This window comes from Gadus macrocephalus, chromosome 12, assembly GCF_031168955.1.
Source record: "Gadus macrocephalus chromosome 12, ASM3116895v1".
Classification (NCBI taxonomy): Eukaryota; Metazoa; Chordata; class Actinopteri; order Gadiformes; family Gadidae; genus Gadus; species Gadus macrocephalus.
Genome location: NC_082393.1, coordinates 14,338,995 through 14,483,173, shown reverse-complemented (window position 1 = coordinate 14,483,173; position 144,179 = coordinate 14,338,995). Strand labels below are relative to the sequence as shown.

At 43.8% G+C, this 144,179-nt stretch overlaps 3 protein-coding genes and 1 long non-coding RNA gene across 13 annotated transcripts in view; 3 read left to right on the top strand and 1 right to left on the bottom strand.

Moving 5' to 3' along the window:
• Positions 1-4,786, top strand: part of oma1 (OMA1 zinc metallopeptidase) — a 106,951-nt gene extending 102,165 nt beyond the window's left edge. For both annotated transcript variants that reach the window (XM_060066898.1, XM_060066897.1), the window contains one exon: positions 3,182-4,786. In XM_060066898.1, coding sequence (XP_059922881.1) covers positions 3,182-3,334 — 153 coding nt within the window. In that variant the 3' untranslated portion in view covers positions 3,335-4,786. The remainder of the gene's footprint in view (positions 1-3,181) is intronic.
• A 31,631-nt stretch (positions 4,787-36,417) lies between these two features.
• LOC132469994 (uncharacterized) lies at positions 36,418-37,122 on the bottom strand. Its single transcript, XR_009528546.1, has 2 exons — positions 36,762-37,122; positions 36,418-36,666 (listed from the first exon to the last, which is right to left on the bottom strand). It is a non-coding gene; the product is annotated as an uncharacterized LOC132469994 (long non-coding RNA).
• Positions 37,123-60,452: 23,330 nt separating this feature from the next.
• On the top strand, positions 60,453-136,184 carry lepr (leptin receptor). Of its 9 annotated transcripts, none has more exons than XM_060066827.1 (21): positions 60,453-60,841; positions 61,094-61,157; positions 71,094-71,152; positions 75,351-75,602; positions 77,683-77,812; positions 82,781-82,959; positions 84,621-84,766; positions 87,708-87,849; positions 90,640-90,800; positions 91,239-91,338; positions 92,006-92,105; positions 93,275-93,501; positions 94,035-94,189; positions 94,634-94,787; positions 95,304-95,386; positions 95,555-95,768; positions 132,784-132,987; positions 133,400-133,483; positions 133,846-133,939; positions 134,501-134,576; positions 134,875-136,184. In XM_060066827.1, exons 2-21 carry the CDS (start codon positions 61,135-61,137, stop codon positions 135,742-135,744), a joined length of 3,453 nt encoding a protein of 1,150 aa, XP_059922810.1. In that variant the 5' UTR covers positions 60,453-60,841; positions 61,094-61,134; the 3' UTR covers positions 135,745-136,184. The 9 variants fall into 9 exon arrangements, with proteins under 9 accessions (XP_059922810.1, XP_059922812.1, XP_059922814.1 ...); XM_060066826.1 differs by lacking the exon at positions 60,453-60,841 and adding an exon at positions 60,922-60,942; XM_060066829.1 differs by lacking the exon at positions 61,094-61,157.
• LOC132469019 (E3 SUMO-protein ligase ZBED1-like) lies at positions 97,564-99,377 on the top strand. The gene is made up of 3 exons (XM_060066936.1): positions 97,564-97,899; positions 98,152-98,269; positions 98,575-99,377. The coding sequence occupies exons 1-3, from the start codon at positions 97,591-97,593 to the stop codon at positions 98,955-98,957; spliced, it is 810 nt and encodes a 269-aa protein (XP_059922919.1). The 5' UTR covers positions 97,564-97,590; the 3' UTR covers positions 98,958-99,377.
• Positions 136,185-144,179: the final 7,995 nt, after the last annotated feature.

Sequence of the window (144,179 nt, the reverse complement as noted above, 5' to 3'; positions counted from 1 at the left end):
CAGGAAAGCGTTGACTGGGAAAATGAGTTGGATGGATATCTCTATTAACATATCAGTGTTTCCCGCAGGATTTTTTTCAGCAGCGGTGGTGTGGTCCCCGATCCCTCTAGGGGGGTCCGGGGGCATGCCCCCCCAGCCGAATTTTTTTTGTACCCTTTACATTGGAATGCATGAATCTGGTGCACTTTGAGAGGAGAATATGCACTTAAATCCTATTCAAACAGTCCTGTGTATTACTGTAGATGGGATTATTGGTGTTGTAACTTTGCCTTTTGTGTCTTCATTTACAGATTTTTATATTTTTGTGTAGTAATATTTAAACAAAAAATGCCACAACGCAAATATAATTTGCACAATTTATTTACAGATTTTTGCCTAATGCTTAAACACTAAACATGGTTGCTATGCCCAAAGCATAACTGTTTTTTACATAAGACACTTTGTTCAAAAATGAAATCTCCTGCAACAATGGGCAAAACACATCTTTTTAAATTATAAACCTAACTAAAATTTGAAAAGAACACAGACTCACACACATGAAAAATAAAAAATAAAGCTAATTGAATACCAATCAGTGTGAGCCTTAGCACTACAAATAGACCTCAGGTGAGCTCAGCTCCTATGCGAGACAGTGAGAGTCAGGGGAAGAGGACAAGAGAGCGATGATAAGCTTGTTATTGCTTAAAACACTTCTTCTTAGTCTTGGGAGTCAAAAAGTGATGAGAAAATTATAAAATAAATATAAGTTATACATAATAGAAACTATTCATGATCTTTTAAGAAGTCCTTAGGTTTTTTCCCTGCATTTATGCTAATGACCACATGCTTACAGGCGATTAGCATAAATCCCTAACTAAAATACGCGATGTAAACGGATTTTATATGGCAATAAAGAACAACATCGGATCTAACAGTATGGATTCATTTTTCAAAGTTCCCGAAAATACCTAGGCTATAAATTCCTGACTGGATATAAGCTCCTGTAAAGGCTATGAGTGATCCCAAAAAGAGCGACAACACGCACACACACACACACACACATAGGCCTACACACACACACACACACACACAATACTAGAGGAAAAACGGCAGGTTGCGGTTTATAGATACAATAAAATGATTGGGCTCAGAGGGTTTTTAACACTGGTGGTCATGTAGCGACACATTTTAGCAACTTACTTTCTCTCTCTCTCTCTCTCTCTCTCTCTCTCTCTCTCTCTCTGTCTCTCTCTTTCCTTCTTTCTTCGATCTTCCGCTTCACTCGCTACTGCTAGAATCAATGTAACTTTGCAACCGTGTAGGGTAGCCTACTGCAAACAACTGCCACACTCGCTGTGTATTTTTCTTCTTTGATGTTGGTTACGTGACGATGTGCCGCGTGCTGCGCAATTGACGTTACGCGCTGTACATTTTCTAAAAGGAGCTACGTATAAAAATAAATAAATAAATTAGGAGAAGGATTTTTATTGCAGCGGCGGAGAAAATTCAGCAGCGGCGGCACGCCGCTGCTGAATGATATATATGCAGTGTTTCAGTGTTTCATACTGGTTTAAATAATAAATGTTATAGTATTTCCCATCTGTGCTGGGCAAGAGTTTTGTTCGAAAGTTCAGTGATTGAAACAAATGAAAGCCTGGGCTATTGAAGTTTTACGGTAGGCCTACCACTGTCATGTACCTACCCGATATCAAGTGGACCGGGTTGAATTCACTGCGGGTCTCTGTTCTTATATCCATCTTACCAAATATATTTTATTGCTGTCCTTCTCAACACTCTCTGATCTTACTAAAAGGCTAGCAGCACGAAATCAAGGGATATTTAAAATAGAAATAAATGTGCGATTAATCGCAAGTTAAATATGACATGCTATTAATCGCAATTAAATATTTTAATCGCTTGACAGCACTAATAGATATCTATGTATAATATGATATTATATAGATATAGAGCTCCATGACTCCCGCCAGAGCACCCGGAGTGTTCTAGAATATTTACAGAACACGGCCAAAGGCTGTATGCGCCTCGCCATTGCGATACATCCACTGTGGATGGTACCGTGGCCGCAAGCTGCTCAGGGCCACACCCTCACCCTCCTCCTTGACCCACCTCTGTCCATCTCATTTGCATTAAAGCTACAGACTGCACCGCGGCTGAATTTTGGGAACGTCTTCAAATACTGTGTTAGGGGCCCTCTAATATCTATATTAAAGCATCCATTAAGTAAGGACCTTTAATGCTTTTGATAAAAAAGTAGAGAAAGCGAAAGTTTGACCACCGTTCAACTAAAACCACCACTTTATAGTATGATCCATAACGGCAATTTCTTAGAATACACAGAATTTAGAAGGGACTCAAGTATCAGTGGCCTGCTTATGTTTGTATACAACGGACAATGCAGTGATCCAGTTTTCAATATCTATAATGTTCGGCACTGAAGTGTATTTGGAATATGGTGACGTGATATGATAATGAACTTTAGGGTCTATGAGGGAAGCCGGTAGTTAACAACCCAGTAGATGGGCTCATTTAGGAATATTTATTTAAAGGGGACCTATCATACCACCAGGTGTGAGTGTGATTAGCCATTACAAGCCGTTTTCAAATTGTGCAGCATTGTGACATCACAGGTGGGCGTGTCCACCTAGATGTGTGACGGATAGATGAGCAACGTTTGCTGCAGTCCACTGGGGAGGCTGGTGGACTGATCTATCCAGCACACATCTAGGTGGACACGCCCACCTGTCCATGTCTGTTTCCTGCACCCATGTCTACCTGACAGTACAGCTCTGATTAATACGTTGGCGTCTCCTCCATTTAGCTGGATTCAAATAGTCCCCATCGTGGTTTGGCTTGCCCTCATTCCCTCAAATCTCAGTGAAGATTGTTTTGGCTATTTGGGTCCATCCAGTTCAACTGTCAAGCATCCTCAAGCATTTTAGCGCTCTCATTTCCACACGGCTTCTTTTCCTCCAGCCCAGCCTAAAACTGATACTGCTCGTCTTTTAAATATATTGTCAAAGAGCAATGGGGGATGAATGCAGCCATCATCCCACCCTCTACATTATTTTCATCTGTCACTTTTTGGTCTCTCTTGCTTTGTGTCTGTCTTGTTTCTTGCCTACATGTGGACTTGTCCTCCCCCTCTCTCTCGCTCTCTCGTTCTTGCTCTAAATCTCTCCAGGCTCTGGAGCTAAGAGATTGTTGCGAGTGTCCGGCCCTCCCGTCCGCAGACCCCCGCGTTGTCTTCTCCAAGAGCGTCCGGACACTGCTGGACAAGGCCAAGGTCAAAGGGAGGGGGAGCCAGAGCTCAAACTCACCACCACAGCCCCAATGACATCCGCACCCCCAGGATGCAATGCCCGCAGCCCTCCTGGTCCAAGCCCGCTCGGCCCCGGCTTCTGATGCCCGTCCTTCAGACACGTCGTCCGTCCCGTCTACAGCTAACCCTCTGGGACTCTCTTTTCCTGACCCCTGTCTCGCTGAGCAACCCCACACCTGCTTTAACTGCTGTTGATGGGACACCGGAGATGGGAAACAGCATTTCGCAAAGCCTCTAGATTCTCAAAGTCAGACCTACTGATTGCTTAGGTATTGAGGGTACAGTTTTCAGTGTGTGTGTGCGTGTGTCACTGTTATTTTTTCACTGTTGTTTTCCCAAAAGTTTTTTTCCATTTGAAGAGTCCATCTCACCCTTTCCAGTGCTCCAGCATATATCTCGTGTGCATGAGTGCCATGTTAAAGGAGTTTAGAGTATGTTCAGATGGCTGGGAAGTATTTTTGCAGTTCAATGCATTAGCATCTGGATTTTTACACAACCTTGGCTGGGGACAAGCTGAATTCATTGCTCAAACAACCATACATTGCAACATCAACATGTGCATTATTTATGAAGAGACTACAATAAATGCACTTTGTGTACACACACGAACACAACGCATGTACTCATGGATGCACACAAGTATGTGTGTTTGTGTATGTATGTGTGTGAGTGCGCAATTATTACAGTACATTTCAGTGTCCTTGCAACACTTCTAGGTCCCTTATACCATGGATTATATTTTTTGATGAGCTGTTTTCATTTAAAAATGTGCTCCGACTATGTGTCTGGGCTGTATTTGTATAGTTTTATATCCATGTGTGCAGTGATATTGGTATCTATCCCAATTTTTAGGAGACGCAAATGCACACCCCAAAAAAACTAATATAAAATTATTTTTGATGCATACAAATCCTGCATACTTGAGACAGTCAGAGCTGTTGTATATAATTTAATTAAATGTGATGTTCTCCTGGTGAATTTTCTTCAAGGAGAGAATAGAAAATGTATAGATTTTAATATTTTCACCACTCCTATTTCTGGGAGCGGTGCTATTATTTTGCTTACCATAAGTGCTCCATTAAATATGTTGTTTTTACCGTGAACACACCCAGGGAGAAAATGTGATGATGAATTATTAGTGCAAGAGAATATCGTTCCTTGCAAACAAGTGTCAGCAAGGGTTAGATTTTATATAATTTTTAATGTTGATAAATGCTTTAAATCTCAGTAGCGCCGGGATCGTTTATTGGCCTGTGGCATGTGCCACCACGGCAACTGACATACCATGGCATATGCTGTTCAGGAACGGTAATTGCCGTTCCCAACAATGGTATATGACACCAGCATGCCCAGCCTCCTCCCTATAATTTCATGACAAGTATGGCCGTAAATGTAAAGCTATATATATTTGGTCTTTATTGACAATATATCACAACATAACGCCGTAAATAAAGGGATTGATACGTTTCTCTTGTCGGTTCTGTTAGGATAAGTGCGATCTGTTTGTTGTTGCTTTTGAAATGACTTGCTCCGGTGACGGTAGTTAGCCTAGCCACCTTAACAGGTCTGACTAATCGATAACTGAGATTTATATTAGAGCTATGACTACAGAGGCAGGTCCCTATATCTACCAGGGGGTGGCACTGTAGCTTATGGCTAGACATTCATCAAAATTTTCACTCATGTTTTATCAATGTGTCGTAGTAGCGTAGTTGCCACCCGTCCCGTAAAATACGGAATCGTCCTTTATTTGGCAATTAAATGTTGCGTCCCGTATTGAACCAATACGGGACGCGATTTGTTCCGTATTTCCATAAAATATCCAATACACATGTCTGTCACACAAACAAATACCAAATCTAACGATAATGATCAAAACAAAACACAGGGAATACTAAGGCCAGCAAAATTGTCGCGGCGGGATCAAGCCCCCAGGATCAGTGCATACTTCCGCAATCCACCAGTGCTCAGCGGCCAAGCCTGGTATTGCAGCTGTTTAAGCGGGCTGTGGACGGGTCCCTCGATTCAAGGGACCCAGAAGTAGATATCTCCGTTCACTCCAATACAAGTGGGGTACAGGAATGTGTCTCCGCAAAAAATTACTGGATATCAATCAAAGGCTCTTAATTATCTACATGCCATGTCCTAAAGAAATGTAAGTTTTTTCTTTTCAAAACGCCAACTCAAGCGTTTTATTAGCCGTTCTCTCTAATTATTTTTTGCTGGAGAAGGAGGTGTGCAGCTGAAAGGAGTCGTAGTGAAACAAATGTTGTTTCGACCTGGCATCCGAGAGGGCCTAGGTCAGTGCTCCGTTAACGTGTCAGATTTTTAGACTGGTTCAGCTGCTGCTGAACCAGTCTCTCTCACGGTCCTCTGCTTGCGATCATTGTGATTCACCATATATTGATCCATTTATTCAAAAGATCCAAAGACAAAGAACAGATTACGGTATCATTTTATATTATTAATATTCTAATGTAATAGACTGTTCTGCGTTTAGTCTGGAAAAGGAGGTGTGTCCCTCGTGAGTTGCCGTAAGGGGGAAGTTCGGGGAAGGTTACGGGTGATGTGTTGTGTGGGGGAGGGGTGATTAAAGTGAAGCAGCGTTGGCTGCTGAACGCACTACCTCGTCTCTGGTCCCGTCCTTTGTTTTGTATAATAATTAGTACAGTATAGTTGAACCCAGAACGCTCGGCTACATTGGTGGCAGCGGTGTTCTTCTGTGAACCGCTGTTTGTGTTTAGTTGTGCGTTTTTGTCTGCTGCGGCGCCGTGTCTGTGTTAGTTTTAGTTAGTTATTAGTTTAGCTGCCCCAGTATAGCTAGCTGGCTGACCTCACGTGGTGCGTGATAGACGGTTGACATGTGGAGTGCAGACGAGGACCCTTTTAAACCCAGTGCAAGCATGCTGGGCAGATACTCGCCGGGCGGAGCTGTAAAGATCGACCTGCCTGCTCCTTTTACCGGGGACGGGAGCCAGAGTTTCCTCAGCTGGGCGAGGCAGTTGGAGGTGGCCGTCGGCGCCACAGCAGGGGGCGGCCAAGGCTGTACGGAGGAGCTGGTGAGGATTCTTCCTACTCGCCTCGGCAAGTCCGCTTTTCTGCTGTGGGACAGTCTTCCTGATGCGACCAAGTCGGATTATGCTGCGATTAAAGAGAGGCTGGGAGCAGCGTTTGGACAGAGACAGTTAATGGACCGGTTCAGAGCAAGCCTGTCAGCCCGTGTGCGTGCTTCTGGTGAAAACCTGGAGGTGTACGCTCCGGATTATGGTGGTGTTGCACAGAGGGAGGAGAAGTTTCGGCGCTTCCTGGCTGGTCTTGACCCGGCGTTGAAAGCCAAGTGTTTGGAGATGGGCGCCACGGACCTGGAGGAGGCTTTACACTTGGCGGAGTGATGTGAGAACGCCAGAATGACCCTACAGAGAGACTACGTGAGTACTGCTGCTGCTTCCTACGGTGGTGGGGGCCCATCTGTACAGTCCGTGTCGGTCTCTGATGGTCTCCAGAGAGCTGTTGAGAAGCTAACAGAGGACATGCACACTAGGGATGGGCCGATAGTCGATTATATTTTTAGCTATTTTTACAACTTCAAAAAAGCCCCGCAAATTGTAATTGAAATGAACTGGCACAGGTGGAAAACATACTAAGTAGCGCTGATCTGCCGTATTCACTCACTGCTGCGAGAGGAGAGGGGAGGGGCTCCAAACCTACCGGTCTGCTCGCACGGCGAAATGACATCACACCCCGCTGCACCATTTCCGGGTCACAGCTGTGGTACATGAGCTGTGTTCGAAATCGTTCCCTATTCACTCACTCACTCACTATTCCCTATAGTGTTCATGATATAGTGCACTACATAGGGAACGAACAAACGAGAATTCGGACACTACGCTGAACATTTCTAAACGTCATTTGCGTCAGTAAATGCACCGGGTATTTGTGTGACGCAGACAGATGCGCCCACATCATGTAAACAAACCGGTGCCGTGTTCCAATACCCGTACTGTCCGCACTTACTAGCCAAAATTTGAGTACACAGTACGTTCCAATTCAGATCCGGCGAAAATAAGTATACTTCAAGGACCCGGATACCGTACTCAAAACGGGCTAATCGTGAAGTGTGGATCGAAGGACACTCCCCGTACTCAACGGCAGCCATCTTAGCTACGTAGCGGAAGAGGCGGAGCCAGGCTGAGCCAAAGTCGGCGCATTTTCCACATAGCCTGCATTAATAGTCATTTTGTAGTTTTTATAGCTTTTTATAGTTGCTAGGCGTAAAGAGTTCACCGTTCAAAGCGGGATGTTTATTGCGGGGGAGGAGCCACGGCGGCAGTTGTGATCGTCATTTCCGGTAAGTGCACCACAGAGTACTCGATTTGGAACAGCACTCACATCTAAAAAATTAGCGCACTCAAGTGAGTACGGATAGTGCAGATAGTGTACTTCCTTTAAGTATACTCATGGAAGTACGGGTATTGGAACACGGCACGGGCACTCTCGAGGAAAGCTGGAGGTTGCATTGATGTTGAATGTTACATTTCCTTGAACAAGGTTTTTCTTATTAATTTTGAATGTTACATTTTCCATGTTAAATCCCAAATAAATTGTTGACATTTCTAAACGAAAGCCGGTCTGAGACTCCATCATTAAATGTATTCGTTTTCGTGGTTATTCAGCTTCTTCTCCGGAAAAACATGACCGCATTGCATTGTGGTATACGGGAGTAACACGTAGGGAACATCATATGTACACTCAAATTTGGGGTATTTTAAGTGCACTATATACTAGTGCATGAAATTAACCAGTGAGATTTCGAACAACACTACAAAATGGCGAGCACCCTATATAGTGCACTATATCCGTGATAGGGAACGATTTCGAACACAGCTACGAGCTGTGTGTTATCTGCGTGTGTCATCATGACAGCGCCGCCGGCACCGGCGTATCGAAACTTAAATCAGTGGAGGCTCACGCTGGTCCAAGGGAAAGGTTATCGTTTTTAAGAAAAAAAATAAAATAAATAAAAACACGATTTTTTTAAAAGTGATAACTTTGAAAAAAGTTATCACTTTGTGGCACTTCCTGCCACGACAGCAGGATGCTGACAACGGCCATCAGGGAAACGGCCGGTAGCTGGTGTCGAGGCCCAAACGCCAGCTACTCCTATGGTGGGTCCCTTGAGCCATGACTTTTCCAATGACATTGCTTGTATGGATTATACTGGCCACTCAACTTCTTTCGTCAGGGGTGTGGTTGAAGGCACCGAGGTTCTCATGTTGGTGGACTCAGGGGCCTCGGTGTCCCTGATTAGTGCAGAATTCCGTATGTCAGTCCCTGCCCTGGGAAACAGGCCCCTGAAAAAGAACTATATTGACTCTCGGGCAGTTAATGGACAAAAGTTAGACACACTGGGTACCAGTGAGATCACCTTCCGTCTGGGCCCGACCTGCTGGCAGCACACTTTCCATGTGCTAAGGGAATCCACTCAGTGTGTTCTGCTCGGACTGGGCTTTCTGGCTAAGAATCATGCATTGTTGGATTTGGGGCGAGGGGTGTTACAACTCTGGGACGTTTCTGTTCCCCTGCTTCAGGGTGGAGAGTTGGTCCCAAGTTGTTGTAACGTATCCCTCGCTGACGTCATGACCATTCCCCCGCTGAGTGAGGCTCTGGTGCCAGTGAACATTCTCACTCCTGCTGGAGCTAGTCAACCTGCTGCAGACTACGAGGGATATCTGGAGCCTAACATTCCAGAAACAACGGGGCTGGTGGTGTGACCTCAGCCCGCATCCTCAATCCCACAGGGGAGGCGGTTGAACTCAGGCAGGGTCTACACCTGGGTGAGTTTTACCCAGTCGAAAATAGAGACATTTTAGTGCCGCCTCGTGTCGTCGACAATCATCCAGCTGTGCCGCCGGCTGCTGCAGGCCCTGTCTCCTTGGAGGAGTCTCCTGTTACGGCTGAGCAGAGAGCCAAGCTGGCTGAGTTGCTGCAGAGATTCACTGATGTTTTTAACCTGGGCGACAGAAACACGGGCAGGTGCACCCTGATCAAACACCATATAAGGACTGGGGACCACCCCCCCTGTGAAGCAGCGTGCTTATCGTGCAGCACCTGGGAAACGGACAGAGATTGAACGTCAGGTGGCTGAACTGCTGGCTGATGGAGTTGTGGAGGAGAGTTGTAGCCCCTGGGCATCTCCAGTGGTGCTTGTGAGGAAGAAAGGGGGACAGTGGAGGTTCTGCATTGATTATCGTCGGCTGAATGCAGTGACGATCAAAGACTCACACCCCCTTCCGCGAGTGGATGATAGCCTGGATGCTCTAGCTGGCTCGGCCTGGTTCAGCACGCTTGACTTTTCGAATGGCTACTGGCAGGTAGAAATGGCTGAGGAGGATCGCGAGAAGACAGCTTTCACGACCGGCCGGGGCCTGTGTCAGTGGCGGGCTATGCCTATGGGTCTGACCAATTCTCCAGCCACGTTTCAACGAATGATGGAGCTCATTCTGAGGGGCCTGCCATGGCACATTTGTGTGGTATATCTGGATGATATACTGATTTACAGCCGTACATTCTCAGACCATCTCCTTCATTTGGATGAAGTCCTTTGTAGGATCCAGCTGGCGGGCCTGAAGTTGAATTCCAAGAAATGCCACTTTGCCAGGGACCATGTCGTGTTCTTGGGCCACGTGGTCTCCAGGGATGGTCTCCAACCAGACCCGCGGAACACTGATAAGGTGAGAACTTGGCCAACCCCCCGCACCCTGTCAGAGGTCAGGGCCTTTGTGGGTCTATGCTCCTATTATAGGAGATTTGTGCGTAATTTCTCCCAGCACGCTGCACCACTGAACCGGCTGGCAGGGAAGAATGTGCCCTTTGAGTGGTCGGCTGAGTGTGAGGCGGCTTTCACCTACCTCAGGCAAGTGCTTACATCTTCTCCGGTAGTTACGCTACCTAACTTTGCACTTCCTTTCAAGGTGTACACCGACGCCTCTAAAGACTCGGTTGGGGCAGTGCTAGCGCAGGATGAAGAGGGTTGTGAGAAGGTGATTGCCTACGCAAGCCAGGCCCTCACACACACACGGAAGAGATGGTCCACCTTTGACAGGGAACTATGGGCTGTGGTGTGGGCAGTCCGTGAGTTCAAACACTATGTGGGACTATCCACGTTCTGCATCATCACTGACCATCGCCCTCTGCTGGGCCTTAGGCGCATGGCCATTGATAATGACCCTACTGGATGGAGGTGTAGGTGGGTGCTGGAGTTGGACCCGCTTGACTGGGTCATGGTCCACAAGGATGGCGCCCGCCACAAAAATGCGCACGATCTGTCCCGCCGACCCGTGTCTCCAGCCTTTGTCGAGCCAGATGCTCCTTCAGCCGGGCTTTGCGCCGTGGCCTCAGTGGAGGTGTCTGACCACTCTCCACCTGCAGACGGGGCACAAACAGAGCCAGTTCCTGTCTATTCACTCAGTGGTGGTGGAGCTGAATTGCGGTCAGCACAGCGTGAAGACATTAGTGCTGTGTTGACTTGGTTGGAGCAGGGCAGGGTGCGGCGGCCTCGTAGACTCCCCAGGGGTTCCTCTGCCAGTTTGAGGAAGTTATGGACTGAGTTTCACAGTCTGTCGGTAATGGAGGGGCTGCTGTGCCGCACGGCGTTGCCTGAAACCACGGGAGAGAAGCAAATTCAGGCTGTTGTTCCTGCAGCCATGGTGCCGGAGATCCTTCAACAGTTGCATGGGGGGCCGGTTGCTGCACACTTTTCCGCTGAACGTGTGTGGGAGAAAGCCAAGCAATCTTGCTACTGGCCCTTCATGTTGAGGGACATAAGACGGTGGTGTGAGCAATGCAGGGCCTGTCAGACTTGCAGGAGCCCAGTCCCAGGGCCGAGGGCTCCTATGGGGGGGGACCAAGTTGACCGTCCTCTGCAGAGGGTGGCCGCAGACATTCTGGAGCTGCCCATGACATCTCGGGGGAACAGGTACATCTTAGTGGTCGAGGACTGCTTTACTAAGTTTGTTGCCCTGTATGCCTTGCCGAATCAGCACACTCAGTCGCACGCTGCCTTTTTGAGGATTATGTGTTGGTGCATGGTGTCCCCGAAATCCTGCATACCGACCAGGGCCGGCAGTTCGAAGCAGAGGTGATTCAGAGCCTCTGTCAGTGGCTGGGGATTAAGAAAGCACGCACCACTGCCTATAATCCCAAATCTGATGGCATGGTGGAGTGTCACAACCGGACTCTGATCGATCAGCTGGCGAAGATGTTGCTTTCGCATGGAGGTGAATGGGACACTTATGTGAAGCAATTCGCCTAGCGTTCGCCTCGAACGCTACCGCCTACTGGCGCTGACGAGACGCGGGGCCGCCATCTTGGAGTGGTCATCCGCTCCACTCAGTGTAACGATCCGTTTGGCTGGAGCAATGAACTGTCATTTAATGAATCATACCTCACTGAATACCACAGATTTTCATGTTTTTTTGTCATACGTGTAGCTATGATAAAGGATACATGGTTTGGCGTATTTTATTATTCATAGTTGGCTTAACACTAATAGAATATTCTGATACGCTTTAAGTCAGTGATTCCCAACCGGGGGGGCCCGACCCCCCAAGGGGGGCGCCAAAGATCCAAGGGGGGTCGCGAAGCCCTCTTGATTTTAAGGGGTGTAATATTCAGAATTTCATTTTTTTTCCATCTTATTTACAGGATGGCATGTCATTTCTGTCTCTACAATTCTCCTGGTCTCTGTATCACGGCGAACAGCGGAGTTCCGCCCCGATGCACACACACACACACACAGACACGTGCGCACACACACAGACACTTGCGCGCACACACAGGTGAGCACACTGTGTCCGTCTGTCCCGATAGAAAAGTTTAAAACTAAAGGAACTAGAATTTCTTGTACATTCTACGTTTAAATATATTAAAAAAATAAAAAAAGTTTAAAAATATATATCGCGAGAATAAGGGCGTGTGTAACCTGAACATCCCTCCCACTGAAACACAGGGGTAACCTAGCAACATAAACAAAGAGTTGATGAAGAAATGGCGAAGCGTCAGGTAGAAGAGAAAGCTGAATCTCTAAAAAAGAAAAAGAGGGGGTACCAAGAAAGTTGCATTGAGTTTGGCTTCATAGAAGCAATGGACACAATTAGAGCAGAATGCATCTTTTGCAGTGAGAAACTGGCGAATGAAAGTTTGAAACCCTGCAAGCTGAAGCGACACCAGACAACTAAACACCCCGAGACGGTGGGTAAACCAAAAGAGTTTTTCCTCAGAAGAAAAGGGAACTAGTTGTCACAAACAGGCCCCAAAACATTAAGGACAGTTTTGCCAAAGCAGGAAGCGACCAGAAGCACGCAACGGTTGCATCTTTGGAGTGCTCTCTCCTTATTGCGCAAGCCAAAAAGCCACACAACATTGGGGAAACACTGATTAAACCTGCTTGCATTAAAATGGCTGAAATACTATGGGGACCGCAGGTGGCAAACAAATTTAAGACTGTACCACTGTCCAACAACACAGTGAAAGACAGAATCGACAGAATGGCAGGAAACGTTGAGAACACACTCGTCGAAAAAATAAACAGACAACAGTCAGGGGGGAAGTTACCTGATGCTTTGGCCAGACAGTTCACCCGCCACATGGAGAAGTTTCAGGAGGAGATGCACTCGCGTTTCTCGGATGTAAATCAACATGTCTCAAAAGATGCATGGGTGATGGACCCATTTCTCGCAAAAGAAGAAGATGTCGAGCATCTCCAGGCTGAGGATGAGCTTATGGATATAAAGTCAAATTCTCTCTGTAAGCGGTTCTATGCTAAACATGGATACAAGCGGTTTTGGCTTGTGAAAGGACCAGGAGTCTCTCCGAGACTTGCTCATCATGCGACCACCAGATTCATCTTGCCATTTGCCACAACATACCTGTCAGAGACTGCTTTCAACGCTCTGGTCACCATCAAAACAAAGGCACGCAACAGGCTTGATGTGCACAGTGACTTTCGTTTGGCTGTTACCAAAGTCACACCAGACATCCCATCACTGGCTCAGGAAATACAGTCTCAGAGCTCTCATTAAAAGACAGGCTGCCTGGACTCTCAAGGTGTGTGTGTGTGTGTATGACAGTGAAATTAAAAGGAGATCAAAAATAGAGAAAAATATGTTCCTAAAAGTGTAAGTTCTCAAGTTTATTTAAAGAGCCCATGCCATTAAAATCACATTTTTCCTATTGTTTGTTAAATAACGTAGGTCTGAATAAGTTTGTGAGCTGTGGTAAGTTTGAAATCTATGCAGTTTGTCTGCTGAATGCAATAGGCAATGAAAGGAAAAAGGCAGAAGAAATGAGCCGATCTGGATAAGGTGACACTGTGACGTAGCGTTGTCAAATTATTATTCATGGCCCTGCCCACTTGGTTGGTTCGTAACCACCCACAAGAATTCTGAAGGAGTCGTGATTGAGCTAGTGCTAAATGCTAATACGTGTACGGTAGTTGCTTAGTTCGTAGTAACAGGCTAGTTACAGAATTGTGAATGCAATGGCAGAACGACATCGAAGTACATGAACTGCGACATGCTGCCTGCCGCCGGTTGCCGCGAGGCATCACCGCCGCGAAGCACCACCGCCCGGCAGCGGGCAGCCGGGCGGTGGTGCCTCGCGCCGGCAGCAGGCAGCGCGCGGTTCTGTCTACTACAGATTGATGTGGAAGTGGAAGAACCAGAGACGTCGGAGAACCCGACGAAGTCCTTTGTGATTCATTATATCGTCTGGAGGTGCACACAGCTTTTGGCCGTGATAATATGTATTATTTGATATCGATATCTATGTATTATATGATATTATTTAGATATAGAGCTCCAGGACTGTAACGCAAGTGTTGTACACTTCCTTGTTATTTGGATAACCGTTCTGCTGTTGGTGTGATGGCGCATAACACGTCGGACTCTCGTCTCTGGTATTTCTACAACGAGACTCGTAGTGGGGGTTATCTCAGCCATGGTTGAGAATGAATTGGGGGAAAGGAACTTTGGCTTTGACTCCCTGAAGTAGGCATGAACCACGACATGGAGGAGAAAGGGATTGTTGACTGCGGTCGTCTCCCACCGGAGCCTCGCTGCTGATGGACCACCGCCTCGGCTTCAGGAGGCGGTGATTAGCGCTGACCGCTACCGAGGCGGCGGGAAGCAGGGCTCAAGCGGGATACATTCGCGGCCAACAATCCCCTTCTCCTCCATGTCGTGGTTCATGTACTTCAGGGAGTCAAAGCCAAAGTTCCTTTCCCCCAATTCATTCTCAACCATGGCTGAGATAACCCCCACTACGAGTCTCGTTGTAGAAATACCAGAGACGAGAGTCCGACGTGTTATGCGCCATCACACCAACAGCAGAACGGTTATCCAAATAACAAGGAAGTGTACAACACTTGCGTTACAGTCCTGGTGCTCTATATCTAAATAATATCATATAATACATAGATATCTATATCAAATAATACATATTATCACGGCCAAAAGCTGTGTGCACCTCCAGACGATATAATGAATCACAAAGGACTTCGTTCTCCGACGTCTCTGGTTCTTCCACTTCCACATCAATCTGAAGAAGACGCGGTCGTTTGAGATTCATAATAGCCTATCGTCTGGAGGCTCACACAGCTTTTGGCCGTGATAATATATATTATATGATATAGATATCTATGTATAATATGGGTTTCTAAGAGCCATTGCGATACATCCACCGTAAACAGAGCGCATGGTACCTTGGCTACAAGCTGCTCAGGGCCAGGTGATAATATATATTATATTATATTATATAGATATCTATGTATAATATGGGTTTCTACGAGCCATTGCGATACATCCACCGTAAACAGAGCGCATGGTACTGTGGCTACAAGCTGCTCAGGGCCACACCCCCACCCCCCTCCTTGACCTGCCTTGACACGCCCACCGTAACCAGAGCGAATGGTACTGTGGCTACAAGCTGCTCAGGGCCACACCCCCACCCCCCTCCTTGACCTGCCTTGACACGCCCACCGAAACAGCGCGTTTGGGGGAAGCTCAATGTGCGACTGGTTCGGAGTGGCTGTAACTCTGCACCACGGCTGAATTTCAGGGACGTCTTTGAATACTGTGTTTGTGGCCCACTAATACCTATATTAAAGCATCCATAAAATAGCATGGCATGGGATCTTTAAATAGTGCCAAATCATAACAAGTTCTGAAGTTCTGAAGTTTATAATATTGCAATTTTACACAGGTTTCGTCATTGTTCCATGCCGCCATGTTCCATGTTCTTTTTTATGTTAGCAGTGAATATATTGAAATAAAAAGAAGATACATTGCCTTAGTGTTTTGTAAGTTCCTTTAGTTTTTTTTGCAATGGGGGGGGTCGCCAAAGTTTACAATAGTAAAAATGTGGGTCCCTCAAGAAAAAGGTTGGGAACCACTGCTTTAAGGGACCAGACATCCAAGATCAGACCTGGGAACATAATCCCAGAGAAGGGGAAAAAAATTGGTCAGCTATTTTTAAGTTGAAGAAACAATATGACATATACAGTATATCCTGCATAAACAATGTATGAATACATTAGATATGTATATATCTTAGGGACCTTATAGACTGCATCTCTGACTGTGGCTGCAGCAGCAGTCTATTCTGTCTTGACACTTTGTATTGATATTTTGTATTTACTGTTAACATTCTTTCCTGAAATGATCATGTTTTCAGTGATTGTTTTATATGTATGTCGCTTTAGAAAAAAGCGCCAAATATTTAAACATAAACATATATAAACACCTGAAAGTTTTTATATCAGCTAAAACTACCAATCTGTTTCACTGGATTCAGAATAAAAACAAATTCTGTCTTACCCAACAATGTTAGTATTTAAATATTGTTACTTGAATGACTTATTCATGGTTACAATTATACTGTTTTGTCTTATACTTTGCCTAAAATGCGAATGCATCATAATACAAAGCATCGTTGGTAATGAACGTCGTGAAAACGCTCGTAGCTAACGAGTGCTCCAGGGTACTCATAGGACGCTAAGAGCAGCGTTAGCCTACTATAGAGTGAACTCATTATTGCCTGCGGGTGTCTTCATTCATAAAAAATTTAAACATTCGTGAGTATGCAATAATACCAATTATTCTAAAGAGGTCAGAGACTCTGTGCATAGCCCCGCCTTCCCCAGTGAACCAAGAAACCCCGCGACATGACGAACGGGGGATTTGACCCCTTCGGTTTGACCCCTTCAGGAAACTTGAGACAAGAAGGTGAAATCGCCGGGCGTGCCAAGCTGCGACCGAACCGGCTCGGCAGTGTAAAACGACCTATAGCCAGGGTTCGAGTTCGGTGGGAGCTGAGCTCCCATAGAGAGAGGTCAGCTGGCTCCCATGAAAGCAGAAAACTCATATCTTGTGGTGTTCTCTGAGAATACAGCAGCATAATATTGTAATTACAAATAAAGCTATTTTCCCTTGCACATGCAGACGTTAAGTGGGATAGTATAACGCTGGTCATTATCGGGAAAATAAGCCCCGACAGGACGAACCGGACACCGACGCGAAACGGAGGTGCTTCGACCTGAAGGGCCTTATTTTCGATAATGAGCGGCTACTTGCCAAACGAAAAAATAACTTCACAAGGTGTCCTTTTGCAATTTATTTGTTACCATACGTAGTGTTGATCAGCAGAGAAATAGTTAGCCAAAGACGTTGACGTCGCTTAGCAACCGAAGAAGCTGGCGTTGTTGTGAAGGGCCCATGCAAGTGAATGGAGCGTTCAACGGCATTGAGAAGAGTCGTGTCATAATAGCCCATATTTACGTCCTATATCCCCCGCCCCCCCCTGTCAAAATTCAGCGCAAGGCCGGTACGGTCTCCCCCCACCGTCAACACCTTTAAGAGACCCCCACAGAGATGGAATCATAACTCGAACCCTGCATGCCTATAGCCTACTTCATCAATATGGGCAGGATCTAGACCAAGCTCTCCTAATCGGGTCAGTAATAGCCGTCTTTGGATGATAATGAATGAATGGAACGTTGCATTTTTAATGTCTACAAATATTCGATAGCCTACTAGAGAGCCAATCAATGAAACCTTATGCGGAATCAGATAAAGTCGGCTCTGTTGCTGCGCAAAGTAGGCTATGTTTCAGAAATCAGCACATTAAGATTAATGTAGTTGTCACGCATGGAATTATTTCAGGGGGGGAAATGCCGTGAATAAATGTATGCACAGTGCGTTCAGGATTAGGACTGATATATATGTCGGCCTAGGCCTAATCAATTGTGTTTTAATATCTTTAGCATTCATATTATTGCACTCTAATCTTTTCGTAGGCTACTCTGCGGTTGGCCTTGATGGGGAGATATTTTAACCCTTTTTAACCCCATTTTCCTGCGACATTCCTGCGTCTCCCCCTGCGTCATATCCCGTTTCAGCACCATGTCAGTGGACAGGTATCCATTTATGTTACGCCCCTGGTGGCTCGGAGTAGGACGCAACATAAGGGCAACAGGTTTGGGCAAGTGAGGGTGCAGTCACACAAAATCCAAGACAAAAGGTGAATTCAATATAAAGTGTTTATTTACACTAAAGGCAACACAGGGATCAACAAGGACTGTCAGTGGCACCAAAGAAAAGAACATAACAAAACCCACCCCCCCATTGACAGGTGCTTTGCACCCAGAAAGTACAGTGGGTGGTGCTCACTCTAACCTAGGGTATTAACAACGGGTAAACCTACGTGTATGAAATATGTAAACCCCGGGGTATCTTACCTATCCTTATTGACCCTGTGCGCACAACAAAAGAATTAACAAAGACAAAGACAAAACTAAAGTAGGCTGCTAACAACTAAAGTAATAAGGTTTAAACAAACGTGTAACAACTAAAGACAATACAATAAACCAACAAAGAAACCAAGCACTCGCAAGCACTAGCCAACACTAGCCAACACTAGCCAACACTAGCCAACACTAGCCAACACTAGCCAACACTAGCCAACACTAGCCAACACTAGCCAACACTAGCCAACACTAGCCAACACTAGCCAACACTAGCCAACACTAGCCAACACTAGCCAACAGAGCTCAACCAAAGCTCTGCCACAGCTCAAACCAAAGCTCTGCCACACTGACAAACAAACACAGGACTATTTAAAGGGGAATGGTTGATGGGAGATCTGGAACAGGTGTGGTGATTTGGTGATTGGGACCAGGTGTGCACATCTGAGAACTTGGAGAATGAAAACAGGAGGAGGAGACAGAACAACAACACAAACATACTACACAAAACAGAACACAATACATGTAGGCCTATACCATGTATAACATATAAGACATACAGAACCCTGTACGTAACAATCGTTATCGGGAAACTGGGCCCAGATCTGGAGCATATCACCACCTGTTGCTGTTTTAGCAGCGAAATGCATTGTGAGTGTGTGTGTGTGTTTGTGTGTGTGTGTGTGTGTGCATGTGTGCGTGTGTGTGTGTGTATAACACACTATTTTATGTTGAAATGCGACGTAATCCAGTGTTTACGAAAACGTACACTGTCAACGTATGCTTTTGGCGACTGGGTTGGCTCTCAGATAAACGTGTTTCCAACAAGATGATATCATTAAAAGTTACATAAAGTAACGGTTTAATAACACAAACGCAGGAAACACGTGAGCTGCTAGTTTAGCGAAAGCAGCGTCCCTAGCAACCTGACGCCGTTGAAACATGCGAGCGAGCCGATAAAATCTTCCTAATAACTATAAGATCAGACACAATCACTGACTGAAGATTATGCAAGTAAAAAGTATATTTCTCGCTAGAAATGTTATTAGAAACACTTTTAACGGTGAATCGGTCCTAAAATATTGCATTTCCCATTCAGATAATAAAGATTAAGAAAGATCAAACACATTCACTGATTGAAGATTATTCAAGGAAAAAGTACATTTCTCGCTAGAAATGTCATTAGAAACACGTTTAATGGTGATTCTGTCCTAAAATATTGCATTTCCCATTCAGATAATAAAGATTAATAAAGATCATACACATTCACTTACTGGAGATTACGCAAAGAAAAGGTATATTTCTCGCTAGAAATTTTATTAGAAACACGTTTAATGGTGTATCTGTCCTGAAATATTGCATTTCCCATTCAGATAATAAAGATTAATATAGGCTACGTAACAATTTCACCAAATGCTAGGAGAACGTCTAGCCCCCTGTTGGTGCTGTTCCTCCATTCATTTCGAATGGAGAAGAAAGCGTGTTCAGGGTCACGCTTTGGTCAGGCAAAGTGTGACCCTGAACTCGCCTTGCGATGTGGACCAACGTATCTATTTCACGCCTTGGCGTGAAATATCAGTGTCATTAACGGAATATCAGTGTCATTAACTTGCATTGGAGCAAATTCCGTGGCCACATCATGGACAATTTAAGTAATTCCGTGAGACCACCACAGACTTTGAGTTAAGCGCCCGTGGTCGACTCGCTCATTGAAACGGTGTCGTGGAAATATCAATCATAACTATAGATATACAATCACATACAAATTATATTAACCTTGTTTATATAATTATTACATTAGAAGGAACTGTATACATTCTCCCTGTAACTTAAAACAAATCCCTTCCTCTCTTAACTGAGAGAGGTTAAGTTAATTCGTATTCAAGTTCCCACTGGAGCCAGTAAGTCTGGTTTTGTGACCAGGCCAATCGACTGACTTCTTTGTTGTGTAAACTCGTTTAGAGCCAAACCTGCAGACATGTCCAATACCCACCCATTGTATTACAAATTTACTTGGCCTAAGGTCACTCCCACTCCCTTCCCACAATGTTAATGTTCCCTATAAGAATCTTGTGAATCTATTGTCTCGTCGAATGTGTTCTTGGTAAACTTTGCTGCCAGTACTTTTCCCATGATCATGTCTTAAGATTAAATCAAATATTTCGCTGTCCGACGTGTCCGTGAGAGAACTTTCTCTTCATCAAACGGGGATCCGTGTGTGAGCCACGGAACAACAGTGTCATTTACTTGCATTGGAGCAAATTCCGTGGCCACATCACAGAGAATTTAAGTGATTCCGTGAGACCACTACGGACTTTGAGTTAAGCGCCCGTGGTCGACTCGCTCGTTGAAACAGGGATCCGTGTGTGAGCCACGGAATAACGGTGTCATTTACTTGCATTGGAGCAAATTCCGTGGCCACATCACGGACAATTTAAGTGATTCCGTGAGACCACCACGGACTGTCAGTTAAGCGCCCGTGGTCGACTCGCTCGTTGAAACGGGGATCCGTGTGTGAGCCACGGAATAAGGGTGAAATCTACTTGGGTCATTTACTTGCATGAGAGCAAATTCCGTGGCCACATCACGGACAATTGAAGTGATTCCGTCAGACCACCACGGATTTTGAGTTAAGCCCCCGTGGTGGTCAACTGTGGCACACACAGAGATTGAAACGGGAATCTGTGTGTGTGCCACGGAATATCAGTGTCATTTACTTGCATTGGAGCAACTTCCGTGGACACATCAAGGACAATTTAAGTGTTTCAGTGAGACCACCACGGGTTTTGAGTTAAGCGCCCGTGGTCGACTCGCTCGTTGAAACGGGGATCCGTGTGTGAGCCACGGAACATCAGTGTCATTAACTTGCATTGGAGCGAATTCCGTGGCCACATCACGGAAATCGGCGTGTTTCTGTGATGTGGCCACGGATTTCGAGTTAAGCGTCCGTGGTCATTTCACGGATTCCTGTGAGACCAGGTTGGCTAATGCTTACGTCAGCGCTAACGTCAACTCAAACGTCAGCGCTAACTTTAAAGCTAACGTCAGCGCTAATGCTAACCTCAATGCTAACTTCAGCACTAACGCTAACTTCAGCGCTAACGCCAATGCTAACTTCAGCGCTAACGTCAACGCAAACGTCAGCGCTAATGCTAAAGTGAATGCTAACTTCAGCGCTAACACTAACGTCAGCAATAAGGCTAACGTCAGCGCTAACGTCACAGCTAATCTCAACGCTAACGTCACCGTTAACATCAACACTAACGTCACGGCTAACGTCCATTATTCTAGTCCACTATTGTATTCCATTGTTGTAGTCCACTATTGTAGTCCATTGTTGTAGTTCATGAGGGAGAGAGAGACTGTAACAAAGACTACACTACCCTCCGCCACGGTGACTTTAACCAGACTCCAGTGTGGTGTGTTGTCCACTGATTGCTCAACGAGCAACAGCTCGTTAGAGTGAGACCAACTGAAAATGAATCCGGAATAACGTTAGCATTAGCGCTGATGTCAGTGTTGACATTAGCGTTAGCGCTGACGTCAATGTTGACATTAGCGTCAACGCTGACGTTAGCGTTAAAGTTAGCATTGACATTAGCCTTAGCGCTGACGTTTGCGTTGACGTTAGCGCTGACGTTAGCGTTAGCGGTGAGACTTCAAACCCCTTCAACTCATTCAAACTTCATCCTACAGACTTCATTCTACCTTCAAAATGTTCAGCAGATTTCCTGGATTCAATTCAATTTTATTTGTATAGCCCTTAATCACCATTACAGTCTCAAAGGGCTTAACAGGCCAAATATTTATGACACCCCCCTTTACCCATGCCCCCACACGGGCAAGAAAAAACTCCCTTGAAATCAGCAAGGAAGAAATCTTGAGAAGAAACGCATAGTAGGGGATCCCTTCTTCCAGGGATGGTCAGGAGTGCAATGGGTGCCACAATTGACATACAGGTAAATACATGCACATCATATTAAAATGGTGATGGGGTTCTGGCCGGTTATCCATGAGGAGAGTCCAGGCATCCAGTCCAGTACCCACAACACACTAGAACAGACAGAATAGTGAATTGAGTGGATTCAGTGTAATTATTCTTCAATGTTCAGCTTCAGCAGTGTAGCGGAGCATTTCAGCGTCAGCAGAAAATAGCAGTATGACTTCAAAACCCTTCAACTCATTCATACTTCATTCTACATTCAAAATGTTCAGCAGATTTCCTTTGCTGTGATTAAAATCGCGCACTTTTATACTTACACTTACTTTTTTCTACAATAAGCACAGATAAAATCGATAGAAATTGATTGATGGTAATTAAAGTTGATAGCTATTAAAATGATGGGCGAATTTTGAAAATGATCAAGCAGAAAAAAATACCACAGAAGAAGAACCGTCAAACTGCAAACTCCTTTCCGGTAGGTGAGCGAAGGCTGTTTTGACAGTGCACTGTAGAAATGAGAGCACTGCGCCTATAAGTAAGTGTACTGTAGGGATAATGAAGTGCACTCAATGTAAGTGCACTTACGTAAGTGCGCGATTTCAGACACAGCACTAGATTCCGTATAATGATTCTTCAACGTTCAGCTTCAGCAGTGTAGCGGAGCATTTCAGCGACAGCAGACGTTAGCAGTGTGACTTCAAAACCCTTCAGCTCATTCATACTTCATTCTACAGACTTCATTCTACCTTCAAAATGCTCAACAGATTTCCTAGATTCAGTGTAATGATTAAACATTCAGCGTCAGCAGTGTAGTGGAGCATTTCAGCGTCAGCAGACGTTAAAAGTATGACTTTAAAACCATTAAACTCATTCATACTTCCTTCCTCCTCATCCTCATCCTCATCCGCTTATCCGGGGTCGGGTCGGGGGGGGAGCAGCTCAAGCAGGGGGCCCCAGACTTCCCTTTCCCGGGCCACATTGACCAGCTCTGACGGGGGGATCCCGAGGTGTTCCCAGGCCAGTGTTGAGATATAATCTCTCCACCTAGTCCTGGGTCTTCCCCGAGGTCTCCTCCCCACTGGACGTGCCTGAAACACCTCCCAAGGGAGGCGCCCAGTGGGCATCCTTGCCAGATGCCCGAACCACCTCAGCTGACTCCTTTCTAAGTAAAGGAGCAGTGGCTCTAATCCGAGTTCCTCACGGATGGCTGAGCTTCTCACCCTATCCCTAAGGGAGACGCCAGCCACCCTTCTGAGAAAACTCATCTCGGCCGCTTGTACCCGCGATCTCGTCCTGTCGGTCATCACCCAACCCTCATGACCATAGGTGAGGATAGGAACGAAGATCGACCGGTAGGTCGAGAGCTTTGCCTTGCGGCTCAGCTCTCTTTTCGTAACAACGGTGCGGTAAAGCGAACGCAATACCGCCCCCGCTGCTCCGGCCAATCTCACGCTCCATAGTACCCTCACTCGCGAACAAGACCCTGAGGTACTTGAACTCCTTCACTTGGGCTAAGGACTCATTTCCTACCCGGAGTAAGCAATCCACCGGTTTCCTGCTAAGAGTCATGGCCTCAGATTTAGCGGTGCTGATCCTCATCCCAGCAGCTTCACACTTTAACGGACAATGACCATGACAGCTGAACGTTAGGAAGGCCCATGCAAGTGAATGGAGCAGTCTACACCATTAAGAAGAGCAGTGTAATAAGTAAGGGATAATGTAGGTTGCCGGTCATTATCGGAAAAATAGCCCCGACATGGCGAACAGGACACCGACGCGCAGCTTCCCACTGAAGGGGCTTCATTTCGATAATGACCGGCGACGTTCTACACATTTTCCCGCTTATTACACGGCTATGTGCCAAAACGAAAAAATTTCTTCACATGGTGTGTCTTTTTACAATTAATTTGTTACCAGCATTCGTAGTGTTGATCAGCAGAGAAAATAGTCCGCCAAAGACGTTGACGTTGCTTAGCAACCGAAGACGCTGGGGTTGAAAAGTTACCAGACTACTTGAGGAGTGATACCAAAGACATCAGAGGCAAAAAGTCCTTTGTTTTCCATGACAGCGGTCAATTATACTTAGCAACGGTGCCGGAAGTTGTGAAGAGCCCATGCAAGTGAACGGAGTGTTCCACGGCATTGAGAAGACCTGTGTAATAATCCCTAATAAAAGTAAAAAAAATTTTTTACAAGTGGTGGGTACAAAATGAATCATGACAAAATCTGGTGGGGACGCGTCCCCGGCGTAATCGACGCCTGTATGTGTGTGTGTGTGTGTGGGTGTGGGTGTGGGTGTATGTATGTGTGTGTGTTTGTGTGTGTGTGCAAATGTCTAAGTGCACACTTGTGTGTGTGTGTGTGTGTGTGTGCGCAAGTGTATTTGTGTGTGTGGTTATTTGTCCGGCTGAATGAAAAAATGAAAATAAGAGAGAGAGGCTGTAACTAGTGAGGTATTAATCATTCCACTCTAGCACCACCACACACCATTATACAAAGAGTGTGGTGTGTATGTGTGTGCACATACGTGCGTGCGTGTGTTCATTACAAAGCTCCCATTGGATGGGCAATCTGTGGTGTGTACTTAAGCCGTCACTCATCTCTCACTCTCCCCCTCTCATATCTCTCTCTTTAATGAGTCCAATTAGCACATGCAAATATTTACCTCTAACCAGCAGTTGTGATTTATCACAGTTCACTCTTTAAAACAAAGAGTTGTGTGAGTCTGAGTGTCTGCATATTTATGTGTGTTCACACAATGTATTTGAATCGTCACATCAGATTATTAATGTCTCTTGTAGAGCAATATCTGAAGGACAAAAACGCACACGCACACAAGCACACACACATACACACACACACGCACACACTTGTGAAAACAATTACAAAAAATTATAAGAGCAGAGGTTTATGTTCTCCCCAAAAGTTCTTTACAATTTACGCACACCTACAATATACAACAAAATATTTTGTGTTGAAGAAATAAATGTAGTTCATTGTATTATATAAATTGATATTCTCATCTCAAGCTTTCCAACACATAGGCAGTGGAAACGATATAATGTGATTATGAGTGTTATGTTTGAGACACACTGTCTCAATCAGCAGTGTGTTCAAGACAGACCAATGCCAATTACTTTTATTAATAATAATAATAATACATTTAATTTAGAGGCGCCTTTCAAGACACCCAAGGTCACCTTACAGAGCATATAGTCATCATTCAAAACGATGTAAAACAGACTAGGAATAAAAGGAAAACAGAGGTTAAACATGAAGAATAATAATAATTAATAACACTCAAAGACGCCTAAAGTGAAGGGGGGACCTCACTAACCACCACCAATATGTAGCACCCACTTGGGTGATGCACGGCAGCCAATCGGTGCCAGAACGCTCACTACACACCAGCTTGAGGTGGAGAGTTAGGGATGAGGTGGAGAGTGAGGGAAAATAACATATTTAAACACTATCGACCATATTTAAACACTGTCGATCACATTTAAACAATATCGACCACATGTAAACACTATCGACCACATTTAAACACTATCGACCATATTTAAACACTATGGACCACATGTAAACCCTATCGACCACATGTAAACACTATCGCCCACATTTAAACACTATCACCCACATTTAAACACTATGGACCACACGTAAACCCTATCGACCACATTTAAAGGTCCCATGACATGCTATTTTATGTATTCTTTAATATAGGTATTAGTGGGCAACTAACACAGTATTCAAAGACGTTCCCTAAATTCAGCCGTGGTGCAGAGTTACAGCCACTCCGAGCCAGTCGCACATTGAGCTTCCCCCAAATGCGCTGTTTCGGTGGGCGTGTCAAGGAGGAGGGTGGGGGTGTGGCCCTGAGCAGCTTGCAGCCACCATGCGCTCTGTTTACAGTGGATGTATCGCAATGGCGAGCCGCACACAGCCTTTAGCCGTGTTCTGTAAATATTCTAGAACACACGGGAGTCCTGGAGCTCTATATCTAAATATTATCATATAGCCTACACAGATATCTATATCATATAATATATATTATCACGGCCAAAAGCTGTGTGAGCCGATATTATGAATCTCAAACGACCGCGTAGGGTTCTCCGACGTTCCTGGTTCTTCAACGTCCACATCAATGTGAATACACACACTGTAACGCAAGTGTTTCTTGTCGGTTCTTCGGCGTGTCTTGTATTTCCACAACGAGACTGTCGTGGGGGTTATCTGAGCCATGGTTGAGAAGGAATTGGGGGAAAGGAACTTTGATTTGACTCGCTGAAGTACATGAACTGCGACATGCCGCCGGTTGCCGCGAGGCACCATCGCCCGGCAGCGGGCAGCCGGCAGCAGGCAGCGCGCGGTTCAGTCGACTTCAGGTTGATGTGAAAGTGGAAGAACCAGAGACGTCGCAGAACCCGACAAAGTCGTTTGTGATTCATAATATCGTCTGGAGGCGCACACAATATGTTATATGATATAGATATCTATGTATATGATATTATTTAGATATAGAGCTCCAGGACTGTAACGCAAGTGTTGTACACTTCCTTATTATTTGGATAACCGTTCTGCTGTTGGTGTGATGGCGCATAACACGTCGGACTCTCGTATCTGGTATTTCTACAACGAGACTCGTATTGGGGGTTATCTCAGCCAAGGTTGAGAATGAATTGGGGGGAAGGAACTTTGGCTTTGACTCCCTCAAGAACATGAACCACGACATGGAGGAGAAAGGGATTGTTGGCGGCGAATGTCTCCCGCTTGAGCCCCGCTGAGGGACCACCGCCGGAGGCGGAGGTGCATAAGCGCTGCCCAGCAAAGATCCCTTTCTCCTCCTTGTCGTGGTTCATGTTCTTGAGGGAGTCAAAGCCAAAGTTCCTTCCCCCCAATTCATTCTCAACCTTGGCTGAGATAACCCTCAATACGAGTCTCGTTGTAGAAATACCAGATACGAGAGCGCCATCACACCAACAGCAGAACGGTTATCCAAATAACAAGGAAGTGTACAACACTTGCGTTACAGTCCTGGAGCTCTATATCTAAATAATATCATATAATACATAGATATCTATATCATATAACATATTGTGTGCGCCTCCAGACGATATTATGAATCACAAACGACTTTGTCGGGTTCTGCGACGTCTCTGGTTCTTCCACTTTCACATCAACCTGAAGTCGACTGAACCGCGCGCTGCCTGCGGCCGGCTGCCCGCTGCCGGGCGATGGTGCCTCGCGGCAACCGGCGGCATGTCGCAGTTCATGTACTTCAGCGAGTCAAACCAAAGTTCCTTTCCCCCAATTCCTTCTCAACCATGGCTCAGATAACCCCCACGACAGTCTCGTTGTGGAAATACAAGACACGTCAAAGAACCGACAAGAAACACTTGCGTTACAGTGTGTGTATTCACACACACACATGTGGCGCTCGCACGGTCGAGTCTCATTGGCGGGCCAACGTCTCTGGGCGGGCCAGGCAGAGTAAGGGGAGGAGCTGAGATTCCTCATGACGTCATGAGCACAGATTTCCAAATCAGCGCGCTTGAGCCTCCGTTTTTTCAAAGGCGAGCAGAACAGCTAGTGCTCGTTTTACACCAAACGCAAGTTTTAGCCACTGGGGGACCATAGGCAGGCTAGGGGAACTCATATTTATGTTAGAAAACCTCATAAATTGAGATTTTCATGTCATGGGACCTTTAACAACATTGATCTTGCCAATTAATGATAGGGGGAGGTTACCCCATCTCTGAATATCAGATGTAATCTTTGAGATAAGGGGAGTGAAATTTGCAGATGCAAGGCTAGATAAAGTACGAGTCACATTAATACCTAGGTATTTAAACCCTGATGGATTAAATTGAAAAGGTAAATCTGACTGTTGAATATGACATGCTGCAGTATTAACGGGAAAACACTCACTTTTCCCCAAATTTAATTTATAACCTGAAAAAGAGCTAAAGTTCTTCAGAATGCTTGAAATAGCAGGGATAGAGAGTGTAGGATCAGTTATATACAGTAACAAATCATCCGCATACAGCGACAATTTGTATTCAATTCCATTACGGGTGATTCCTTTGAATAAGGGAGAATATCTTAAAGGACAATTCCGGTATTTTGAACATTGAGCCCCCTTTCTGGTTTGTTTAGGATGAAATAGAGTGGGTGACACCGAAATTTGAACTATTAGTCCTTTCTCGGGTATTTGGCTCATTTTGAATCGCTCCTGCCTGCTTCACAATGGTTGTCTGTGTGCATACACAAACCTGTCAACCCAGCAACCCTAAACGTTCGTTTTCAAAAATGTGCAAGTAACCGAGTGGTTAGTGGCATTCGTGAAGTTTAAAAAAAAAATATCGGCGCAATATATGTTTTACATCCGTGTTAGTTGCTAAATTGAACTATTTTTTCAGATACCTCACAACCGCATATAAACTTCCGCACAAGGTCCCACTCCATGCAGCACCTACTTTCGACTTCCGTCGGCATCTGCCTGCACTTCCCACAGGCACACCACCCGCCCGTGATCCTGGGGGGACCGCTTCAGCCGGAGCTTCAGGCGCCTCCGTAGCCCTAGCCTCCATCTCACGTAGCTCCTCTTGGGTGAATTCTGGTTCAAAACGATATCCTCTGCCGTCAAAATCGAGTGCGTCCTCCAGAAGCCACCTTTCATAATCCATTTTCAGTGATTTTCTATGTGATTTTCCCTAATCCGAAGTGCTCACGGTACACTTCAAACCAACGTAAACAGCCCACCTTTCCGGTTCGGCGGAGTAATATCATCGTGCAGTAATGAGTCTTCCAACTGAAATCAACTGGCGATAAATGTGCAATAAAACACGACAGAAACCATATATTGCGCCGATACAATTTTTTTAAACTTCACGAATGCCACTAACCACTCGGTTACTTGCACATTTTTGAAAACGAACGTTTAGGATTGCTGGGTTGACAGGTTTGTGTATGCACACAGACAACCATTGTGAAGCAGGCAGGAGCGATTCAAAATGAGCCAAATACCCGAGAAAGGACTAATAGTTCAAATTTCGGTGTCACCCACTCTATTTCATCCTAAACAAACCAGAAAGGGGGCTCAATGTTCAAAATACCGGAATTGTCCTTTAATGTAATAGATAGAGGCTCGATAGCGATGGCAAAGAGCAAAGGTGATAAAGGACAACCCTGGCGACATCCACGTCCAAGGGCAAAATAATCTGAATAAACATCATTAGTATGGACACTTGCCTTAGGGGACGAATAAAGGAGGCGAATCCAAGATATACATTTATCACCAAAACCGAATTTCTTCAGAACTGCAAACAAGTACTCCCACTCTACCCTATCGAATGGCTTTTCAGCATCCAAAGAAATCACAAGTTCAGGAAGTTCAGCCGAATGTTTTGAGTAAATTATATTGAAAAGTGTACGGATATTAAAAAACAATTGACGACCCTTTATCAAACCATTTTGCTCTTCGGATATAATATGAGGAAGCACACTCTCTAAACGGGATGCAATTACTTTAGCCAACACCTTTACATCAGCATTAAGCAGAGATAATGGTCTATAGGAACCACATGAGGTTGGATCTTTGTCCTTTTTGAGAAGGAGAGCAATAGTGGCTTGTGTCAAGGTTGGTGGTAATAATCCACTGTCCAAGGATTTGTTGAATACTGATAAAAGCAGCGGTGCCAATTTACCAATAAAAGTTTTGAAAAATTCAATCGGAAACCCATCAGGGCCTGGGGCTTTGTTAGATTGCATAGCTTTAATGGCATTTGATACTTCTTCAAGAGAGAGTGGGGAGTCCAGATGCGTGGCAGTATCAGTACCAATGACAGGATTAGACAGATTCTGAAGAAATTTGTTCATTTCAGTGTTGTCTGTAGGAAATTCAGATTCATATAATGACGAATAAAATGATTTAAAAGTAGCATTAATTTCCAGAGGATCCATAGTAGTAGTGTCACAAGTATTTTTAATACTAGGAATCAAACGGGAAGTGGCCTGTCGTCGTAGCTGATGTGCCAGTAAACGACTTGCCTTGTCGCCATGTTCATAATATGAACCACGACTGTATAGTAACAAGCGCTCTGCCTCTTTAGTTGAGATAAGATCAAATTCTGCTTGCAACTCAACACGCTGCTTAAGTAGTTCGGGAGAGGGGTTCAGTGCACATCTTCGATCAAGGTTACTAATCCCAGATGCAAGTATATTAAGCCTAGCATTAATCTTTTTATTAGAGAGAGCAGAGTAAGAAATAATTTGACCTCTCAGGTAACATTTAAGTGTCTCCCACACCAATGAATCTGAGGAGGAGTCATTTTGATTGAAAGACAAGAACTCGTCAATAGAGTTTGAAATATGTACGCAAAATTCTTTGTCTGCCAAAAGAAGAGAGTTAAATCTCCAAAGTGGTGGGCTACGTTTATAGGTAGAAAATTGAATATCCAATAATAAAGGGGAATGGTCTGATATTACAATACCTAAATAATCAGATGAATTTACGCACAAATCAAGTGTATTGTCAATAAAAAAGTAATCGATCCTAGAGTATGAATGGTGCACCTGGGAGAAGAAAGAGAATTTTTTAATAGAAGGGTTACGAGCCCTCCATGGATCAATAAGACCATTCTGTTTCATAAAATCAGAAAATGTTTTAGACATAGCAGATTGAGTCAGATTGCGAGGATTAGACCGATCCAAGATTGGGTCAAAAACACAATTTAAATCTCCCCCGAAGATCAGCAGGTGTGTGTTCAAAAAGGGGATGTTACTCAGCAATCTGTTAGCGAATTCAACATCATCGAACAGGGACGTGCACAGGAATTTTGAGGGGCAGTTGCTCTGACCTGAAAAAAGGGCACCCCCCCATGCAGCTATTTAACCCTGTACTTTGTAGCACGGTCCTCTCATATATGGTGATCAGCACTTAGGCCTACCTGCCCTATGTGCCTCCTCCTGGTCCACATTTTCCGAGTGTATGGAGGCTTGTGGCTGCTCCTCATCTTAAATGTAATGTAATTATGAAAAATGCCATTAGTAGGCTAAAATATGAGTCTGATTGATTTATCAATTAACCTACACAGTATAATTTTTTTATCACCATGCAAAGTCTCTGTCCCACCTGCTGTTTGGCTTTTTCGTAGCCAACCCTGTAGTGATGTGCTCCTCTTTGCTGCCTCCTTTAGTTGTCTCTCTCTCTCCTGAATCCTCCTCTTTTCACTGGGCATTTCGGCTTCACTTAACAATAACAAGCAATACCCAAAATAGTGATAAGATTTAGGCATGAACCATTTTGAATGAAAGAATTCATGTGATGCATTACTTCCATCATTTATTCTTCTTGTTAAAACGAAATGTTAGAAACTAACTATCAGCAGACATGTAGCTTAGTTTGCCTACCAAAAAACAATGTGTAGACTATAGTGATAACGGGCTGCTTGTCTGCAAGCTAGCTAGCTGTCTGATTATTTAGGCTAAACGTTACGTGGCAAACTGAGCCTGGATTTATGAAGATTGTAATTAATTTCATAAAACATGATGATGATTGTTTGTTTGTTATACATCTCAAATTCACCTTTTCCGACAACATCAAGGTAGTCGTCTCACAGGTGCCGGTGTTCCGGTCGCGTGCAGCGCTGCAGCTACGGCAACTCGCCGCCTCCATTCTTTTCAATGAGGGAAGGGCGGCAGAGGGGAGGCGGCAAAAGCGGCTGTTGCCGCGCGGCAGAGTTTGCCCTCCCCCTACTGACTTTTTCACTCTCAGTGCCCGAACGGAATTGAATGAGGCTACGCTTACTTTATGAAATGTTTCGAGTGGCGATTTTGTTTTATCTAGGCCTACATGAAATTCTGCATCCATTAAAGGCACCCAGTGCAACTTTCGAGGCTTAAAAATAAACATTCAATTTCTAGTCTTTTTTACACGTAGTAAGTTTCAATAACTCCATACCATTACATACCGACATTTAAGCAGCAAAGATGAGACGTCGTTGTGTGGTGAGAACTGATACAAAATCGATAACAACAACAATGCCGCCATTTTCTTTATTTTTTGTAACCTACAATAAATAAAGCAGGCTTCCAGTCAATGGAAAAATGGCTTCTCCCCACCGGCGATTGTTGTTGTTGACGATTTTCTATCAGTTCTCACCACACAACGACGTCTCATCTTTGCTCCTTGAATGTCGATATGTAATGGTATGGAGTTACTGAAACTTACTACGTGTAAAAAAGACTAGAAATTGAATGTTTATTTTTCATTGAATGTTTACATAAAGTTGCACTGGGTGCCTTAAATGATTAAAAAAAATATTTATTTTTTTATTTTTTTCCTCGAAGGGCAACGTGAGTCGAGGAGGGCATATGGGCAGTTGCCCAAGCAACCTGAGCAACCCCCCTGTGCACGTCCCTGTCATCGAAGTTCGGAGCATATACATTTACCAACAGAACCTTTCTTTGCATTAGGGTACCAGCAACCATGAGGTATCTGCCATTCCTATCAGCAATAACATCAGTGGATGAGAAGTTAACTTTTTTGTTAATTAAAATGGCGACTCCTCTAGCCTTTGAATTAAAGTTTGAGTGGAAGACTTGACCTACCCAAGGGCAATGTAATCTATGGTGATCTTTAGTGCGAAGGTGAGTCTCCTGTAAAAACACTAAATCTGAGTTTAAACGTTTCAAATGTGCAAAAACCTTAGATCTTTTGATAGGATTACCCATACCTCTGATATTCCAACTGATAAATCTGAGAGGTGTGCCTGACCCAGCAATGCTGGGATCTATATTGCTATTAACCATTTAAAAAAAAAACATAATGTAAATGTTCATAGAGAGCCAAAGTGGGACACCCTCCCCCCAACATAACCCTAAACATAAATACACCCAAAGTCCCCATATAACCACAGAACAGAGGAGACAGCAGTGTTTCCCACAATAACCAAAAGTTGTCCACAATAGCGTTGAACAACCCGGAGACTACACAGAGCATGCAAAAGAGAGAAAAAGAGAGAAAAATCCCGCCGATTTCGACAGTTGGCGCCTGACCTCGTTGAATGCAGCCCGAGCCCGGGCTATCTTGGCGGTGTGGTCAGGGAAGACTGAGATGGTCAAGTCTCTGACTTTAATCTGTCGGAGCTCTCTGGCGCGGCGCAGAACGTCAACACAGTCACCGAAGTAGTGAAATCTGCACACAATGGCTCGTGGACGCTCACCGGGCTTGGGTTTGGGTTGGAGGGTCCGGTGGGACCGGTCCAAAAGCGGTTCCTTTACCAGACCGAACGCCTCCGTCAGTAAGGCGGCTACAGCAGTAGTGGTACAGGTGTCAGGGCCCTCCGGTACTCCCACTATCCTGATGTTATTCCGCCGTGATCTGGACTCCAAGTCCTCACATTTATTTTCCAGCTTGGCTACGTTAGCTGTAAGGGACTTGATAGTAGTTTTCATCTCGGCGATGTCATCGGAGCACTCGGTGAGTGAGTGCTCCATCTCTCTGACCGTACCTTTCAGCTCGGACACGGTAGCATTGGTAGCAGCTCTATCGTTCGCCAGCTGTGTCTTCACCGCTTGTAGGTCGAGCTTGATTGTAGACAAAGCATCCCCGAGAGTGTCCTGAAGTTCCTTCTTAAAAATATCTGCAATATCTTTCCTCAGTGAGGCCAGCAACTCGAGCCTGAGGGCGGTGGTGTCGAGGTTAGCGTGAGTCGCGGCGGTCTGTGCAGGAGCCGATGGCTCACCCAAGCACGCGGTCGCGGTATGTGGACCGGGCCGCAGGTGCGTCTGAACAGTATTGCGAGTTTTAGAGTTTTTTGTAGACATTTTACGCAGTTCAGAATCAAACTTCCTAACCAAAAAGTAATGCGGAGTAAAAAAAGACAGAATATGTGACTAAAAAGCGCAGATGAATTACAATTTAAATCGAAATCGGCAGGAGCCTCTAAACTCACGTCCTACTCCATTAAAGCTCAGCAGCGCCCCCTTTAAAACACACTTAATACTACTAGCATGTAGCCCGCTTTCTTATACCTCTAAGACATTTTCTAATGGTAACATAGCCCTAAACATACTCAAACACACCATATACCCCCTCATCAGCACCAGTCGGCTCAAACAGGCGCATTCTGTATTCATCAGATGTGCGCCCTGGCTCTTCATTCGTCTTAACCAATGAATCAATCTCTGCAAAAATTGCACGTAGTGATGACAAATCAGCCCACTGTATGAAAAAGACATTATCAAAATAATCAGCTGCTTTTAAAACACTGGTGCGTAGAGGAGAGCTACCGATGCAATGCATATCATAGCACTGTGGTAGCTCGTCTGTATCAACACTGCGTCTGAAAAAAATGAACTCTTCGTATGATAGTTTGCATCCATGCGATGAATCCTCGATTCATACTGCAAAGTCCAATTGAATACATGGGTTCCTGCATGCCAAGTGCCCCTGACACCGTCTAGCATGGGGCATAAAATCTCAAAGAAAAAAATCCACTCATGAACGTTCAACTGCCACTCTGTAGCACAATCTTTAACTTTCAAAATGACCCATCCATCGACCCATGATATTACGTACTCCAAGCCGTATTCGCCAACGTGTGTGAATGAATCCCCAGCACTCCGGTCTCTCAAGCCTGAAACAGGCCTCGTTCTTTTGAGCGGAGCATTAAGCAGTGCCGCATCTCCATAACTATTGACATAGTTAGACACAGGTGTACTAAAGCTGGACGTACCCTCAGATAACTGGCTTTCAGCGTCCACAATGCTCGATGCAGAGTAGTCCATGGTGGGAGAAGACAGGGGCGACAGGGTGCGAGGGTCCCTATACATCCAATTAGCGCTGTTTGATCCGTGGGTATCTTCTGATGAGCAGTCCATGTTGAACGAAAAGAACACTGCCGACAACCTGCTGAATGCTATGACCCTACAGCAGTTGTCTCACCCCTTTTAAACTATCTGAGGTACACACCCACCCACCCACCCCTGCACTAATTACACACCCCTTGATTATATAGATCCCGCACCCTGTCGCCCCCTACAGGTTCAACACAGGCATTATACATGACATACCAATGCAGGGGGGGGTTTTATGGTTTATGACCCATCATAAACACCACACCACCCCACCTCCCCCCTCCCCCCCAACCGGAAGTGGTTATTAATACGAATTGACCCAGAGAGGTGTTATTATATACTACTGCTACGGTTTGATAATGCACGGTTCAGTGCGTATTTCAGACTCGACAAGAGTCAATTTGAAACCTTGTTGCGCATCGTTGCGCCTTCAATAATTAGGCAAGACACCCACATGAGGCAAGCCATCAGTCCAGAGGAACGACTCAGCATTTGTTTAAGGTAAATCCGCAAATATATTTATAAAAAGGACTATGAAATCAGACGCATGTCTCGTAGCTTATTTTACTACTACTACTTAAAGCGCTTTGAGTGTGTGAAAAGCGCTATATAAATTGAATCTATCATTATTATTACTAGTAACAAGCAGGTAGTAGGTTACCTAGCAACAGGTCTAATGTAAGCTATGTTGTCTTGCCTCCCATACTCTTTGGTGTTGCAGAGCTTGTTCTCACTTTTTCAGCATACGTAGGCAAGGCAAGGCAACTTTATTTATATAGCACTTTTCATACACAAGGCAGACTCAAGTGCTTCACATATAAACATTGTCATACAATAAAATAAAATAATAGATAAACATATGGAAAGAAATGGGTAAAATAGGAAGTAAAAAAGGCATTTTAGTATTAAAATATAATATAAAGGCAAATTTAAATTTGCAATGTATTTAAGATTTAGCACAAAGCTAAAGCAAACATAAAAGTCTTCAGTCTTGTTTTAAAGGTGCTCAGAGTAGCCCTATTTTATATGTATAGCGTCCCTCGCTGGACAGGATGTAGACTGCTAGCATTACCTACCTGACTGTCAGGCCTGCAAATGAAATGGAAACTGCTATCTAACTGCTAACGGCTACAATCAAGATCAACAGGTGTATGCGTGCTTGCTCAATTGTTTCAGACTAAACTAAATATCGCTCTTTGGGCAGGTATCTGGCAACTGGCGATTCATTCTGGTCCATCGCTTTCGCCTTCGGGATGGGTGCCAGCACTGTTGCAGGCATAGTTCATCAGGTCTGCACAGCTATTTGGGATTGCCTCCTGTCAGATTACATGCCTATTCCAGACAAAGCAGCGTGGAGAAAGATAGCCACTGGATTCCAACAGCAGGATTTCCCTAACTGCCTAGGGGCAATGGATGGGAAACACGTAGTAATTGAGGCTCCTCCCTCCAGTGGCACTCTTTATTACAATTACAAAGGCACTTTTCCCATCGTCCTTCTGGCTGTAGTCGACGCCAGGTACTGTTTCAGGCTTGTTGACATCGGGGCCTATGGAAGAAACAGTGATGGGGGAACCCTCTCCTCCTCCGCTTTTGGTACTGCCCTACGGCAGAACACATTGGGTATCCCGGATGACTCCATCCTCCCAGGGGCAGAACATCTTGGCCCGATGCCTCATGTGTTTCTGGCAGACGAAGCCTTCCCCTTGCGCCGTAACATCATGCGCCCATACCCTGGCTACAACACTGGAGAAAAAAAAGTGTTTAACACCCGTCTCTCTCACGTGCGCAGAATGGTCGAGTGTGCGTTTGGCATACTGGCATCCCAATGGAGAGTGTACCGTCGGGTGCTGTGTGTCTCTCCAGAAGTGTCAGAGAACGTGGTAAAGGCCACCTGCATGCTGCATAACTTTCTGAGGTGGGATGCCAGCACTACAATACCGGCTAGGTCATCTACTGGAACATTCACAGCTGAGCCATCACAAGGTCTCCAGAACGCACCTCGCCTTGGCACCAACAATGCTGGCAGAGATGTTTTGGCAGTGAGGGAGAAGTTTGCTCAGTACTTCATGTCTGAAGCTGGACGAGTTCCCTTGCAGGATAACATCTAGGCACAAACACAAAATGGTTGCACTTTTGCACAAATATATTAACATCAGTTCAGTACAATTTCCATGTTCACAAATAAAAGAATGACTGAAAACATATTTCAGCACAACAAAGAAAACTTAAACGTTTGCATTATTTGCTTCACTTCCATAAAGACACCAAAATTAAACATAATCACACTAAAGGCATACAATAAACCAACATACCTCGCTCCGCTTGCCAAGGGTGCAAGACGAGGGTAAATTGAGAGGGAAAAGTTGCATTCACCGGACATTCATGGGTCAGCGTTAGCTTGCTTCATACGCTATTCACAGACATAAAACGGCATAGAAATGCGACCGGTGTAAGACAAATTAACTATAAAACTTACACACAAAATGTTTCATTATGAACCCAACATTTATATAACCAAAATACAGGCTTTAAGACATATTAACTTACGTCTTCGACGCGACTACGCGCGAAACACGCATCGCCGTGAATGCTGCTGTGCGCCTCTAAAAGGGTACCGGGTGAGACGTAAACAAAACGTTCCGGGGCGCAATACAGGTGGATACACAATAGGTCCGTTACATAGGCCTTAAAAGAACCAACCAAACCAACAGCTCTTTTAAGAGCTACCCAAAGCTTCTGCTTAAAAGCTATTCCATTTCATCACCAGCAAACACCAGATGATGTGGTGAAGTTGAAGTTTTCTCTGAATTTTGGAAGCAGTACCACACCCATGAACGATAAAGCTGACATAAGTTTAAATAAATGTTTTATACCTAATAGAAATTGTGTGGCTCCTATGTATATCAAAGTGGGTATTGTAGTGATAAAACAAGATATAAGCATAATTTTTTTTTCCTTCGCAATCCACATGATTAAACACAGGACATAGTCATACAGCTGATAAGCTTCACTCGTTTGATTTAGCCTACAATTATGAATTGGCCTGTTCATCATGGCACATTAGCTCAATCTCATCTAGTCTTACCTCATTGTTTTCACACATTGCATTCAAAATGCTCTCTGCTGTCTGGCTTGGCTGGTCGAAGTTACTAACGTTGAGCCTTTCCTGTACATAAGGCTCCAGAAAAGATAGTATGTTGACATATTTCCAACTGTGCTTATGGCCTCCCTCCGATCCACTCCTCCTCTCCTTCATTTCCTTTCTTTCTTTGCCGTACTTGCCTCTAAGGTATTTCCATTTGTCACGGCAATCCTCCCCTACAGTGAATAAAAGTATAAAACAACAAAACAACAGGCTAGGATTAAGCCCTACCAAGACTTTCGCTAGCAGCTACTAACGCTTGCGTTGTCCGTATCAACAGCCCTCAGCTGTGCGAAAGCAGCGTCCCTAGCAACCGGACATCTTTGACATCGAGCCGATAAAATCTTCCTAATAACTATAAAACTAAAGATCAGACACAATCACTGACTAAAGATTATGCAAGTAAAAAGTATATTTCTCGGTAGAAATGTTATTAGAAACACGTTTAACGGTGATAACTGGATAGTTTGTTAGGTGAGCAGATAAACATTAAAATGAATACTTACACTTATGTCCCAAAATCCCACCGATCGTCCTCCAGATACTCTCCTTGTGATATATGTTGTGGTATAACTTGTTGGTCATGTCATATAACTCAACATGTTCACTAACAAGAACAACAAGTTGCTCCGTCGGGAAAGACTTCTTGGTTTGGGTCGCCATTCTTGAATTTCCAACGTTTTTCCTAGTGACGTAGGTTCTCGTTCATTGGTCAGCTGTCAAAAAACTGCCTGACGTCGGGTGCTTTTTCTTGGCGAGTTGAATTTATCCCAACTTGAAAACCACCCAGAGCAGTGAAAAAAACCCGCTGGCAGCGGTGTTTTAAAAAGCACCCAGGATGTTTTTACAAAAACACCCTGTATCATAGGAATATAATGTAAAACATCCACCCTCACCTGAAAAAAAAACTGCCTGTGTGAACACCCCCTTAGAGAGTATCTGTGCCAAATTTCATGCTTGCATACCAATTTGAACGATTCTCTTGAAATATGCCATTAATCTGCTCCACTAAGTGGGTGACACCGAAATTTGAACTATTAGTCCTTTCTCGGGTATTTGGCTCATTTTGAATCGCTCCTGCCTGCTTCACAATGGTTGTCTGTGTGCATACACAAACCTGTCAACCCAGCAACCCTAAATGTTCGTTTTCAAAAATGTGCAAGTAACCGAGTGGTTAGTGGCATTCGTGAAGTTAAAAAAAAAAATATCGGTGCAATATATGGTTTCTGTCGTGTTTTATTGCACATTTATCGCCAGTTGATTTCAGTTGGAAGACTCATTACTGCACGTTGATATTACTCTGCCGAACCGGAAAGGTGGGCTGTTTACGTTGGTTTGAAGTCTTGTACCGTGAGCTCCTCAGATTAGGGAAAGTCACATAGAAAATCACTGAAAATGGATTATGAAAGGTGGCTTCTGGAGGACGCACTTGATTTTTAGTTTGACGGCAGAGGATATCGTTTTGAACCAGAATTCACCCAAGAGGAGCTACGTGAGATGGAGGCTAGGGCTACGGAGGCGCCTGAAGCTCCGGCTGAAGCGGTCCCCAGGATCACGGGAAATTGGTGGTGTGCCTGTGGGAAGTGCAGGCAGATGCCGACGAAAGTAGGTGCTGCACGAGTGGGACCTTGTGCGGAAGTTTATATGCGGTTGTGAGGTATCTGAAGAAATAGTTCCAATTAGCAACTAACACGGATGGAAACCATATATTGCGCTGCTATTTTTTTTTTTAACTTCACGAATGCCACTAACCATTCGGTTACTTGCACATTTTTGAAATCGAACGTTTAGGGTTGCTGGGTTGACCGGTTTGTGTATGCACACAGACAACCATTGTGAAGCAGGCAGGAGCGATTCAAAATGAGCCAAATACCCGAGAAAGGACTAATAGTTCAAATTTCGGTGTCACCCACTCTATTTCATCCTAAACAAACCAGAAAGGGGGCTCAATGATCAAAATACCGGAATTGTCCTTTAATCATCTGTATATAAACCAATCTATTGTGAAGAGAAATGAAAACCAGTATACAAAACAAAAGGTCGATATTGGTGGGTCTATGCAGCCGTCTTGAGACCACACTGTTCTCAAATGCACTAAACCGTAAACAATACATTAGTCAGTATACCTATGTGTCGCAACTTATCAGAATCAAAAAAATATCATACTATGAAACGCTGACGTTGTATCAAAGCGTTACAGCAGTAGCAGTGGCATTTGAAAGGTGAGCCCACTACTTCTGAATCTAAATTGAGAACCCTAGCATATAGGTTTCCTTCCCAGCAGATGTATCGCTAATCCATTTCTTATCTATAACCAAAAAGATGTAAAAGGGAAATAACAATGTTAAAATTTGAATGTTCAATATCACCTCTGTGTTAACCGTATCTCATAATGACAGTTATTATATCATACTACCCGATTGTCCTACACTAACTATGTATATTGGATGACCTAATCTTCATTCTACCTATTGCTCGCATTTGATGTTGTCCACACTTTGATTCACTCCTATGTACATCGCATACCACATCAAACGTGCATACGCCTTATTCTCTGCACAACATCCTATTGCGCTACCTTTTTTGCATACCACATCAAACGTGCATAAATAAAGTAAAACCCAGTTTTATCTTTACTTATTTTATAGCTACACATGTCCAGGACACGTCCATTACTATTTCCAATACAGTTTTTTAGCTACGCAGGTCCCAGACCTAATTATACCATTACATGAACAGTATTTATTATTATAATTATCTAGATTTTTGTTGGTCAACATCAAATCGATACATTAATTCAACCTTGTAATCCTGACTTACTTGATTTCTCCCCGTGTGAGCCCGTGATTGCCAACTTTCCCGGAGCCTCCCTATGAGCTCCACCGTCACCACTCCAGAACCCGCAGGCAGGGCCGTCGATAAGGGGTGAAAGGTGATGACGATTCTAGGGGCCCACAGCCCAGGGGGGGCCCACAAAAAAAAAAGAAGAAGATTTTAATATTTTTTTTTTTACTACCCCCCCCCCCCCGTTTTTTTGCTCCCCCCCCGTCAACAATTGCTCCTTCCACCCCCCCCCCCCGTCCCCGTCCCCGTCAACAATTCAGCACAGGGGGGCCCATCAGTAAATCTTGTCTAGGGGCCCAGGAATTGTAGCAACGGCCATGCCCGCAGGAACGATTAGTCGGTTGACGTGTGGCTCGGAGGCTCCCAAGGAGTGCCACAATCCTACGTCTGACACTTGGGCCCCGTTTCCCGATATCGATGGATCTTCGCTCGTAAGATGGTTCGAAAGGTGGATCTTTCGAACCATCGATAATTTCTATGGAGCGTTTCCCGAAACTCCTCTTAACGTGAACGCGCATTCGCTGCACTCAAGACGAACGTAGGATTGTACCTGTCCACTGACATGGTGCTGAAACGGGCTATGACGCAGGGGGAGACGCAGGAATGTCGGAGGAAAATGGGGTTAAAAAGGGTTAAAATATCTCCCCATCAAGGCCAACCGCAGAGCAGCCTACGAAAAGAATAGTTTGCAATAATATGAATGCTAAAGATATTAAAACACAATTGATTAAGCCTAGGCCGACATATATATCAGTCCTAATCCTGAGCGCACGATCGGGAGGTGGAAGTTGCGCTTTAGATGCCTTCACAAGTCCAGCGGAGGGCTCCAGTTTTCGCCGGCCAAGTCATGCGCTGTGATATGTGTGACAGCTATGTTGCATTGCAGCTAAGGCTGGGGTAGCTTTGGTTGAACCGGAGGACATTGAGGACGATGACGACGAGGAAGATGATATCGCAGTGATACGATATCACAATATCACTCAAAATGGCGCTGCTCTGCTGGCGACATGGAGAAGGGCTCTTGCTGCAACTCGTTTGTTTGTTCGTCTACTCGTTTGTCGTGGCGTCCTTTAAGTCCGTGTTCTATGTCTTCCATGTGTGGACTAAGTGTGCAAACTCGTTGGACATAATTGGTGCTGTGAACTGTGTGCTACGTGTGGGCAAACTAAACTGGAGAAGATCAGAGCTTGTGTTGGCATGGCTAATCCTGTCGGGCCAAGTCGTCCGGTGTTTAGCAGACGGGTCCATCAACAGCGGCCTGCAAAACTACAGCTGGGCAGAGCTGCTAGCACTGCGGGACAGTGGAGTACTACCATCACCTGCACTGCTGCAGGAGGTTCCGGGAGAGCTACAACGCCTTGGAGGGGGGCAGCAAGGCCAGGAAACGGGGTAAAAGAGGCGGCGTTAGACATCGCATCAGGGGAGCCACCAAGCTACCACTACCTCCTATGCTTCTCTGCAACCCCCGCTCGCTGAAAAACAAGCTGGATGATCTGCGTCAACAGGTGGGAGCCTGCTACGAGTATCGTGAGTCGGGTTTAATGGCCTTTACGGAAACATGGTTTAACGAAGATGTGACGGACAGCTACATTCAAATTAAAGGTTTTTCCCACATACGCCTAGACAGAGACATTAACTCGGGGAAGACACGGGGAGGCGGGGTGTGTGTGTACATCAAGGACAGTTGGTGTCGTAACTTTGCGGTGAGAGACAAAATTTGCAACCCTGATCTGGAGCTGCTGTGTGTTACCCTGCGGCCATATTATCTCCCGAGGGAATTTACTAAAATTTTTGTGTGTGTTGTGTACATCCCGCCAAGTGGCAACGCTGGCAGAGCAGCTAATGCAATCACGGACTGTGTGCACCGCCATCTACAAGCTAAACCGGACGCCCCCATGTTTATACTGGGAGATTTTAACCACTGCAGCCTTAACAAATCATTACCTGGCTTTCACCAATATGTAGCACCAGAAACAACAACATTCTTGATAAATGCTATGGCAATATTAAAGACGCCTACACAGCCAGAGCTAGACCCCCCCTGAGTAACTCTGACCACAATGCCATTCAGCTGCTCCCTACATATAGGTCAGTCTTTAAGTCCAGCAAACCAGTGACTCAGTCAGTGAAGGTATGGTCCACTGACAAAGTGGAGGAGCTGAAGGGATGTTTTCTCTGTACGGACTGGGATCTCTTTTTCAGGGATACAGACATTGACAATATCACGGAGCTTATCACTGCCTACATATGTTTTTGTATAGATTCTGTCATACCCCAGAAAATTGTTAAACGATATCCTAACAACAAACCATGCATCACAAAAGACATTAAGGATTGCATCAACAGAAAAAGAGCAGCCTTTAAATCTGGGGATAAAGCAGGAGTCCGGGCCGCTCAAAAAGAACTCAATGCTCTAATAAAGGCAGCCCGGCAGCAACACAGGGAGAGGGCAGAACAAAATCTATCAGAAGCCAACACAAAGAAACTTTGGGACTCCATCAGACAAATGACAAACAAGGACACAAAGAAGAAGCCTCTTTTTGCCCAGAACGAGGCGGCAAGGGCCAACGAACTGAATGAATTTTATATGCGTTTTAACTCTGATAACGGCAGTGAGTGTGCAGCAGTTTTGGACAATGTCATTTGTGATGTGAACCGGGATAGAATTGTGCTAGAGCCACATTCTGTAACTAAGATATTTAAAGGCATACAGACTAACAAAGCGACAGGTCCGGACAATCTGTCGGCTTTCTTTCTCAAAAACTTTGCAGATGAACTCTCTCCAGTATGGCACAAATTATTTCAGCTCTCCATAGACACATTCACAGTACCCAATTTATGGAAAAAATCAATCATAATCCCGGTACCCAAGAAAGTATGCCCTCAAGAGGACAATGACTATCGGCCGGTGGCCATTACCTCCAATGTTTTTAAATCTCTAGAGAGGCTTATGATTGAAGTACTCCATTCAGAAGTAGAACCCATGCTTGACACAAACCAATTTGCTTACACCAAAAACCGGAGCACGAGCGATGCCATATTGACAATAATGCACCTCATTCTTAAGCACCTAGAGAGTCCTAATGCGTATGCCAGATTGCTTTTTGTTGATTTTAGCTCTGCTTTCAACTTAATCCAGCCAGACATCCTTCTCAAGAAACTGGTAGAGCTAAAATTCAACCCTTTTCTAATCCGGTGGTACCACTCATTCCTGTCAAACAGGCCTCAACAGGTGAAATTTAACGGGTCTTTGTCTGACTCTGCAGTCTGTAGCACCGGCGCCCCCCAAGGCTGCGTCAGCTCTCCGTTCTTATTTACATTATACACTAATGACTGCGTCATTAGTGTATAATGTAAATAAGAACTAATGCTGATCAGACCCTAACAGCCTACAGACCCACATTGACTTCAGAATCTCCCGGTAGCTCTTGGACAGGGTTAGGTCTATTGATCAGCTAGGAGTCGCTCAGCACGTGTTTAGAATACATCTTCAATCTCTCTTTGCTTCAGAGTATCAGTTTACCATACCGAAAATACTTTATACAAATAAAGTCTCTTTAAAGCTATTCCTTTGGATTCGATCACTTCCCTTGAAGAACTCTGCACTAGGACTATATGGGGAGTGGGGGGAGGGATAACTGTATGCACAGGGAACAAGATCTGGTAGATGAGTATGCAAGGATGAATGAATGAGACCAGAATTAATGTTGATCGTATGCCTGGTTGGATTGCTATTGCTATTGTTGCACAGGTATGGATGTATGAATGGAGGAGCAGTTATGGTCAGGATGAATGCTGAGTGTATGGTGTGATTGCTATTTGCACAGGAGTGTGGGAATTTACAGATTGCTATTTTTGCACATGAATGCTTGTTTGCACAATACTATGTACAACAGTTTTTGAGCCTGTTTGTCCAATAGTTTTTACTGATCGTTTTCGTATCTGTGATTTGCCAATACTATGTACAACAATTTTGCACTTGCCCATGTGATGAACTGATTGTATGTTGTATGTTGTATGTTGTTTCATACTGATGTGATGCAGCTATTGCCCAGATCCAAACAAATTTCTCCCCTGGGAGACACAATAAATTGACTTGACTTGAAGATCGGTGTGAGGACGGCCTCCCTCATAACTACGCGGCTGGTTTTCATGCACGTCGAAGAGTGATTGAGAGTGATTGAGTCTTTTTTTTAACCCCCTCCACCCTCCCACATGTCACTAAACATTCCCGTCAACGTGACCAATCCCCACCATATCCCAGCCTTTTGCCTGCTCCTTTGCATTTTTTTTTATATTTTTATAATTAATAATTTTATTATTTTTTTATTTTACATTATTACATTACATTATTTTAGGCTACGTTTTATGAGTAGCCTTTGTCAGTCTGCACAAATCCCCCCCACTTTCTCTCACACATTTTAAGTGCCCTGCCTGCTCAAACATTTCCTGGACTGTCTCTCTCAAACTAAGAACATAATGGCCCACATTAGGCTCAGACGCACGTGATACACCATTACCAATGTGTTATAATAAAACGCATCCAATACTAGGAATGTCCGCTGGTTACGCCACTGAGGCTATAGTAGGCTAACGAGGCTCTTAGCGTCCTACGAGTACCCTGGAGCACTCGTTAGCTACTCGTGACTCGTGAGCGTTTTTAAGAGGTTCGTTACCAAAGATGCTTTCGGGAAACGGTGTGAAAACTGTACGATGCTCGTACGACCCACTCTGTGATCCACTTAGGCTAAAGATGCTTTCGGGAAACGGGGCCCAGGTGAATTTTGAGCTAGGTCAATCAAAACCGTCTAAACTAGGTAGAATAAAGAGTCATCCAAACTTACAACAATTATGCACATCTGGGTATTAAATATATGGTGATATTCTATAAACAAAACAAAAACTGAACCTAAAAGAAAAATTCAGAAGTTATCGGTTGAAATAAATGTTATTGTAATTGAACTACAACAGTTGAGCTAACTCCCGCCTTGTGCACCGGTTAAAACCATGTGCATCATTTATTAATTCAACATATTATTTTAGCAGTTGAACCCTGTGTCTATTTGAACCATCCTGGTTCTCTAATATCAATGTGCATGACACAACCAGTGTCTATTGCACTCCTGTTTTGATACACAAAACGCATGAAAACAGACAGAAGGGCCCAGCAACCTTGAAAAACATAATGTCTGGGAGTGTTAGGCATTCTTTACTGCATATACTGCCATTTCCTGAAGAGAGAGAGAGAGAGAGAATATTAAGATCAATGCACAGAAGTAAAATGATGAGTGTTGGGCAACCTGCAGTGCTTGTGTTTCCACTTCCTGAAGAGAAAAGAGAATATTTGTAGTAATGTAAACAATTAAGATGATGAATGCCGGTGTGAGTACCAAATGTGTTCGGCTGCCAGATCGGTTCGGGGTCCTGCGCTTACTGGTGACATATCGACACGTGACGTATCGACGCAAGCCAACGGCAAAACCCGGAAGTGTTTATAAACGGTGCTCAATCAGTTTTGGCTTTGATTTCATTGAACGGAGCCCATTCTCTCACAAAGCCATTGGAAACACGTCTTAAAGCACTGATGAATGCATATTTTTATTTTCACATATGTTAAAGTAAGGTTTGGCATTGTTAAAGTTAGATATTAAGACAGTATTTTCTAGTTTCTATTAACTGAAAATTAAGAACTTGGTTTGATGAGATTTTATTTGCTCATACAAAACAGAATAAATAAGACAATACATTGATACAACTGAGGAACAGCTAAATGTAAATCCATGAAAAACTGTTTAGATCCCATGGTGAATTGAGGATGAATTCATGAATGTGTTCCGATTAGTTTTTCATCCTATTCCTTGAAAATAGTTTTTTTAGGGGGGGGGGGGGGGGGGGGGGGGGGGAGAATGACATCTGAAAGAAGCAGAGGTGTGCAGATGTATTTATCTTGAGACCTTCAACTTCATACAATTAGTCTCGTCAGGGATTTGTAGCCATATTTACAACTTAAATGTACCTATGATCTTGGACGGCAGATGTCGTCACAGTACCCCCCGTCGTAGCTGTCGGAATATATTCCTTCCAGTTTGACTCTTTTCCCTGTACCAATATATCCTAAAACAGAAATAAAAAATGAAATCATAGTCTAACCACCAGTGGTGGGTAGAGTACTGAAAATCTATACTCAAGTAAAAGTAAAATTACCTCCTTCAAAATCTACTTTAGTAAAAGTAAATATTCCAATTTGAAAACCTACTTGAGTAAGAGTAAAAAAGTACTTTGTTTTAAAGTTTCTCAAATTACAAGTTACTTTACATTTTTGTATTGGAGTGCTTGGATCAGTGAAAAAGACATAACGTGTTAGAATCAGTAGCGTGCGGTGCCCCTTCATTTCGGTGTGGCAGAAACTACTGGCGTATGACCACACCCACAATTTATATATATTTTTTACATATATATTTTGAGCTACATTAAAACATGTTAACTAAATTAATTGTGAGTAAGAATTAAAAATAAACTAATAGCCTAATGTTACTGCACGCTTTTGAAGTGCCATCCGCAACACTGGTCATATGATGAGTTATGGTGATGGCGCCTCGTATGGCTGCTTCGGTGTGTTGGTGCACACTTCTGTGTTTGTTTTTAGTCTTTAATAGTGTTTAATTTAGTTTATTGCGAATCAAACCGGATTATTTTGTTCAATTGTCTTATTGTCACAGACTGTGTTAGTTTTAATTCTGTTTATTACGGATCAACTCTGACTTTTTTAGGTTTTTCCATTTTTGTTATTGTGTTGCTATGGCCATGTCACGGATAATTTTTTACGAGAGATGAGATCCTTAACAGGGACTCAACACCATCGGATTTATGTCCCAACTTTCTCGCCTCTCCCGTGGACTTACAAGACCTACTTATCCAAGGCCCTGGTCTCACAGTGAGACGGAGAAAGAGAGGAAAGCGCGCAGGAGCCCTGGTGCGATTTAGGAAGAGAGGAATGCGGTCGCCTTTACCGAGTATAATCCTCTCCAACGTCTGCTCACTCTGCAACAAAATTGATGAACTACGTCTTCTCATCAGGACTAATAGGGACTTTTCTCTATCTTCTGTAATGTGTTTTACGGAATCCTGGCTGACTGAATCTACACCGGACTCTGCAGCACAGCTGACTGGCTTTCAGCTGTTACGTGCAGACCGCGATCCAACTCTTTCAGGCAAATCAAAAGGCGGAGGTATTTGTTTCTATATAAACCAGTGCTGGTGCAGTGACGTGAAAGTGATCTTACAATCCTGTTCTCCCGCCTTGGAATCTTTTTTTATCACCTGCAAACCGTTTTACTCCCCCCATGAATTCACTTCTTTTATTCTTGCTGGAGTTTACATCCCACTGCAAGCTGACGTGCGAGAGGCTCAACGTCAACTCGCTGATCAGATATTAGGAGTGGAGAGTAGGAGAGAGAATACATATTCTCCGATTATTGTCATTGGAGATTTTAATAAGGGCAACCTCACTCACGAACTCCCGAAATACAAACAGTTAGTCAAATGCCCGACCAGGGAGGAGAATACTTTGGACCACTGCTACAGCACCATCAGCAGGGCTTATCATGCAGTTTCACACGCTGCTCTGGGGCTATCCGACCATGCTCTTATTCATCTGATCCCAGCTTATAAACAAAAACTTAAAATTTCGAAACCTGCTGTGCAGACTACAAAAAACTGGAACAACAGAGAAGCTGTGGATGAGCTGCGGGACTGCCTTGATGACACAGACTGGGACCTTTTTACAACTTCTTCCAGCAGTCTGGATGAATATACAGATGCTGTGATGTCATACATCAGCTTCTGCAAGGACGTATGTATTCCAACACGCACCAGGGTGAGCTACAACAACGACAAGCCCTGGTTCACTGCAAGACTCAAACAGCTTCGTTTGGAGAAGGAGGAGGCTTTCAAGAGTGGGGACAAGGATAGGTTCAGACTGGCGAAATACTCTTTTGGCAAGGAGATAAAGGAGGCAAAACGACAATACTCTAAGAAGCTGGAACATCAATTTGCAGCCAATGACTCCTCGTCAGTCTGGAAAGGCCTTCAGGTGATCACAGGCTGCAAAACCAAATCCCCCCACTCTATGGAAGATCTTAGACTGGCAAATGACCTGAACGACTTCTACTGCAGATTTGACAGACAATGGACTGGTCCTAACCCTGTCCCCACCACAGCTATCACACCTACTCTTCCCAGCCTGGACATAGACACCACCCTCTCCAACAAAATGGTCCCAGACAGCCCTCTCCCTCCCATCAAACCTCTCTCCATTCAGGAGAGGCTGTTAAAAAGACAGAACCCCCGCAAAGCAGCTGGACCAGATGCTGTCTCTCCCTCGACAATAAGGTACTGTGCTGACCAGCTGTCTCCAGTGTTCACAAGCATCTTTAACACCTCACTGGCTGAATGTGTGGTACCTGCCTGCTTTAAAACATCCACCATCATCCCGTTCCGAAAAAGCAGAGGATCTCAGGCCTTAATGACTACAGACCAGTCGCCCTGACCTCTGTGGTAATGAAGACCTTCGAGCGCCTCGTGCTGACCCACCTCAAGGCCATCACCAACCATCTCCTTGACCCACTTAGGGCTGGGACGACGCGTCGACGTAATCGACGACGTCGACGCATAAATTACGTCGACGCGAAAAATGCGCGTCGATTTAAAAAAAAAAAAAAAAAAAAAAAAAAAAAAGATGGGCGGCGCCGGAGCGTAGTTGCAACGCGAGTGGCTCCTCAGACTTTCATAAGTGCAAGGCGCCATGCACTCGTTCCTCTAAAGTATGGGAATTCTTTAATGTGAAATGAAACGATTCCGTGATATGTCGTCTTTGCAAAATGGAGATGACTTTCCATTCTAGCACCACGGCAATTCACCAGCACCTGAAGAGGCGTCACCCGGTAGCAGCTGCAGATGACTGAGCACCGTAGAATTCTAAGAATGCATTACTTTGCACTTTTATTTTGGAATTTAAAGGCAATAAACATGTATTGAAATGTTAAGGAATTCAGATATGTAAATCAACATGTATAAATTGCTATTAGTCAATTAATGGGGAGATAATCGAGAATCGAATCGAATCGAAATCGAATCGGACTGAAAAAATGAATCGTTAGATGAATCGATGCATCGAAAAAATAATCGCTAGATTAATCGTTTAAAAAATAATCGTTTATCCCAGCCCTAGACCCACTGCAGTTTGCCTACAGAGCCAACAGGTCTGTTGATGACGCAATCAACATGGGACTCCACTACATCCTCCAACACCTTGATTCCCCGGGCACCTATGCTAGGATCCTGTTTGTTGATTTCAGCTCGGCATTTAACACCATCGCCCCAGCTCTCCTCCAAGACAAGCTAACACAGCTGAACGTGCCTGAGCCCACCTGCAGGTGGATCACTGACTTCCTGTCAGACAGGAAGCAGCGAGTGAGGCTGGGCAAGCTTGTCTCGGAGCCTCGGACCATCAGCACTGGAGCCCCCCAAGGCTGTGTGCTCTCTCCTTTACTTTTCTCCCTCTACACCAACAACTGCACCTCCAGCCACCCCTCTGTCAAACTCATAAAATGTGCGGATGACACCACCCTCATTGGATTAATCTCAAATGGGGATGAGGCCGCCTACAGAAATGAAGTCGACAGTCTGGCTTTCTGGTGCAGCCAGAACCACCTGGAGCTGAATGCTTTAAAAATTGTAGAGATGGTAGCAGATTTCAGGAGGAGCCCAGCCCCAACCATCCCCCTCATCATGTGTGACTCCCCAGTTAACATGGTGGAGTCTTTCAGATTCCTGGGAACAGTCATGGCACAAGACCTAAGGTGGGCGGAGAACATCACCTCCAAAATCAAGAAGGCCCAGCAGAGGATGTTCTTCCTTCGACAGCTAAAGAGATTCAACATGCCGAAGAAAGTGATGGTGGAATTCTACACAGCCATCATTGAATCCATCCTCACCTCTTCTATAACCATCTGGTTCGCTGCCTCTACTGCAAAGGATAAAAGCCGACTGCAGCGGATCATTCGGTCAGCCGAGAAGGTAATCGGCTGCGACCTGCCATCTCTTCTAGACCTGTTTCAGTTAAGGACCAGCAAGAGAGCCGGGAAGATCATCGCTGATCCTTCTCATCCCGGTCACCACCTATTTCTGCGTCTCCCATCCGGCAGAAGGTTCCGGGCTATTAAGACCAAAACCTCTCGCCACTTGAACAGTTTTTTCCCCACGGCAGTTGGGCTCACAAACAAGCCCCCTGCATCACAATGACTCTGGGTTTACGTACTCAAACTAACTTGCCCTTCTATGCCCAATTATTTACTATTATTTATTATTATCTTAAAAAACATTTGTCCTTTGTTCTTGTTTATGTTTTTTTGTTGTTATGTTATGTCTCATGTCTTATGTACCAACCACACCAAGTCAATTTCCTGTATGTGTGAATATACTTGGCCATTAAAATAATTCTGATTCTGATTCTGATTCTGATTCTGATGATGTGTCAGGATTCTCGCATGGACTGTTGTTTTTGTCTCCCCCTACCTGTTGGAGTGTGATAATTCTGGACTTTGTTTATGTTTGGAGCCATGTGTTGGTCATGTGTCCGGGGTGACACCCATGTCCTTATTTGGGCAACTTCCTGCCTTTTGTTTGTTCCCTCCATTTTCTCTGTCCACCTGTCCCTCATTTTGCATTGATTGGTGGAGTATTTAAACGCTGCTCACTTTGTCAGATCGTCACGTTAGGTACTGTTTGCTACCCGACTGCCACGTGAGTGTGACTAGCGTGAAGCTCTTTAAAGAGAGACTATAGTTACTGTTCTTCCCGGTTTTGAACCCTGCCTGTTTGGATTAAGCCTTCTGCCTATCGGTTTTGGATCTCTTGCCTGTAGCTGTCCGTCAGTATCTGTCTGCCTGCCTGCCCGTTTACGAACCCTGCCTGTACCTGGAATCTGATTTGCCCGCTGGACTGTATGGAAATAAATCCTTTTTGATCTGCTATTGATTCCCGTTCTGTGTCGTGACAGTACGATCTGACCAAGATGGAATCAGCAGATCTGGATTAGGTGAAGGCTGTGCTGGAGAGGCAAGGAGCGCTTCTCGGTCGACATCAAGCCCAGTTTGCGACAGTCGAGAGTTCTCTGGAGGCCATCGCAACCAGCATCACAGACTTGGCGGCCCAGCTGCAGCAGGTCCAACTGGCCCTGGTGTGGCCACCCCAGCCTCAACTGCCAACACCGCCCGACCCACCCGGTCCATCTGGTAACCCGTTCCGAGAGCCCCGACTGCCAGCTCCTGCACTTTATGCCGGGGAACCAGGAACCTGCAGATCGTTCCTTTCACAATGTTCGCTGGTGTTCCAGCTGCAGCCCGCCACCTTTCCGTCGGATCAGTCCCAGGTTGCTTATGTCATTACCCTCTTAACGGGCCGTGCAAGAGAGTGGGGAACTGCGGTTTGGGACTCCAACTCCTCAGTCTGTCTCCATCAGGCATTCATAGGTGAGATGAGGAAGGTCTTTGATCGCTCAGTGCATGGGAGAGAGGCCGCCCGAGTGATGTTGCAGATCCGTCAAGGCAAGAGGTCTGCTTCAGACTATGCAATAGACTTCCGCACCCTCGCTACCACCAGTGGCTGGAATCTAGATGCCCAGTATGATGCCTTCCTCTATGGACTCTCTGAGGCCATCAAGGATGAGATCGCCACCCGTGAACTACCTTCCACCTTTGATGACCTCGTTGAGCTTGCCATCCGAGTGGACAAACGCCTGAAGCAGCGCACCGGGGAGCGAGAGTTCCGCCCTCCTCCGAGGTCACCCGCCTCGGAGGCCCCTCTCCCGTCCCTGCCAGTGCCAGCTTACCCCAGCATACCAGAGCCCATGCAAGTGGACCGTACCCATCTGTCCCCAGCCGAGAGACAGAGAAGAAGGGACACCAATTCTTGCATGTATTGTGGTAAACCGGGCCATTACTCCGCCCAATGCCCAGCAAAAGGCAACGCTCACCAGTAGAAGGGGGATTACTGGTGAGCGTCACTCCTCTTCATCCCTCTTCTACCGTCCGTACCCTTGTCCCTGCCACACTCATTACAGGAGCTCGTTCCCACCTCGTGTCTGCACTTATTGACTCGGGAGCTGATGGCATTTTCATGGACACCTCTCTGGCCTCAGAGCTACACCTCGTCCCAGCCCAGCTGAAGGCGCCCCTGGAGGCAAGAGCACTAACCGGAGCAAGGTTCTCCCAGATAACCCATGTCATGCCCCCGGTGAGTCTACTAATTTCTGGTAATCATCAAGAGAACCTAGTGTTCCATATGTTAGACTCACCAACTGCTCCCATCGTCCTCGGCCGGCCCTGACTGGTAAAACACAATCCACATATTGATTGGACAAATAACACCATCCTAGGCTGGAGCACATTCTGTCTGAATAACTGTCTCAAGAATGCTCTTACCCCCCCGCCTGCAGTCTCACCAGCCACAGATGATTCCATGGATCTGTCTGAGGTACCACCTGAGTACCTGGATCTCAAGGCTGTGTTCAGTAAAGCCCGTGCAACCTCCCTGCCACCACACCGACCCTATGACCTGGCCATCGATCTTCTGCCTAGTACGTCACCTCCTAGGGGCCGTCTCTATTCCTTGTCTCCTCCCGAAACCGCAGCTATGAACAAATACATCTGTGAATCACTAGCTGCCGGTATCATCCGCCCCTCTTCCTCGCCTGCTGGCGCCGGGTTTTTCTTCATAGGAAAGAAGGACGGCACCCTGCGTCCTTGTATAGACTATAGGGGCCTAAACAACATCACTGTGAAGAACCGCTATCCTCTGCCTTTGATGTCCTCAGCCTTTGAGCTGTTGCAGGGGGCCAAGGTTTTCAGCAAGTTGGATCTCCGCAGTGCTTACCATCTGGTCCGAGTAAGGGAGGGGGATGAATGGAAGACGGCATTTAATACTCCTTCAGGTCACTATGAATATTTAGTCATGCCTTTTGGTCTCTCCAACTGCCCAGCTGTGTTCCAGGGTATGATTAATGATGTCCTGAGGGATATGCTTAACAAGTTTGTTTTTGTTTACATAGATGACATTTTAATTTTTTCTCCGTCGGTTTCCCAGCACTCCCAACATGTCCGTAGTGTCCTGCAGCGCCTTTTGGAGAACCAACTGTTTGTTAAAGCGGAGAAATGTGAATTTCACAAAGAGACTGTTTCCTTCCTGGGGTATGTCATCACAGCAGGAGGGGTCCAGATGGATGGTCCAAAGGTGAAAGCAGTCACCGACTGGGAGCGTCCAACATCTAGGCGGGAGCTACAAAGATTTCTGGGATTTGCTAACTTCTACCGGCGGTTCATCCGCAACTACGGTTCTGTGGCTGCTCCCCTAACCGCTCTAACCTCTTCCAGGGTGAAATTCTCTTGGACACCAGCTGCCGAAGCAGCGTTCAACGACCTGAAGAGTCGTTTCACATCGGCCCCGATCTTGAGCCAACCCGACCCTGACCATCAGTTTATCGTTGAGGTGGATGCCTCAGATGTTGGGGTGGGGGCTATTCTTTCTCAGAAGTCTGGGGCAGATCAGAAGATCCACCCCTGTGCATTCTACTCCCACAAACTCTCTCCCACTGAGCGTAATTATGACATTGGGGACAGAGAGCTATTGGCAGTAAAATTGGCCCTAGAGGAGTGGCGTCATTGGCTGGAGGGAGCTAAGGAGCCGTTTTTAGTTTGGACGGATCATAAGAATCTGGAGTATCTCCGTTCGGCTAAACGTTTAAACCCCAGGCAATCTCGTTGGTCACTGTTTTTCTCCCGTTTTGACTTTTGTCCGTCCTACCGTCCAGGATCCAAGAATGGTAAACCGGATGCCCTGTCTCGTCAGTTCCCAGATTCGGATCCTGCTCCTGCACCTAGCACCGTCCTGTCTCCACAGTGCCTCATAGGAGCTGCTAGATGGGATATTGAGACCATTGTCCGCACAGCCCTGTCTGGTGAGTCCGGCCCCAGTGCTTGCCCTCCTAACTGTCTTTTTGTACCACAATCCGTCCGCTCCAAGGTCCTGCAATGGGGTCACTCATCCAAACTGGCCTGTCACCCGGGTGTCAATCAAGCAACGCTTCTGGTGGCCTGCTATGGAGGGGAGTGTGTGTGAGTTTGTGGAAGCCTGTTCTGTATGTGCCCGGAATAAGCCATCAAACCAACCACCTGCCGGCTTTCTGCAACCCCTACCAGTACCAAGGAGACCCTGGTCCCACATTGCCCTGGACTTTGTCTTTTTCAGTACTTTTTCATGTATTTTAACCAGCTTTTATTACACAAAAGGTCAGAGGCGCCATTTGGGGGCGAAAAGTTAGGACAATTCTGTGGGCCAGTGACTGACAGGGGCCCTGAAAAAATATTAGAACATTAGTTATGTTAATAAAGAAACATCATCAATGGATTTTAATAGAAAATCAAATTTATAATTAAACAAACACTTTATCAGTATGCAGAATGTTTCCTGCATGTCTTCACAGTGTTATATTATCACAGCTCAGTGTCAGTAGATATTGTAAAGTTAGTATCGGACTAAGATAATTGAAGCCTTCACAGGTTGTCTCTCTCTCTCTCTCTCTCTCTCTCTCTCTCTCTCTCTCTCTCTCTCTCTCTCTCTCTCTCTCTCTCTCTCTCTCTCTCTCTCTCTCTCTCTCTCTCTCTCTCTCTCTCTCTCTCTCTCTCACATACAGGTGTTTTTGCACATTTTAGGTTTGCAAACATCATAATTTCTTATGGTTCTCTGGCTCCTCGTCGGTTGGCATGTGCTATATCATGTGTGTGAGCCGACGCTGGGCCAAGTGCACGGTCAGTTGGTATTCCGTCAGCCCTGGCTTTCAGAGATGACATGCAAAACAAATGTGTTCTGGAAAACACATCAGCTCTGCTTTTGTCAGCCTATGCCTGCTCATTAGATTTTTTGTGACGCACTCAATACGCAGTCATTCGTAAACCTGGTCCTATGTCTATAAATAAGGGAGATGCAGCTCAGATATTTTTAATCTTATCACATAACAGAAGTTATATACTATACCACTATTTTGTGTTTCCCACATTTTGTTTTTCAAGGAGAATTTCCCTGTTTAAAGGGACCCTTCACCCATTTGCATTAAGCTTTGTATCGTTAGAAACCCACTCATATTATTGAAAGGTCTTGCATCATTCCCTCATTTTCCCCTGAGACGGGAGAGATCCGTATCTACCTCTAACACTTCCTGCTTTAAATGACGCAAAATGATGATTTTTGCATAATTTAAAGCAGGATTCCTTCTCCACCATGGCCGAGAATCAATACAAGGGTCCTATTTTGCAAATCCGCACCCGCCCGTATCCGCGTATTTCATTCCGCACCCGTCCAGACCCGCTATAAATTGATACAGACGCCCCACATTACACTCTCTGGTGTTGGGCGGGTGCTTTAGATTGCTGTGCAAAAAAAGCCCATCATCCACCTTGGACGGTTTTAGTTGACTCCTCTGCTCCTGAATAACATATCCAGCACCAGAGAAGTCTCGCTCGCAATCGCAAAACCCGCGACCGACACAGTACATTATTTTTCACCTGTTTAATCCAAATTGTACGGGTCACTGATTGGCATTATGGTAGTTGTCGTCTTTAATCCACAAGCGCCAAAAAGTAACTGTCCGCCTTTTCTCGGGCAAGAAGGCACCAAATTTATGTTACTATCCGACTACATATATGACCCACTTTCAATACAGATTCATGTTGAGACATGGATCAGTATTGAAAGTGGGTCATATATTTGACCCACTTTCAATTCGTGATCAATCAATCATAGCTGTCCCTTTAGCCATCCCTCCTAGATTGGTAACATCTGTTAACAATATTATTTGGTTAAATTACTTCCTTGTACCGATTCTGCCTAGGTCCATTTGGCATGCGAGTGTCTGCCACAAGTCAGTTTGGAGTTTGTGGATAACAGAACATTCTGTTATACACCGTCCAAGAAAATGCCTAATCCCAAGTGCCATATTCCCAGTTCTCATCTGGCAGCCAGCCTATGCTACATTCTGGTCTGATTGTCTTGGTTTAGTTTGATCTTGTTTTGAACATCACACAACAACCCACAGTTCATGCTCATCCATTCATACACCCAGGATTAACTGACTTTATGTGATGTGAATCCTCTTTTAACGACAGATTATTCATAACCTTCAGCAAACTGCTACTACTGGGACATTGATGTTATGGGAGGATGTTGATGGGGCTAAACTCTGTGTATAAGTTGTTTTCAAACCTACATAAGGGAACAAAACCTGAAACCTCGTTATTTACTGTGTCCATTGGTTTTCCCAGTGCAATAGATGGCAGCTTTTGCTATGCAAATTCGTGAATTTATGTCCATAGGGTACCTTAAACGAAAAGTCTTTGACCAACCTCAAGTAATAGTACAAATCAATGTATGGCATTATGCGACCCCGTTCATTTCAATATAATACGTTTTGATACTTAAGACAGCTGTTCGCGTGGTCAACTCCCAGTGGAGTGGGTCCGTCTGTGCCTTAGTCCAGCACAGCTTCAGCGCTAAAAAGCAGGGGATGTCGCTCATGAATAATGAATCTGTCTCTGCCTGCAACGCACAAGCACTCTCACGGGAGAATGACACACCAACAGGATAATGGCAATCTTGCACACGGGGTAGGTTGCTGCGACTGCAGTTTGGTGGGGGGAGGGAGGCCCCAGGGATGATGTCATCATCTCATTTCAAAAGAGGTGATGTGTCTGAGCGCCCCACTCTGTAGTTCCCTCCTGTCTTCACTGCTTCAGGGGGAGGGTCATCCCTCGCGATCATGCCGTGGGAGTCTGCTCTGGTGTTGTTGTGATTAATAAAAAGAAGGTAAACAGAGAATGTGAACCATGAATGATACAGACAATACATCCCACATAGGATGACGCACAGCCTTCCATAGGGCTTACTTATTGATTTGTGTGGACATCCGGTACTTCAGACATACTGTAGTGGTTTAGATGCACAGCCTACAAGTTCTGGTTCATGTGGAGGACTTCATATATCATACTCAGCGTTTTGTGTGGACCTTCAGCCTACATGTTGGTGTTGAAACTGGCTGAAACTGTTTTTTGTCACGAGGACTGTTGAGAGGGAAACTAGGAACCTCTTTCTTTTGTGATATGATTGCATCATCTCAAGAATTAAGAAATAATACAAAGAAATAGAGACGCTGAAGGAAAAGCCTAGCCGGCTAGTGCCAATAAAGAGGCCCATTTATAACTATAGAAACAAATGGGCTGGGGAAGATGTACTGATATGAATGACGCAGACTTAGGGAACATCGTTCTCAGTCATATAAAGAGGGATCCTCTCTCTCTCTCTCTCTCTCTCTCTCTCTCGCTCTCGCTCTCGCTCTCGCTCTCGCTCTCGCTCTCGCTCTCTCTCTCGCTCTCTCTCTCTCTCAAAGGGAAGGGTATAGACTCAAGTGCAGAGCGGGTTTAACTGAAAGGTTGTTTATTACAACAAAGTCTTTGGGCAAAAAAAACAAGATCACAAATTCCAAAACGAGGGCAAAAAGTCCAACAGAGAAGGCAAAAGGAAAACTCAAAAACAGGTAGATCCTCATCAAAAGTCCAAAACGTCATACCAAAGGGGCAAATCCAAGTGGGTAATCCAGAGGGCAGGCAAGCGGTCAAAACACAGGGGATCAATAATAATTTCCAATACAAGACTTTAGCTTCGGTCAGAGTACGAACGAGGCACATCAAAGACTAAGCACTGAACATAGGCAAAAGCAGGGCTTAAATACATGGCTTGATTGGTCATGTGACCGGAGCAACAAGACACAGGTGACAGGGCTAATTGGCAAAGCAAGGGGACAGAAAATACTTAAATAACACATGTACGGCCACTTGATGCCGCCAAAATCCAAAGTGCAAAAAACATTATTCAAAACCATGACACTCTCCCTCACTCTCCCTCACTCTTTGTCCCTGTCTCTCTGTCGCTAATTCACACAGACAAACGCGCACGCACACACACACTTAGCAGGCATTGTGGTCTAGTGGCCTACTAAAGTGTTGGGTTGCTACTGAAGTAATGTCACACAGTTATTATAAGGCCTGTACAACAAGGTTGCATTTTGAGAGAGAGAGAGAGAGAGAGAGAGAGAGAGAGAGAGAGAGAGAGAGAGAGAGAGAGAGAGAGAGAGAGAGAGAGAGAGAGAGAGAGAGAGAGAGAGAGAGAGAGGGGGAGGGAGGGAGAGGGAGAGGGAGAGAGAGAGAGTCAAGTACGATGGATTGACATGTGGTATCAGGCGCTGCGTATCTTCAGTTATTGGAACTCTTGATTCTCACTGAAAGGTTTCTGACTGACAGACCGGTGGCTCATTGTTTATTTATTTCGGGTCTGTCAACAATTATTAATAATATTATTAATATTAATAATTATACTAGATCTAATTTTCGAAAGTATGTTTTGTAGGAAGACACATACCCATACATTTTAGGTAAGGAAGGCAATTCATTTTGTCCTATTTGTTGATATTCTCTTTACATCCCGACAGCAATAAATCAAATACTGACAAATTATTTTCTTCATTCAGTATCTTTGGGTGATTCAAGCTTGAAGAATGAAATAAATGGACATAAATTCGCTAAGATCAGGTAGCTCTTGACATCCAATCATCTCAGACAGGCCATCCAATTATTGCAGGTATGCAAAACTAAATATAAAATATTTGATGGATTTTACAGATACCATATGCATATTTTTTTTGCCACAGCATTTGAGATAAGAAACATAAACTACAAGGCCTGATATAATGAGAAATTAAATATTACAAAAAATGCTTTTAGAATAAATTCCCTATCAATTAAATCCGCTCCCATATTTCCCTTTAATGAAGGATAGTTCATCTCTTATAACTATTGGGTCTTAATTCTGTTTCACTGTGCACAATTTTGTTGAAAGGTATGACGTCACTGAATGACATCACTCACCTTGCTGCTTATATGGTGCTTTCAGATCGCTGGAAATTATGGGGATAACATTTTTTCGCAACGTCAGAAAGTTTGCGTGAACGACACCTCATGACGCTGTTATGAATCTACTTCGGTTCGGCAACTCGGGCCAAATTTTGCCCAGTTGGTGACGTGTGGTTTACTAGTGACGCGCATGAACATGGCGTAACAAGAACGGTTTACTCAAGAAGCACATACAGTATTGCCACTGTATGGAATGCCATACAGTGACAATACTGTATGTGCTTCTCATAAATAAAAGCAAAACAAAGGTTATAGGCATCAAGGAAATAAAGGCATGCAAACTTGAAACTGATCCTTCTGTTTTACCGGATAAAAAACCCTGCTGTGAAGAACTTTTAGATTCCCAACCGGCTGTTTCCCAAGTGCACATGAACGATCGCTGTCGGGAACACGCGTAAGCGTGAGCGTCATCACTGGCGAGCCGTCTCGTTATCCCCAGGAGAGTGAACGCGCCTATACAGGAGAGCGGGGGGGGGGGGGCGTGGTTTAGTTGATGTCACGTCGTGGATACTCCGCCAAGCCCCGCTGTCTTCAGAAGACAGTTAATTCTTACAGATGATCCTGTCTCCTCTCTCCTCGTACAGGCGAGCAGAAAAAATGCGACTCCGAGCGCACCACTGTTTTTTACGGTGAAACGCGCCGTACTTTATTTGGGAACACATCTCCCTAAACTACAAAAAGGATTAAAGCGTTACAAGGAGAGCTAGTCGAAGTGGACAGACGGAACCAGACCAGGATCGAGAGACAACCTTCCTGAAGTCCACTCGATGTCCTGTCTCTTGTGACTGCACTTTGATGTGGCCCACGTGACACTCCGGATAGCAGCGAGCTCTTCCACATTGAAAACCTTTATTGCACAGTAAGAAATAACTATTTAAAATAATACCGGATGAAAAAAGTACTCCAGTGAGATTTATCTACCACTCTGACGACGGCATGATTGAAGTTCTTCTCGGGCAGGTGTGACCTGTATGCTTCTCAGCTAGTCATAGATATAGTAGATACTTTATGTGACACGACAGCACCTTACAGTTCTTATATTCGTATGCATGGCTGTCAATGTACTTTTCTGTTATATGACACATGGAAACTCAACAATGTGAACGTGAAGAGTTTGGAAGAGTCCTTGTGCCAAATATTCGCGCCTTCAGCATGTCTACACTTCGCGCATTTAGGTAAATCCACGGGGCTAAGGGGGACGGGACGGGGACGATGCTTGTGTGTTGAATTGCTTCTAATCATCTAACCCTAACTGTAGGCCTACCCATCCGGAAGCACCGCCGCTTCATGCTTCTTTCTCAGCATTTCCAAAAGTGTCCATATCGGCAAGCCTTTACGCGTTGACGTGTAGTTTGGGAAGGATAGAAAGTGTGAGTCAGCACCGCATGAATTGTTGGCCTTGTTCAGCGGTTCCTCTTGGGGCATAACGTGGAGGCAAAACACGGCTACATGTTTTTGGAAGAACAAGAGCAGAGCCAAACCAGTTTAATTGGATGAATAACCTATTTTCTTTTCAGAGATTACGAGGGGACGGTGGGCAAGAGCAATGCATGTCAGTTTCCAGTCCAACATTTTTCAGGCAAATGATGACTGCAGTGTAGATGCATAATTCCATCTAAATAATAGTTTAAATAGGTATTGGTAGTGTAGCCTAATATTTGTAAGATCGTTGTGAAATGGTATTTGTTTGTCTACTATGTCAGACGTGATACAAAGAAGATATTGATTTTACATAATTTATTAATTTGATTTGGCTGTTTTGATTTCTGTGGTACACTTTCCAGAGAAATGCGTTGTTATTCATGGACGCCCACTCACTCACTCACTCACTCACTTACATTCTCTCTCTCTAACTCACTCACTGAAATGTTTTGAAACACTGATTTAATAGATGTGTTAAGATGCAACAGGATTACCCCCTGTCTTCTGCTCTTGCTGTTGGGCAATGCTCAAAAGAACATAAAAAACTTACGATTTCTAACTTTAGAAAATCATTAGATGTTTAGGAACTAAAAAATAATAAGACAAAACAGGGAGGCATTCAGAGCAAAATAATCAAGACAATAAATATTATGTTCAAAGGGCTTGGGTCGGCAGAGATGAACATCTTAAAAATAATCGTTCTTTAAAGTATGGCATTGTGGTGAAAAAATAGCATAATTAACAGATTCATGGTTCGACATAGAGGCATTGAAGTCTATGAATAGGAAAATTAAAGGGGTGGTTCTCAGGTGGAAAGACAAAGTAAATAGTTTCACAAACTTTTCGTCGGTTTTTAGAGACATAGGGGTTGTTGTATGGGAAGGAGTTTTAGCTTTGATGGTCAAGGCTTCACTTTGTAGATTAAAATTCTTACAAAGGACGGGAGGGAAAATTATTCTTATATACACATTAATTATCTTATATAATTAATTATCTTATATACACATACGTAAGATACATACACGTACTGGTTGACGTATTGCGATATCGTCATGTTGACCAAAAGATGGTTAAAACAAATAACAATTAAAATGTAGACCAGATACCTCCGATTTTATAGGCAATTAGAATATACTATTAGAATTCTCTTCTGTTCGGCCCATCCTGTAGAACTCACCACAACGTTAAACACATACATTAATCCACACAATGATAAAATTGGCATATCGCAATATTAACAGAATTGCAGTATTTAAAGGTCCTATGGCATGCTACTTTATGGATGTTGTTATATAGGTGTGAGTGGGCCCCTAATACAGTATTTGAAAACGTTCAAGCAATTCAGCCTTAGTGCAGAATTACAGCCACTACAGGGCTCCAGAGTGCGCCTAATTTGGGCGCACATGCGCCTAGAATTCGGGGTAGTGCGACTGAAAATCGATCTGGTATAATTATTATTATTTAATTTTTTTACAGAGCAGTCTATTCATAATATTGTAATAACCACGGAAGAGGCAGTGAATGAAGTATTGATTAGACAGCGATTTATTAGATACCTAATAAACCGTTGGAACACGCAAGACCGGTAACAATAGCAACGCCGGTAAACAAACCCGCGAAGCCCAATCCAGGGGCCTGTACTACGAAGCTCGATTAGAGGGTTAGCGAGGTATGTTGAGCTGAAAGCCTGGGTTAGCTGTACCATGAAAGTCGATCTCTTTAAGCGTCGCTGTATCACCATTGGTGACTACGCTCGCAACCAAACCTGGTCGGGAGCAGCTTTTCAGCGAGTCTACCCGGAGATCGGCTACTTATATCGGCGTGCGCAGCTTCCTAGCCCCTCCTCCGATAATGGCGTCACAATTTGTGGGTGTTCCCATGGACCTTGGCGCACTTATCGTACAGGCGTCTCTCCGGAGACAGAGGGTTTTTCGGGACAGAACCGATCCCTTGGCATTGTCTGACGATATTCTTTATGAGAGATACAGATTCGGCATTTATTTAAGGCATTTATTTAATGGTCAAAATATTATTAATCAATGGCGTAAATATCGACGGTGCAACCGGTGCAGCTGCCCGGTTGCCCCCCCCCCCCCCCCCCTGTCAACAACTCAGCGCAAGGCAGGCACGGTCCAACGCCCCCCCCCCCCCCCTCAACAACTCAAAACTTGGGTGCACCATAAATAAGTGCTGGTGCACCCAAATTAAAAATTTGGGTGCACCCAAGAAAAAAGTTAGTCTGGAGCCCTGCACTACGAGCCAGTCCCACAATGAGCTTTCCACAACCGTGCCGTTTTTTAGAGGTGGGTCAAGGTGGAGGGTGGGGGTGTGGCCCTGAGCAGCTTTGCGGCCACGGTACTATGCGCTAGCGTTTACAGTGGATGTATCACAATGGCTCCAATTCATAATATCATCCGGAGGCGCACACATATTTTGGCCGTAAATATTCTAGAACACTCTGGGTGCTCCTGCGGGAGTCCTGGAGCTCTATATCTAAATAATATAATATAATAAATAGAAATCTATATAAAATAATATATATTTCACGTCCAAAAGCTGTGTGCGCCTCCGGATGATATTATGAACCTCAAACGACTGCGTCGGGTTCTCCGACGACTCTGGTTCTTCCACTTCCACGTCAATCTGAGCAGCGACATGGAGGAGAAAGGGATTGTTGCCCGCGATTGTCTCCCGCCGGAGCCCCACTGCCGGGACACCGGCGTTGGAGCACCACCGCCGCGGGGCTCCACTGCTGCCGCCCGGCACTGCCATGGGGCTCCACCGCCACCACCTGGCAGCGGAGCTCAGGCGGGAGACAATCACGGGCAACAATCCCGGGCAACAATCACTTTCTCCTCCATGTCGCGGTTCAATCTGGACTTCAGGGAGTCAAAGCCAAAGTTCCTTTCCCCAATTCCTTCTCAAACATGGCCGAGATAACCCCTACTAGAGAGGCCCGACGCAGTCTTTTCACCGAATTGTAGCTTTACGCACCTTATGTTGCATGTTATGCGCCATAACACCAACAGCAGAATGGTTATCCAAATATCAAAGAAGTATACTACACTTGCATTACAGTGTGTGTATATTTCGACACACACACACACACGTGGCGCTCACACAGTCGCTAGCTACTGGGGGACCATAGGCAGGCTAGAGGAACTCGTGTTAATGTTAGAAAACCTCATGAAGTGACATTTTCAAGCCATGCGACCTTTAAGAAATTGCACTACATATCGTGCCAGCAGCAAAATTTGTGCTTCTGCGAATTCTGAGTAGGCCAAAAACATTAATATCTTTTAAATGATGATCTTAGCTTACTCGGCAGAATTCAATTTGTATGCTGTATTAATTCTGTTAATTCAAATTTAAAACGGCCTGCCATAGTGTTGGTTGGCTCACACATATAGCAGCCCATTTCAGAGATCGTGAAGAGGGTCCGCAAGGATGTAACGGGTCTGTAACCCCCTCTCATTGCGTAAACGTGGTACCATAAAGAGCCCTTCAGCCTGTAGCAGCCTATAGTAGCCTGGGCTGTTTCCCATTGTGAAGGAATATGCTAAACGGCTGCCCTGTTAAGGACGCTACGTCATAGAACGCCGACAAGCACTGTACCAATGTTGAGGACACTCGGAAATTTGTGTCCTTTTCGCGTCCTTTATTTTTGAGAATCCCGAGATTTTTCAGGGATGCAAAAATAGATCCTCAACGAGCCAAAATACCCACAATCCTTTGCGTTCACACGCTGAGCGGGATATTTAAAAATAGTGAGATTTCTTTTAAACGTTTTTGCAACGTAATGATTGGCTATATTTATTTTGGATTGATTTGATTTAATATGTAAGTAGGTGGTGTTTAAACAAACTACTGTCGCTACTGTCAGTGACGAGTTAATGAGCATGAAATCTGAGAATCCAAAGCTGTACTGGAAGAAGCTGAATGATTCTAGCAAAATCAAAAGCGTTTGTCCAATCACAGCAGAAGAATTCCATGACCACTTTGAAAACTTATCTGATGGGGGTATACCAATAGATGAGCTCCAAGAACTTGAAAGTGACGGACAAATAATAGACAGTATTGTTCTGAATGTGTGTTTCACTGAACAGGAAATTAATGAGGCTATTCGAAGCAAAATTCAGCAGCGGCGCGACGCCGCTGCTGAATTTTCTCCGCCGCTGGAATAAAAATCCTTCTCCTAATTTTTTTTTATTTTTTTTATACGTAGCTCCTTTTAGAAAATGTACAGCGCGTAACGTCAATTGCGCAGCACGCGGCACATCGTCACGTAACCAACATCAAAGAAGAAAAATACCCAGCGAGTGTGGCAGTTGTTTGCAGTAGGCTACCCTACACGGTTGCAAAGTTACATTGATTCTAGCAGTAGCGAGTGAAGCGGAAGATCGAAGAAAGAAGGAATGAGAGAGACAGACAGAGAGAGAGAGAGAGAGAGACAGACAGAGAGAGAGAGAGAGAGAGAAAGTAAGTTGCTAAAATGTGTCGCTACATGACCACCAGTGTTAAAAACCCTCTGAGCCCAATCATTTTATTGTATCTATAAACCGCAACCTCCGTGCCGTTTTTCCTCTAGTATTGTGTGTGTGTGTGTAGGCCTATGTGCGTGTGTGCGTGTTGTCGCTCTTTTTGGGATCACTCATAGCCTTTACAGGAGCTTATATCCAGTCAGGAATTTATAGCCTAGGTATTTTCGGGAACTTTGAAAAATGAATCCATACTGTTAGATCCGTTGTTGTTCTTTATTGCCATATAAAATCCGTTTTCATCGCGTATTTTAGTTAGAGATTTATGCTAATCGCCTGTAAGCATGTGGTCATTAGCATAAATGCAGGGAAAAAACCTAAGGACTTCTTAAAAGATCATGAATAGTTTCTATTATGTATAACTTATATTTATTTTATAATTTTCTCATCACCTTTTGACTCCCAAGACTAAGAAGAAGTGTTTTAAGCAATAACAAGCTTATCATCACTCTCTTGTCCTCTTCCCCTGACTCTCACTGTCTCACAAAGGAGCTGAGCTCACCTGAGGTCAAGGCTCACACTGAATGGTATTCAATTAGCTTTATTTTTTATTTTTCATGTGTGTGAGTCTGTGTTCTTTTCAAATTTTAGTTAGGTTTATAATTAAAAAAGATGTGTTTTGCCCATTGTTGCAGGAGATTTCATTTTTGAACAAAGTGTCTTGAACAAACAGTTATGCTTTGGGCATAGCAACCATGTTTAGTGTTTAAGCATTAGGCAAAAATCTGTAAATAAATTGTGCAAATTATATTTGCGTTGTGGCATTTTTTGTTTAAATATTACTACATAAAAATCTGTGAATGAAGACACAAAAGGCAAAGTTACAACACCAATAATCCCATCTACAGTAATACACAGGACTGTTTGAATAGGATTTAAGTGCATATTCTCCTCTCAAAGTGCACCAGATTCATGCATTCCAATGTAAAGGGTACAAAAAAAATTAGGCAGGGGGGGCATGCCCCCGGACCCCCCTAGAGGGATCGGGGACCACACAACCGCTGCTGAAAAAAATCCTGCGGGAAACACTGAAACAAATCATTGATTTGTACCGCTTTAAAAAGAAAAGTTTATTTTGCTGTTTCATTGATTATAGTAAGGCATTTGATACAGTCTGGAGAGATGCACTCTGGCATAAGCTCTTAAAAATAGGTATCGAAGGTAAATTCCTTAATTTAGTTATCAACATGTATAAAAATATAAAATCATGCGTATATGTTAATGGAGCTAAATCTGAGTTTTTTGCAAGTTTAACAGGAGTCAGGCAGGGTGAAAACTTATCACCACTGCTGTTTGCCCTCTTCATTAATGACTTAGAGGATTATCTATTACAAAAAGGTTGTGAGCCCATTACTTTTGATGATGCTGTGTTAGACAATTATATACAACTAATGGCACTGATGTACGCTGACGATACTATTATCATGTCTACAACTAAGAGAGGGTTACAGAAAGCTATAAATCATGTGTGTGACTTCTGTGAGGTTTTAGGAGAGCGGATACTAGTACACTACAGTTTGTGTGCAACGGTCAAAGTCTAGAGACTAGGGATGCAAACAATTAATCGATTATCGATTAATTGTCGATAAGAGATTACTCGATTAAAATAAATTACTTGCAATTAATCGCATTTTTAACCCGTAATTCCCCAACCGTCCACGTGAGGGCGCGCTTGACGCCAGACGTACTTGACGCACACGCGGGAACACAAGCGAAGAAGCAGGACAAGACAAACGAAAAGCGGGACACTTGAGCTGTGTTCGAAATCGTTCCCTATCATGGATGTAGTGCACTAAATAGGGTGCACGGCATTTTGTAGGGTGTTCGAAATTCTCAGTGGTCCACTATATAGGGCACTATATAGTGGACTTAAAATAGGGTACATACGATGTTCCCTACATGTTACCTCCGTATACCACAATGCAATGCGGTTGTATTTTTCCAGGGGAGAAGAAGAAGCTGAATAACCGCGAAAACTCGTTCCCTATTCCCTATATAGTGTACATGATATAGTGCACACTATATAGGGAATAGGGAACGAGAATTCGGACACTACGCTGAACATTTCTAAACGTCATTTGCCTCAGTAAATGCACCGGGTATTTGTGTGAATTGATGCGCCGACATCATCTAAAAAAAACGGGCTGGAGGTTGTATTGATGTTGAATGTTACATTTCCTTGTTCAAGTTTTTTTAAATGAATTTTGAATGTTAAATATTCTATGTTAAATCCCAAATAAATTGTTGACATTTCTAAACACAAGCCGGATGTAAATGTATTTGTTTTCGCGGTTATTCAGCTTCTTCTCCCCTGGAAAAATACAACCGCATTGCATTGTGGTATACGGGAGTAACATGTAGGGAACATCGTATGTACCCTATTTTAAGTCCACTATATAGTGCCCTATATAGTGGACCACTGAGAATTCGAACACCCTACAAAATGGCGTGCACCCTATTTAGTGCACTACATCCATGATAGGGAACGATTTCGAACACAGCTACTGACACGATGAAGAGGGCAAAACGGAGTGCAGTATGGAGCCACTTTAAGTTGGTTAATGACGACAAAGACGCCAAATGCACAATATATATATATATTTTAAAGTACAACTAAACGACTTCGTTGAATTACCACCTAAATGTGTCACATTCAGAAGGAAATTCAGCTTCTCAGAAGAATTGCCGCTTATCAATTAATCGATCATCGATCGATAAGATGAAACAACTATCGATTAATGAATTACTCGATAATTTGCATCCCTACTAGAGACTGTACATTGTTTCAGATATCTTGGTGTCATCATGAATTATAATGGCTCATTTAAAATTGCTATTGAGGAACTGCATAAGCAAGCATTGCGTGCAATGTTTGCTTTACTCAACAAATGCAGAAAGCTTCAGCTTTCTGTAGATGTCACTCTGGACCTTTTTGACAAGTTGGTTACTCCAGTTATGTTGTATGCATGTGAAGTGTGGGGGGTTGAAAAACTACATCAGTTAGAAAAACTACATCTCAAATTTCTAAAGTACATCTTAAAAGTTAAAATGACAACCTGCAGTCATATGGTGTATGGAGATCTTGGACGGTACCCACTCTGTGTTACAATTAAAAAAAGAATAATTGGATATTGGGGGAGGCTGTTAGAAGGTAAAGAAAGTAAACTTAGTAAAATCATGTACAATCAGCTACACAGCTTACATAGCAGTGGTGCATATGCTTCACCCTGGGTATCACAGGTGAAACAGATACTGGATGACTGCGGGTTGTCATACATCTGGATAACACAAAAGTACAACAACATTAACTGGCTGAAAGAAATTGTTGAGCAGAGGTTAAAAGATCAATTCATCCAGAGGTGGCAGAGCGAGCTTACAAGCATGACTTCCTGTGACACGTACATAGAATTTAAACAAGAGTTTAAATTAGAAAAATACCTGATGTATGAAAACCAAAAGTCCAGACAGGCTATCTGCAATTTTAGAACGAATAACACCAGAATACCTAAAGTCACTGGAAGATACAAAGGGCTGGAAAGAAGCGAAAGAATTTGCAACATCTGCGATTCCAATTGTGTTGGCGACGAATATCATGTGCTTTTTGAGTGTAAAAATGTAAACGTAATGTATTATAGAAAAAAATATCTTTCAAAATATTATGTCTATTCTCCATCTAAGATCAAACTGATTTTGCTTTTCAGGTCAAATAATCCAGGGGTTATTGCTAAAACAGGTGCCTTTCTGAGAAATGTCCTGCCATTGTTTAAGTAATGTTTTAGTTTTTTCCCTTGCCGTGCACCATTGTTTTGGTCTGTAATGATTTAAGTTGAATTTTGTGCTCCATGCCATGTGCTATGGCCGTGAGCCGTAATAAATAAATGAAAAAATGCTAGTAACAAGTTCAACAATTAAAATATTTAACACCAGAGCAATATTTAAAAAGCGGAAGCGCTTCCACACTAGCAAGTCGTTCCAAACTCTAAACGCTACAAACACTAGGCAGCACTCTAGCCTCATCTCCATAGGACGCGACAAGCAAGGAAGTGTTCTAGCAAGGCTGCAGCCTTCACTTTGGGAAAAAAGTGTGTGTTAGAGTGTTAGATTTCATCTTTGCTAGGATGTATGAGATTCGTCTTTGGTTTTTCAGCCATGATACCAGTCGTAAGCATTTGAAGAAAGCGATAAAGAGCAAATGGATGGGAGCGTGTAGGTATTTTTCGACGCAAGCTGTTGAAGCTGCAGCCCACATCATATCTATTATCATTGAGTGTTTCATTCCAAAACAATAATAGCCCCAGGTCTGGTAGTGAGTGCTGCAGCGCTCAACTGCACCTTTGTCCTAATTAGAAACCAACGTTCCTCATTAGTATATCATAAAGCATCTCTTCTGGTAGGGTTCATTTAGGCTTGGTGCATTGGATGTGACCTGTAGTGTATATCACTACACAGAGAGTCTATCTAAAAGCTTTCCATTCTGCTCTCTCTCGCCAACCCTTTTTCAACTAGGGCATCATCATAGTTAAAGCTAAGGCCATGCTCACTGGACGGTGAACACACACACAGTGTAAGTACTTAACTGGATCCTAATGCAAATAAGGTTCAATTTGGCACAGGAAGCCGGAATTATGATTTTATACATCTCATGACATGCTTAGCACGCTGGTAACACATTGTAGCATGAATAAGCGAGACAATCTGTTATTGTAATATTAATGTATGTGAGTGTGTGTGTGTCTGTATATATGTGTGTGTGTGTATGCCTTAAATTTTCACCATCACTCTGCATTAAAGAAGTATTATGTGACCCTGTCACACCTGCCACTGATCAGCCTGTAGTAGCTTGGGTGTTAGCCTTTATTAGCCTGGTTGTTGGCCTGTAACAGCCTGTAGTAGCCTGGACCATATTGGGCGCAGACTGCAAGCAGTAGTAATTATATGGTGTACTTCTTGATCCTTTAACTATCATTTACAGAAGATTGATAACACCCTTTCTGTTTTTGACCTTGGTTTTTCGATCTGAAACGCTGTGTTGCAAATCACTGCTAAGTAGGAACATTGATTTTTGTAAAATGATCCCAAAACGCGCAATATGATCAACTGTCTTCTCTTATTCATCCTCATTATGATCTCTTCTGTAACCTACCGTTACAGTGGTACTACTCGTTTCAACATGCTGGGATTCCTGGTGTCCGTTTTGCTGATCTTTCATGGTATGTTTTGCGTCCAAACTCAACCTGAGCAGCTCACAACAGATTCACTTTAACCACATCGGGGCAATTGCTCTGTCGCTAGCTTAGACACTTTTTAGAGTTTAACACGGTTTTAAACTCAAGAAGTCACGTGACGTCTTAAGCTCCATTGCTGTGTCATATGTACTTATGGTTTAACCTGCAGCTGTGTTTTACCTTGATCTCAATTGCTGTGTCTTCAGAGAAATTACCATCAGACACTAGCGGGCGTATTTTGTGCGTGTTAGTCTTATCTCGAAACTGACATGGTTTTAGAGGAGACTAAACCAGTTTGCAGGATGTAACAAGGCTCCATCATAACCGACACACACACACAGAATTAGTTTTATGAATTATTATTAATAGGTATGATACATTTACACTTATTACACCAGGTAGGCCTTCAGTACAATACAGGCTACAATATAGAAGTTGCTTAAAGTGCCCAACTAAAACTTGATTGCTTGTATGTAAAAAAAATAAATGAACGCACAGAGGATCGTACCATTCAACGAAACATAAAAAGGTCAATGCTTAACTACAATGGTCCTCTCCTTCTCCGAGAATTGAAAGGCATGACATTACCCAAATTACTCGCATAGGCCTACTAGTTTGTCTTCAATTAATTAAGTAATCACGTTTGCATTAGGGCCCGACCGATTCATCGGCCTGCCGATTTAATCGGCCGATTATAGCCTTTTTGAAAATAATCTATAATAATTTAAATGTTATTGCGCTTAGTATCCTGCAGATTGCGCTCCTACTCGCCTTGCTTACTAACAACTTTAGCTGGAGTAAAAAAGAGGAGATTGAATTTTACCGTACAACATGAAAGCATGCTCGCTCAGGCAGCTGCGCGCTCACCTCACCAATGTACACAAGACGCGTTGTTTGAGCATGTTGTGCCTGTTTTTCTTTAGGTCCCAGGCCATGTTAATTTGTTATACTGTAGACTCTAACGGTGAGACCATACTGCTCAGCACGCACGTGTTAGTCACTGCTCACGAGTGCAGCACATTGGGAGTTAGTAATATATTTTACATTTTACATTAATAATAATAATAATAATACATTTAATTTAGAGGCGCCTTTCAAGACACCCAAGGTCACCTTACAGAGCATATAGTCATCATTCAAAACTATGTAAAACAGACTAGGAATAAAAGGAAAACAGAGGTTAAACATGAAGAATAATAATAATTAATAACACTCAAAGACGCCTAAAGTGAAGTGGGGACCTCACTAACCACCACCAATATGTAGCACCCACTTGGGTGATGCACGGCAGCCAATCGGTGCCAGAACGCTCACTACACACCAGCTTGAGGTGGAGAGTTAGGGATGAGGTGGAGAGTGAGGGAAAAGAACATATTTAAACACTATCGACCATATTTAAACACTGTCGATCACATTTAAACAATATCGACCACATGTAAACACTATCGACCACATTTAAACACTATCGACCATATTTAAACACTATGGACCACATGTAAACCCTATCGACCACATGTAAACACTATCGCCCACATTTAAACACTATCACCCACATTTAAACACTATGGACCACACGTAAACCCTATCGACCACATTTAAACACTATCGCCCATTTAAACACTATCGCCCACATTTAAACACTATGGACCACATTTAAACACTATGGACCACATGTAAACCCTATCGACCACATGTAAACCCTATCGACCATATATAAACACTATCGACCACATTTAAACATGTAAACCCTATCGACCACAATTAAACACTATCGACCACAATTAAACACTATCGACCACATTTAAACATGTAAACCCTATCGACCACATTTAAACACTATCGACCACATTTAAACACTCTCGCCCACATTTACACACTATCGACCACATTTAAACACTATCGACCACATGTAAACACTAGCGACCATATTTAAACACTATCGACCACATTTAAACATGTAAACCCTATCAACCACATCTAAACATGACAAACCTAAACATTACACTAATTTTTTACTGTAAATGTATTCTAAAACACTCAAAGGTTCTGCATTCAATTCACATATTCGTCAAAAGTGTTTAAAGTATATTTAAGGTATCAAAAACTACGTTTTATAGCCTTTTTTTATTTTTTTTATCGGCCGATTAAATCGTAATCATAATTTAAATCGAAAATAATCGGCATCGGCACTCAAAAATCAATATCGGTCGGGGCCTAGTTTGCATACACACACCAAGAGAAGTAATTGATTGACGTAGGTGAGGGCAGATTCCAGACTCAGATTTCCACAAAAAGTAGCCTAGACTATTTCATAATATATGTCAACATTATTAGCGTTTTTATTTATTATAGTTTTATTATGTTAAAGTTCACTTTACATTCCCATTAAGTTTTTGTTGGTAATTATAGCACAAAATGCATCCATCATGAAGTTTAGTCTGCATCTGCTCTGGGGTATACTAGAAATCTGAGTATTTCCGGTTTCCAAGCAGTTTAAACCGAGTCAGCTAGGTATCAGCTGATCCTGTACGAGTCGTTACACAGCAATCACGTTCAACCTTGTGCGCAGCTGCGTGTTAAACTCCAAAACCTCCGTTTTAAGGAGTTCGGTTTTAAAGAGCAGCAATGCTAACTGACAGAGCAATTGGCCCATTCAGTTTGCCTTTTGCAACACAACAAAACTAAAGTAACACAAATATATATTGATTGCTGGAAATATTTGATTGAGCTTTTTCCCCAAGAACCTTTTCAAAAGTATATATATCTTGTTTTAAAATATACATCATACAGTTAAAACTAAAGAGCAAATTTGTGTGAGACATATGGAATGTGTGAGTTTAATAAAGAAAAACGGGTATTGTGTCAATATAATTAGAATGTACAATCATTATTGAATTTCTGGATTTATTTTACAGCCTTTGAAAGCCTGCTATTATTTCAGCTATTGTGGATTATACTGTAATGTAAGCTGGCGTTTTTGTACATGGATTGGTTTATTGCCCATTGATACTTGACTTTCTGTGGAAGCTACTCATCCACCTACCAGAGTTCCTTCCACCTCTGATATATACTTAACTTCCCGCTAGGCTATCTTGTTGACTCAACCAAATGATATAGTGTAGCAAACTTATGTCAATGACACAGTGTTAGAGAATAAGTATTGAAGAGATTTCCCCATTGCATAGTTCTGCTGCCAATATGAGAACAGCAAAGCACCCTGGTCATCTTAGGATCCCCGATACCTCTTGTATAAGCTGTTTCCCTTCTCTTTTTAATAGGAGAGAAAAAACAGAATGAGAGATAGTCTCCTTTTCAGTTGGGGGGAAACTGCATTGGAAAGACCATGAATATGGCTACACTCTTTAAGGGAACAGAAAATGCTCAAACATACCCGATTTATTTTTATATGAACGCAATTATTCTACAGAACAATGTTGTTTTCCAGTGTTAGGGTGCACTCACACTAGGCCATCTGGCCGTGGCCGTGGCCGTTTTCACACCTAACCGTGCTCAAATCTGCCAGTGTGAGTGTGGCCAGTCTGGCCAGGCCAGGCCAATTTGGCCACTTGGGAGAGGTGTGCTGCTACGGTACGGGCCGCTACGGTACAGATGCTAATGAGCCGACACAAGCACACGCACGGCTACACAACCTGAGCTGGATGACGTATAGTCCATGCGACGACCACGGACATAATAAAGACGACGAGCCTTCTTTCCCAGTAAACGGTAAACATATATCCAAATAAGCAACAGACTCAGCAAAGTGCGAACTGTGTTCTCTTTGTTGTTTTCCTTTGTCGTTAAAACTCTGACTGGCGGCAGACTTTATTATGGTCCATGCAGCAGACGCTGGGTGATGACGTGTTACTTACGACGTGATGACGTATGTACAAGCGCCTACCGTGGCCAGGCCACAGTTGCGTCAGCCAACGGCCACGGCCAGATGGCCTAGTGTGAGTGCAGGCCAGAGAACAATGGGGCCATTTGAGCACGGTTAGGTGTGATAACGGCCACGGCGAGATGGCCTAGTGTGAGTGCACCCTTAATTTCTTTATCTTCTGAGGTTATCACAGAATATGATGAACCAACAATCAACAAACCACACATCAACAGGCTTGTTGGGAATGTCGAAAGTGCCCGGGACAGGTGAAATGACTACTTCCCCATTACCTCTGTGAGCCAGGTTCTTTGGGTTTGGAACCAGGACGTGGACAGCCTCCCCATGGGGAGTTAGCTGTGGATCTGCCCTGGCACGATGAGCTGTGCTGCAGTCTGCCCTCAGCTCACCACAATACAGAGGGGAATACTGCAGGCATGGCATCTGTTGCCACCCCATATCATGGCTCTCCATCGCACAGAACACAGCCCCCGCGGTGCCGCTACAGAGGTTTGAAGAAGACGTCACAACGTGGAGAAAACAACCAGCCCACTGGGGGTAAGAAACCATAAGATAAAGTTGATACTAATGAGTGCATGGGCCGAGTGTGGGCACGTAGCCAGGAAGGTAGACAGACAGGTAGCTAATCAACTGATGCTGTCGATATGTAAAGAGAATTTCAACATATTTGACAGAAAATGCTTCTAAAATTAATTGATAACATTCATGAAGGTGAATTTTTATTAGAATATTAAAAAGTTCACTTTTTCATCGCTGTTTTGCAGTGCTCGTTGATTGAAATTTCAGTTATCTAATTGAAGCCAAGACCTGGGCTCTAAAAAACATTAACCTTGACGAATGAGTCATCAGGTATCTCATTAACATGCACAATCTGGATGACGCCATCTGTGGTCTTGAGAACCAACAAACAATGAACGTCAGAGTGACACATGATGAGTCATTTCAATGTAGGTGGAATGACAATAAAAAAAAGAACAAAACAAGCAACACAACACTGAGCAGGGAATCCAAAATATTAAACCCCAAAGTAAATCAGTGTTTCTGCCTACAGAGTTCAGATGTATCTAGCTTGGTTGTTAAGGGCTGATTATGGTTCCATGTTCACGCAACAACGCAATGAACACGCAGTCGCTTCGACGTAGTCGTGAACCTTTATGGTTCTGCGTCGGGTTTACGTGTCGTTATGCATGTCCATGGTAAAGAGAGAACAATTAGATGGTCTTTGTCTGTGCATGCTATTACTTTACAATTGCTCTGCTCCTAGAAGTTTGATTATGGTACGGTATGGATTCCAGCAACTTGAAAGCTGAATACGACTCAAACAATGTGCAACAAAACCAGAAGATAGGCTGCTAGTTGGTCGTCATTGTCCATTCTCGTTATTACCTTCAAACCCCCTTGCGTTGTGTCAACCTCGAACCATAAAGAGCCTTTCAGCTTGTAGCAGCCTATAGTAGCCTTGGTGTTAGCTTTTATTAACCTCGGTGTTAGCCTGTAGCAGCCTGTAGTAGTCTGGGGTGTTAGTCTGTCACAGCCTGTAGTAGCCTGGGTGTGAGCCTGTATTAGCCTGGGTGTTAGCCTGTAGTAGCTTTGGCCATATTGGACGCAGACGGCAAGCAGTAGTAATTTTGTGAAGTACACTTCTTAATCCTTTAACTATCATTGACACAGTATTGATAACACCCTTTCAGTTTTTAACCTTGGTTTTCGATCTCACACGCTGTGCGGCAAATCACTGCTAAGTAAGAATATAGATTTTTGTAAAATAATCCCTAAACGCATTACATTTTGGAGCTTTCAGGAGAATTCTGCAGCTATTTATTACTTGATAACATTAACATCAAATAGATGATATTTATGTCCGATATAAAAGAAGTCTTGAGTGACAGACAGATTTTAGGATTGCGCTGCAGCTGCCATTGTTATTTATGGAGCTGCCTACAGCTTCTCATTGTCTGATGGAGGGCCCCTAGAGGGTTCTAGCGGACATCCACCACCTTCACTGCTCGTATCAATGATGAATCTACAACACTGTCTTGCCCCTGAGGCCATCCCCAACCTTCATGACCACAGTGGAAGGTCCTTCTAGTGGTTCCTTGCTGTGAAAGATTGATGCTGTTTGATTAATGTGAACACGTGTTTAGGTTCAACCACGTACTGTAATAATAATGTAATTCTTTTGGGAAACTTCACATTAATATTGAAATAGGAAATATTTTACATTTGGCAATGAAACAATAAAAGCGAGTTGTCATGGCCAGGTGCTGGTTGGGCAGCAGGAACAAAAAGGGAAAAGTTTCTTTATTAAAATAAAATAAATCTTAGAAAACAGAAAAACACTTAGAAAATGGGAATCCATGAGGAACAAGGAACCAACTAAGGAACAACTGTTTCTGAGCATTGATTATGACACATCATAATCAATGCTCAAGCAAGATCCACATCCAGCCAATTATATTCTACCACTCCGATTCAATCAAGAGTTTCCAAGCAGAATTGGCTAAACCTGTCAGGATATTCACATGAGGCCTTTTCACAGAACCCCTCGGTAGGGTGAGCGTATTTACTGGTTGTCTTCTGCTGGACGCACTAACCCAGGAAATTCAATATCCCTCAGGTCTCTGCTGGAGCATCCTGTGTGCTGTTGATGACAACTGGGAAAATGTTGTTTGTGATCTGAACTCTCGCAGCCCACAACCAGAACCCTTGGTGTTTAGCACCACGGTAATCAGCCGGCAGCACCTGGCGTGAGTACGAATCTCAGATATCTGGTTTGAACTATGCACAAAGCGCTGCCCTGGGCTCGCTCTGGTTTAAAGGTCCCATGACATGCTATTTTATGTATTCTTTAATATAGGTATTAGTGGGCAACTAACACAGTATTCAAAGACGTTCCCGAAATTCAACCGTGGTGCAGAGTTACAGCCACTCCGAGCCAGTCGCACATTGAGCTTCCCCCAAATGTGCTGTTTTGGCGTCTGTAGCTATAATGCAAATGAGGAGGAGTGAGGCGGGTCAAGGAGGAGGGTGGGGGTGTGGCCCTGAGCAGCTTGCAGCCACGGTACCATGCGCTCTGTTTACAGTGGATGTATCGCAATGGCGAGGCGCACACAGCCTTTAGCCGTGTTCTGTAAATATTCTAGAACACACGGGAGTCCTGGAGCTCTATATCTAAATATTATCATATAGCCTGCATAGATATCTATATCATATAATATATATTATCGCGGCCAAAAGCTGTGTGAGCCGATATTATGAATCTCAAATGACCGCGTTGGGTTCTCTGACGTTCCTGGTTCTTCCACGTCCACATCAATGTGAAGTAGATTGAACCGCGACAAGGAGGAGAAAGGGATTGCTGCCGGGCAGCGCTTAGGCACCTCCGCCTCCGGCGGTGGTCCCTCAGCGGGGCTCAAGCGGGAGACATTCGCCGCCAACAATCCCTTTCTCCTCCATGTCATGGTTCATGTTCTTGAGGGAGTCAAAGCCAAAGTTCCTTCCCCCAATTCATTCTCAACCTTGGCTGAGTTAACCCCCACTACGAGTCTCGTTGTAGAAATAGCAGAGACGAGAGTCCAACGTTATGCGCCATAACACCAAAAGCAGAACGGTTATCCAAATAACAAGGAAGTGTACAAGACTTGCGTTACAGTCCTGGAGCTCTATATCTAAATAATATCATATAATACATAGATATCTATATCATATAATACATATTATCACGGCCAAAAGCTGTGTGCGCCTCCAGACGATATTATGAATCACAAACGACTTTGTTGGGTTCTGCGACGTCTCTGGTTCTTCCAGTTTCACATCAATCTGAAGTAGACTGAACCGCGCGCTGCCTGCTGCCCGCTGCCGGGCGATGGTGCCTCGCGGCAACCGGCGGCATGTCGCAGTTCATGTACTTCAGCGAGTCAAAGCCAAAGTTCCTTTCCCCCAATTCCTTCTCAACCATGGCTCAGATAACCCCCACTACAGTCTCGTTGTGGAAATACAAGAGACGTCAAAGAACCGACCAGAAATACTTGCGTTACAGTGTGTGTATTCACACACACACACATGTGGCGCTCGCACGGTCGTGTCTCATTGACGGGCCAACGTCTCTGGGCGGGCCAGGCAGAGTAAGGGGAGGAGCTTAGATGCTTTATGACGACATAAATAAACAGCTAGTGCTCGTTTTACACCAAACGCGAGTTTTAGCCACTGGGGGACCATAGGCAGGCTAGGGGAAATAATATTTATGTTAGAAAACCTCATAAAGTGAGATTTTCATGTCATGGGACCTTTAAACTCTCTCACGTCGCCTGTTTGGTATGCCTATCATGCCTTGCCTCAGGCCCCATGTGCAAAGGTGTTAGTGTTTGTAAATGGATGTATGTCCACGCTGTGTGTGTAGGTGTGTGTCTGTGTGTGTTACTGCATGAGGTTGTGTGTGTGCGTGCACACGTGAGTTTGTTTTATTTGCTTGAATAAACTGGTACGTGTTATCTGAACAGCAGTCTTTCCCTTCATCACAGCGAAGGAAAAAGACAGCTCAGTGAAGCAGGTCCCACAGAACCTGTATCCTGCATTTATCAGCCTGGCCATCTCTGGGATAAACACAGTTTACAGCTGAACTAACACATACAAGATGAGACATACGCTGCCGCCATTTTTTTCCAAATGTAATGATTTTATAATTGTTAATTATTAGGGCTGTAACGATACACAAATTCACGATTCGGTTTGTATCACGATTTTTGACCCACGGTTCGATACATCCCACGATTCTTTTAAATTTAAAAAGCATTTTATTTAAACAACACTTAAATACCAATTATCTTAATGTAACATTTAAAGGCACCCAGTGCAACTTTCGAGGCTTAAAAATAAACATTCAATTTCTAGTCTTTTTTACACATAGTAAGTTTCAATAACTCCATACCATTACATACCGACATTTAAGCAGCAAAGATGAGACGTCGTTGTGTGGTGAGAACTGATACAAAATCGATAACAACAACAATGCCGCCATTTTCTTTATTTTTTGTAACCTACAATAAATAAAGCAGGCTTCCAGTCAATGGAAAAATGGCTTCTCCCCACCGGCGATTGTTGTTGTTTACGATTTTCTATCAGTTCTCACCACACAACGACGTCTCATCTTTGCTCCTTGAATGTCGATATGTAATGGTATGGAGTTATTGAAACTTACTACGTGTAAAAAAGACTAGAAATTGAATGTTTATTTTTCATTGAATGTTTACATAAAGTTGCACTGGGTGCCTTTAATAACAAATAATTTGGAACACTGAACAGATTTGAACCGAAAGAATACTATTAAAGTATAGCTAAATTAATAAAGAAATAACCAAAGATTGCAGTTGGAGGATGCTTTTTGCTGGTAGGCATAATAGGGCCCCTTTAACTGTTTGGTTGGTTTATTCAAATATCCTTATTAGCGCTTCTTATTAGGCTATGTAGCTTAAATAATGACATAATCAGGCCCTATAGAATGCAACATGTTTAATAGCCTAACTTTCAATAGATGAGGAAAAACATGAACATCGCAATAACGAGGCATAGTGTTACGAGTAGCATATGTGTGTGCGGGACAAGGGCGTAGGAACCGGGGGGGACGGAGGGGACGTGTCCCCTCCAATTTTCGAGACAGGCGCATTTGTCCCCCCCAAAAAATTATACCGCAAAATATATAGATATATTTTTTATATTTTACTCGCTTTTATTTTGAAAGCGCAACACAGCGTCTTGTCACCTGCCCCATGTATGGCAGCGCGCAGGGTTGGGGGCGGTTGGAAGTTATAAGGACTTCAGGCTGGAAACGCCTTCGAATCGCTGCCTAGAAGAAAAGTTGCCTGCTTTCCATCGGGGACGTAAGCACCGCTGCTGATCGCTGCCAGCCTGCAACTCTAATCGCGTGATCTCGTGATCTCGCGTGAATACGTCTCACTCGCAAGACAGCCATAAGCTGCCGCATCCCATCAACGGCTCAGACTGTTTGAGATGCGGGTGTCTGCAGCTAACGCAACAGGTTAGAGCTGTTAAAATGAAAAGACAGCAGTAGAATAGCTGAGAAGTTTTAGTGTCCTCCGCAGGCTCAAAACCTGGCTCCGGTCCACAATGTCTCAAAACAGACTCAACCATGTTGCTGTCTGTCATTTCCATCAGGATAGACTTGACTTACTGACAAGAAGTCAATTTGCAAGCATTTCGTGGCTGCAAATGACAGGAGAAGAAAACATTTTGGCTCTTTTGCCTAGGCCATAGTTTTTCAACCTTTTGTGTGTCACGGCACGTTTTACACTGTTGGATAACACTACAGTGCTATCTAGCTTTTATTTGTATCAGTTCTACACACTAATTTATATTTATCAGTTCATTACATCCATTCTAATGTCGTTTTCGTTTGCCTTCACACACCAATCAGTTAGTGGAAATGTTCGAATAATATCACATAGGCCTACTCGAGATTAAAAACAAGTTGCATTTACGTTTACGTTTAGGGCATTTAGCAGCCGCTTTTATCCAAAGCGACTTACAATAAGTACATTTGTCATAAGAAGTGCATCAATATATCGCTGTCGGTACAGAAAGGATGTTGATAGAACCGTTGGTGTATATGTTAAAATTCTTGATGCTGTTTTTTCCCTTTAACCTTAACCTTTGCCTGTGTGTTCATTGAGGCATAAGATAGGCTACAACTAAGAAAATAAAAGGTATTCAGAAAATACGAATTCAAATTTAGATCAATATTTTTCACATGTTATTTATCAGTCTACAAAACTGTATGATAAGGCCTGCAATTAAATAATTGATTTGATATGTAGGCTATCAGTTCAATACTGCCATTCAAAATGTGTTTTCCTTTACAAATGTATATTTTTAGAAGAATAAAATACATTTGTGAATGTTTTGCAGAGTAGTTCATTTATGACATATTTCTCTTCGAACCATCAATGAATCTGTCAGGTTTCCGATATGTGTCCCCTCCAATGTTAAACACGTTCCTACGCCCCTGGTGCGGGAGAATGGCAGTGTGCGTATGCGTGTGTGAGTGACGTCAGCGAGTGAGTGGACGAGCGAGGAGAGCGAGCGGTAGCGCGTGTGTCTAGTGAAGAAGCGAACGAGTCCGGTAGAATAAAGTACCCATCCTGTCAATAATCGGTGGCCGCTTCATTCCGACCTATAAGCAGACAAACTACCAGTCAAATCACACAAAACAATAGAGACAGGATCACACAGGCAATTTTTTTCGCTCTTGGCCCACTCTGGATAAATGTCGTTCATATCGCATATGAGGACTTCGACGGCTGTGGAGAAATGCAATCCTCCGTAGCCACGGAGAGCTGTGATCACAGAGAGGGCATCTCGTCACATATTTACGGCATCGATAGGAGGGGGCGCTGTCAGCAGACTATTATTTAGACAAATTATTAGCAAATTTCAATCGGACAATTTGACCGAAGAGTTAGAAAGGGCATATCGCGCTTCTGCCTTCTCACACCGCGAGACAGGTTCGTGGCTTTGAGTATCGCGATTTTCGGTTTGATATGCGTATCGTTACAGCCCTATTAATTATACAAAAGGCAAATGACAAGATAGTCTCAAATTAAACCAATGTATATAATATCTCTTTCACTTTTTATAGGAAAAATTAAATAGAAAATATGTGCAAAGATTAAAACGCAAGCTTTCATCTGATCCGTTCCCAGCCTGCCAACCGGACAGGCTGCCCACAGTGTCACAAGTGCCGAGGTCTCTAAGCCGGTTAACTGTTCCCACATTTGTTCCATCGCCCTTGACAACGCCAAGCGGTCCTTTGCTATGGTAGCCACTGCTGTGCTAAATGCCACCATCGGCCCCGTCCTGCTCCGTGTTCCAGCCCGCCCAGGTAAGGAGACACTTACATAAGTTCTGAATCACAGAGAAACCTCAGTAAATGAAGAATGGTTGGTGAAAGAAAGAAATTAGAATTTTCGGAGTTCTGGGAAATGTGTTTTGAAGTCTGCATTTTCCAAAAGAGATCCAAAGGCTTGGCATGATCTGGAATGATAAGGAGACAATTATAAGCTTGCGCCTCAACGGCCCTATTCTCCTGTTAAAGGCAAGCATGATTGGTATACAACAGTGTGTGCTCTGTGCTGGGCTCTGTCTGCTCCCACCTTTCAGGGTGAATTCTCTACAATGAGGCTGGTGTGGCTCTCCAATGAAATTATGATGTTTTATCTTCACACTGGGAACAGTGCGAGTCTACAGTCTGTAACTGCCGCTCTCACATTATACATCCCCCTATAACAAATGTGCCCTGTGACACTGTGATACAGAGCAATATCCATGAAGGCCTTTGACCAGCCTCACTCATGCAGCTCCACTGTCTACGTTTATGATGGCTATATTTACTGTAGAATCCACATCATGAGCATCCCCAAACGCATAAGCAATCACCGCTATTTGCATCCTGCTTGTGTTTATTTGTGGGGTTTCTTCTGGAGACAGAGAATCAGTTTGCTAATTGTAGATTTCACGTAGGGAGAATCCCTGTTGATGGTTCAGCAGGCACAAAGAAGTAACGGCACTGTGTTTCTGCTTTTTAATTAAGAGTATTTATTTGTAACTTGATTTGTACAAAAAAATTCTACATTAGAGGCGTAAATCAAATGAAGCCTTTAAATAATTGTTTTATTTTTGAGGGGTTGCAGGGGAAACAACTTGAATTATTTTGTGATGTGTTGACTAACCCAATGGCTAAATGTACGTGGTTTCATATTATTACCCTCACAGCCCTTCTCAAAACATGTTTCCTGAGGCAATCCTATTGGTTAGGAGAGAAAGTGCCTATTTATGTTTTTCCCTCCATAATAACCGGACAGTTGATGTTCAAACTACCTGCATGTATTTAAAAAGGCCAGCTTTAGGTGCACCATACGTCACTTCAAGTAGTGACAAACAAACAGTCAATACATTTAGTGACATTTCAGTTCAGATAGTAAGCATGGATGAGGAAGGGAAATACTATGAAAGGGGTGGACATTATAACCAAAACCAACTCTCTTATGCATGATTTATCTGAAGACGCAGGATATATATATATATATATATATATATATATATATAGATAGATAGATAGATAGATAGATAGATAGATAGATAGATAGATAGATAGATAGATAGATATATTCAGAAAAATCCCAACCACCTTTAAGTTGATGCTGAAGTCATTTTTAAATGATTTGCTGAGCACACAAAAGTGTACATTTAAATGCCTAATGCCCATCAGCCGCTGTGATATTAGTGAACATAAACCTAATCCAGTGGTCTTAATTAGACATCAGACAGTCGTCAGGGTTGACAAATCCCTGTGAGCCAGTGTAGGAAAGATCATTGGCCTTATTGCTATCATCAGGTGGATTGCATAGGTCTAAACTGAGGATATTATTAATTTTTTTCCTTCATTGTGAGCTAATTTTATTACCACTACAACATTGTCCTATGTGTCTATTTTTCCTACTGCCTTGGTTTGGGTTTTGGCATTTTTTGGTGTTTTCTTTCCAGTCAAACCAAGTCCTCCAGTTAATGTGACTCACACCCAGACAGTTCAGGGACAGCTGGTTTTATACTGGGATCCATCTCAGTCAGCTGCCAGCCCAGAACGCTACAAGGTGCGCTACACATTCAACAGCACCTGGCCTGTATGGCAGGTAGGTGCCCGCTCTCAGTGTGATGCATGCAAGAAGCGTGTCTGCATATAAGTATTCCTCCCACAGCTCAGCTTTACATTGCACATTGATAGATAGATAGATATATACTTTATTAATCCCGGGGGAAATTCAAGTATCCAGTAGCAGCCGAAAACATACATAAAAACAGTGCAGATGGATGTGCAAAAATACAGATATAAATATAAATAATAAAATAATAAATAATAATAAAATAAATAAACATTGTCATGAAAAAAAAAAAAATCAAGATTTTGAGGACATTTAAGTCTGTTTGTTTGTGTAAATATTCCTTCATTATTTAACTGTATTTTACTGACATCGAATGCATTCATCCGTATCTCAGAACAGTTTTGTGGATTGTGAGCTTGCATTAGGATTGTATTTCACAAGGTGGTGGATGCTTAATTTTTTTTATGCTTTGTTGCTCAACTAAATAAAGCTGAAATACCTCAGATAAAAGGCTTTTAGAGGAGACATAAACATGTTTTTGAAGCTGTTTGCTGGAAATATCTAGTAGAAAAAAATTCTTGCTTGCCGCTATTCCCGTCTGTTTCGGTCCCTTCAGAATGGGCTGTTACTGGTGTCTGTAGCTTTAATGCAAATGAGCTGGTGCCCATTGCATACAAATGAGCTGTCAGACTGAACCACAGCGTGGAGCCGAAGTGATTGTTGCCGTTTGCGGACACCCAGAGCTCTATATCTATATCTATATAATATAATATAATAATAATAATAATATATAATGTAGGCCTATCTATATAATATAATTAAGCAATAGATCACGACAGGCTGTGGTATGTGCTCATTATACCACTGTTAAGGGGCGTTGTTCGGCCCGATGCGCAGTGGAGGGCCGGCGACCCCCTTCACAGTGGTATAATGAGCACATACCACTGACTGAAGTGATCTATTGCTTTTATACAACGGTTACTATCATGGCAAAACGAAAGTCATAGACACACAAAAAAGAAAGAAAGTCAAAGTAGCTGTTTTATTAAAGAATACAAAAAAGTAGTCCCTCCTGACTGCCTTCAAAATGCACGACGGTCGCTATGCAACACACTTTAGCGTCCCTCCGAGAGAAGGCTCGGCTAGAGCGGTTCGCCGGCAATTTATCCTATGGAGCAGTTCACTCGCCGTGTGCCTAAGCTTTCGTTAGTCTCTCCATCGCCTTGCTCACTCCCGTAGTAACAACATTTACACCCTCTCCATAATTCAACATATTTTTTACTTTGTAACTGTTTCTACTTCCAGGCGCGGAGTGATATGCAAACTTTCACAAAAATTGGGCGTCATAGCAGTTATGTATACGCTCATTATACAACAGTTAGGAACCAATCAGATCGTTGGATTTAAGCCACCCGTTGTATAATATCTATTATACAACGGGGGACCTAAATCCAGCGATCTGCTGGATTTTTAAATGTAGTGTGTCTACGGTTTCTTTTTAAATGTAGTGTGTCTATGACTTTCGTTTCGCCATAACAGTAACCGTTGTATAAAAGCAATAGATCACTTCAGTCAGTGGCATGTGCTCATTATACCACTGTGAAGGGGGTCGCCGGCCCTCCGCTGCGCGTCGGGGCCGGACAACGCCCCTTAACAGTGGTATAATGAGCACATACCACAGCCTGGCGTGATCTATTGCTTAAATATAACGGCCAAAAGCTCTGTGCTCCTCGGATGATATTATGAATCATAAAGAGTGCGTCTGACGTCTCTGGTACTTCCACAACAAGTAATGATTCGTAGTGGGGGTTATCTCGGCCATGGTTGAGAAGAATTGGGGGAAAGGAACTTCGGCTTTGACCCTCTGAAGTCCAGATTTAAGTGCGACATGTAGGAGAAAGGGATTGTACTCCCGGAGCTGAGCTGCCGGACTGCCACCGAGCTACCCCCGCCGGAGCTGCTGGACTGCCGCCGAAGCTCTGGCGGCACTCCGGCAGCTCCGGCGGGGGAAACTGGTGGCAGTCCGGCAGCTCCGCCAGACTACCTGCCATGCAGTCACATGGCAAACTGACAAATTAGACATCTATAGTTGCATGGAATCTCCCTGCTTCTGAAATGCGCGAACATCTCAGCCCAGCGCTCGTCCGCTGGTCCACAAAATCTTATCTATGCTCTGATTGGAGGGGGTGGTGAAGTGGGTGGTAATATCCAAATGTACCCGCCTTCCGACGTAGGAGGGATCGCCGAAACTGACTCGCTCGTTTGGTAACTGTAGGCAGGGTACTTTCAGAAATGCATGTCTCACTCAAAAAATCATGTACAGGCTGTCCCCTTTCATATAGAATTTAGCAAAACAAACAAACCATGCTATGGATATAAATTCTGGACAGATCCAAGCACTGTCTATGGCAGTGCCTTCAACTGCCATGAGCCCGGCTGTCACACACACAGTCATGCTGCAGCTGGGCGAGATTGAAAACAAGACGCCCTCTGAGAGCCATTGTGTTGCCGTGACACCACATATCATTGACTCATCCGTCCCAATATCTGTGCAACATGCCAGCTAATATCAAGTCCATATCATTGATGTTATGTTGATTGAGCCTAATACGCTGCTGTGTGTGTGTGTGTGTGTGTGTGTGTGTGTGTGTGTGTGTGTGTGTGTGTGTGTGTGTGTGTGTGTGTGTGTGTGAGCCTAGATGTGTGTGTGTGTGTGTTTTGTTGTGCTGTTGTATGTGTGTGTGTGTGTGTTAGTCTACTCTAGATTTATGCGCATGTGTTAGTAGAGATTTGTGCGTGTTGTGGTGCGATGTGTGTGCGTGTGTGTACCTTCTCTATGTGTATTGTGAGCCGTATAGCCCCCCCCCCCCGTATGCATGCTTGTCAGTCAGCATTGCAGTTTATCGATATCTTATTTGTCTTTATTAGTCTTAGTAGAAGAGAATCTGTTTATCTATTTTTCCTGCCCCAGGTGGTAAATGTGTCTGGGGAGCCCAGGGTGTTCCTGGACCTGAGCCCCAGGCTGAACTACACCTTCCAGGTCCGCTGCTCCCTACCGGGCCACCCCTATCTCTGGAGCGCCTGGAGCCAACCTCACCATATCTACCTGGACAGTAAGGGCCTGTCATCCCACTACTGCTAACTCTCACACTGTTACATCCGTCCTGGGCTAAACTAGCGCAGGGCAGTACACTGTGTTCAATCATACTTTATAATAGGCAGATACATACATACATGCATTGGTACTTTTCTCATCACCGAGGGGAAATTAAAGCTTTACAATAGCTCACATCATCAAACACAATATTGATAATATTAATATTGTTATTGACAATAGAATAAAAAAAAAAAAAAAAGATTGTTTTTCTTTATATATTTTAATTGATTATCGATTTATTTAGGTCTTGACAAATATAAAAGCACCTTCAATCCGCTGCTGGCATTACAAGCATTGGACTTCTAAACTGCTAATCACACAGTTTACGCATTGATTGTGGTATATTCAATCATTCATCAGCTTATTTATGTTAGACCAAAGGTCACTTCACTTCCAAGCTATAAATCTGGCCCTAACACACACACACACACACACACACACACACACACACACACACACACACACACACACACACACACACACACACACACACACACACACACACACACTTACATGGGCTGCAATCTTACAAACCTCCTTTTAACATACACACAGACTGACACACACACACACACACACAAATATAATTTATTTGGATATCTACACTGTCAGCAGATGAATAGGCATACACACATTGTCAGAAAATTCACACACACACACACACACACACACACACACACACACACACACACACACACACACACACACACACACACACACACAAACCCTCAAACCCGGTTCACACTTGGCATTAACATGCGTCTTGGGGGATCCAATCACAAGTGTAAAGCTCAGTCAGCTTACACCAGGTATTAGAATGCGTCTCCACATGCGTCCAAAAGGACCGCTTTCTGCAAATAAACAAATAATTTCCATTCTGATAGACCAGATACGTCTTTAGACTGCCGCTGACAGAAATGCATTTCCACATGCCTGGTCTTGCCGGAAATAAAAAGAGGAAGAAAAAATCAAAACATTGCAGGTGTTAACAGTGCAAAGACACACACCTTCAAGAGGTCAAGTCATTAGTGGACACCTCGCTCACGTGTCAGCACCGCCTGGGTTGGAGGTCGTCTTCATTGTCGGTATCACTCGTAAGGAATTGATTAGAAACGCATGAGGAAGCCACCGAAGGTTAGGGTCTCACCTAGGGTGGCTGTCTGAGGATATGTAAGGACTGATGCTGATGTCTTTCCACCGTCTCAGCTGTGGAAAGACTGTGGAAAGATGAAGGTGTCCCTCCTTGGAGTCATCTGTGCTTGAGGTGGAGATTCCTCAGTGCCGCATGCTAACCAATCACCCCTGCAGCCTGAAAATGGAAGCTTACAATTTGGTATCGCTTTTCCTGCGGTGTGTGTTTGTGCAAGAACCGTCTGTGTGCCTCATGAAAACCAATAAAGAATCCCAGGATTACTAATCAATGCGGGCCTTTCAGTGCAGCTGGACTCATCCCAAGAGCGAGGTGTCTGTTCACTGTCTTGTTTGGTTTGCGCAAGATAACGGTGCCATGCAAGATAGCCTTGTGGTACTGTGACAGATGTGTTAGAGATAACGGTTCAAGACTATTTACGTTTGCATTTTGTTATTTCTCCCGAATTTGCTCAGACTCAATGCACGCACATGAAAACAAACATCATCTAAATAAATAATCAATGTTCATACTCCAATTCACCAGGACTTTCACAACCCGAAGGTCAGATTTTAGCATGCCTTTGAGCACCAACAATTATTATGTACTTTTGGCAGTGCTGCCATAGTTTCTCAGAGTAAATTGTGTCTTGTTTACTTCACATATATTTGTTCATTGTCTGCAATGAATAAATGATTCATGTGGAGTTTTCATTTTTCAAAGAGCCACTGCCACAACTATCCAAGCATAGTCATGTTTTTTATCCCAAATCAGACATAGGAGCAAGATGTTTCTATGGAAACCAATTTGCCGAATACAGGTTGTTCCCTTAAGAGCTCCAAAATAACCCCTGAAATATAATAGTTCAAAGGAGATTAACAAAATGCGCACCAAATGTGGTGTTTGAGAAATTGTCAATAAGTGTGTTTTTGATAATAAACCTTCTAAATCTAAATTGAGATTTGAACAACGCCACAAGCAGTATATCAAAAAAGAAATATTCCCTGTTTTGTTATTTGAACTGATTAGTTTGCACCATTGTTGCTATTTACCATTAGTCATTTAGCAGAAGCTTTCATCGAAAGTGGCTTACGGTGTAAAAAGGGAACTCCTGATTTAAAGTGTGATTTGTAACGTTTGGCTTGTGGAGTGCAATCAATGAGGAGACAAGAGATGGAGATGCGTTGAGTCAGCTTTACTCTCCACTCCACAATATAAAACATCACCTCAACCGAGAGTGAGGTCAAATGGACACACACCACGTTAAACCGGAACTGCTATCCCATAACCATTTCCCTTAAAGGTACAGTCCCTTGGTGAATGTCGCTCAGTCTTACTTGTGGGTCACCACAGGCTCACCGTGGAAAATAGCTCTTTAGGCTGAGAGGGCAAACTGCCTGTCCGCAGCAACCTTACAGCCAAATGCTATACATTTCAACAACTATACATGCAATGGCCTTGTGTTGACTGGCCGCGCATTTCATGAACGGCGCTTCACGCCGCCACAATTACAAGGGGGGAGCAGCTCAAATCCAAGAAAATCATTTTGAAGCCTCACATCAGCCTCAGACAGAAGTGACCAACAAGTGTCATGCTGTTGTTGTTGTTGTGTTGCAGCGGTCAGCTACATCCCAGAGAAGGTGGTTGCGAAGCCGGGCCAGAACGTCACCGTTTACTGTGTGTTCAACGACCGCAGCGCTAACGCTAGCTCTGCCATCTGGAGGACCAACATAAAACACCTCATCCCCGGTCGCCAGTACAGCGCCATCAACCGCTGGGTAGATACAGGTCCTTCTAGTTAGTTCAAACAGACCATTGGCTGTTTTGCTGTCTATTATTATTTTTTTTTTTTTATTAGTCACGTGCATGTAGTATTTATGTATAGTTTAACACTTTCATGTTATAGAGTAGCATAACATGGACGACATGTGTGTTTTGCACATCCATGCATTATTTCTGTTTGCAAAAATAATTGTTTTTGTAGATTATGTATATAGACATGCATGTTAAGCATCTGTTTTTTAATATCGGGTGCTATTGTTTTGCCAACGCATTCCCAACTGTTTGTTTATAGGCAAATGTGTCTTATACCGTGCCTCCGTTTATCTCAAACGATAGCTGTACCTTGTTCTACAAAAATATGAAAACCCCTCTCTTCTCTATCTCTTTCTCTTTGTCCTTTCCTCTCTCTCTCTCCTAACTTTGACTGCCACTAGGTGAGCCAGATCACGGTGCTGCCCTCCCAGAACCGTATCTATGACCTGCTGCAGTGCACACAGGAGTGGAATATCCCCTACAGCCAGATTTATGTGGAAGGTGGGCTCTTTCTCTTTCTGTTTGTCTCTCTCTCTCTCTCTCGCTCTCTAATTCTCTCTCACTCTGTCTCTATTTCTCTCTCTCTCTGTCTCTGTCTCTCTGTGGCCCTCACTCTAATGCTCACTCCCAATATTCAAGATTCAAAGGGATTTATTGTCATGGAAAATATATCTTTACATTCAATTAGTATATGATTGTCCATGATATAATATATAGAGATAATGGACTAAGCCATAGATCCCCAATGGTTTTTACCCTTCTCAAGCCTTATTGACGGTAAATTAAACTACACATTCTCTCTATTTCTCTCTCAAACCCTCATTCTCTCACTCACTCACTCACTCGCTCATTAACTCTCTCTCTCTGTCTGTCTGTCTGTCTGTCTGTCTGTCTGTCTGTCTGTCTGTCTGTCTGTCTGTCTGTCTGTCTGTCTGTCTGTCTGTCTGTCTGTCTGTCTGTCTGTCTGTCACTCACTCACTCACTCACTCACTCACTCACTCACTCACTCACTCACTCACTCACTCACTCACTCACTCACTCACTCACTCACTCACTCACTCACTCACTCACTCACTCACTCACTCACTCACTCACTCACTCACACACACACACACACACACAGGATGTATTTTGTGTTGCGTTACTGAAAGGTTTCGTTCTACCCTAGGTGCTGTCATCGATATAACATGTGAAACCAACGGGGACATCGACGCAATGACCTGCAGCTGGGAAAAAGACCACTGGATTACGCTCAAATTCCTCTCGAGGTAATTTCAGTTCAAAACATTTCTTCACACCTAACTAGTTTTACAAGTACATGCAGGACATTGATAAGGTCGGTGATATGCTCATAAACTCTTGAATGGTGCTGACTGTAAATTCACCGTAAATTCCTCTTGCAGCACTTTTCCCAATTTATCCAAATCTGTATCACAATTAAAGGGGACATATTTTACCACCAGGTGTGAGTGTGATTTGCCCTTACAAGCCGTTTCGAAAATCTGCCCCTTATGACATCACAAGTGGGTCCACTAGGGCTGAACGATTTGGGGAAATAATCTAATTACGATTATTCTGACCAATAATATGATTGCGATTTAATGTCAGATTTTTATAATTTATTAAGTTCCTTATGTTGTGTATTATTCACTAAAAAATAAATAAATCATTCTTTAGTGTGACCAACACAACATTGGAAGCACCATAAAAACTGCTCTTTCCTTTAGGCCAGGCCGATGTGTTGAGATTAATTTATATTATAAACTTCTTTAACTGTTGAATTGTAAAATAAAATAAAAATAAATGAATTGTACTGATTTCAAGTCGGTAACGGTAACAAATTACATTTTTTTCCTTTGATTTTTAATCGCAGCCTTTGTGATTTGGATACCGCGATCTACTGCATCGCGAATTTGAATAATCGTTCAGCCCTACTGACCACCTAGATGTGTGCTGGATAGATCAGTCTACTAGCCTACCCAGTGGACTGAAGTAAACGTTGCTCATCTATCCAGCACAGATCTAGGTGGCCACGCCCACTAGTGATGTCATAAGTGGCAGATTTTCAAAACGGCTTGTAAGGGCTAATCACACTCACACCTGGTGGTATAATATGTCCCCTTTAAAATCCATAGCTAAGGTTTGCTAAAGTGCAAGTGATTACCATGAACTCTGTTCAATTGTACACACATAACACTAGTTCACATCACTGGATGTCTCCAAATGTTCCTCCTGGAAAGAAAGAACTAGGATTAAGGTATAATGTACCTTAACTTAACAAGATACAGTGAACCTAAAACTTCCATTACTCATCCCTTTGGGTAATGGAACATGAACATATGTGTGAATGTTTTGAAGGATGTATCTATGCATTTAGAAATGTTTTATTTGTGTTATTTGACTTTGGTTTGTATCACATCCTCTTCTTCAATCACAGGTGGGCGGATGTACCTTGCGTTGAGATGGAGAGGAGGGAGAGTTCCGGGCAGGTGGTGACGGGGGAGACACGGCGGGTGGCCTGCCAGCCAGAGAGGCAGGGCGAGAGGGTGAAGCGCTGCACCATCCATCCCCTGAGGATGAGCTGCTACAAGCTCTGGCTGGAGGTGGACTCTAAGCTGGGCCCCGTCAGGTCAAGGGCCTTCTATGTGTCCCCTACAGACCACGGTGAGCTACACGGCCTGTGTTTGTGTGTGTGTGTGTGTGTGTGTGTGTGTGTGTGTGTGTGTGTGTGTGTGTGTGTGTGTGTGTGTGTGTGTGTGTGTGTGTCAGGTTTAGGAATAAAAGAGGGCTCGGGGCATTTTGCCATGAAGAAATTATAAATGATTCCCTAAAAAAAAAAAAAAATGAAGTAAATAAATAAACTTTTTTACTCTTACTTTAGTCATTGAATTTGGGCTGTCATGCAACGTAGACCAAAACCTAACTGCCTGAGCTAGAAAGTTAGTATAAAGAGGTTACTAAAACAGTTACTATAGATTACCTTTGTGTGTGTGTGCGTTGTGTTTGTGTGAAATAATGTGAGAGGAAACCAGAAAGAAGCAGAGACACATTTTATAGTGATCGCTAGTGTAAATATCTTGGCAGGTATTCTTATTGAGGCCACCTTATTGTGTCTAACTTAACCGAGTGTCTGGTTGTGAAAGTATTGGTTTCATATCCGTCTTGATCGGAGGGGATATATTGTTTGTCGTGCACAGTGAAATCCCACAAGCCGTCTAACGTGGAGGGGGTGAGTGAGAGCAGCAAGGTGCTCAGGGTGACCTGGGAGCCTCCGTTACTGCCCGTCGAGGGGGTCCAGTGCCAGCTCCGCTACCACTCACCCTCCACTGTGAGCGCCCACCCAAAGTGGACGGTAAGCTCCAGGCTTTTTCAGCAACCGTGTGTTCATTTATGGTCCCTGTCACAGCCTCTCCTTCATACTGCTCCTTACGGAGGCACAACATGTAGTAGACGTCAAAAACAGATAATACGCACTTACATTTATTTGGAACCAGAACTATAAATCTGCCTAAAGTTAAATAAACTTCTAATAGAGAAAGAGAGAAATAAGAAAGGTGGAAATTAGTTAAACTGCCTTTTTAATTTAGGGGCCCAAATATAAAAAAAAAAACGTCTGCATCTCAGATTCTATGGCTGAGCGCTTCTTCAAGCTAGCATTGCTAAATTAGAAATTAGAAAGTATAAATTTAGTCCTTATCCGCTTGGGTGGTTTTGGTGGAGAGGATAAAAATGCAGTGAAGTGGTACATTTTTATCGACATTACCATCATTTTGTTCAAATGTGTTGGTGCTTGCAGGTACAGAGCCCAATGGGGGCTTCCTGGTCAGAAGTGCGAGTCGCAGACATGTGCAGGGTCTACGTGGTGCAGGTACGCTGCATGTCCACCAGGGGCGTCGGCTACTGGAGTGACTGGACAGAGTCTGTGTACTCCGTACCCCTGAATAGAAGAGGTAAGCCACCATTAACCCCACTCTCCTATTTACCTGGTTTGGCTTTTAGTATGCTAACTGTTGATTCTCACATGTAGTCATTTTGTCAGTTGGGTTCAGCACTTAATCTTCACCTCTGCCTTTTAAAGGTTACAATATCAAAAAGCTACAAATCCAACATTAACAGAAAATACAATTATCTACCAGACTTGACAACGCAAAAAAATATGCTCAAAGCGCCGTGCCAGCAGATTAAAGTTTAATTTAAAAGGTCTGCACTTATGATCAGGGGTGCACATAACTGGTACGCAAGCACATATCTAGCCCATAATCAGGAATGCGTAACGTCACAACGCTTTTGCGCAACTAACTGCAAAATCAGCTGATCGCAACATCCTGTCAGATGTTACTTGTGGGGCTAAGCGTTGGGTGCATACAAAACACCATCTCCTGGTAAACCTGAGAAACCCCCTAAAAAGTTATGTGCACCCCTGCTTATGACTAATAATAACACACCAGCATGTTTTTCTCTCCTAGCCCCTGATAATGGCCCTGATTTCTGGAGAGTTTTTGAGGATGATCCACACAGAAACATAACCAACGTCACTCTTCTATTGAAGGTACATAAACGCTAGGAAGTTGATAGGTCAAAGATAAAAGGAAGTCCTTTAAAGAATTCAAGTTATGTTAACCTGAAAATATGATATTTTATTATGGACTGATCATATCTCATATCTCCTATGGTTTTCTTTTGCTCCTTCTCTATCACGATCTTGCCCTCTTTTCAGCATCTTGCAATGGAGGAACAATCCTATTGTGTGGATGGATTTGTCGTTCAGCACCAGACCTCTTGGGGCACCATCATCAGCGAGAAGATAGGCATGGTCTCCTCCCACAGCTTTGAGTGGAATCAGGAGGTCCACACTGTCACGGTGGAGGCCTTCAACAGCCTCGGCAACTCCAACAACAACATCAAAATGACTTTGGGGAGACAGTTCAAACGTGAGTTAGAGGTCTCATGGAATGAAAATCTCAATTTCTGAGCTTTTTTTAAGATTTATATGAGTTTCCTTAGCCTGCCTATGGTCCCCCACTGGCTAAAACTTGTGTTTGTGTAAAACGAGCACTAGCTATCCTGCTCGCCTTTGAAAAGTTTGAAGTTCATGCGCGCTGATTTGGAATTTGGCCCCATATGTCGTTATAAGGGGCCAAGTTACCTCCCCTTTTTCTGCCACGCCCGCCCAGAGAATTTGGCCCGCCAATGTGACAGTGATCTATGAACGTGCGAGCGCCGTGTGTGTGTGTGTGTGTGTGTGTGTGTGTGTGTGTGTGTGTGTGTGTGTGTGTGTGTGTGTGTGTGTGTGTGTGTGTGTGTGTGTGTGTGTGTGTGTGTGTGTGTGTGTGTGTGTGTGTAGGGTTGTGAACGATAAACCGATGCGACCGGATATTCGGTTTAACAAGTGAGAGATACGGCTGCATCGGTAGCAGCCTCCTTAATCGATGGGAATTAGCTGTGAATATCTAGATTAATCGGTTGTAGAGTCATGGATCGGGTATCGCGACACTTAGAATCGGTTGTCGGCTTCACACACTTACAGTTTGCGTCAGCGTCTCTAAAACAACGCGAGAGCTGAAGCTGCCCGTGAATGAGTGACAAGTGACAAGAAGGAAAATGGAGGGGGTTAAGGAGGTCAGCGGTGATAATGATGAAAAGATTTTCAATGCACCGGGGAAACAAAAATCCAAAGTGTGGACTGTTTTTGGATTTTACAAGAAGGAAGGGAAGCTCGACAGAAGCCGTGCTGTTTGTAAGCTGTGTAGAGCATCCTTAACGTACACCGGCAGCACTACAAATCTCGACCAGCATGCTAGGAGGAGACACGGTCAGGAATACATCGGTGAGACCCGCACCAACGAGCAGGAGCGCACTGCAAGCAGTAGCACACAGCCGGTTATTTCTAACATGTTTGCGCAACTTGGTCAAAACTCAGCACGTGCCAAGGAAATCACAGTATCAATAACGCGTTTTATCGCTAAAGGATTATGTCCGTATAATATAGTTGAGTGGGAAGGATTTCAGGATTTGATCCATACATTAGAGCCCAGGTATAAGATACCCTCCCGAAATCATATCACCAACACGTGCATGCCAGCGTTGTATACACAAGTTAAGAGCCAAGTTGAAAAAGAACTGGCAAATGCAGAGCGAGTGGCAATAACAAGTGACGCTTGGACGTCATGTGCAACGGAGTCTTATGTGACAATCACAGCCCACCACATCACTCCGGATTGGACGTTAAATGTTCATGTGTTGCAGACCAGGGCATTCAAAGGATCTCACACTGGAAAGAATATTGGTGCTCTACTGAAACAGGCATGTATTGCCTGGAAACTTTTTGATAAAGAGCCAGCCCTGGTAACGGACAATGCTTCAAACATGGTTTTAGCTGGCGTGGAAGCAGAGATGAGCCCTCACCTCATGTGCTTCGCACACACTATAAATCTGGCCACACAGAAAGCCTTCAAAGTGGACACAGTAGAAAGGTTGCTGGGAAGGGTGAGGAGAGTGGTTGGCTTTTTTCACCGCAGTGTCAGAGCAGCAGAAATTTTACAAGACAAACAGAAACAACTGGCCTTGCCTATCCACAAACTCATCCAAGATGTGTCCACCCGTTGGAACAGTTCCCATGACATGCTTGAACGCGTACTGGAACAACAGCCTGCCATTTCTGCTGCACTCATGTCCAGGGATCTCAGAAGAGGAGAAGAGGTTAACACTCTTAAGGACATAGACTTCTGCGATGTTGTAGATATTGTGAAGCTGATGGCGCCGGTCAAACTTGTGACCACCAGCATGTGTGAAGACAAGCGGCCCACACTCTCAATGATTTGTCCTGTCAGAGCAAAGCTTAAAAAGAACTTTGAAGCATCAGATGAAGACTCAGCGGTAATCAGAGAGATGAAACAAGCATTCAGAAATGACTTGGAGAAGCGCTACACTGGCCTGGATGATCTGTTCTACACTGCAGCAGCTCTGGACCCCCGCTTCAAGTCTCTGCCCTTCCTGACTGACCATGATGCTGAGCGGACGTTCACAAGCATAACAGCAGAAGCTACATCCCTGCATAACAAGGTAAATCTCCCAACACACTGTTATCCCTTGAGTGTTCTTAACTTATTTACGCCGTGGATGTTCCTAAAGCCAAAATGTTTGTTAGGATAAACGTGGGATCAAAAAAAGTGGTTTTAAGGGGTTTCAATGGAACGTTTAAGGCTGGATTTTGTTAGCATAGCCATTTTAGGCTTAATTAAAGTATTGAGATTTCAACTTTTTATTCTGACTGCTGTTACTACACACTAACTGTATTTTATATTTTATTTCAAGGCAACAGGGGATCCAATTCAGAGAGGCCCACTGCAGACAAATCCATGTCAGACTGAACCTGCCCTTGGAGATCTGGACATTAGCATTGATGCACCCCAGACCCAAGATGAGCCTAAAGGTTTGTGTATTTTATAACTTGTGACCAAGAAAGAGTTGACTTTGGCTTAAACTCATGCAGCCATAAAATATTAGCATACAACAACAGATTCAATGTAATGAGATAATCGGCATGCAAAGAAAAAGAGTATAATAATGATGATGATAATACAACTTTTACTGATGTGAACAAGAGTGCCAATATAAATTCATTCTGAACATCAGATGAAGGTTCATATATAAAATGGTAAAGACAGGTAGAAAAAAAGTGCCACTGAGTCATGACAAACAAAGCCAGTAATATACGGTAATTGTTTTCTATTTCAGATGATGACCCTCCTCTCAAAAAGAAGAAAATGTCAGCGTTGGACCAGCTGTTGGGAAAAGACTTTGAAGTGAGGATGGGAGCTAGATCTGTAAGAGACAAGGCCAACGAAGAAGTCAAGAGGTACAGAGAGCGTGATCTGTTGTCCCTGCAAAAAAACCCACTGCAGTGGTGGAAAGAGCAGCAGGACTTGCCACTGCTGTCGTCTCTGGCTAAAAAATACCTCTGTATCCCGGCCACCAGTGTGGCATCTGAGCGGGTGTTTAGTACTGCGGGAGATATTGTTTCCTCTAAACGCAGTCTACTCAAACCTGAGCACGTGGATCAATTGATATTCCTGAAGAAAAACCTGTCCCCCAAAAACAACAAGGATAGTGAGACTTGAATGAAGGAGATTTGTAAAAAAAAAAGCAGCAGTTTGATTTATTTTATACATATGTTTATTGTTTAATACATGTGTTAATGTTACATATGTTAATATGTTGCATATTTATTTCCTTTAATCTTTTACATAATGCACTTGTCACTGTGTGTTAAGCATTGTTGAGATAAGAATGTGGTTGCTGCTTTGTTCTTCCCCCTCTGACACATTTTGAGATGTCATAAGGTTTTGGTTACATGGTTTGTTTATAGGTCACAGGTTCTGAACCCATTATCAATTCCTGCGGTGCCCTCAATCTGCTGCTGCTTACATTTTTCAGTTTGTAACTTGTAACTTGCACCTTTGTTTTCCAAACACTATGCTCAGGTTGTGATTTTTCTACCTCTTTGGTCCATGTCTAAAAATAAATACATTGACATGTGATTTTGTTGTAGTTAGTTTTATTTTAATTTTATTTTTACCAGTGCCATAAAGCAATAATGCTTGGGGATATGTGGTCTTTTACATATTTGAAAAGAAAATATTGTACTGTCATTTCACAGAATTGGCTTCTTTATTTTATAAAATATCTACAACAAATATTAACCGTAGAATCGAATCGAATCGAATCGAATCGTTCTTACACTTTATCGATTCGTATCAAATCGGTCTGTAATAAAAGGATATCGTTTTTGAATCGAATCGTAACCTGTGTATCTAGATGCGTATCTAATCGTTTATCACAGAGAGATGTGCAACCCTATGTGTGTGTGTGTGTGTGTGTGTTTGTGTGTGTGTGTGTGTGTGATTACACACATTAACGCAAGTGTTGTACACTTCTTTGTTATTTGGATAACCGTTCTGCTGTTAACATGTTGGTTCTTTGACGTCTCTGATATTTCCACAATGAGACTGTAGTTGGGGTTATCTCAGCCATGGTCGAGAAGGAATTTGGGGAAAAGAACTTTGGCCTTGACTCCCTGAAGTACATGAACTGTGACATGCTGCCCTTCGCCTGCTGCCGTGAGCATAATATCGTCTGGAGGCGCACACAACTTTCGGCCGTGATAATATGTATTATATGATATAGATATCTATGTATTATATGATATTATTTAGATATAGAGCTCCAGGACTCCCGCCGGAGCACCCGGAGTGTTCTAGAATATTTACAGAAAGCGGCCAAAGCCTGTGTGCGCCTCGCCATTGCGATACATCCACTGTAAACAGAGCGCATGGTACAGTGGCCGCAAGCTGCTCAGGGCCACACCCCAACCCTCCTCCTTGACTGCCTCTCTTCTCCTCATTTGCATTAAAGCTACAGACACCGAAACGGCACGTTTGGGGAAAGCTCAATGTGTGACTGGCTTGTAGTGGATGTAATTCTGCACCACGGCTGAATTTCGGGAACGTCTTCAAATACTCTGTTAGGGGCCCACTAATATCTATATAAAATCATCCATAAAGTAGCATGCCATGGGACCTTTAAAGGGATACTTCACCCATTCAGAACCGGCGTTCTCTCATTATAAAATCGCTATTGTAATATGAAAAATACGTTTTTTTTCCCTCAGTCTAACCCAGTCTTCCCTTGGTCCAGCTTTCCTGATCTAATTTTCTCCCGAGATGGCGTCAAATGACGCGTTTTACGTCATCTCGGGAGAACTTTGCTTGCCTGCTAGAAGGGCTGAGGACTACAAACCACTGGTTCCGCACATTTGTCAGCCCACCAATAAGGAATGAGGGGGAGCGGGAGCTCGCGTACAAGATGTAAACACAATGTCCACCATGTTTCTTACCCGCGAGAACAAATTTGCAATGTGAAACAGCCAAAGTGGATTTTGAAAATCTTTTGTTGGATTTGGACATTCAGGGCTATTAGTACGAGCCAGAATGAATGACACAAATAGAGGGGGAGGCTGCTGCGGCTGCAGCTGAACAAGCCACACTTACACGCCGGTTTGCTCTGTTCGCCTATAGACACTAAAACAGAGTCCCTGTGCTGCAGCGAATTTCAGTGATAACAGTTTCTTCTAGAATAAATGGCTGAATCTGGCGAGGACGGGGGCCATGTGTGTAACCTCTCACGCAGGCTTTACGCCTGATCTGAACAGTTGGTTATTGGATACATATATCCGGACCCAGAAAGTGAACTGGAAACGCCAGCCAAAGCCCACCGGGAGAAACAGATGTCTGAGCATAGAGTAAGTGTTTGTTTTTTTACTAACACATTTGCTACAATAGTTTTGAGTCCCGTGAAACATGACAATTTAGTTATCTGAAAGTAGCCGATCTTATTGGCAGAGCATAGGCTACGTTACGTTACCTTGAAGTCTGTGTAATGCTGTATACTATACAGGGGTGTCAAACGTACGGCCCGCGGGCCGGATCAAGCCCGCGAACGGGTTTAATCCGGCCCGCGAGATGATTTTGTGAAGTACAGTATTGTAAAAAAAAAAATAATAATAATAAATTATAAAGAAAATTATATATTTTTTTATAAAAATCCTTCCTAGCATTACATGAATTGCATTGACTGGCACTGATTAATTTGTTGTACATTGAACTACTGGACAATTGTGTGTAACTGGAAGTTGCTTTGGAATGTAACGTAAAATGATCTGCTATTTTTCAATGAAAGAAACTGCTGTTCTTAATGTGTCCACTAGAAGTCGCAATAGCAATTATGTTAAGCAAGCAAACTTTATACCGGGGCTGAGCAGGGAGCAAGTATAAACAGGTAGTGCAGCTAGCCCGGAGCTACCTTGTCGTTCTGCCTTATACTTCCAACATTATGCGCTTTGGCACTCTCATTGCCCCAAAATGTCTTTGTCAAAAAGACGAAAAGTGGACACAGTGCAGAGTTTTACAAGAAAAATGGTCATCGTCCTTTTTATTCACGGAAGTAAATGGGAAACCTGTGTTTGGTGTGCTCACAGCATGTTTCATTTTACATAATTATACCATATTTTTACCGGTCCGGCCCACTTGGGAATAGATTTTCCTCCATGTGGCCCCTGAGCTAAAATGAGTTTGACACCCCTGCTGTATAGGCTACTCAAGGCATCATTTTTATTTTGCTTTGCTAATGTTGTTCTCTTTCTTTCTTAGACAGTATCGGCTTCCTGTGTTTTCCAGGCCATCAGTGCTAATCACCCAGCACAAGATGGGCAGTACCGTGGCTTCCAGGAGACAGTAGATGCTCAAGATGAGCTGTGACTATTTTGACTCTAGCAAACTCACCCTACATGTTTTATTTTTGTAAATAGTTCAAATTTTTTCATGAATAAAGCTGCAAATTCATGTTGGTTGTTGTGATTTGTTTACTTACTAAGTGCTGTTATACTAAAGTAGGCCTACTGTCTAAGATAAACACTCTTATCAACTGGGGAGAAAAGGTTGAGTACAAATACTTGATATGCTGAACTACTGTAATTAGCAAATGTTTTTATTAGAGGTGGGCATAGATTAATTTTTTTAATCTAGATTAATCTAGATTAATCTTGAAATTAATCTAGATTAATCTAGATTAAAATGGCTCATTTGAATTCTGCCGAAGGCATTCATAATATGTGTGCTACCTAAATAATTAGACCAGGGGCTCATCTCCTGTTTCCAAAATGCATCACAAACTGCTAGAGAAGGCTGTTCTACTATAATTGGTGATGAAAATAAATAATGTTCAATAAGATGCACTTGTGTTTATGAACTGTTTATTCAGTTAAACATGAATTTAACACACTGCGTCCACACACACACACATTGCGTCCACACACACACACACACATTGCGTCCACACACACACTGGGTACACACACACACACAAATACCCAAATAGAACAGGCCCACAAATAGAACAGGCCCACAAATAGAACAGGCCCACAAATAGAACAGGCCCACACACACACACACACACACACACTGCCAACACACACTAACAACACACACTGCCAACACTAAACACGGAGTGCGTGGGGACATTTTTCTGTCGATCATGTGGGAGTGGTGGCGGAACTTTAGGCCTACATGACAGGTCATGATGAACTTAAGAACATGAGAATCTATTTCTTCTTCTTCCACCAGTCACTCAGGCAGACCAGCTTGTTCACAGTTTCTGGTGACAAGCTAGATCTCCTCTTCTGCACAATATGGCCTGCTAAAGAAAAAAGTCTCTCGCATGGAACAGTTGTGGCAGGAGTCCCCAAGTATCTACGGGCAATGTGGGCAATCTTACCATAGACAGCAGTGTGCTCCGACCACCAATTCAGTGGACACTGATCTAAGCTGGCACTGGGCTCTACCTTGTACCTCTCCACAGTATTGTCTTCTGGTGTCTCCTCCTCTGATTCTGAGTCTGAATCCATCACTAGCAGGGCTGTTTTCTTCTTGGGTGGCTCAGGGTTCTCCTCCCCGAGTGGCTGCAGAGCAGGTTCTTCTCCCTTCACCAACTCCCTTAGCTTTGCCCACACTGGCTCCCTCTCTGCTCTGGGCAAGCACTTGAGGTCCTTAAAACGTGGATCTAGAGCAGTCGCCACCTTTGATGAACAAAAATGAATAATTATTGGTTGACGAAAATTTCACTTTCCAAATCCAACCTCCATATTTCTTCATGACTCATTCATTCATCTATTCATTGACCGATCTACTGGCTTAACAGTTTATAATGATAAAACAATGTAGTTATCTTCTGGTCAGTCTGACATACCTTAAGCCATTCCAGGTTTATTTTCTCCCTCCGCTGGTTGAGGTCCGTGGTGAAGGCAGCCTTGAATCGCACAATGTAGGCAGGATCATCATCTGAGATCTTCATCGCATGCTGGAGGTGGCACAGGGCAGGTAGAACCACAGAGCAGGATACATACTTATCCCCACCAAGGAGCTCAGTGATGTACCTACAGACAGACAGACAGACAGACAGACAGACAGACAGATAAATAATTAATGACTAATTAATTTAACTCAGATTACACATTTTTAAATTTCTTAATCACATTACATTATTGGATGCCAATTCATGAACACGCTATCTTTGTAGACCATACCTGCATGGCTCCAGCTGTTTCTCGAGATTTGCCAACTTCTCATATTCAGCATTTGTTGGGAGGGCCAGATTGTGCTTCTGCTGAGACAGCGTTGTGTGCAGTGCGTCTCTGTTGCGCCTCACACGCTTGATCATCTCAAGGGTGGAATTCCACCGTGTAGGAACATCTTGCACAAGTTGCTCCTGATCTTGTCCAAGGGAGGCTTGCTGGGCATTCAGCTCGTCTGAGTTGGCCGGACTGTGTTTGAAATGTCCGACCACTTTACGGCACTTGGCCAGTGCACCATCAAAACCACCATCCCGAAGTGACATTACAATAGCTCTCTGTACAACATGCGCAACACAGGGCACATGCTCGAATGGCAGTATCCTCCCTGCTGCCACCATATTAGGAGCGCTGTCTGTCCCAATAGTGCTGATTTTGTCAGTTATCCCCCACTGATTAGCGACGTCGAGAAACTGCCTGGCACACGCTTCGGCAAAGTGACGCTCCTCTGTTTTCATCACACCTAACGGACAGACAAAGTACATCAGAATAAATTCACTAGTAGTAGTAAACAACTAGCAATTATCAAGAAGCAAACATAATGTTGTGGTGGTAATTCATGGTGTTGTGGTGATTAATAAGTAATTAAATTAAATAATGTAATTTAAAATTCAGTGTTGGGCAGTAGGGTTAGGGTTCACTACTTGTAGCTAAGCTAGTAACTAACTACAATTCTCAGTAGCTTCACTATTTCTTGAATCAAGTAACTTTTCAGTCTTTTCAATTATAATTGATTTACCTCGGGTGTACTGTGGAGTGGGCAACTGTTTTATTAGCAGGCTAGCATTGCCGGTTGACTTGCGCTAGCCTAGCACGTGCGAACTAGCCTAGCACGTGCGAACTAGCCTAGCACGTGCGAACTAGCCTAGCACGTGCAAACTCTGCAACTAGAAGGACTGAATGAAATGTGTTGAAAACTGTCCCCAATGGTAAAGAACACCAAGGCTAACTTGGGAATCAGGCCCTATGTCCAAAATTCCTAACTACCCTTTTAACTTCTTGAAGTAGCTTGGCCACTATTTCTGGGGTATTTGTGGCTAAACACAGCGCAGTCATTTGTAGTATAGAGAATATCCCTGCAACATACTTGAACTTGTAGGCCTATCGTTGGAATTTTGAGACTTCTTATTAATCACAGATTCAATCAAAATTTGAACACACATTTGCTTGAAATTTGGTTCAACTTAAACATGTATGTTGAAATTGAATGAACTACTTTTGCTGTGTAACTTGGCTTGTTCGCCTACATTTGACTGGGTGGTAGCTTTTGTGTAGTGAAGCTTTATTTACGGTAGAGTAACTGATAGCTTAGCTCAGTACAATTTCCAAGTAGTAGTAACACTGTTAAAATTAAATAACGTAGCCTACCTAGAGCGAAGGAGATAAGTTCCCAGCTGGCATCGATGAGGTGTACAGTAACGCCGAGGTAGTTATCATTCTTGACAGATGTCCAATGGTCCCCAGTCAGTGCTACACACGTCGCCTCTACCAGCTTCTCATCTTTTGCGGCTTTCTCTGAGGCGTGCTGGTCATGTATTCTTCTCATGATAGTTCGCCTCGCAGGTAGTTTGTATGATGGGTCACCTGTGGCCGCCTGGAGAACAAGCTCGAGCCCATCATCTTCAACCACGCTGATGGGCCGGCAGCTGGTGGCAATCCACTGAGCGAGGAGCTTAGTTAGCTTTTCTGATAGAGCTGTGCTGACGGGCTTGCCTCGGTTGTACTCAAACATAGTAGTTTGACGAGCACTACTCTTCGCCGGTGCTACAGCAGTGCTTGGCCCGGCATGTTCCGCATTAGCTAAGGGATGCTTTGCGTTCAGATGGTACTTCAGACTGGAAGAACTCCTACAGTAAACGAATTCCGCATTGCACAAGGTGCAAACAACCTTGCTTTTGTCAAGGTTTCCATTGGGAAGCTTCTTAAAAATAAATTTTCCGTTTAGCAAACACGGCGGCTTCCTAGATGCATCCATGTCGTCAGCACGTCACGTTTGATGTGGTGATTTCACAGTAGGCATACACAGGTTCGAAGCATCCGTCAGCCAATCAAATCGCTTCGCCGGGTTCTTCCCACTTCTTCCTGCTTGTTGCGATGCAAGATTACCCGCTTTCCCGCTTTCCAGTATCGTCAGAGCCCGAGTCGCGGCTCTGACGGTGGCGAACGCTCCAACAACGGACGGATCCACAATGCATTGCGCGTCCGTCCCCATTCAAAGTCAATGGGCAACGGTCAACTGACGGAGGTAGTGGGCACGGGGCGTGACTCGTTCTCGCCCCCTAGTGCAATTCGCCAAGTTTTTCACCCAACTTTGAGAATAGATTAACGGCGATATTTTTTTTATCGCCGATAAAGAGTCTTGCGTTAACGCGAGCGTTAACGCCGATAACGGCCCACCACTAGTTTTTATGCTGTACAGTAATATACAAATGATGCGTTTGAAAAAATTAGGGCAGAATTCTAAACTAGTCAACGTATCACGGGGATATGTTTACACAAAGTTTGCTTGCGCTAGGACCATGGGTCCTTCCCCCTCCAATCGGAAACAGGCGGGCGGTGCAGCGGGCGCAATGCACTGTGGTAGTTTGAGGATTTCTTACTTTTGAGCCAGAGAGACACTTTTTGCCTTTTCTCAGGCTAGGATGAACCGATTTCAAATCAGATTTTTTTTTGCACATTTATTTATTTACTTCATATAACCTTCATATCTGCACTGTTGAAGTATCCCTTTAAATAAGGAATCAACCTCCACAGACTCTTATGTTATCTTATGCTCTTAATGAAAGAAACAGGCCAGAAAGGATCGCCAGGCTGTTCATACATTTTTCCCCTTGTGTTCTCTTTATTCTTCACCTGTGGGTCATTCTGATTCTCTGAATGTTCATTGAAGGTTGTTGTTGCATTAAATGATGTGGGTTTGAGAAGCAGAATGCGCCCATTTCCCCTGCACCGAAGTGCAGCTGAACGTCAAACCACTTTCTTTACTAGCCCCTCCAGAGTGTTTGGATCCAGTACTTTCTTGATGGCTTTGAGTCATCTTTTTATATATTGACACATGATTAACTCTTCTTTCACAACGTTTTAATCGGTGAAAAGATAGATGCAGGTAAGAAAACGCTGTGGGCCGTAGCCGGGATAAAACCATGGTCTAATGTTCAAAATACAAGAGGTCGAGAAGGACTAGGGTCGAATGATCAAGGGTTTATTGTCACTGCACAGAGTAACAACACCACTTGAGTTTATTTGCAAAGAACTGCCCCATCCGGGCCGCTATCTCTGAGGTAACCCCAACATCTGTGACTTCCTAGACAAATCACAGTGCTCTAAAATCAAATCTACGGGCACCCCCCAGTCCCCATTAACATTTATCTTACCTCGCCATATTACATTCTCATACATTCAAGCATTACGTGCAAAAGGGTTACATATTCAACATTATAGTTATATGAAGTTACATATAATGCATTTCAGTTATATACAGTCTGGGATATATATGGGAAATCCCAGACTGGCAGACGACCTGAATGACTTTTACTGCAGGTTTGAAGAGCACCCATTGTCACACCCCTCACGCACAAAAGGTTTTCCCTCATCACCCATCCCCCTCCCCCCACCTGCACTAACTACCTGCGAGAAGGATGTGTGCCGGCTCTTTCAGAAGCAGAAGATCAAGAAGGCTCCAGGACCTGATGGTGTGTCCCCCTCTTGTCTGCAAATCTGTGCTGAACAGCTGGCGCCAATCTTCACGCAGATCTTTAACTGGTCCCTGGAGCTGTGTGAAGTGCCCTCCTGCTTTAAATGCTCCACCATCATCCCAGTCCCCAAAAAAACCTCCATCACAGGACTAAATGACTACAGGCCTGTCGCCCTGACGTCTGTGGTCATGAAATCCTTTGAGAGACTGGTGTTGAGCCACCTGAAGGACATTATAGGTCCCCTGCTGGACCTCCTGCAGTTTGCCTACAGGGCAAACAGGTCGGCGGATGATGCTGTCAACATGGGACTGCAATACATACTGCACCACCTCGACTACCCAGGGACGTATGCCAGGATCCTGTTTGTGGACTTCAGCTCGGCGTTCAACACCATCGTCCCTGAAATTCTTCATCAGAAGCTCACCCAGTTTGAAGTGCCTGTCACCACCTGTCAGTGGATCATCAGCTTCCTGATTGACAGGCAGCAGCATGTCAGACTGGGGAGCATCTCTTCCAAAACCCGGTCCATCAGCACTGGCGCCCCACAGGGGTGTGTCCTCTCCCCGCTGCTCTTCTCCATCTACACCAATGACTGCACCTCAAAGAACCCGTCCGTAAAACTCCTGAAGTTTGCAGATGACACCACCGTCATTAGTTAGATCCAGGATGGTGATGAGTCTGCTTACAGACAGGAGGTGGAACAGCTGGTACAATGGTGCAGTCAGCACCACCTGGTGTTAAACCACAACAAGACTGTGGAGATGACAGTGGACTTTCGGAGAAGTCCCCCCCCACTCCCCCCTAAAATGGTGTCCCCACATTTACTCTGTCCAGAAAAAGGCCCAGCAGAGGTTATACTTCCTGCGACAACTAAGGAAGTTTAATCTGCCTAAAGAGCTGCTGACCACCTTCTACTCAGCCATCATTAGGGATGGGAATCGAGAACCGGTTCTTGTTCAGAACCGGTTCCGAGTCAACCGATTCCTTGGAATCATTAGCAAGCCTGCTTAACGATTCCGCTTATCGGTTCCGGTCGCGGCAAATGCGTCATGACGTCACACACACGCTGCTTTTGTTTTGGTTCAGAACGCAGCAAACATGGCGCCGCCGAGGAAGGACCGCATTGTGTGTTCACACCAAACGCGACGGGGCGACAAGATCCCATACAAAGTGAACGTAGAGACGCGTGTAAGTGCGAAATTTTCGTGGGAGAAAACCACCGACAAGTTTTTGTCATGATGACAATGCCAATCAGCGTTCAACAGCGTGATAACTGAGTGACATGTGTAACGTAACAGCCAATCAGCGTTCAGCCGTCAAACTCAGTGCAGTGCAGTCCGGGGTGACTGCGGCATGGAGGAGAAAGTGATTGTTGCAGTTTGCGACTCCCGGAGCTCTATATATAATAGTATATAATATATTATAATTGTGTATATAATATCACGGCCAACAGCTCCGTCGCCTCCGGATGGCCGTAGCGCGGGGAGCTCTCATAGGGATTGGGCTTCTCGGGATTTGTTTACCGGCACTATGGTTTCCGGTCTTGTGTGTTCCAACGGTTTAATAGGTAGGCCCATCTAATAAATCTCTGTCTAATCAATGCTTCATTTTGTTTATGTCAGTTGAATTTTGTTACAAGTTGAATGCAAATGAGCACTATTGGCATTCCAAAAGGCACAAGCTCTTACTTGGCTGTTTTCAGTCTGTGTTTTTAGTTGTATGGCACATAATGATGGCATATATTTTTATATATTTTTTCGTCTCGACCAATTGATTTGAAAATGTAAAATTTCCTAATACTAGAAGCACTTCTGATCAGATATTAAAGAGATTTAATACAAACAAACACATTTATACTTATTTTCTCACCCAATGAGAATCGATAAGAGAATCGATAAGGAATCGGATCGATAAGCAGAATCGGAATCGGAATCGTGAAATTCTTATCAATTCCCATCCCTAGCCATCATCCAGTCTGTCATCTGCACCTCGATCACTGTCTGGTTTGGGTCAGCCACCAAACGGGACAGGGCCAGACTGCAACGGACAATACGGGCTGCGGAGAAAATCATTGCAGCTGACCTTCCCACCATTGAGGACCTGTACCAGTCCAGGGTCAGGAAAAGGGCAACAAGAATCGCCCTAGATCCCTCACATCCTGGTCAGAAAATGTTCAACCTCCTTCCCTCGGGCAGGCGATACAGAGCACTGTTTGCCAAAACCAGCCGACACAAAGTCAGCTTCTTTCCCCAAGCAGTCTCTCTGTTGAACGCTCAGAATTAGCCCCCACCCTCTATTTTATTATATTATTATAATTATTATTATTTATTGTATTGTATTGTTATTCTGTATACTTAACCGTTTATTTATATTTATTTATTTTTTGTACTGTTTTCTGTTTTGTGTTTTTCTCTTTTTAAGATATTAACAATAGGTTAAATGTTGTGTGTTGTGTAGGTTAAGTGTTGTACATAGAGAGCTAAGGGACCGAAGTCAAATTCCTCGTTTGTTCGCAAACCTGGCCAATAAAGCTGAATCTGAATATGAAGTGAGGTCTTTGATTAAAATCCATTAATCTCCTTGTTTATTAACCTGATCTTAAATCACCATGACTTACCACATGTGTTTAAGAGATGAGCCCTGTGAAAGCAATATTCATTTAAACAGTAAAATATGCTTTTGTAATACTTGACAATGCCACTTTATTTGTCTGTGGCACATACAGTCATTATCATAAAGCTGGTAGTGTCTGATTTTAACCGCAGTATGGATATGTTAACTCAACGTCTAACTTGAAGCCTACAGATTATACATTCTAAAGCCACAGACGAGGAACCACGGGGGTGGGGCAGATTTCTCTGTAAGGGACAATTTACATGAGGTGTGGGGGGTTCATCGGAATGCAGGCAAAGGGAGGGCCTGGAGATCTCAATAGTGATTAACATTTGGCTCCATTGTAACAATATTTACCTTATATTCTTGTATACCTTATACTTAAAGTTAACCTTACTTATACTTATTATCTAAGTGAACTGAGTAATAGACTGATGTCATTGACTACAGAGGGATGTCTGTCTGAGTGTTCGCCGGTCAACCCAGGACCCGGGCCCAGAGTCCGCTCTCTCCCCCCTTCTGATGCATTTCTCTTTACCAATCTTCCAACAGTTTGGCTGAGAAGCCTCCAATATTTTCCACCATACCCTATTTTAATGGTCTGTAATGCAGTGAGAAGCGCGAAACGTAAGGAACTTTTTGGGCGGATCTCTCGCGCTGTTGCTATTATACCGGCGGATAAATTACTCTTGCGCCCGACGCAAATCTAAAATGGCATGGTCTGAAACCCGTAGGTGTGTTTTGGGCGTAACGTGCAACAAACCAATGAGAGTTCAATCTCCCATCCCCTTTAAGAGAGACCACATTTGAACTTGACGAGTTGATATTTTGACAGCGCGTTTGCAGTCTCCGCTTGGACAGATGCATGACCACATGAATTTCAAACTTCAAATGGCTCTGTTTATGGCCAAATAACAGGCCTAATTCACAGATGGAATAGCGTTTTCTTCTACAACTTCAGAAACACTCAATTCAATTCAAATTACTTTATTTTTCCATTAGGAACTTCAGATGTGGAGGAGCAGCAGGGTGTGTCCATACCCAACAGTACATACAATAAACAAAAAAACACGCACACACGCGCAAACATACACCATCAGCCCTGCAGAAAATAAAAATAAAAATCCTTGCCTAAGCCTAATATATAAATAGTATTATTACCGCCATAGAGGAGGATAAATAAATAAATAATTAAAAAATATTCCCGGTATTAAAAAAAGAGGATACAGTTCAAGGAGGGGTTAAACCATTCAAGAGTCCTATGGATGCCGGGACAAAACTTGACAGGGCTCTGTTTGTCCTTACTGTAGGGGCTCTGTATCTGCGGCCTGAGAGTAAGAGGGAATACTGGCTGTGTAGAGTGTGTGTGATGTCAAGGGTGATTTATGTGGATTTTTGCTTATATTAGTTTCTATTTTTTATATATTAGTCCTTTAGTTGTATATATTGATGAGGGATTCCTGCTGTTGTCCAATTATTTTGCTGCTCAGTTTGATGATTCTGTTTAGTGGGTTCCTATGGATGTTGGACAGTGCTCCAAACCAGGAGGTGATGTTAAAGGTGATTATGGATTCAGTGAAACATCTGTAGAATGCTGTCAAAACGGATTGGTGGATCTGGAGTTTGCGGAGTTTGCGAAGGAAAAAGAGACGTTGCTGGCACTTGGAGTGGATGATATCAGTATTTGTTTTGAAGTTGAGTTTGTGATCGATTGTTGTCCCAAGGTATCTGTATGTGTCAACCCTCTCTATCGGCTGGTTGTTAACAGACAGAGTGGGGAAGGTGGAGGGGGCCTTACGGATGTCTATTATTAGTTATTTTGTTTTGGTGATGTTGAGGTCAAGGCAGTTCCGCCTGCACCAGTCTAAAAAGTCGGCCAGCTCGGACTCTAACTGATCTAATGAGTTGGTGGATTCCATGATGACAGTGTCGTCAGAATACTTGATGCATGTGATGTCTGGGTTTGTGCTTCTGCAGCCGTTGGTGTAGAGCAGGGATGCCAGGGTGAAATTGGTCAGGGGGCCCGATTTTTTTCAAGTGAGACCTCAGGGGGCCTGATTACACTATCGGACTGAAAAGGCCTGAAAAGGCAAAACACTGACTCAACACATGGATAGGTAGGCTATTTTAAATTATGCTTGAAGGCCTACCGATCAAAAATAAATTGCATTGGCCCCAAAATAGCCTCACAATGAGGCCTACAATTACACAGCCTAAAGCAGGAGACAGCTCCCCTCTAAAAACATTTTCCTATCCATGCAAGTAGCCTACATTTATGAATGAGAAATGCAACAAAATAGACTAGGTGCCAACAAAACACATTTCCTATAAATAACACAAGTGTAAACTGTTAATTACTTTTATTTTATTTATTGAAGGCTTGCATGGGTGAACTACACTGGAAAAAGGTTTTTAGGCCGTACTTCATCTGATTATTATTTTGTAATTCAATTCAAATAAACATTTTGTTTTATTTTTAAAATTACTTTTTTTTATTTCAAAATACTGTGAAATATAGATATTTTTAATTAGGAGCTCAATTAAGAAATATCCATTTTGACAAATGTAAAATTTTAAGGTTGTGTATTCAACTGATTAATAATTTTGTCATTCAATCCAAATATATATTTTTTGTTTTCTTCCTAAAACACTGTTATATTTGATTAGGAGCTCAATTTAGAAATATTTGTTTAGACAAATGTACAATTTCAAGATTACGTACAAGCCTGCGCATGCGCATTAAATACAAAAGACGCTTACGACTACTGGACCAAACCGCAGTGTTGCCAGTTTAGCGATTTTGTCGCTATATTTAGCTACTTTTCGGACCCCTTTGGCGAATTTTTTTCAAAACAGCGACAAGCGACAAATCAAGCTCCTTTTTCAGCTGCTATTGCAACACAGTCTCACTCCGAGAACGTCAAATACCGACTGTTGGCAAAGGCCCTTTAGCGTCGGTGACTGACGGGAAAGGTACCCTTTTTATTCGGTCGGTGACGGTAAAGGTACCCTTCGGCGTCTTCTGCATACGGAATGGGGGGTGCCTCACTTCGTCTCTAATAGACGATGTGAGCATCTTTCCTATTGGATAGTTTTTTAGGATATTCTTCTGTGAAAATGGCGGACATACTTTTTATCCTGGGTGGAAAATATGATATTTTAGAATAGTTACACCATTAAAAGTGTTTATGTAAACATTTTTAGCGAGAAATGTGCATTTTACTTTCATAATCGTCGTTCGGCGAATGTGAAGGATGTTTGGTTTGATAGATATGACGAAGAATATTTCATCGGGCGATAATGGCCGGCGTACAGGCATCCCGGGCTCACGAAAATAGGTGACACTGTCACGTTATTTAATCTATTGAAACGTGATCAGGTACACGTATTTTCTAAATGTTCGTGTCAAAAAGCAAAATTTTCAAATTCATGCATATCAATTGGAAGTATTTGTCGTGATTTGTCACTAAGCACGACTTCCATCTAAGGTTCTGTCCGGGAGCTTTCTCCCTATTGTCCCTTAAGGAGCTCCGTACAGAACATTTATTGTTAAAAATTGTCTGTGATAACTAAGAATATGACAGCTTTTCCAGTCTCACCAATATGCGCACAGATCGCACGGTTTGACACTTTCAAGATGCGTGCAGTAGCCTACATACGCCAAATGACCATTTCGTGTGCATACGATACGCAAAACCCAGCATTAACTACTGTGGAGGGCGGATACGTCCATTTCGCGTGCATATGTGCATATGATACGAAAAACCCAATTAACTGAATGGGAGATGCAATATTTTAGGACAGATTCACCATTTAACGTGTTTCTAATGACATTTCTAGCGAGAAATGTACTTTTCCCTTGAATAATCCTCAGTCAGTGAATGTGTATGATCTTTATTAATCTTTATTATCTGAATGGGAAATGCAGCTCACGTGTTTCCTGCTTTTGTGTTATTAAACCGTTACTTTATGTAACTTTTAATGATATCATCTTGTTAGAAACACGTACGTTTTCGTGAACACTGGATTACGTCGCATTTCAACATAAAATAGCGTGTTATACACACACACACACACACACACACACACACACACACGCGCACACACACACACACACACACACACACACACACACACACACACACACACACACACACTGCATTTCGCTGCCAAATAAATAAATACTAAGGCAGAATAAAGAATAAGTTAATTCATTATCATTCAACTTCAACATGCGTTATTACAGTATAGTGGTGGAGGGATGACGTGTGTTGGCCAACCCGGAAGTGAGCGTCGCCCTGGGTTCCCTTGACAAAAAGCCAACGGGTTTTTCCATTTGATTTTGGATTATTGCAGAAAAATTAGCATCTTTGAAGCACCTCCTCAAAAACTGAAAATAAATAAAAATAACTGTGCTCCAAAGAAAGAAATGTAAACCAATGCATTCCGAATGGGAGTGTTTCTCCGATTTTTCCATGCTACACAGAACGAAATGTAAACCCATGCAAATAAAGACTTCATGGTCATAATCATTTAAATATCATTAATCTCCTGAGGGTGGTATTCTATTTTTTTCAACGGGGCTGAATCCAGTCACTTGACCGTCATGGTTGCTATGGTGGTTGCTATCCACCAGCCCCTCTAATCCTTACATGGCTCTAAAAACCACGCGGCAAATGAGCTGCCGTAATTTGTGTTGTTTTTGTCGTAAACTAGTGTCCGATGGTTAAAAAATAGACGGATATTCCAAGGTATCCTTAAAAGGCAGCTTGGATGTTTTTATTTTCTGCAGTTTAGACTTCTTCTATAACCTATTTTTGAAAGCAAAACACCAAGCTCATTGATTTAACGAGGCAGGGTTATTTGTTTTATTTATTAAATAAATATTTATGAGAGGTCATTCCTTCTCCTGAGTTTTCTTCCTATTTATGTCTAGTGTACAACCCTACTGTCCACAAGCATCACCCCCCCCTCCCCATATGGATTTGGAGAATTGTTGCCACGTCCCAGTGGTGGAGGTATCATATATATGAAAGAGGGCATTCAATTATACTACAATGATCAATTAGGAGGCCGAAGCCCTAAAGGAAGTGATGCAATAGGTGACTGGGTCGACGACATTTAAGTAAGCTTTACTTTGAGGTCTCTTATATATCAAAGGGGGTCTCAAAGGACGCATACGCTTCAACCTGTGGCTCCGGTCCTACAGGAAATGACTCAGCAAGTGCTCCATGTCGTTGCACCTGCACCCAGCGGCTCGCTTGCAAGATTTTGGCCTGAAGTTATTCCCAGACCTACACCGTAGCCATCCAACCTGCATATCTGAGAATCAGGCCTCTCTTTAATAATGACAAAATGTATGAGAGAAATACACATTAACTTTTGACTCATAAGCGGCGTGGTGCCGGCTCCTTTTGACCTTTTGACCCCAGACTTCTGGGGGAATAGCTGAATCAATTCATTAGTCAATCAAAAGCATGTAAATATCTTCCCGGTGACGTAAGAGGGAGAACAAGGTGTCCTTCAACATCTACGCTTCCGTGATCATTAAAATCATCATCAATCATCATTAAAAGCCCCTCAGATGTGTTACCTGCAAGACCTAATGGTTCAGAATGTGGTGGAAAAACAGTTTTTGAGATAGGAAGGTCCTACCGCCCTGAAATTTGAATACCTTATTCTAAGGCCTAACTGGGACCCCCGCACCGAAACTTGGCCCGGTCGGACCCCGAGGGCCGGAATGGGGGGCCCTTCCTGCCCTAAACTTGGCCCAGTCGGACCTTGAGTGCCGGAAGGGGGGGCCTGGACTTTCATAATCCTCGCTTGGTGACTGTAAAGGATGTTTGGTCGGATGTTATGACGAAGAATCATAATGCGAATGTGAATATTCTATAAATGTCTTGATATCATCTTTCGTCTCAACACTTCTGCTGCAGCCGCTTAAAGTCTCACTCCGAGAACCTTAAAATATGAATCAATTCATTAGAAGTATGAAAATATCTTCCCGGTTACGTAACGGGGGGAAACAAGGTGTCCTTTGACATCTACGTTTCGAGGCGATTGCAACAGTGCCACACATGATCATATTTGAATATGTTTCGGGGTAGTAATTAGCTGTCGATTTTGGAGGCCTTTATCAATAATGACCAGCTATAGATTTGCTTCCCGATGGAGATTTTTGACAAATTACATGTTATTTAGCATCTACACGTTAAGCTGAGTCCAATGAGATCAAGCTCGCCCTCTTGCTACACCGAGATCATGTCCTAGACCTAGGTGTACCATGTAAAATACATGTTACCATTTTCTAGAGTGTCATGCTTGGTGTCATTGGACTCAACTCAACGTGTAGAGGCTAAATAACATGTCATTTGTCACAAATTTCTATCGGGAAGCAAATCAATAGCTGCTCATTATTGATTAAGGCCTCCAATTTCGACAGCTAATTACTACCATTAAACATGTTCGAATATGCTCATGTGTGGCACCGTTGCAATCGCCTGGAAGCGTAGATGTTGAAGGACACCTTGTTCTCCCTCTTACATCACCGGGAAGATATTTACATGCTTTTGATTGACTAATGAATTGATTCAGCTATTCCCCCAGAAGTCTGGGGTCAAAAGGTCAAAAGGAGCCGGCACCACGCCGCTTATGAGTCAAAAGTTAATGTGTATTTCTCTCATACATTTTGTCATTATTAAAGAGAGGCCTGATTCTCAGATATGCAGGTTGGATGGCTACGGTGTAGGTCTGGGAATAACTTCAGGCCAAAATCTTGCAAGCGAGCCGCTGGGTGCAGGTGCAACGACATGGAGCACTTGCTGAGTCATTTCCTGTAGGACCGGAGCCACAGGTTGAAGCGTATGCGTCCTTTGAGACCCCCTTTGATATATAAGAGACCTCAAAGTAAAGCTTACTTAAATGTCGTCGACCCAGTCACCTATTGCATCACTTCCTTTAGGGCTTCGGCCTCCTAATTGATCATTGTAGTATAATTGAATGCCCTCTTTCATATATATGATACCTCCACCACTGGGACGTGGCAACAATTCTCCAAATCCATATGGGGAGGGGGGGGTGATGCTTGTGGACAGTAGGGTTGTACACTAGACATAAATAGGAAGAAAACTCAGGAGAAGGAATGACCTCTCATAAATATTTATTTAATAAATAAAACAAATAACCCTGCCTCGTTAAATCAATGAGCTTGGTGTTTTGCTTTCAAAAATAGGTTATAGAAGAAGTCTAAACTGCAGAAAATAAAAACATCCAAGCTGCCTTTTAAGGATACCTTGGAATATCCGTCTATTTTTTAACCATCGGACACTAGTTTACGACAAAAACAACACAAATTACGGCAGCTCATTTGCCGCGTGGTTTTTAGAGCCATGTAAGGATTAGAGGGGCTGGTGGATAGCAACCACCATAGCAACCATGACGGTCAAGTGACTGGATTCAGCCCCGTTGAAAAAAATAGAATACCACCCTCAGGAGATTAATGATATTTAAATGATTATGACCATGAAGTCTTTATTTGCATGGGTTTACATTTCGTTCTGTGTAGCATGGAAAAATCGGAGAAACACTCCCATTCGGAATGCATTGGTTTACATTTCTTTCTTTGGAGCACAGTTATTTTTATTTATTTTCAGTTTTTGAGGAGGTGCTTCAAAGATGCTAATTTTTCTGCAATAATCCAAAATCAAATGGAAAAACCCGTTGGCTTTTTGTCAAGGGAACCCAGGGCGACGCTCACTTCCGGGTTGGCCAACACACGTCATCCCTCCACCACTATACTGTAATAACGCATGTTGAAGTTGAATGATAATGAATTAATTTATTCTTTATTCTGCCTTAGTATTTATTTATTTGGCAGCGAAATGCAGTGTGTGTGTGTGTGTGTGTGTGTGTGTGTGTGTGTGTGTGTGTGTGTGTGTGTGTGTGCGCGTGTGTGTGTGTGTGTGTGTGTGTGTGTGTGTGTGTGTGTATAACACGCTATTTTATGTTGAAATGCGACGTAATCCAGTGTTCACGAAAACGTACGTGTTTCTAACAAGATGATATCATTAAAAGTTACATAAAGTAACGGTTTAATAACACAAAAGCAGGAAACACGTGAGCTGCATTTCCCATTCAGATAATAAAGATTAATAAAGATCATACACATTCACTGACTGAGGATTATTCAAGGGAAAAGTACATTTCTCGCTAGAAATGTCATTAGAAACACGTTAAATGGTGAATCTGTCCTAAAATATTGCATCTCCCATTCAGTTAATTGGGTTTTTCGTATCATATGCACATATGCACGCGAAATGGACGTATCCGCCCTCCACAGTAGTTAATGCTGGGTTTTGCGTATCGTATGCACACGAAATGGTCATTTGGCGTATGTAGGCTACTGCACGCATCTTGAAAGTGTCAAACCGTGCGATCTGTGCGCATATTGGTGAGACTGGAAAAGCTGTCATATTCTTAGTTATCACAGACAATTTTTAACAATAAATGTTCTGTACGGAGCTCCTTAAGGGACAATAGGGAGAAAGCTCCCGGACAGAACCTTAGATGGAAGTCGTGCTTAGTGACAAATCACGACAAATACTTCCAATTGATATGCATGAATTTGAAAATTTTGCTTTTTGACACGAACATTTAGAAAATACGTGTACCTGATCACGTTTCAATAGATTAAATAACGTGACAGTGTCACCTATTTTCGTGAGCCCGGGATGCCTGTACGCCGGCCATTATCGCCCGATGAAATATTCTTCGTCATATCTATCAAACCAAACATCCTTCACATTCGCCGAACGACGATTATGAAAGTAAAATGCACATTTCTCGCTAAAAATGTTTACATAAACACTTTTAATGGTGTAACTATTCTAAAATATCATATTTTCCACCCAGGATAAAAAGTATGTCCGCCATTTTCACAGAAGAATATCCTAAAAAACTATCCAATAGGAAAGATGCTCACATCGTCTATTAGAGACGTAGTGAGGCACCCCCCATTCCGTATGCAGAAGACGCCGAAGGGTACCTTTACCGTCACCGACCGAATAAAAAGGGTACCTTTCCCGTCAGTCACCGACGCTAAAGGGCCTTTGCCAACAGTCGGTATTTGACGTTCTCGGAGTGAGACTGTGTTGGCTATTGGTGACTTTTGGCGACTTTTTGAGGTGAAAGCACTATCGCTATTATCTCTTCACAATGAGCACCGGGTGCCTGCGCGGCCCCTCCCCCGTCTCAACGCACTTACGCCCCGTGCCCACTACCTCCGTCAGTTGACCGTTGCCCATTGACTTTGAATGGGGACGGACGCGCAATGCATTGTGGATCCGTCCGTTCAGTTGGAGCGTTCGCCACCGTCAGAAAGTTGAAAAATGTTCAACTTTTTCGGCAGCGACGGTTCCGTCATCCAATCAGATCGCGTATGCAAATTTAAGCACTGTGACACGACTCGGGCTCTGACGATACTGGAAAGCGGGAAAGCGGGTCATCTTGCCTCGCAACAAGCAGGAAGAAGCGGGAAGAACCCGGCGAAGCGATTTGATTGGCTGACGGATGCCTCTGCAAAGACTACTCCCCCATCCGTCAGCCACGCCTTCCCACGTCCGTTGACTGACGGTGCAGTGGGCACGAGGCGTTACGCCCCGTGCCCAGACCTATTTCTACTTGCAGACCTATTTCTGATAGATATTTCTTAAATGAGAAACAATTGTTTGATTCGATTTTTATCTTTTAAATTGGATAAAACAAATTATATCGGATGCATATTATGACTTAAATGAGAAACAATTGTTTGATTAAATTTTAATCTTTTTGATTGGATAAAACAAATTATTTCTGATAGATATTTCTTAAATGAGAAACAATTGTTGGAGTGAATCAATATTTTTTTGTTTAGGATTTAACATACGATTTAAATGTATTAACTTCATTCAAAGAATAGAATTATACTTGGTGCCAAGTTGTATTATTTTGTTTTTATGAACATAGGAAATATTGTTTGAGGCAAGCTATATATTTGTCATTGGCTCAAGTTATGTAATATAGATGTGAACCATTACCCTAGATTTTTTTAATTGGTTCAACAGAAGGCTTTTTCCAGTGTAGGAGATTGCCTAGGGCGGCAAATGCGTTCGGGGCTGCAAAAGTGTTGGGGGCGCCCCCTGGTGGCGGCCTTAATAAATGAATTAATTTTAATGAAACAAGCGTGTTTTCTAAACACGTTTCGAAATGGGATGGAGAATGGGGGATGAACAGTTATTGAATCGTAACGGACCAGCAGCAGTAACAGACCAACTGACGGATTCCCAAAAAAAAACAAAAAACATATATTCTCCCCTTATTATCACCCGCGGGCCAGATGTGACATACAGTCGGGCCGTGTCCGGCCCGCGGGCCGTAACCCTGGCATCCCTGGTGTAGAGTGTGTAAAGAACTGGTGAGATGACAGAGCCCTGTGGAGCACCTGTAGAGATCCTTCTGGATGAGCTAAGGTGGCTGTTAACTCTCACTCTCTGGTGTCTGTCCGTCAGGAATGAGAGGACCCAGAGTATGATGTGGGGATTGACATCCATCTGGCTAAATTTTTGTCCCATTAGATGGGGTTGCACAGTGTTAAAGGCACTTGAGAAGTCTATAAACACCAGCCGCAGAAATGACTTGGGCTTCTCAAGGTGGGTGTAAGCTCTGTGCAGCAGTGTTAGTATGGCGTCGTTTACCCCTCTGTGACGGTTGTATGCAAACTGAAGCGGGTCAGCATACTTACTGACCTCTGCCTATAATTGTGTGAGAATTAGCCTCTCAAAGCCTTTCATGACCAGGGATGTTAAGGCTAAGGTGAACAGATTTCTGAAATGAAATTCTGGGACATTTTCAATGCGGTGGTGAATAATCATGACATATTATCATTATGAAGTGAAAAATGGGGACAAGTACTTTTCATGTATTTTAACCAGCTTTTATTACACAAATGGTCAGAGGTGCCATAAAGGGGCGAAAAGTTAGGACAATTCTGAGGGCCCGTGACTGACAGGGGCCCTGAAAAAATATTAGAACATTAGTTATGTTAATAAAAAAAACATCATTAATGGATTTTAATAGAAAATCTAATTTATAATTAAACAAACACTTTATCAGTATGCAGAATGTTTCCTGCATGTCTTCACAGTGTTATATTAACACAGCTCAGTGTCAGTAGATATTGTAAAGTTAATATCGGACTATAAGATAATTGAAGCCTTCACAGGTAGAGGTGTGGTTACAGAAACTGCACATGGTTGGCGTTGCCTGTGTGTGATGGTGGGACCCAGTGTGATATCTTTTCATGGGGCCCAACATCCCTTGTGGCGCCCCTGCAAAAGGTTAATAAATCAAAATATCAGCACCCACAAATATCATGTATCAGTAGTGCACAGCAGTGTCAAAAACACAAATATAGAATAATACATTAGAAAAAACATCTCTCTTCCAAAGTTAAGTGTCATGTGCAATGACAGCTGCCAGACCAGTAGCTAGTAAATATCATCAAGATGTAATCAATAATAATTACCAAGTCAAAACATATAAAAAGATGTAAGTGGATCACATAATGTGTGCCACTGGAAACTGTGGGTCTGGCCCAAATAGTACAAAAAAGTCGCAACAAGAAAATACATCTCTAGTAAGAAGGCTGTACACAAAAGGTTGCAATCAAACAAAGAACAAATGGGTGACATCACCAACCATCCATCCACTGAGGAAGACAAAAATATCTTAGTCTTGTTAGCTTGAGTTAGGATGGATTTTTTGGTCAAAAGTTTCTACTCACAACTGAATGCTGAACTGATATTTATGACACAAAAGGTGGCAATCAGGAGTCTGGGTAGAATAAGAGCAGAGAACATGAGAAAAACTGCAAGAACAGAGCCAATAGTAATAGGCTACTGTATTAAAATCAAAACCTACATTTATAAAGTGCACCCACAAAAGTCACTCATCAGGGGGACAGTTCCAGTATAGAAATTGGGCTCATATATTATCTGTTTGTCCTTCTATCTCCTCCCCTCTCTCACTTTGTCTCTCTGTCTCTCACTCTCCCTCATTCCCACTTTCTCTCCCCCCCTCTCCTTACCTGATTTGCATATTTCTCAGAAGAATGTATTTTCTTCTGGGTGGCTCTGTCTTTGGCCAGCATCTCCATAAACTTATCACAAGGGAGGTTGATGTTTGTCTTCACAATAAGTATGACCTTGATGGAAGGAACAGTGAACCAATTTCTGCTGTCTGTCCATATGACATTCATTTGAGAGAAGAACACCCTCTCTACTGGTACATTACTGCCGGGTAAGCACATGACAACAGACACTAATCTTGCCAGGTCAGTGTGCGGGATGTCATTTTCTTTGAAATGAGTAAATACTGTGCTCCATCTCTGACTGAGTGGTGTCTCAAATACTCTCCATTTCAAGAGTGATTCCCCCTTTAGGAACTCTTGCAGGGCAGAAACCTCATCAAACAAATCATCTTCTTTGATTTTCACATTGGGGCACTTTTCCTGCAGTGTGGCTGTTACCTTCTGGATCTCTTCGCGCAGAGGTTTCTTTTTTAAAAGGAGACAGTGCAAGTCATTTAAATTGTCTGTATGCTTTCCCCAAGCTTGCAAGTAGTTCACAGCCGTTGTGAAGAAAGACTGAGTTGTATTGAGAAAGTTTTCTCTAGTAATTGCTGCATTTTCCACGAGCTCTCCCAGCAGTCCTCTGGCCAGTACTGGAATGAAGCTGTCGTCACGTCTTGCTGTCAATTTTACCTCCACCTCTCTCAGGATTGCAGCTGACTCCACAGCACAGTGGTCCTGGCCTTCAAGCTTCTTTATTGTTTCACTAAATATGGCCAGGTTTCCATGGGCAAAGGCAAGCCACCGTTCAGTCAGTGGATCTTCAAACATTCTTCGCAAGACAACAGGGCATTTCTCTTCAGAAAGAAAAAAGGCTTTAAGTGGTGCATACATTTTAACCACTCTTTCTAGAGCAGGGAGCATGGACAGCCAGCGGACGTTGCTATGTCCCAAGATGTTTTGATACTCTTGTCCAACAAATTCACAAAAGCTCTTCAATCTTTCCACTCTAACAGTGTAAATATGAAAATACCCGAATATTTTTGTGAGCAGGTATTCTACATCAATGGGAAGGGTTTCCATAGCTGTTCTGGTTGCATTATGGATGATGTGGGCAGGACAACCCAGGCCAATCACCTCCCGCTGCAGTGCATTTTTCACTTTGGTGTGGACGTTGACTCTCCCCACCCTATTCAGCCCGCCAAAGTTGGTGTTTGTATTGTCGGCAGAGAATGCCACTACTTTATTTTCCAGGGAGAATTTTTCAATCACCACCATGATCACAGCTGCAAGTTCCTCTGCCTTTTCTCCTTTAAGTTCAACAAAATCAAGCCATTTTGTTTCTATGGACATGCTGCCATCATTTGCTTTGGAATACCTGACCATTAATGGCAGCAGCTTCAAATGTCCATGATTGGATGAATCAATGGTCAGGGAAACAAATTCAACCTGCTCTAGGTCCTGTCTTACCATATTGGTTGCCCACGGTGCGAAGACGTTATTCACTATGGCTTCACCTTTGGTCCGGGCACATGAAAACTTTGGCTCATAAAGCTTCTTTGTCAGTTGTGCTGTGCAGTCCATAGATCAGCAACTATGATTGTGTTTCATAGTGTGGTACGCCAAGATGCCCTCCTGCACAGCTAACTCGAACTCCTTTTGGGAAGGCTCTGTCTTCTTATAGAATGTGGTGATAGAGAGGGTAACAGCATTGGCAGTCAGACCTTTTTTATGTTTTTTTGTCTGCTGTTGCTCCACCACAGAATATCTCCCCCCACTGGCAATTGAAAAAGAAGAAGAAGATGGAAATTCTTGCTGGATTTTTTCGGTAAAATGGCATTTGCGCTTCTTTGAAAGAGCCATCTTCTCCTCTACTCTTTTTGCCTCTCGTCTGTTCTCTTCTCCTTCAATGTTTTTCTTTTCTTCACCCTTCTTTATTCTCTCCTTAGCTTCCCTCTGTTGTTTACTTCTTTATTTCTGCCTTTCCACACTATTCTCCGGCTCTTTTCCTCTTCTCTCCTTCACTCTGTTGTTTACTTCTTTATTTCTGCCTTTCCATACTATTCTCCTGCTCTTTTCCTCTTCTCTCCTTCACTCCGTTGTTTACTTCTTTATTATACCTTTACTAAAAACAGTGACATATAAAACAGTGACTCAGGGCATCAGCTAATCAAATGGTCTGCATTTATAACTACTAGTCATTGGTTACCCACACAGCCCGACAAAAAATCAGCAGCCTAACACACACAACTATCAACCATAATTAATTTATTGTTAATTAATAATATCATCATTATTATTATTTTAACAGTCTCAGGTCCCTATGCCTACTGGAAAAATCATATGCTACCAAAGCAGTCTTCCACCTCCCCCTCTTCCAAAACTGAGCCACATACAATGTCATCACCTGGTAATCTCATGCTAACGTTAACATTACAGCTTCACTAATGACAGATATGAAAACATTTGTTATGGCTCAAGACAGGGTGGATCCAAACGCACGGCACAAATGACCACAGACGAGGACGATAGCAATTGACTGGTTGATTGCTACACGGATGGTTAAAGGTGGTGCAGGTGGTGGCGGTCCACGTCCCGGGAGGCCCGAACCGGGGTTGGAGGAGTCAGCAGGCAGCCGAGCCGACAACCACACCCGACGACACGGTGCAGATGGAACTCCGGGAGCAGAGCAGGGTTGGAGAATGGACGTGGTGGCGATGACTGGTAGGGAGACAGATGGATTAGGAACGGAGACTGGAACACGAGTAAACGGGAATACAGAGCTCGAAGAATCAAGAGGATACTCAACCGGGTAAGTAGAACTGACGATCCGGCGAAGAATGTTTGGAAGGCTGGGGTAGATATGCTGGGTCCTGATTGGAAATGACTGTCGGGTGCGGGTGATCAGCGTGGCTGGAACAGCTGGAACTGCGCGGCCACGCCCCCGCACCTATTTTAACGTTACATCACTTCTCACACACACACACACACACCAAGTCTACTGCCAATTCACACAAAATAAATAAGTTCATACACAACGTACCATTTATGACCGCTGATCTTCTCTTTTTCCTTTTTGCCTATTGTTGTTGTTTACGCTGCTGCGTCTGGTCGTACGTCCTGATAACGTCTGTACGTCATACGACGTCTTCTCTGGTGATGCGTTAAATGACTACCGTAATAACTGGTGTTTGAGTCTGCGCGCATTTTTCCCCCATTCAGTGTCAAAATCTGGGACATTTCCGGGGATAGCTTTGACCGGGGACAGATCACCGAAAACGGGGACTGTCCCCGGAAATCGGGGACGTCTGGTCACCCTATGTTAAGGCCACAGGTCGATAGTCATTATCACAGGTTGGTTTACTCTTTTTGGGCACAGGACATATGATGGAAGTCTTCCATACTGAGGGGATAGAGTGTTCCGCCAGTGAGCGGTTAAAAAGGTGGCAGTAGACACCAGCAAACTGGTTGCTGCAGGCCTTCAGCAAGCGGCCACAGATCTGGTCTGGCCCTGGTGCTTCATTTGGCCTTATCCTTCTCAACACCAGCTCAACCTCCGCCTGCTGCAGCTCCCGATTTACATAGCCTGGTATCCAAGCAGTGAGCTCCTCCATTAGCTTCTCCCTCTCCTGTGAGTGGTCCAATTTCTCAAACCTGCAGTAGAACTGGTTAAGGTTCTCTGCCATGTCAATGCAGTCTTTTGCCCCGGTGGTGGGAAGAGCTGAGTTATTAATGGGGAGGCCAGCTAGGGTTTTGACACTTTGCCATGCATCTCTTGGCTGACCCTCCAGAAAGAGTTTCTCAACTCTCTTCCTGTATTCCATCTTTGCTGCTTTTAATTTAATTCAGTTTATTTTGAATGAGTTTAGACTCAATTTTATTTCCAGAGAAGAATGCAATTTTCTTTTCATTCATTGTTGATTTCAGGGCTTTTGTAATCCAAGGATTGTTGTTAGAAAAAACTTAACAGTCTTAGTAGGGACAACCATTGCCACACAGAAAGTTATGTAGTCAGTTACCACATCAGTAGCCTCCTCTAGGCTGTTACCCTGCGTTAGCCCCTCCCACTCAGTGCACTCGAAGCAGGCCTGAAGAGTGTCAATTGCAGCAGAGTCCCACTTTTTCACCTGCTTCTTTATAAAACCCTCCCTTTGAAGCTTTGTGCGATAAGTGGGGATAAGATGGACAACGTTATGGTCCGCAATACTCAGAGGAGGTTTTCTAAATGTATGTGTTCTTTACATTACCATAACAGAGGTCGATAGTTTTATCGCCTCTGGTAGTGCATGTAACATATTGTTGGTAAGTAGGAAGTATTTTATTTAGTCTACAGGCATTAAAATCCCGAGGATGAGAACAGGTGAGTCAGGGGATGCGCATTAAATTTTGTGGACACGCGCAGCTATGGCCTCAGATGCGCGTGTGACGTTGCCTGACGGAGGAATGTAAACAAGAAATAGGGACAATTGACTAAACTCACAAGGTAAATATTTGGGTCTAAATGACACGGCAAGCAGCTCTGAGTCAGGTGTGGAGCAAGAGTCCTTCACAACAGCAGTTGTGCTCCATTTCTGATTTACGTAGACACACAGCCCGCCCCCGTGCCTTTTCAGGCTACTCACAGTGTCCCGGTCCAGTCTGAGCGGAGTTCCGAATCCATCCATAGAGAGCTCTGAGTCCGCAATGTTATTATCCAACCAGGTCTCGGTGAGACAGATCAGGTTCGCCTGACTGTACGCCCATTGGCAAGCTATGTTCGCATGCAGTTCATCCAACTTATTCCGTAATGAGCGAACATTGGCAAGTACAATGGAGGGGAGCGGTGGGCATTTTGATGTGCCGGAGAGTCGTTTCAGCCTCTGCCTTACTCCTCCTCTCCTTCCCCGCTTCCTTCTCGAAGTATCCCGCCAGCAATCGTGGTTGGGGCTATATCGTCTCAGTTCTCTGCCGTTTCCCAGATTCGGTGCTGAATAATCCAAATTTCGTAGTAGCAGCAGATCATCTCGGGAGTACTTCAGAATTCCAATTCCGAGCCTCCCAAAAGCCGCGAGTGATCTGGCTATCCAAAGTAGCAGCAGAAGCAGTAGTAGACACACATCTCATCTTAAAGTTTAATTTTATAAAGTTCCGGCAAGCTGGAAGCTCTTTGATCAAACCAGTAATGTACCATTCATCACTTCAGCCAACTAGACACGGGACTAAAACTTAGACAAAACAAACAGAACGCACAACAGGACGCAGACGCTCTCCACTTGTCGCCATGACAGCGCCAAGAGTTTCTATATATATATATATATATATAAACACACGCACACACGCGCGCCAAGCATCACCCGCATTCATTCATCCTTTTAAACATCCACTCGCGGTAAAACAATGTTTTCTCACGATCAAATGCTCATCATTCCTAAAAGTTATGGGCTTGTACATGATGTAGGCCTATGTGTCAAGAAAATATGTATTTGCTATACGGTGTTTGCAGATGCATTCTTTTAAAAGTACAACCTCTTACCGCTGTTTCAGCTGTTCTTTCAAAAATAATTTGACCAACGTAATAATTTACCCTAAAACGAGATTTTGTTTTGGAAGGCTGGGATATAGCCTACTTAGCTCGAGTTTATTATTTTTAATATTATTTTAACGATTGGCATAGCCTACTACAGTGTTCATTCATACAGCCCCTATGCAAAAAAATTGCTTCCACAATCCACATCATCATCATAATATTTAAATTAGGCTAATCGTTTACTGCCATGGTATGTCAAAATAGCAACACAAACTGCCCTATCCGCTAGTGCACTTAGACCAGGTATTATTCGATCAGTGGTGCTTTTTTGATCAGTAAAATAGCACCATTTATCATCTGCCGGAATACGCCTCTGCTTTTTGCCGACACGCCTCTCAGGGTGCAAGTGTAGTGACGAGAGTTTGCTGCGGGTGAAAATCTGCTTTGCGCCGGGTGCAAAGTAGCAACGATACTTGCGTCAGTGTAGAAAGTAAATTGCTCTGGGTGCAAGATAGGACCGTGTGTCTTTGAGGAGGCACCAGGACAGACTGAGTGGTTGGTCATTAATAACGCCATTGAAGCCAGCATTGAGGTAAATCACGGTCCCAAGTGACTTATTGCTTTTATAAAACGGTTACTAAGGTTGAATCCCATTACTTGGCTCGCTTCAAAATCTCAGCCCTAACCCTCGCTGTTGCGCGTTCACGCGCCGTGGAGCCATGTCCCAATACCAGTTTAAAGATAGCTTAAGGGGTAGGGGGAGGGCTAACATCCCCTCAAAATTGAGATTTTCGATGGGCACCCTCAAAGCGCTTCAGTTCTGACTTGCTCCCACAATACCTTGCGAGAAAACGGAAAATCAAGAAATATCCTAGACAAGATGGAGGGCGAAAAGATGCGACAGGATTGGAAAAACACAAATGTAAGTGTTTTCTCTGTAATTAACTAGTACCGTATTGGTCCGAATATAAGACAGCCTTTTTTTCCCTGGAAATAGGTCAGAAAAAGTCGGGTCGTCTTATATTCGGGGTCTTGTATTCAGAGCGCAGTTTCTCTTCTTCGCCTCTCCATTTAAATGTCAATACACATTCGCGGCCGCAGGTGGCGCAAGGAATTGGTTCCGAGAAGAAGTAGTCCAGCGTCCTTAACAACCAGACCGTTACCGGTGTTTAAAGACAGGCATTTAGAGACAAGTGGCTCAAAAGTGGGTCAGGTCAATCAACACCAGCGGAGGAGCTATGATGCCAATTTTTAAATAATGGTCGTCAATAAGGGAGAGTCAAGTAACAACTGCCAAGCTGCCAAGAAGTTCGGGGTCACGGAGTGTAACGTAAGAAGATGGCGAGCACCAAAACAATGTCTCAAAGATGCCAACAGTCAGCGCAAATCCTACCGTGGTCCTCAAAGTGGTCTTTTAGTGAGGTTGACCGGAGAGTTTTTGAATACGTCAGATAAAACGCGCTTTGGGAGGAGCCGCTCGAAGCGGAGCAGCTGGGGAGCGATGATGGCGAGAGCGAACCCAGCGGGGTAGAGGACGTGTGTGAGGGATAGAGAGACATCGGAGGAGAAATTTGGCGAATTTTAGTTAAGTTTAGTTAAATATGTGGCCTGTATTTTCTGTTATTAAAAAATATTCACAATGTTGCTTGATTATTGCTTGATATTCATTTTGAATCATACTGTACATATTTTGCCTTGAAAGTGCCGTGGCCTTTACTGGCATTATTATTATTGTCATTAATATAACAAGTGTTTAATTCACTGTTTTTAATATTATTAAGAAAAAAATAATGAAGTTCTTTGTTCTGCAAATGTGGTCTGCAAATCTTTTTTTCTAAATGTTTGTGTTGAAAAACGGGGGTCGTCTTATAATCAGGGTCGTCTTATATTCGGACCAATACGGTAATTATTTTATTAATTATACTCTGCAGCCCAGCCGCGGACTCTCGGAAAATCGCGAAAGTCTGTGGCCGACTTTCGCGGAAGATCGCGAAAGTCCGCGGCCGACTTTCGCGGGCCGCCCGACCCCGGTTCTCGGCCGGGCTGCAGAGCCCGATCACGGGCACTGCAGCTGGGCTCTGCAACCGGGCTGCATACGACCGGGCTGGATATCATGTCGTATGATATCCAGATCTTCCATGTTCTAGTGACTCCAGGTTAAAAATAAGCTTTATACTAATATATTATATTATATTAGTAATATTCTATAAGTAATATTATATATACTAATATATTATATTATATTATATTAGTAATATTCTATAAGTATTATTATACTAATATATTATATTATATTAGTAATATTACATGGTTAATCAATGTATTTTTTGGCAGTACTATATTGTGTACATAGCTATTATATATTGTACATAACATATGGCTATATCAACCAGTTCTGGCATATAATTCCTATTTCCTTCTTATTCGTTTTCTTTCAGGACTTCGTTGAGTCCACTGCCACCAGCCCCCCCACCTCTCCCTCATGCTCCTCCACCCCAGGCACCTCTTCCACCACCCCAGGCACCTCTTCCAAGAGGAGAGTGCCAGGGGGCAGGCGAGGCATGAGGAGAGCGAGGCAAAGTTGGCGGAATGGTGGAGAAGATGTGATTCTCCACCATTCTCTCAAAAGATGAGAGAGAGTGTGTGTGTGTGTGTATTTTTAGATGCGTGTGTGTGTATTTTTAGATGTGTGGTTCAGTGTTTCTTATTTAAATAAAGTGTTTCTTCTAAAGTGTTCTTGTTCATAACCGATTATTATCTAAGGGTGCACTCACACTAGGCCATCTGGCCGTGGCCGTGGCCGTTTTAGCACCTAACCGTGCTCAAATCTGCCAGTGTGAGTGTGGCCAGTCTGGCCAGGCCGGGCCAATTTGGCCACTTGGGAGAGGTGTGCTGCTACGGCACGGGCCGCTACGGTACAGATGCTAATGAGCCGACACGCGCTACGCAACCTGAGCTGGATGACGTATAGTCAATGCGACGGCCACGGACATAATAAAGGCGACGAGCCTTCTTTCCCATTAAACGGTAAACATCGCGTCAAGCGGTTCAACTGTTGGCTTGTTCTCTGTGTTGTTGTCCATTGTTGTTAAAACTCTGACTGGCGGCAGACTTTATTATGGTCCATGCAGCGGACGCTTGGTGATGACGTGTTACGACGTGATGACGTATGTACAAGAGCCTTCCGTGGCCAGGCCACAGTTGCGACGGCCAACGGCCACGGCCAGATGGCCTAGTGTGAGTGCAGGCCAGAGAACAATGGGGCCATTTGAGCACGGTTAGGTGTGAAAACGGCCAACGGTCACGGCCAGATGGCCTAGTGTGAGTGCACCCTAATGCCACCTTTAACATGTAGCTAAGTGACATTCAAAATAAAGGTATATTACGAGGGACAAATAGTATTCGGTTTTTTTAACACTTAATTTAAACATGCCAATTACAAAATATAAATACCATTTCAGGTTAAACATCTTTACAATGGGTCTTGCTCGTTGCCCGAGACAATGGCAGCCAGTCTGTCTCTTGTAACATTACCAGGGGTCTGATTATCTGCTAGGGGGCACGGGGAGGCCATGATGACGTCACAGGGTAGGGTTGTCCCATTTGGTAGGGGATCGGTTAGGGGTAGCAATGAGGGGTAGCAATGAGCATGAGCAATGAGGGTTAGGGTTGAGATGTAGGGTTGAGACAGTGAGCAAAGAAACTGGATTGGGCCTAAAACTGTCACACATTTTTTTTTTTAAAAAGAAATTGTTCATTCTTCGGCTCAGCCTAATAGTTCCTTAAGACTTTGAGATTGGTGAGATATTAATTTTTTTTTTTATTAATGAGTATTTGCTAAGGACATTTTATCTGTCTGTGGTAGCCAGCACGCTGTTCTTTGCTGGGGCATGCTGGGGAGGAGGCATCAAGGCTGGGGAGTCAAACAGACTCAACAAGCTGGTTAGGAAAGCCAGCTCTGTTGTGGGACTTGAGCTGGACAGTCTGGAGGTGGTGGTGGAGAGGAGTATGAGGGACAGATTCAAGTCCATCATGGGCAACCCCTCCCATCCCCTTCATGCTGAGCTGTGGCAGATGGGGAGCACCTTCAGCCACAGGTTGATGTTCCCCAGGTGCAAGACGGAGCGCTTCAGGTGCTCCTTTGTGCCGGCAGCCATTAGGCTGTTCAACAGTGCCTGATGATGATTGTGTTTGTGTATGTCTATGTGTTTGCATATGCATGTGTGTGTGTGTTTAGGTATGCGTATATATGTGTATATGCATCACCCATCTTCATGTTGGTTCTGTTTGTCTTGTTTTTGTCCCTATTTTAACTATAAGCGTCTACTTATGCATTAGCACTTTGTATTTATTGCATTTATTGCATTGTTATTTTATCCTGTGTCCTTTCACTGCTGCTGGGCTGTTCAAATTTCTCCTACGGGGGATTAATAAAGTTGTATCTTATCTTATCTTATCTTAACATCGGATCCAATTTTCAAGATGTTTCTGACTGTTTTAATGTTTGATTTGAAGTTCATGGATGGCGTGAACGTTAAATCACTGCATTAAAAAAGAGCTATGGTTCTGTTTTTTGCGTCCCAAAAAAGTGTATCATGTATTTGTTTTTGCATGTATCCGATGGGGAATCTTTTAAGGAGCAATTTTATAATTGTATCATGAGAGACACATATGTGCGTGTATGGAGGAAGCCATTATCTCCACCCAGCCGTGTTGCTAGGGATGAATGAAGTGCTTGTTATCGTTCACCCTCAGGTAAAATGTTCATTCATCTGAGCAGCGTTTAGTGTGGTGTTTATAACACTGTATTGAACCCATCCTGTAATTTCTCCTCCGTCTACTGCAGGCCACTGTGTGGAGACATTCCAGGTGGAGGTGATCAACAGTAGCTGCGTTTCTCTACTCTGGAACCTGCTCAGAAACAGCTCTGTTCCCCTAGCTATGGTAGTCCAGTGGTCAGCACTCAGACCCCAGGACAAAGACCACACCAGCACTGGTGGTGGACCCTGGGCCCGGCTCCCATACACTGAACACTCCCAATACTTAAAGGGTAGGTCCTCATTTGTGTTTATAGTTTACCTTTATTTAAACAGGAAGTCTCATTGAGATTAGAGAACTTTCTTTTACAAAAGAGCACTTTATATAGCTGTAAAAAGCTAAAATAAATAAAATACATAAACAAACAACACGTCTTTAATGCAAATGCATATAAACAGTATAATTCATACCCTATACATGCACATACAATTCATTCAATTCATACATTTTCTTTCAAACAAACCTGATTCAACTACATAGAAATCTTCGACATCAATTTAAACTGCCTGATCAACACTTTTTATAGCTGTAGATGACTATATATTGTTTGTTGATTATTTGTAGTGTCAATCGTCACACATCATAGTAAGGATATCATTTTTGTGATTATATTCACAATTGACTGTCCCGATATCATTTCATAGGTGACTTTTCTGACCATAATCAGTACGGCTTCACCTTGTACCCTGTGTTTGCTGATGGAGAAGGAGAGCTTGCATACTCAACAGGTAAACTTTCTTATATTGCTTCAATATTAGCGCTGCATTGTCTGCATAACCTCAGAGGGTGTGACCCCTCTACAGCTGCTTAAAGGGGTGATTTCAAGCCACCAGGTGTGACTGTGATTAGCCATTGCAAGCCGTTTGAGAAAAACGTCCTTTCCCTGTGCCCTAGTGACATCACTTGTGGGTGTGCCCCCCAAGATCTATGCTGGATAGATAGATCAGTCCACCAGCCTACCCAGTGTACGGTGGCAAATGTTGGCACAGGGAAAGGCAGATTTTCATTGCAAGAATGAAATGACTAAAGGTATTTGACTTGCTACATGCTACTGCTCCCAGCGCTTCATATGGTGTTTGTTGTTTTTCAGCCGCTAGGGGGGACCCAGCAGCCTACATGTTGCTGATGATCATCACCTTCCTGTGCATCGTTCTGTTTGTCACTCTTGTCCTCTCTCAGAACCAGTAAGAATAACATCTTTCTGTCTATTAAATTGAGATTACAAATCTCATATGCAAGAGAGACCTGGCCAAGACAAGCAGCATAGACATTTCAGACACGGTAACAGCATACAACAAAAAAATTGAGGTAAAGAAAATAGGTTAATTGTTGAAAAACATTCAGATTCTACATCAAAACCAGGGGTCAAACATTAACATTCATGATTGATTCCTGTCATTTAAAATCGATCAGGATATCCATGATGAGGGAGCCCAACATTTAAACACCATCTTCCACGACTACACAAACACTACTCGGCACAGTGAGCTAAGTATTGTTTTGGGAGCGAAATCTGTAGTTTTAATTTGACAGAATATGTTACGAACAGCAATATGGAAGACGTTTCAACAGGGCTTCATACAGTTATGCTTTTAAGTCATTAAAAAGTCCAAAACATTTCCAGTGTTATACTTGGCTTTAAAGAATTTCCACCCGTTTTAGCTAACTGTTAATGAGTCTATTGGATAAGGGTAAAGCTGTGGCTTCACAGTGCCTGTGTTAACTCCACTGTGTCTGGTTCCCAGGATGAAGAGGTTGGTGTGGAAGGATGTTCCTAACCCATACAACTGTTCCTGGGCCAAAGGGCTGGACTTCCAAAAGGTAGAGGCGAGTCACAGTAGAAAGGACTGTTAAGCTCTGGGTCCGTTTTGGGCACAAAAAAAATAAATTATATATATATATATATATATATATATCTTTTTTCATTGAGCAATTAAAAAAAGCTATTCTATCAATATATGACAGATAAACAAATACAAGTGTACACTTTTTGTGCATCAATGCATTTTCTGTCTGTTGAAAAGGGACCAAGGTTGTGAATCCTGTGAAGCATTTATTAAAACGAAATAAAGCCCACCTTAAGCTGTCCCTCAACACCTTGTGTTGTCCTTCTCTCAAGGTGAACACGATGGACCACTTGTTCCAACTCCCGGGCGTTCTACCGGGTTGGCCTCTCCTTCTGCCCACCGAGAGCTTCTGTGAAGCCGTAATAGTCGACAAGAAAAACACCCCTCCGCCTCCGGCCACCGCCTTGGAGCGAGTCCCAACCATCTTCCTGGCCGCGGGCTCCAGCCCCAACTCCATCTTCTCCATCGCCTCAGCCGCCTCCCTGGCTCCAGGCTCAGCCTCTGTGCTGAGTGACCCTCCGTCAGCTGACAGCACCGCGGCAAGTTCATCCCAGTCCTCCGTCACCTATACCACTGTGCTCCTCACAGAGCCCTCAGTCCGCCTCAGTTACAACAGCGAAAACGGCGGTGGAAGCGGCAGCTCTAGTGACGAGGGAAACTTCTCGGCCAACAACTCTGACATTTCCGGATCGTTCCGCGGCGGCCTGTGGGAGCTGGAGACCTGCCGTGATGGCGAGACGGGCGATGTGCAGCGCTCCTGCTCCTACAACTCGGTGGAGGAGTTCTCAGTGACATCGGAGCAGGAGGAGGACGGGGGGGTGAAGGAGGACAAGGATCTCTACTACCTGGGGATGGACTACGAGGGGGAGGAGGAAGAGGAGAAGGAGGTGGAGAAAGGAATTGGGGAAGACGGTGAGAGGGAAGTGATGAAGCTTGTTCTGCTTAAGAGTGGCGTTTGGAGCAGTGGCAACTGTTCTGTTGGATCCAACGTGTTGCTCAGGTCTTTAGATGAGGACCCAAAGAGGTCTGCAGACTTTGCTCCAGTGTACCTCCCGCAGTTTAAAACTGCACTTTGCACAAGACAACCCAAAAGAGAACCACAGGAGTGCCTGCCCCAATCTGTTAACTATGGCAGTGCCTAACTTAACTTTGCCATAAGCGCTGTGAGTCTAATTTGTGCTGCTATGTTCCACACATTTCCATATTGTGGCTTGTGACATTTATTAGCATTACGCTGCAAATGCAAATTATATTAAGATTTTAAAATTACTACAAATGTAGCTTACTACACTGATAATGCTATTTTTTGGTTTTAAGGGAGAGACATGTAGGCCCAGGCATGTAAAGGCATTTATTTATTTATGAATAGGGCCATTTAGACCCAGATTCTACTGTGCTTTTTCCACATCCTTTTTGGGCAACGTTGGCTACAAACAATGCCCTCATCTAAACACTCATCCAAGACTATTCTAGGACCATTGTTTCTTAGTAATAAGAGGAAAACAAGAAACCGAAATGAGAAGACCTACTTATTCGTATAGGTAGGTTTGGATTTATATGAATACATTTGGAATGTAAATGGGACCACTGGTATCCTGTCTCAGATGATTGCTCTTTCGCCTTAACGAAATAGACCAATAATGGGTCCTTTCTGAATAGCAACTGTCCTTTTCGTAGCCTTCCCTGACATCGCCAGAGCAATCTGCCAATGTGTATAATGGCAGATTCACACGGTAGGCGACATTCCGCTCGCGTTGCCACCTGGCCCCGCGGCGTCATGTCTCACTCCCCATTGAAGTGACAGGCGGAGGAGCGCTCCGTGAGGAAACGCCAGGCGGTTATGCCTGGTAACCATGGAAACAGTTTCCTTTCACTAGTGTATCCCATTCGTAAAATATTGATTACTTGTCCACTAGGGCTGTAACGATACACAAATTCACGATTCGGTTTGTATCACGATTTTTGACCCACGGTTCGATACATCCCACAATTCTTTTAAATTTAAAAAGCATTTTATTTAAACAACACTTAAATACCAATTATCTTAATGTAACATTTAATAACAAATAATTTGGAACACTGAACAGATTTGAACCGAAAGAATACTATTAAAGTATAGCTAAATTAATAAATAAATAACCAAAGATTGCAGTTGGAGGATGCTTTTTGCTGGTAGGCATAATAGGGCCCCTTTAACTGTTTGGTTTATTCAAATATCCTTATTAGCGCTTCTTATTAGGCTATGTAGCTTAAATAATGACATAATCAGGCCGTATAGAATGCAACATGTTTAATAGCCTAACTTTCAATAGATGAGGAAAAACATGAACGTCGCAATAACGAGGCATAGTGTTACGAGTAGCATATGTGTGTGCGGGAGAATGGCAGTGTGCGTATGCGTGTGTGAGTGACGTCAGCGAGTGAGTGGACGAGCGAGGAGAGCGAGCGGTAGCGCGTGTGTCTAGTGAAGAAGCGAACGAGTCCGGTAGAATAAAGTACCCATCCTGTCAATAATCGGTGGCCGCTTCATTCCGACCTATAAGCAGACAAACTGCCAGTCAAATCACACAAAACAATAGAGACAGGATCACACAGGCAATTTTTTTCGCTCTTGGCCCACTCTGGATAAATGTCGTTCATATCGCATATGAGGACTTCGACGGCTGTGGAGAAATGCAATCCTCCGTAGCCACGGAGAGCTGTGATCACAGAGAGGGCATCTCGTCACATATTTACGGCATCGATAGGAGGGGGCGCCGTCAGCAGACTATTATTTAGACAAATTATTAGCAAATTTCAATCGGACAATTTGACCGAAGAGTTAGAAAGGGCATATCGCGCTTCTGCCTTCTCACACCACGAGACAGGTTCGTGGCTTTGAGTATCGCGATTTTCGGTTTGATACGCGTATCGTTACATTAGTTCATTCAGCTTATTTTACTTACGTTTTCTACTTTATTCGGTTTTTAATTTGAATAGCTGTAGATCAATATATTCCTTCAATTTCCACCTGTCGCGTCAAAAGATAAACAGTTCTTTCCCAAAGGTTTACACGCACGAGCGCATGCGTTTGACGAGCATAGAAGCGACAGTTTCACGGGAGTGAGTCCGCTTGACGTGCCGCTTGACAAAACGCTGCGCCTCCTCTCTGCCCGCTCACCTCTCCATTGAGAATGCATTAGCAGGCGCGACAAACGTCTCCCGTGTGAAACGGCCATTAAGCTGCGTTCCCGCCAAAAAAATAAGGGCCGGTGCCACTCCATACATAGTCAATGCAGAGACGCATTTAGAGGCAATTTGTTGCCAGAAAAACCTGCTGCATAGCCCTGGTACGCATAAGTTATACTCACGCTCACACGCAGTGTGGTTCCGGAAGTAAAAATCCCATACATTTTTACCATAGAGGTTTTCATTAAAGCCATAATGTCGTGACCATCCAAAGTATACTTACCATGCAACCCGGTATCACGCGATTTTGTGCTCATGCGCACGAACGTTAATCTATTGAAGCGTGTTCCAGAGCACGATAGTCCGACTTTTTTCGTGCTACACAGAACGAAATGTAAACCAATGCATTCTGAATGGGAGTGTTCTCAGACAATTAACGTGCTCCACAAAACGGTACGAGAGAGAGAGAAAGAGAGAGAGGGAGGGAGGGACAGAGAGAGAGAGAGCGAGAGAGAGGCTTCAGAAAGGGTGTTCTCAGATAGTACAGTGCACCCTAGTTATGTTTATGCCAAAACCATAAATGCTATATATATATAGAATAGAATAGAAAGCCTTTTATTGTCATTGCACGAGTCAAGTACAACAAAAATTTTAGTAAGCTTTCCCAATTGGTGCATTCGAGAAAATAAATAAATATATAAATAGAACAAGAACAACAGTATACCAAATAGAAATGTAAATAATGTAAAATAAATAATTAAGTAAAATAAAGTAAAGTACAATACAGCAGTGGGAGGTTAGGGCGGGTCAGTCAGTCGGGGGTCAGTGCATGTGTGTGTTCAGGGTGGATACAGCTTTTGGGAAGAAGCTGTCTCTGAACCGTGAAGATCTGGTTCTGATGGACCTATAGCGCCTGCCAGAGGGCATCAGGTCGAACAGGTGAAAGCCAGGGTGGGAGCTGTCCTTTGTGATTCTCTCCGCTCTGCTTAGGCAGCGGGAGATGTATATGTCCTTCAGGGAGGGGAGGGGGCAGCCAGTGATCCTCTGTGCGGTGTTTACCACTCCCTGGAGTTTCTTCCGCTCTGCCTCAGTGCACTGTGAAAACCACACTGAAATACAGAACGTCAGAAGACTCTCGATGGTGGAGCGGTAGAAGGTCACCAGCAGCTTCTCTCCCACGTTGTTCCTCCTGAGCACCCTGAGGAAGTGAAGCCGCTGCTGAGCCTTCTTGATGACCGCCGCCGTGTTGGCAGTCCAGGAGAGGCCAGCAGAGATCATGGTGCCCAGGAAGCGGAAGGTGTGGACTCTCTCTACACAGTCACCGTTGATGTAGAGGGAAGCCGGGTCTGCTCTGCTTTTCCTGAAGTCCAGGATGATCTCCTTAGTTTTTGTGATGTTCAATGCCAGGTTGTTGTCTGAACACCACGATGTTAACTTCAGGATCTCATCCCTGTAGGCAGACTCGTCTCCCTCTGAGATCAGTCCCACCACCGTTGTGTCGTCCGCGAACTTCACTATGGTGTTGCTGGGGTGGGTGGGACTGCAGTCGAAGGTGTACAGAGAGTACAGGAGTGGCCTCAGCACACACCCCTGTGGAGAGCCTGTGCTGAGGGTGCGGGTGGAGGAGAAGTGGGGACCGAGTTTCACCTTCTGGGGTCGATTTGTGAGGAAGTCACTAATCCAGGAACAGGTGAGCGGGTCGAGACCCAGAGCTGACAGTTTGCAGACCAGGATAGCCGGGATGATGGTGTTGAAGGCTGAGCTGTAGTCAATGAAGAGCATCCTGACGTAGCTCTCCCAGTGTTCCAGGTGACTCAGCGCAGCATGAAGGGCTATGGCAATGGCGTCCTCGGTGGATCTGTTCGCTCTGTAAGCGAACTGGTGAGGATCTAAGGTGGGGGGGGAGGTAGGCTTTTATGTGGTGTAGGACCAGCCGCTCGAAGCACTTCATAATGATGGGTGTGAGTGCTACTGGGCGGTAGTCATTCAGAGTGTCCGGTGCTGATTTCTTGGGTACGGGGATGATGGTAGAGGACTTCAGACAGGCTGGGATGATGGCCTGTGTCAGGGAGAGGTTGAAAATTGTTGTGAAGACCTGTGAGAGCTGGTCAGCACAGCCCTTGAGGACCTTGCCAGGAAGTCCGTCTGGTCCGGCAGCTTGCTTTCCTGGGGTTGACTCCACTAAGCACACGTCTCACATCCTGCACCTGTACAGTCAGTGAGTGGGTGCTGTGAGCTGGTGGGGGCTGGGGTGGTGATGAAGCTGAGGTCTGTGATGTCCTTGATGTCTCGAAGCGGGCAAAGAAGAAGTTCAGTTCTTCTGCCAGCGAGATACTTCACAGAGAGTTCACAGTTGTGGTGTTGCGTCCCCTGTAGTTTGTCAACTGTTGAATGCCTTGCCACACCTGCCGTGGGTTGTTTTCAGAGAGGTGATCCTCTATTTTCCTCCTGTAGTCCGCCTTTGCCTTCTTAATTCCCCTCCTCAGGTCGGCTCTAGCAGCGCTGTACTGCTCTCTGTCTCCAGACCTGAAGGCGGCGTTGCGGACCTTGAGCAGCGTCCGGACCTGGCTGGTCATCCAGGGCTTCTGGTTGGGGAACACACGAATGCGTTTGTCCACTGTGACGTTTCCCACGCAGTACTTGATGTAGGAAAGTACAGATTCTGTGTGGACAGCCAGGTCCTGGTGTTTAAAAACATCCCACTCGGTGTGTAGGAAACAGTCTTGTAGTTGGGAAAGTGCATCCTGAGGCCACGTGGTGATGGTTTTGGTCTGTAGTGGTGCACTTCTCCTGAGAGGGGTAAGGAGCAGAGAGAGGTGGTCTGACTGGCCTAAGTGAGGTAGTGGTATGGCTCTGTAAGCATGTTTAATGTTAGTGTAAACATGGTCCAATGTGTTTTTCCCTCTGGTCGGACACTTCACGTGCTGATAAAACTTCGGCAGGACAGACTTTAAGTTTGCCTGATTAAAATCACCAGCTATGATGTGAACACCGTCGGGGTGAGCACGCTGCTGAGTGTTTATGGCTTTTAGCAGTAGAGAGAGAGCTATGCCAACGTAGGCATCGGGAGGAATGTAAACAGCCGTGATTAGCACTACTGTTAACTCTCTGGGCAGAAAAAATGGGCGACATTTAACTGTAATGTACTCTAAGTCCGGGGAGCGGTGTGTGTCTATAGTTGTTGTGTTTATAGACCAGCTGTTGTGTATAAAGATGCACAAACCACCTCCTCTGCTCTTACCGGAGTCTTTGTTGCGATCCCAGCGGTGGACGGTGCGCCCCCCCAGCTGTACGGCTGCGTCCGGGATCGACGGGTGAAGCCATGTCTCAGATATTACAGACACGCAACAGTCTCGTACATAGGGGTTACCGTTGGCGAGTAGTTCCAGCTCGTCCATTTTGTGGGTCAGAGATCTTGCGTTGGAGAGGAACATACTCGCTAGAGGAGGCTTATGTGGTTCTTTCCTCAGTCTTGCCAGGAGGCCGGAGCGACGTCCTCGCTTCTGCTTCCTCTCCCTTCTCCGTCGGCGCCGCCTGCCGCAGCTGATTACGATCCACGGAGAGCCTGGTGGTCTCGCTATCTCGTCCGGGATGTTGTTGTGGCAGTGAAAGTCGGCTGTGACCGGTGATTTTCTGTGGAAACCAACGTCCAGTAAAGCCTGTCTACTGTAGCAATTGTTTCCTTGCGTAGTAGACACAAACAAAAACGTAAATAAAAGCATAAAAAACAAATAAAGCACCGAAAGGGAAGAGCCATTATAAGCCGCTGCGACCGTGCGCGCCGCCATGGCAACCAGGTGTTCTCAGATAGTACAGTGCACCCTAGTTATGTTTATGCCAAAACCATAAATGCTATATATATATATATATATATATATATATATATATATATATATATATATATATATATATATATATATATATATATATATATATATATATATATATATATATATATATATATATATATATATATATATATATATATATATATATATATATATTGCCTAATTATATATATATATATATGGCCTAATTATATATATATATATATATATGTGGCATTCGGCGGTCGGGGAAACAATGAGATAAAGTTTGGTTAAAGAACTAGTGACAAGTTGCCAACAACGCCACCCCAGGAATTTCACCTGGAGAGTTAGATTAACTTAAGTTAATGCACACAAGTTCGTTCACTAATGAAAGCTTGAGACTGGGTCAGCATACAAATTCAATTCCTTTTAATTAATATATATAATCTTTAAACATGACTTCTCAATAAAATATGTTCACACCAACACACTAAAGCGAACACACACACACACACACACACACACACACACACACACACACACACACACACACACACACAATACACAAAAAGGGAAGAACAAATAACTAAATGGAGTTTAAATCAAAAGTAAAGGAGATTTATCCAAACTGATAAATCCAAATGAATAAGTAAAGCAATTAAACCAAACCAAAATAACCAAGAAAACGAATCAAACCAAAACAAACATGCAAAGCAACCCACAAAACACAAATAATATCATCAATAAGATCAGTTAGAAGTCGGTTAAATGAATAACTTAAGACAATGAGACTGAGGATGAGGCAGCAATCACCATACTCGGTGGCAGGTACAGCACAGCAGGAGATGCAGAGTAGAATGGATGTGTTGGCTATATAAACAGTGGGCAAAACGGCAGCCGGCCAACAGCAGCGTGAAGAGGGGGGGGGGGACGTGCTGGCAGAAACCGCCCACACACACGTCAACCCTGCCATAGAAAAATACATTTGTTCTAGAGGCTGAACAACAACTGCAATAACTTGGGTTAGCGTCATCTTATCCACATACCGTCAGGAGTTGAATGAACATCAAAGAGGAAGGGGATCACTTGTACCGAGCAACACCATTACAAGTGCAACTCGATTTACAGCTGATCGCTCCCCGCTGCAACAGGTAGAGGAGGAAACACTCACACGCCCTACAACTGGGGTCGATACGGGAGAGGGAAGACCCGGCCAATGAACTGCCTGAGGGATGGAAGCCAATGTTGAGGACTTGTGCAAAGTTTAGAAGGTACACAGATGCACACAACCACTACATACCAAACAACGGCGAGCTGCACGATCCAACTAAAAGGCGATCAGGTGAGGCGATCAGGTGAGGCAATCAGGTTTCGGTGACAACAGGAGGCGGGGTAGCCAGGAGCTCCCAGGCAAGAGTGCTCCCAGTGCACAACCACCCACCTTTATAGGCAGCGCACCCAACAGTGATAGGCCGGTACTGCAGCACTAATTAAAGGCCCACCCTGCTACATATATATAGGCTATAATTATATTATTTACCGTGTAATGAGACAATCTATAGCCAAATTGTTGAAGATGCCTGAGAATCTCCGGAGATATCAGCATGGGAAATCAGCGCATCAGACCCATGAACCTATAAAAAAAGACGTCATCTCAAGCGAGAGAGAACGTTTGCGGTGCTGGTTTGTGTCACGTAAGTACAGGGCTCTCATGTCTCATGCATTCGGCGTGAGACACACGCAATTCAACCCATGCACACGCTCGAACCTGGTCTCACGAAAATACGTGACACTGTCACGTTATTTAATCTATTGAAACGTGATCAGGGACACGTAGGCCTATTTTCTAAATTTTGTATTTCAATTGGAAGTAGGCTATTTGTCGTGTCACTGTAAGCACGACTTCCATACTAAGGTTCTGTCCCGGAGCATTCTCCCAAATGTCCCTTATGGAGCTCCGTACAGATCATTCATTGTTGAAAATTGTCTGTGATAACTAACAAATGACAGCTTTTGGCCACCCGTTTCTAATTAAAATTGTCTGTGATAACTAACAATATGACAGCTTTTGGCCACCCGTTTCTACTTTCACCTTTGATACTGAGAAATTGTGACAATACACGGATATGTTAAATGCAGGTGCGCTGCTCTGTAGGCAAACCGCGAAGGAAAAAAGGGTAGCTGCTTCATCTGTTCTTTTTAGAATTGTATGTCTTGATCTTTATTTTATCTAGCCATCTATTCTCTTGTTTTTGGCTATGTGAATGAACGTCCGCGTCGATGCCTCGCAAGTCCAGTGTCGCGAGCGGACGTTGCGGACGGGTTGTAGTGAGTGTAACATAATTCACCTACAGTATTTTGTTAAGTGTTGTTCTTTCAATTGTGTTTGGCATGTCGTTTACTGTCTTGGTGGTTCAGGGATCGCTGTCCCATTAAGGATCACGAGCGTCTCATGACGTCAGAGCCCATGCGGGATTTGTTTACTTGCAGCACGTTTTGATTTCCTGTTTCTCTCTTACTAAATAAACGAGTCACACACCCGTGCTCAACGTGCGAAATTGTATCTCTCACTTATTGCAATTTCCACAGGGTTATAATTA

What these genes read in the sequence shown, in the direction of transcription:
- lepr (XM_060066825.1), top strand. Translation starts at nt 71,032, where the DNA reads ATGATCAACTGTCTTCTCTTATTCATCCTCATTATGATCTCTTCTGTA. An exon ending in TCACCATATCTACCTGGACA is followed by an intron (nt 87,850 to 90,639) that starts GTAAGGGCCTGT and finishes GTTGTGTTGCAG; the next exon opens with CGGTCAGCTACATCCCAGAG. An exon ending in ACGCTCAAATTCCTCTCGAG is followed by an intron (nt 92,106 to 93,274) that starts GTAATTTCAGTT and finishes CTTCAATCACAG; the next exon opens with GTGGGCGGATGTACCTTGCG.
- LOC132469019 (XM_060066936.1), top strand. Translation starts at nt 97,591, where the DNA reads ATGGCGCCGGTCAAACTTGTGACCACCAGCATGTGTGAAGACAAGCGG. An exon ending in CTACATCCCTGCATAACAAG is followed by an intron (nt 97,900 to 98,151) that starts GTAAATCTCCCA and finishes TTTTATTTCAAG; the next exon opens with GCAACAGGGGATCCAATTCA. An exon ending in GACCCAAGATGAGCCTAAAG is followed by an intron (nt 98,270 to 98,574) that starts GTTTGTGTATTT and finishes TTTCTATTTCAG; the next exon opens with ATGATGACCCTCCTCTCAAA.